The sequence below is a fragment of the Phlebotomus papatasi genome, chromosome 2, assembly GCF_024763615.1.
Source record: "Phlebotomus papatasi isolate M1 chromosome 2, Ppap_2.1, whole genome shotgun sequence".
NCBI classification, from domain to species: domain Eukaryota; kingdom Metazoa; phylum Arthropoda; class Insecta; order Diptera; family Psychodidae; genus Phlebotomus; species Phlebotomus papatasi.
This window is the reverse complement of record NC_077223.1, coordinates 109,370,553-109,514,731: the sequence shown is the minus strand read 5'-3', so window position 1 is coordinate 109,514,731 and position 144,179 is coordinate 109,370,553. Positions and strand designations below refer to the sequence as shown.

The 144,179-nt window shown below is 34.3% G+C and overlaps 2 protein-coding genes across 3 annotated transcripts; both read right to left on the bottom strand.

The window, feature by feature from the left end:
* Nucleotides 1–85,697: 85,697 nt before the first annotated feature.
* LOC129800782 (ras-related and estrogen-regulated growth inhibitor) lies at nucleotides 85,698–121,712 on the bottom strand. 2 transcript variants are annotated; one of them, XM_055845419.1, is made up of 5 exons: nucleotides 121,562–121,712; nucleotides 121,184–121,420; nucleotides 98,130–98,186; nucleotides 90,065–90,138; nucleotides 85,698–86,263 (listed from the first exon to the last, which is right to left on the bottom strand). In XM_055845419.1, the coding sequence occupies exons 2-5, from the start codon at nucleotides 121,269–121,271 to the stop codon at nucleotides 85,844–85,846; spliced, it is 639 nt and encodes a 212-aa protein (XP_055701394.1). In that variant the 5' UTR covers nucleotides 121,272–121,420; nucleotides 121,562–121,712; the 3' UTR covers nucleotides 85,698–85,843. The 2 variants fall into 2 exon arrangements, with proteins under 2 accessions (XP_055701394.1, XP_055701395.1); XM_055845420.1 differs by lacking the exon at nucleotides 121,562–121,712 and having other exon boundaries at nucleotides 90,061–90,138; nucleotides 121,184–121,250.
* Nucleotides 121,713–125,343: 3,631 nt separating this feature from the next.
* Nucleotides 125,344–143,942, bottom strand: LOC129800771 (tyrosine 3-monooxygenase). Its single transcript, XM_055845399.1, has 8 exons — nucleotides 143,360–143,942; nucleotides 135,760–135,871; nucleotides 135,563–135,622; nucleotides 135,391–135,429; nucleotides 135,236–135,307; nucleotides 130,493–131,312; nucleotides 127,045–127,171; nucleotides 125,344–126,725 (listed from the first exon to the last, which is right to left on the bottom strand). The coding sequence occupies exons 1-8, from the start codon at nucleotides 143,423–143,425 to the stop codon at nucleotides 126,324–126,326; spliced, it is 1,698 nt and encodes a 565-aa protein (XP_055701374.1). The 5' UTR covers nucleotides 143,426–143,942; the 3' UTR covers nucleotides 125,344–126,323.
* Between the last annotated feature and the right edge of the window lie 237 nt (nucleotides 143,943–144,179).

The window sequence follows — 144,179 nt, the reverse complement described above, 5'->3', positions numbered from 1 at the left end:
CCCAACTGATTACTCTCCAAGGTGTAATATGGCGTATTTAGGAGGCATTTCACTCGCCAAAGCCTCCCGTTCCAATAAATCAATTCTATACCCACCAGCTTCTCATACTTGGAATTTCGACGAGAACCGAACTGTGATTGTTCTAGATACGCTTAATGATATTCCTCATTAACTGTACATTGCCGGTTATCTTAGAATGCTTAGTCACTGGCAATGATAAAGGACATCCCTGCTATTTCGAATTTTGATTTGTAGACTCAGTGTTTTTTTTTTGGAAATTGAGAACGTACTCGAGTAATAATCATGGACTATTAGGTAATAGGCCTCAATCTACTGACAAATACCCATGTAATAAAATTTAGGTCATAAAAACGTTATTCTCACGTCATTTAAATGATTGGGAGTAGCCCTGCTCTAACTATTTTTTACATTACATCAAAATTGCCTAAATAGCTCCATAACTCGGATAGGAACCTCATGGTCTCTTCCCCGATATCTTACGATTTCCTACTCCTCGTTAGCTAGTGCTGTAATACAGCAATACTCTCAAGGAGGTTACCGTAATTACACGATCAAAATTCTATTTATTTTCAATTGCTTAAATTCAACGGACTTTCAAAAATATAGACACGAAAGGAAAGGTTTTTTACGATTTTGTCGAATTGTTTCGAAAAGGATAAGTCTTCAAATTTCGTATTACAAATGGTACAGTGTTGGGTGTCAATAGGTCCTGACACGAGTTTCTAAAGTGTCAATTGGTGTTCCTTTCACCCTACACTAAGATTAAATAAATTTCTATTTTGCCGAAATTTCCAATACGTGTTCCCTGCCGAAGAGGTGTTCCTTCCACCCTACAACGCCATCAGCCGGTGAAAAGAAGAAAGTTGAAAAGGTTTTAGGAGTAATTTACCATAGGTAATTTTATAGTAATAATTACCAGATTATGACGTAGAGATTATTACTCACTTCAAAAGATGCATGTGTCCCCAAAAATACTATACGAACCTTCGATAAAAATAACGTCATGCTGACTTAATTTTGCTACTTGGATAGTTAAGTAAAATCAATCCTTAGTATACGACCATTACTTGGTATGTCAACGTTCTACCTTGAAAACGGATTAAGGGGATTAATTTAAGGTCATTGGTTACATGCATGCACGAACTCTGTTCAACAGAATACAATCTTTGAACTTTTAAAAAGAAAACGAAAGGAAAAATGTCTAATGGAAAGAAAAAGGTATCGACAGGTCCGAACCCTATCAGACCATCGAAAAAACTCTAAAAATATCGGTACATAATTTTTCCAAAATATGCAAAATGATAATTAAAATCGATATGTAACATACTAGTACATTTCGGTGTGGAAATAGAACGCATATCTCTCATTCTAAAATATGCATTATGCATCACTATAATTTGCACATCTGCAAAGCTTCTCTGCAAGAGATGATGGTACTTTTGTCATTATGATTACATGGTATTTGCCAGAGATCTACCCCTTTTTTTTCTTGATCTCGTCACAAAATTGCCCAGAATTTTCCGAATATTTCCAAATTTAGCAAATTCTCCACACAAACACCCGAATCATCACATTCACTGTAACGTGTCTTTCTGTTGAATTTTCCTCAATTGCAGTTGTCGCAGAAAAATTGAGTCCGGAAAGCACGTCAGCGATATCCTTTGATGCAATTGATGCAACGCTGAAAGACATTCTATCCATTTGAAACGACCTCATTTGTACAGCAATTCTTCTTTCATTTTTTTTTTATTCCCTGCACTAAAATTCACCCTGAGAATAGCAATATCAAATTGAGTGAGAAAACGAGGTGATTGGAATTATAGTATTTTCATCTAAACTGAAATTTAAATTACTAAGGTGATTTGCATAGTGCTGTGGTTGCCAATGCACATAAAATCGATTTAATTATTCGAATAGTTGAAGAGGAAATTCGGTGATTATGCAAAAGGAACGGAAGCGAAGAAGAAAGTACTTGAAAGCTTTCAAAATATTGATAGATTTACAGCTTAATTTTCTAACAATATTGAACTGAGAAAGCAAGACGTTATGTTAGTATTTTCACAATTTAAACATGCTCTTATGACCTTTACAAATTGTGAGGAATTTTCGTCACAATGTAAGAGCCACAATATTCAGGAAATTCAGATTATGTCTATAAGGTACCTTGTGGCAGCTTTATGATCTTTACAACAATCTAGCAAGATGTAGGGTGAAAGGAACGTCTATTGACACTTTAAGAACTCGTGTCAGTACCTATTGACACCCTGCTCTGTACCATTTAGGATACGAAATTTGAACATATCTGTTTATAGTAAAAGGGATATTACAGAAAAAAAGTTATATTACTTACATATATTTTACTAGATACATTAAATAATTTTCAACATTTTGACAAAAGTGTCAATAGGGGTTCCCTGTCGAACAGACGTTCCTCCGACCCTATAATGTTCTGAATTTTTATTGGAATTTTTATAAACTCTGAAAGAATAGAAATAAATAAAATCACCTATTTGATATTGCATTTCTGGATTATTTCATATTATTGTTACTAGTTATACAATTATTTAACTTGAACTCAAGCCTGTTTCGACATTATGATACTTTTTAGTGATCGGTCTAAAGAGCAAACGGTAAGATATATCGACTTACTGTCTTCTGTGACCCCATCCCTATATATATTGTTGTGAATGGGAATTTTTACGACCTTCAGAGACAGAAGAAGAGGCTAGGGGCTATATCAGTATCAGTGACAAGGCATTTTTTCCGCTTAACCCTTGAAGGACGATTGGAACACCGGTGTCCCATAAAGAAAATAATTTTTCCTAACTACCTGAAATTATTTTTCTCTTATGTTTGTACGTAATTCCAAAGTAGATGGTTTAAAGAATCTAGGATATTTTTTGCAATCCTCCAGCTATTTGTTATATAGTAAATTTTTAAGCTAAAAGGTGACGAATTTTTAAATTCTCATTATGAAAAATAATTTTAATTATTTTTTACACTTCCAATTTTTTTAAGCAAACCCGTTTTCGTAAAAGTAACAACAATAGTCAAACATAATATTTTTGATTAGAGTGAAAATTATTATTCATTGGTATTTTCCGAAAAATTACTTAAATTTTTAAGACTATTTTTGTCCCTATCGCTCATAGAGAAGTAAAAAATACACCGAATCAGACTCTGTTGGATTTTCTAAGAATATAATGTAAAATCTTTTACTGAATTTATTTATCGCTTTTATTTTTATTGCTGATTTTCGGTCCACGAAAACTGTCTCGTCGTTAAAGGGTTAAAACATTACCATTCATTTGTTATAACCTGGGTCTGGGAATTTACGAAGTAAGATAATTGACATATCGGTTGTTCGCATGAATTTTAGCCTTTAAGCGTGAATGGAAGGAAAATGGCTTATTTTCTTAACTTGTCTTAGCCTATACGCGACAGAAAATTAAGTGAGTCCTTTTCTTTTTTATTTCATCCCGTCCTATTCCTCCAAAATCAAGTTTTCTTTTAGTTTTACACATTAATTAGATAACTCTAGGGGTCTATTATAGAAGTCAGCTTTTATTAGCTCTTTTACTAAGATTAAAACGGTCATAATTTAAAGGTCATTGGTCACTTCCCATCTCTAGAATGATACCGTAATAGGGCACTCGTGGTGGGAGTGATTCCGTCTTGATTTAACGGAGAAATGGAATGCATCAAGCTATGATTTCCTGGGGTCCCAGTCAAAATCCCGAAAGCCAAAATCCCGAAAGCCAAAATCCCGAAAGCCAAAATCCCGAATGGGCCAAAATCCCGAAAGCCAAAATCTCGAATTCTTAAAAGTGTCACAACTACTCCCACGATTGTATCCACGCTTGCTGGAGGCAAAGGGAAATCTTCTGAGTCTTAGGAAATTATTCTAAACATTTTCCTCCATATAATTTCATCAATTTCAGGATTTTTAAAATTCGGGATTTTGGCTTTCGGGATTTTGGCTTTCGGGATTTTGGCCTTTTCGGGATTTTGGCGTTCGGGATTTTGGCTTTCGGGATTTTGGCTTTCGGGATTTTGGCTGCCACCGGATTTCCTGGGCCACGGAAACCGAATAATTGGTTACTCCAGGGCTCTGGACGTCACTATGTCTTAACCTATTTGCTTAAATTTCAATTTGTTTGAAAGGTCTTGAAATTGTCGATCCGATTTATCAGAAATGGCAATAAAACGGTGAAGCATCGTTTTACGTTTCTTGAATATTTTTTAAAGAATCCTTTTTTTAATTTATCTGAAAGCTCGTAACAGAAGTAAAGACGAGATAGAGAGATCTAATGGAGTTAGTCTGAAAAGCGGTTTAGATAGAAACATCTTATCCTTAATAAGGAACAATTTATTTGGGTTCCCGTAAAGAATCGCCCCTACCGATATCTAAAATCCAATCTAGAGACGAAACGATTAGAGGAGAGGACAGTGTTATATTCCTGTGTGATAAAAATATGCAATTTTGAAAAATGTTCCCAATTAGTTCTATATGCTATTTAAATAACAAAACAGTGGGCCTATTCTGCTGTTGAAACGGAGCTTATCACGCCTAAAAATCACGATTTTGCGTGATGCAAATACACATCATACACAGAGCTTTGGCTCTGTGTGCGTGGAAATTTGGCGCTTTCAGCGACATAGCATGTGTAGTAGTGAGGAAAAATCGTGAAAATGGCTGTTATTTTAAAAATCACGCAAATTTTATCTCGCGAGCTCCTGGAGGTCCCGAGATGAAAAATTAAATGCATTTGAGGTGGAAAATTGCTATTTAACGCGAAGAAATAGTTATTAATATTCTTTCTATTAATTTTAAGAAATATATAATTCCCATTGTTTCACTAGATTTTTTGTGAATCCCCTCTCGAAACGGGGATGGGGTAAAGAGTTTGGGAAGGAAATAAGAGTATTTAAAGTTAGTGATACAAACTCTATGTACAAAAAATTATATAACTTGTATTTATCAAAAATTCCATTGTCGCCCTTCGAGTTCGTTCTACAATTCCGTGTTTTTTCTTCTTTTTTTCCAGCGACATACTCAATAGCATAAGTTTCATGCTGTGAAAAAATTACTGCTAAATTTATGAATACCAATTCTGACACATCCGTCTAAAATATTTGCGACAATTCATAATTTATATGAATTACTTTCAAAATTTGTACACCATTTCCAACTTAATATTTCCCACTTGCCTGTGATTTTTCGAGGTTTTACAGAAACACATAGTGAAAACTATAGATTAAAAGAGAAAATCATTGAAAATTTTAATTTTCTTGCTTGGCACAGTAGTTGCAAGAAAACTTATTAAAATTGGCTAAATTTATGAAATAGAATGTCCAACGGTAATTATTTTTGAAATTTCATCACGCAGCCAAAGAGCGAATGAGAGAGTGCGAGCGAAAGCAAGAGTGTGCTCAAGATTGACAACTGCAGTGGAGTTAAATGTAGTTGACGGATTTTTCCAGAGTTTATCGCGAATTTTCTTAGTTGGTAAGTCAAAGGACAACAATTTTAGTCTCGTTAAAGGTGTTTGTGTGCTTTACAGTGATTATTTTGTTCACAATTTCATTTAATGTGGGCCGAAGCCAGCCTCACACACACAAGCACTATCACGAAATTAGTGATAAATCTGCGTTTCACAGCAGAATAAGGGCCCAGATATACATTACGGATTTAAGAATCGAATTTACAAGATTGCGCAATTGATAAAATATGCATTTTGTGTGAAAGGTATATGATTTTATAAAGCGTAGATGCGCGTTTTGTACGTCAAACTTTTCACACAAAAAAACCATCACAATAACTCACTCACATGTTTTTATTTTAAATAACTAATAAATATACATCTGAATTATTGCTACGATAATCCTGATGCAAACCAACATCATCATTGAACCATTGAACATATATTTTCACTTTGTGTAAAAAATAAAGCAAGCAACTTGTTTATTTTTGAAATGATAAAATTCATGAAGGATAGTAAATTTAGCCATCAAACCATCAAAAATTTTTCAGGAAAATCTATATGAATGCAGACACACTGTCAATCTTCTTTTGATATTGTGCATACCGCTCATTCTGTATTGTAGGGATGTATGTCAATTTTTATCGATTTTATTGCTCTGGATGTTGCTGTCCTCCAATAACAAATCTGTCAAGAAAATGTCAAGGATGAGAGGGTCTAAAATCGGGGGTAAGAAAAAATCACTTTTATTTTACTTCTTTGAGTATATACTGTAGAGAGAATTTTGTTTTTGCGTCACCGGTGATCCAATGGTCCCTAAACGGTTAAAAACCTTCCTCTGTTAAAAAGGTTTATGTGTTGGCAGGTATTGCTCCACCGGCAAAGAGACGAGATCGCCCGAAAAGAACAATCCAATATTCAGAATGATCAAAGTCACTGCTTATAGACAACAGCCATCTAGAGAAAGTTTGAAGTCTCGGAAGAGCTTTCTGAGAAATTGGGAGCCTATTAATAGAAGCCCGGAAGGAGACAGAACCTCACTATGGGTTCAATATTTCCCCGAGAATTTTGTTAAAATGAGGTAGGGATTGATAGCGGATATTAAATCAGGTTGGCCTACATGGCGGGCATTGAACCGACTAAGAACAGCGATGGGACGGCCGAAAATTTGTTTACGAAAATGACGTTTATAGCAAAATATGCTACTGACCTACACCGGAACATGCTGGAGTGCCCTTTATCGCCAGCCTCCCGGAGTGGAGCTTCCATTGCTCATTTCAGGGGAGCTACGAATCAGAGTTCTTCTCAGCTTCACGGTTGAAAACCAACTTCAGGAGTCCATCGAGCGCTCTCAACTACATCTATCGGCGATATATTACTCTCTGAATTTAGCCGTTATAGCACCCCTCAAAATTACCACCCCAGCTGAACAGTGATTGGTACTGTTGGCTTAGAAGAGTCTTCGTCAGGACGGGCTTTCTCGCTCTAACTCCTTTAGGCTCAACAGTTCTACTACACGTTTTGGATCCGATTAGCAAAACTTATGTGAGTCCGGATAGCAACAAACTGTAGAGCATCTCGATTACATACGGTTATTATTAGCTACAATGTTTCGGAAATACAATGTCCCCTTCATCAGGCCTCCAAAACGTTTTGTAAACCTGATGAAGGGGGAATCATATTCCCGAATCGTTGTACCTAATAAAAATTGAAAGAAGAGAAATAGGTCTTCATCCGTTCTCACCAGGTAGATCATCTCTACAACTATCCGACAGGTCCGACGCTTGTAGCGCTTCAACACGATGAAGAAGAAAATTACTGGATTAATCGTGCGAAGTTTTTTTCTATTTGGTAAAGTGTTCGATATTCATAGAGATTGTTACATGTTTCCTAACTTATTCCACAGAATTGCCGTTAATTTAAAAGCGAATGACATTTTGTTAGTGAAGAATTCAATCGGTCTAGCAATATCAGGGATATAACGCAATTTGCTAAAGTCGGACAGTGTTTAAAGTCGGACACAGCGAAAGTCGGACTATGAAAGACGGCATCAGCACACAAATAGTATTGGAATTTGGGGTGCAATGATAACTTTTAGACACTATCGAATCGATAGTATCGATAAATCTATATCTGTTAGACTAAGTGGTTGTAGGCTTTTAACGGACTGTTGGGTCATTCCTTACGACAATCTCTGAAGAATGAGGCTATTGATAAGCATCTACATTACTTACAGGAAGTACATAGGATCGAAAATAAGTTATCATATCTCCCCTGAACTTTGAATTTCCCAGCTAACAGAAAGTCGAAAACGTACATACGGCTCTGTAATACGGAATGAGCTGTATTATAATACGCATTGGACTAGACGCGTGCTTACAGAGAATGATAAAATTGATATGGGAGGATTGCCGGGTCGTAAGTTGAATTGAGAAAAAGCTTCTAGTGAATGTCATTTGAATTTTGCATTCATGACCTCTGCTGATAAATAGAAATTCACGATGGTTCAAATTCAAACAGATATTTCCTGGGTGGAGGGAGTGACATGATGAGCATTGCGAAGAGCAAACGGAAGAAATTATTTGATAATATCCGAAATCTATGCCTGGAAAACACCAAAACTGCCGGTCCATTTGAATATATTTGCATAAATCACAATATTGAATGTAATCTCGGTGAAAATTCGCATGTACACTGGAACATTGTTTGGGCGAAAGTGCGCAAAATTTGTGATATTTGAGGACTGAATGGGGAAAGGCTCAATGGCAAAATCCTAGGGACATAGGCGAGCTGGGAGAAGTGTAGGAGGATTTTCATCTCAATAATGTACCACACTTTCGAAAAGCGAATCTCTGGTGTTGTCTCTCACTTTAATTAATTAGAGTCATACTGGATTTTCCCACTTGATTCACACACGAGCAACTCCGTCAAATACGTGGTGTTTACTCTGGAGTCCACTTTTCCCATCTACCACTCCCCCACTTGATGTCTCATGTACCCCTAAAGAATGGTTTTTGAAACACTACTAAAGCGATTACTCCCGGCCAAACAGAATCTACTCATTTCCACGTACAAAACATCAAGAGATTTCCACTCTCACTCGGCACAAGAATTCCCCTCGGTGTTTATTGTTGGGGACCAATCCAGAGGTGAAAATGTTGGGCACAAAATGGGGCGAACATGCTGAAATCAAAAGTGACTATCACGGTTGGACTGTTGAAAATGACAATTTAGTCCATGAGAGTGTCGATGCTCCAAAAGAACCCTGCAACCATCCATTGTTACATCTTCCAAATGTTAAACATTGATTTTCCCAAATTACTTTTCCAAACCAGAAAAAAACCTGTACCTATTACGAGCTTTAAAGCCCCCAATTCCCATCCTCTGGTCTATCCCAAAAAAAGCTTTTTCCAGACTTGAGGAGATCCGGATGAAAAAGTTTCAATGCTCCTCTTGATTTTTTTTGTGTCAGCAGTTTTTCAAAGTATTTAGCCACATAGCCATTATAGGTTGGACTCTCAGCACTAAATAGCGTAGCATGAGTTGGGAAAAATACTGAACAATTCGATGAAATAATGGACGAAAATTTTGAGATTATAGGTGAAATCATCAATGTTCGAAAGAGGAAAGTGCACAAAAATTTACCTTTCCTCATTCTAAAAGTTTCGACTATACACTGAGAAAAAAAAGAGGGTGCGATTAACTTTTTTTCCTCATAATTTTAACACCTTTTAGGTATAAAAATATATCAACATTTTTTAATGTTAATTTTACACCTTTTTAAGGGTAAAATTAACATGAAAAAGGGTAACTTTAACCCCCAATACACCTAAAAAGGGTAATATTTACACCGTTTATTGAATGTCAGATGGCATTGTGATCGGGTGAAAACTTGCTCGAAGGGAATATTTGAATTCGGACTTCGGTCGGACTTTTCTTTTTTGTCGGTTCCTGTCATGGCTATTTCGTGATTTTGAAACATGACGAGGACTGAGGAAAATATGAAGTTTTGTGTAGAGAGAAGAACCTTACATCTTGTCAATCATGATAAAGAAATGTAGAAAATGTAGCTAAATGTTTTTAGCTTCAGATCGGTGAAATTTTTCCGATCGCCACCCATGGTTCACTCTGAAAGCGACTTATTCACCCTTTGGTCCAGCTAAAATATGTGGCCGGGATCTAGATTATTCTACTTTGAATTATCGTGACCACTGCAAAGTATAAGATTCACCAAAAAAAAGCTTTCCGAAAAACAGGTCCTAACGGCTGATTTTTAAAATTTTAAATAACAATTTTAGAACTCTTTAACAGTTTAACTCTTTTAAAGATGTATTTTTGTATGCTAAAGAGCTGAAATAAAAAAATTTTATTTCGAAAAAAAATATTTAATGAAAATATACTTTTCTATAGTTTTCGTAATCCATGTAACCCCATAGGCTTTTATGTACCATGATTTTTTAACTAATTGCGAAAATTTGGTTGAAATTATGAAATGGTACAACGTTAAGCCTATTATAAAATTACACATATAAAAACATTCTGTGAAGTACAAAGCTATATCAAATAAATAATGAATTGGCATGAACTGGCAATAGTATTGCAAAAGTATTAAAAAAAACTCGTCCTGGCTTTTCATTGCTTCAATCCCTTCCTCTCTTTGTTGCACTTTGTTCCGCAAAGTTCAAGAAGACACTTTAATTAATTTATCGATTTGTAAGCAATTCAACAAAAGTTCAAATATGGAACCAGATCAAAAATTCGGTTAAGAAATATCCCTTGTTCATATTTCAACATTTTCGATCTTATGTTACAATAAGGACCAGAACGAGATTTCGGATTTCGGACAGCCTGAAATATCGTTCATTTTTAGTGAAGCATCGGACATTGTAAATAAATAGATTAAAATTATGAACACTATAAGAGAAATCCTAAAAAGTTAAAATAACATTCCGGAAATGTTAATTTTACCCTGCAGTATTGATCCGAAATCGGTGTAAATATTACCCCTTTTAGGTGTATTGGGGGTTAAAGTCAACCTTTTTTCATGTTGATTTTACCCTCAAAAGGTGTAAAATTAACATTAGAAAATGTTGATTTAGTTTTACACCTAAAAAGTGTTAAAGTTATGAGGAAAAAAAGTTAATCGCACCCTCTTTTTTTTCTCAGTGTAAATAATCCTCAAATATTAGGGGAAAGTGCGCTACCTTCGAACGACTGAAACTTCGACTAATTTATTTTTTTTTTCAATATGTTTTGAATGAATTTCACCTATTATAATATTACATTTTAACAGGTAGTCCAATGCCTCAAATTTCCCGAAAAGTATCATGGGTCAAATCCACTAAGAACATAGCAAAAAAGCTGAGTTGTCCGGAGCTCAAGTCGTCTGAAGTTAGCGCGCTTTGCCCTACATAAATAATGCTTTATTCTAAAATAAAACTTATATAGGGGAATGTAGGCATGGTTCGCACTGAGTGAACCTTCAAACGATGCGAATTTTCTCTTTGTTTGCAAAGAGCTGACCTACCATTTCTCATCTCGTTTTATGAGCTTAATAATGATCTATCTTATGGCTAAGAAATGACGAACTAGCTCTTTGCAAACAAAGAGAAAATTTGCGTTGTTTGAAGGTTCACTTTGTGCAAACCATGCCAACATTCCCCTACAAATAAATGATCAAGAAGATATATGCTAAAATCTTCCCGCTATTGCAGGATTTGGCTACCACAAAACCAGGATTTAAAATAATTCCTAATTAACAATAAAATCAGAGTAATTAAATTTGAAGTAATTTTAAAATCAAATTTGTTCACTGTTTATTTGCTCTTTTTGCGTTCAGGATCCGACCTCTTGTTATTTTTGTTCTAAATTCATCAAATATTTGAACTATTTGGTATACCTCTGCCAGTGATTGGAAACCTCATGGCAAATGTATTCCAATGATTTTGTGGATTGAAGCATGATAAAAAAAAATCAGGAGAACAAATATTGGATTAATTTTGAATTTGACTGTGAGTGTAAATTTTCCAGCTGAATTTCCGTTTCAGGAGACACTTGTGCTCCTAAATAATTCCATTTATGAGAGCTTTCTCGTGTGCTTTTTGCCAGAAAGCTTCAATTATTAATATTGGAGTTATTTTGTTATGCTCAGTACTAGTCACATGAAACTTTCATGCAACTCTGGAGTCTCTGAGAAACAATATTTAATTAAAGGATGGGAAAAAGATTTATGTTGCGAGGTTTTCTGTGATAGTAATCACACAAATATGGTCCATACAAAAGACAAAGAAAGAGATATTAAACATTTTTTCTTTTAGTTTTGCCATGGTTCAATTTTCAGTTAGACATTTCACTTTTACAGCACAAACATAATCATCCAAAGGAGTAAAATTTTGATGTAAAAACATGGATAAGGGATTAATTAAGTTTAAACTACGAGAAGTGGACGTCTGTGGCGTCTGTAATGAGTTTACACAGAGCTAGGAAAATATTCCATCCTTTTGCAGACTCCCTTTGCCCAAAATCATCTCCCACATATTACATAATCAAGACAATTATCTTCCAAACCCCTTTTGGTCGAAAAATTAATTGAGAATTAATTCTACGACGGGTGCGAGTAGGCGGTTTATCCTTTGATGGACTGCGATAAGTCTCAAGCTAGCAATAAGCATGCATAGCTTTCAGTAGTTGTGATTCTTTTGTTAGACAACTTCGGTCTCTTAGAAGTCTTCATTCAGAGAGTTTTAAAGCATTTTATGATGACCGATCCTCCGCCACTTTAGGAAGATGTTTAGGTTCGATCCCAAGGAGCTTTAAGGCATGATTTTGAATTTGATTCAACCATCATGTCCTAGGTCTGCCCCGAAGTCGATGCCTTTCATAATGTCTTGCAAAGCTTTTCCGAGGAATCTTTTAAGATTAACATTACTCTATAAAAAGCTCTTAACCCTTTAAGGACTTTTTTAAATTCTCATATTGAAAATTGATTTTAATTATTTTTTATACTTCTGTTAATCTTAATCCCTGCTGGTCTCTTCCTCCTTCTCTGAATATGTTTTTTTTCACAAATTATAGGCAATGAAAAATTTCATTTGCTGGTTAAACTTACCCAAGTCCCTATTCTCCCCTATTAAGGAAAAATTTGCTACAGCTAAGGCATAGGGTGGAATCGCCACTTATCGCCAGTCAGTGCCCCACTTTTCGCCACTTTTACTGAAATCGCTATTTTTAGCGATCTATGAAATAAATGAGCCCCCAAAGTTATTTGTATTTTTTGTGCTGCTACGTATATAGAGTTGAAAAATAATAATTATTCGTTTTGGATTTACGATTTTAATCATTTTTTAGAGCAATATTTTAAGTAAGTGCATCGAATCCAATATTTCTTTATACTAAGTGTCATCAAATTTTCATCAGGCTGAAAATACAATTTGGGATAAATAATTTGTCTATTGAATATTTAATTACACTTGTGGAGTACATAAAATTTGTATTTATTTAATTAATATTTGATTTTAAATAATTTTTATATAAAAATGAGGTATGGCGAAAAGTGGTAATATTATGGAATTGATTATACCACCTGTCGCCATCTCTTTTCAATAGGCGACGCTAACTTCACTTCGTGGATTCTCAGTTGACAAATCTGCATTATTTACTTTCTGCAGTAGCCCTATAATTTGATTTCTCAAAAAAAAATGAAGAAAAATCATTTAAAATGAGTAATAATAAGGTGGTCACAAGGAAAAAGAAATGGTGAATGTATTCTTTTCATAACATTGCCTAAAATAATCGAGTTTGGTTCTTTTCAAGTGGGTGGCGAGAAGTGGTTACAGAACTGGCGAAAAGTGGTAAAAAGTGGCGACGAAGTGGTTATTTTTGCATTGTTAATAAAAATCAGTTTTTTAAGTAGTACAACGTTAAATTGTAGAATTATTGTTTTGACGTATCTAGAGCCAATACATCGAAGTAACTTTGTGTAAAATTTGAGTTATCTTGTAACAAGGGTTCAAAAGTTATAATAAAATGAATTTAACTTTTTCCTAAACATGGCGATAAGTGGTTGCTCTACCCTAGGCTAAAGCTTAGAGCTGAAGTCTGAGTAGCGGCCAATAGGTTAAAATTTTTAACGGTTTTAGCATAGCAAAACCTTTTAACTAGGGTGGAGCAAGCACTTTTGGCCACTTTAAGTTTGATCCAAGGTGGTTGATCGAATCGTTGGTCCGCAATAGCTGTGACTAGCAAAGAAACAAATCTGAAACGGGGTCCTTTTTCTCAAGATCTGTATGGACAAAGATTTGTGTTAGGGTAGTTGTTAAGGGAGTCATAAACATAATGCTGAGAAGGTCTCTAGATTTTTTCTCGACCCTTTTTCAATTTGCCGTGGACGATTAAAGTACAACCGTTGTGATGTCAGGTAATTCTATAGAGGGGACTTTTTATTTCACAATCCTTTTTTTACACCCCACTTGACAGTGTCATTTTTCCCAACTGCTGCCCAGCTCCAACTCCTCCCAAAAATCTATTGGATCCAGGAGAGGGCCTAGGAGGGACACAGGAGGAACCACCTCAAACCCTTGGCCATTAAATTGGTCCCAGACCTCGGTGTGATGTATAAAGTGTGTGTTCTCTCTTAGATTGAATTGTAAAGTGTTTCCATTTGATCTCTGACACTTTTCGAATTTCTCACATTTACACAAATCGCTTCGCCAGGCAAACCCAACGATTGATGCTTCTGGGGGTTTGTTGGTTGGGGATGGTGGCGAAAAGGGTTCCCAGCGACAGGAAGTTTGCGGCACGATGAATCACTCCTTGAGGAAGTGAGTAGTGGAAATTCCCTCATGATGGCATCATATACATATGGATGAAGGGAAGATGCGGGAGAATGTCAATGGGGTTAAATGGGAATACTGCCGTCCCCCCATTCGTCCAATTTCAAATCAAGCCCAAATCTGAATACATTGCCAGATTTATTTATCACTGGCAAAGTGCTAATTTTCATACTTGATCTAATTTTTGAGGTTACTTTTCAGTTTTGAAATATTCTAAAGTGGAATGGTTCTCAGCCAAAGGTAGGGGTAATTGTTATCAATTTGGGATGATCTTTGAGATAGTTTGTTATGTTCTCTGACCTTACCGAAGAAGTAAGAGCTAAACTTTAGTGATTAAATTTCACCAAGCGTCTCTAGAAGTGGATACATCGGCTTTATTTTATAGGGAAGTGGTGGTATATTTAGGACAATTCAACATTCTTAACAATTATTTTTTCAGAATTAATACCAAAATACACATTGTTACTCTTCAAGAAATCTACAACTTTTACAAGTTTTAATTGGAGCTTAAATTAATAGTTTTTCACATTTGCAGATTAATGATTAAGGACTTTAAAAAAGATAATTGTTATTTTTTACTGCTCGATTTGATTTCATGCGAAAACTCTTGGATTATCGGACAGGTCAGAACCGGATGTAATCCGTTATTATCCTCTAATGAATTGGATATAAACCGATAAGTAATTTAAGTCTGAAAATCAATTCTGTTACAGCTAAACTATTTTATGTGAACTTTGGAGAGATTATTCAATCGGTGAAACATTTAACTCTTCAATCGATTATGAACCGGTAAACGGTAAATGACACGAAAGTACTTTTGAGGTAAGCAACTAAATAATGAGTAAGCAACTCATCATCTATCTTTAATAGCTTCTTAATGTATTTGGTTTAAAAATTCAAAATTTAGTTTGAATTTTTCGAACATCCAAACCATTTTGTGCAAATACACTGAGTATTATCTATCTCCCGAGATGCTTTTGGAGAATCAAACTTTAGATGTGACCACTCAGAATAGGTATTTAGAAATGAATAAAAAAATTTAACATTGCTTTAGGTAATACATCGGATACCTTTTTATAGTAAAAATGTGTTATCGTCCACCTTGTGTGAAATATCATGAAATAAAAATGTAAAACATATTTTAAACATTAGTAGAGAAGGGAAATAACATTTTCTGCAAAACTACATTGGGTGCCAGGTAAAATTTTGTGTAAAACAATGAATACTCAACATAATTTAATTAAAATCAAATTTAATTAATTGTATTTCGTCTATTATTGGCTTCTTTAGGGGGAAGTGGAGCACCTTTAAATTGGGGTACCGTTGAAATAAGGCTTTAACTTCATACTTTTAAAGGCAACGGTCTTTACCATTATGTTTCGCCTTTTTATCCTTTGTATCTCTGAAACCTTGCTGGACGCTTACGATGCTTACGGATACTTTTAATAATGTTTTAACTACTTCATTGTTTCCTAACATCTGGAAGACAGCCTTACTGTGTTATCACACTTGCACATTAAAATTTTAATATGATTCACATTAATTGTCGCTGGTGAGAGTCCAAATGTGTAATTTGTGTGTTTGAATAATTTTATATTTTAAATTTGATCTATTTGTTGATAAAAGGGTAGACTTGACCCGCAAAATTTGATATAAATTGATTTATAGCATTAATGCGAAAAATCAATGCGATTTTCTCTTTAATTCTTTAATGTGAAAAATATTTATGCTTTAGGTAAATTTAAACTTATTTTTGCAGACCAAGCCCACTTCTTTATCAATAAATAGAAAAACCCTAAATATTAAGTGACTCAAAGACACAAATAACATATTTAGACGCTCACAAGCGATAATTAATGTGAATCACATTAAAATTTTAATGTGCAAGTGTGATAACGCCGTTAGTTGTGTCAATTTCAAAAATTTCTAATTCAAATTGTCCTTCTCAAGGCATGAATAAGTGGCTCTCAGAGTGAACCATAAGCGGCGATCGACAAAATTGTGCCGATCTGGAGGTAAAAATCGACAGATTGGCAGAATTTGGCCAGAAATCGACAGATCAACATGTTGAACATGCATTATCATTAACAAAAATCGCCAAATCCACACGATTTCAGCGAAGAATCGGCGGATTTATAACTCAATTCTCTCTTATGAAGTATAGCGTTCGTTTAAGCTCGTGTAACATTATAAATTTCCTACAGACAATTGCAGTTGGTAGATTTTTATGTACTATAGTGGAAACACAATTCTTGTAAATTTATTTGCGGCAGACCGGTAGGAGATCGACAGATCGGCACTCGTGTGAACCGTGAGCGGCATACACTGATAAAAAAAGAGGGTGCGCTTGACATTTTTTCGTCATATATTTAACACTTTTTGGGTGTAAAAATATATCAACATTTTTTAATGTTAATTTTACACCTTTTAAGGGTAAAATCAACATGAAAGAAGGGCAACTTTAACCTATAATACTCCTAAAAAGGGTAATATTTACACCGTTTTCGGATCAATACTGCAGGGTAAAATTAATATTTACGGAATGTTATTTTGACTTTTTCGGATTTCTCTCAGTGTAGTAACCTACCCCTTGGTCCTTCTGATTGCAAGCTAGTTAGTTTACTTTCAGTCAGATATAGGTCAGATTCATTGAAGGAATACAGGAAAAATGTGAAGTGTTCGAAGACAGTGTATGCGAAATTTGAAAGCCTTCCTCTCTTTAGGTTCAAGAAAGGACGACCTCTTCTAGAGGATGTAATGATGCTAATGAACTTCAACAGTTCAACGATGTGTTTACTCAAGAAGAACTTTATTTTGTGAACACAGAGAAATACAAAATCTTTCACCAGGCGCCTCCATCTCATAAGATTCTCATACTACGGAGGCGCCTGGTTGAGTGCAGCGTAGCTTATGGCAATCTTAAACATTACTTAAAATAAGTCTTATAAAATTAACTCTGAGAGATCATTTTCCAGCTCTTTTTTGTAAGATTCTAAGATATTGAACTTTCACCAGGCGCCTCCATTCAGTAAGGTGGAGTCGCCGGGTATATTTCCATCTTATTGTTTCTCAGACATTCTTTTTGTATTCCACTCATTTTCGCACTCAATTTTCCAAGGAAAGACTACCAATATGCTGAATCCCTTTTCCAGACAGACACTCTGTAATTCGATTAACTTTGACTTTGACACTGCTGGGGAAATGGAGCTTTCGGGGAAAACTTTGAACTTCAGCTCAATGAAAACCAATTGGTCCAGACAGATAAATAATCGTGTACATTTGTCCAATACAGTAACTCTTTAGCTTTGCTGGATTTTTTTATCTTTTTAATAGAAAATCCATGCAATTATAGTCTCTTCTGTAACGAAAATTGAAGGTATTGCGGATGCAGAAAGATGAGATGGATGAATTTTCTGCTCTTTGATCACCAAGCTACAAAAGTTCAGATGGGATGGATTGAAAATGGATCCTTGTGATTTAATAAAGCTCTCTCCTCATAAACTATTTTCAATAGATCTCAGCAGTGTTGACTTTTTTTTTCTTTTTCAGAAGAGGAAAATGGCAACAGAGACTCTTCTCAAGTAGTTGACACCCTTGAATCGTCTCTGCCTCAGCTGGAGGGAAAGTCAAGGGGTTCCTATGTGTACAAAAGCTGCCAAAGTGACAGGCAGAAAGGGTGGAGTGACAAACAATTATTAATAAAAAATTGTTCAAGGAGTGACGATGAATGAAGAAAATATTCATTGTCATCGAGGGTCGTGTGACTTACACGGATTTTCTACTTTATCCACACGATATGCCACATAAAAAGAAAGTAATTTTCCTCAGCAATTCTTCCTCCACACGCCCCCAACTCCCCAATTTTCTAAGGATATTTTCTTCACTTTCGCTCTCGTATGCTAGGGTACATTTTATTGCTAAAACGAGGTGGAGAAAAGATGAAGTGAATGAGTTGTTGTTCTTTTAAATTTCTTCTGGAATTCTTTCTTCGCGCTTAATTTTTCTTATTTATTCCTCCTCATTCCGTGCCTTTTTTTTTGTGTTCACCAGAAAAAAAGCTTCCTTATCTCATGTACAGTCACAAGTGGGAATGCAATAAAAACATACCGAGATAGTCCAATGTATATATCGCGTCATATTAAAAAAAAAACCAAGAAACTGCGAGGATGAGGAACAATTGTTACAGGGGTTGAATTTATCAGGAAATTCACTTTTATGCTCCCTTATTTGCAATGCTACATTTCCATTTTATTTTTCTTCTTTGTACTTGTTAACAGACATTTTCTCCGTGATTATTGCCTGGGAAAATCGATTAAACATTTGTGCTTTGTTACAAAACTCAAAAAAACTCAATTCCACTTGAAAGATATTTAGAGATATGGAATAAGAGAAAATGCCAAAGATTTTCTTTCTCTTCTAGAAGAAAACTTGATAGAATTTCTTGAAATTGGAAAACAAAGGTATAAGATATTCAATATTTCTATTGCATAAATTAATTTCTTCCCAAAAACTATACGTACAATTTAACACTAAACCTACCGACCGTTTTTGGTCGTTTTTCGGTCAAATGACAAACCGCGTTAGGGTAGAATACTCAACAAATTTGTCTCGGAAAGGAGCAAAAAATCAAAATTTGAAAACTCAAAAATATATTACATGCATAAAGTAAAGTATCCTCTAGTCGGCCGGTTTCTCAACTCGGCCAGTGCGATTATTTATTCAATTTAACTTAGATTTGTTATAATATGGTCTTACCGATTTAACATTAGAAGTTGTATTATATTATATATAACGTAAATCAGTGAAAATTTCATAGAAATTGACTATAAAACGTTAAAAAATTGGATAAATAATTCGACTGGCCGAGTTGAGAAACCGGCCGACTAGAGGGTACTTTACCTTATTTTAAGAAATTTATAAATTGTTAAATTTATAAATGTGTTAATTTTAAACCGGTCAATTTGACCGGGTCTTGGTAGGTTTAGTGTTAAGAAGTTTTATTTAAATATGATCTTTGATTCATGGAGAATCAAAAACACACGAGAATAGTAACATTTTTTTTTGGGAAGGGAAAAATTATGAATAGTAGTGAGTGAATCAGAATTAGAATATCCTACCAGCCAATGTAAATTTTAAACTATTACTCCTGTAATAAGCCTGAATATAAGGAGAACTCTTGCTCTTTTAGAGCCAAGTATATCTCAAATACAAAAAAATTAGAGCTTTAAGTACTCATCATTCATAATTCTCGAATTTAAAAGTTTTTATTTTGGCAAGGAAATGCACACTTGCAGGATACCGAAGAATTCCCAGGATGTTCAATGGCATTATTTTATAGTACTGCACACGCGATAGTACTGCTTCTTCTCGCGAGTGGCGCTGATAACTGTTCTTAAATTTTGATTCGAAGTTTAACAATTTAATGCACTTTTCAGTCTGATATTGTAGACCTAAGGAAGGAGACATCCAATTTTCGAAACGTTGTACGAGGATTAAATAGAGAAGATTTTAAAGATCTTTACCGTGTTTTAACTCTTGTTACTCATCGATAGACCGAAAAAAACCGTTTAGGAATATATTCGATTCATAATTAGTCAAGTGCACCTTATTATTCAATTCAATACATTTCTCCTCAATGGTTGTTTGCGGCTGCCGCCGACTTACCACGCCAATCTCATCAGGAAAAAACTGCAGAAACCCTGAATCACAGATGGTACAGGTCAAAAATTTGTAACAGTCCTTCTGCGTAGGCCTTCCATGACAACATCTCGTCTATATGAACTCCCAAGTGTGAGTATCCGGAAAGATATGGAATTCCTATTCAGGAATTCAGATAATTTGGCGTCAAGACATAAGGGGGAGTGGCTAATTATTTCAAGACTTAAATAGACTTCTACCTGAGCGCCAATAAATGGTTTCCAAAGTATGCCCTAATCAGCACTAGGTCCTAAGTAGCATTACCGCAGGCATCATCCTTGGATCTGCCTCTGCAAACCAGTGCAATGTCGTCGACGTATAGCACGAATGCTACAGGCCCCACACTATAGAACATTCTGAAGCACCCTTCATAGTTATTCTCCCGGAATTGAGCCCCATTGTCCATTCTAAGAGAGCCACTAATCTATCGTCCTCCTCGTTTCGTTGGTGAAGACCAACTGAGAAAACGATTCGATGGCGCCTTCAGAATAACTCGTCGACTACTCACAATCCTATCTAGCGAGACTATAGCGATATCGTAATTTGAGTTAATCCGCAGTTATACCATCCCTCAGAGTTACCACTTCAGCTGATCCGTGATTGGTACCACTGGCTTATAAAAATTTTCGTCAGGACGAGCGTTATCCCTCAAACTTCTCTAGGCTCGACAGTCCTACTATAGGCGAATGCCACAATCCTTCCTGATACCTGTAACCCAAGGAACTAGATTACGAAAACCAAATAATGAGATTGTTTGATAGTTACCACTCAGTAACCTATCACCCTTTTTGAAAACGGGTACAACTGGTCGCGAGACAAACCTGTGTGTATGATAATGTGTGAGAATGAATGATGTATGAATGTTCCCAGGCTGGATCCTGTGGGATCCGAGGGGTAACTCGTTTAGGGGAACTCGAGCCAATTTGGCTGGGGAACCCATACATTTTTTTCAGGGAACCCGGGGAACCCATACATTTTTTTGGGAACTCGAGCCAATCTGATTGATTATGAGTTACCCCTTGGTGGGATCTCTATGAACCTGTGAGTGAATAAACGAATAAGGATTATATATCTGGCGAAAAAGAAAATTTTCTCTTTGCCCGATAAACAATCTTCACTCGTCCTTTGATGCCTCGAATCCTTGGGAATGTGATAAAACGATGAATGAATTGAAAGAACTAGCGATTACTTTAACAAACTTAGATTTATTTTAACGAACAAAATGTGGCGTGTCTTCGCGACGGTGATGATGATGCAAGAAGGTTTTTAGGTTAGGGTGAAAGAAAGTGACATGAGTTATATAAAAAGGAAAAAGGCTAACTTCATGGTGAAAAATGAAATTCGAAACTAAACGGTTTTCTCATGGAGCTCGTCTCCAACAACAATAAAGCAGTCTTCAGATCAGAGGTTTAGCCCAGTTCCCGAAGGTCTCAAAATCTTAAATTGAAACCAATTTTATTGGTTTTTAGAATTTAATAGAACATTTGCCCTTAATAATTCAATTTTGAGTATTTTTTTTAATAATCTTGACTGATAAGAAATTATAGGAGTTGAGCCATATGGCTAAGCATTAGGTCTGAAACCCATATAATGGTCTTCAGGTACTGAAGGAAGACAACCTGCCTAACCTAGCGATTCATCAACATAGGGGAAAGTGCTCTCCCTTCGAACGTTCATACCTTCGAATAATGTGAATTGCTTTTGTTTTTCGTAAGAGATTTATGCCCAACGCACAATAACTTTTGTTTAGTAAACATGTTTTTGACATTTCAATGAGAGTGAGTGAGATCCAGATCTAGTCATCTCGCTCATTCTCATGGGAAATTCTGAAAACATGTTTACAAACAAAAGTTATTGTGCGCTGGTCATTATACTAAATTATCACGGAATTATCAACAATGGATGGTAAGCCAACTAATATTTAATAGAAATGTGTAAGTCTCTTAAGATAATTAAAAGAAAATTCACATTATTCGAAGGCATTATTAGCACATTATTCGAAGGAAGAGTACTTTCCCCTAGCGAGATCATCTACAATGTTATTCGCAAGTGACTGCAGAGAAATGTACATTTAGATCGCTTTATTAAATTCAAATGTAATGAGTTCGAGGATGGCCTTTGACCCTCATTCCTAAAAAAGTTTGACGAGAAAACATTCAAAACTGGCGTGAACTTTCATTTGCAATCCCTAAACAATAAACTGTCTCCACATTTCTTTCAATTTCCTGACTAAATCCCCAAAAGTGCCCCAATTAATTTGGGCTTGGAATTTCAACTTGTCACTGACAGAGACGAGTCCCAGCTGCGAAAAAAATTGTGATATGATTAAAAAAAAAAGTTTTCCGTGAAGTGAAAAAAGGCAAACAAAGCAATAGTATCCTGTTTATTATTTTCACCCAATTCATCGCATTAATTGCATTGGGAAAAAATCCTCTTTTAAACAAAAAAAATACATTGAAACGAAAACAATTTTAGCTCTAATTGTTTTCCCAGAATTAAAACTATGTATAAAATTTCCTTTTTAAATAATATTTTTTCACACAATATCCTCTCATCTCCAGTATACTTTCATTCACCTTTTGTTGAACCGGATATTATACCTGGTGGTTGCAAATAGCGTTCGGGGGAAAAAAAAGAGACTTGTATGAATTTCAGCGAGAATTTCACCAAAACCTACCACTCACAGCAATAAATGGCTAGAATAGCTAGAATATTTATAAATTTTAATATACACCTTTTGTTCATATGGATGGGGAGGCTGTAGGGCAGCCCATGGTGGAGCGAATCAACTTTAATGGAAACATATTGCAATGTAGATTCTGGGTCACATATAACTGAAAATGGGAGGCGTTTAACTTTCTATTTTGTAGTGCTTTGTGATAGAAATTTGAGGGTAATTCTGTGCTATGGATGTTTTGAGTGGGAAATTTATGAGAATTCCTATTCCGTTATCCACAATATTGCTTTTATCTTATCCGTGTTAAATTGGAATAACTATTTGTTGGAAGCAAAAAGCAAATTTCGGGACAATATACATTCCGCATTTGCACACAATAATTTGAGGTTTTTTGGAATTAGACGAAATAACAATTTTGTGGATAATAAATAAATTTAAATGATATAAGAGGGTTCTAATAAATTAAATTTAGGACTTTGCGTACAAACACCGAATTTATTAAATTTTGGAAGAATACTGACTATCCTTGTCCTTTATCGCTGCAGGGGCAAATGGAGCGCCTTTGAATTGGGACAGCTTTGAAATTTGAATTTTTTCTCCTATTAATTTAGCTTCACAATAATTGGGGAACAAAATTGTATCATGGTAAGACTCAATTTCATTTAATAAAGCCCAATTTCAAAGCTCCCCGTTTTACAGGTGTCCCACTTCCCCCTAAATATGATCGTACAAATTAATTTATAAATATACATTTTCAAGAATTCAAGCAAGGTTCAATTTCCCAGGGAATGATCTTATACGGGCTTCAGACTTATAGTTTAGCTATATGGCTTAACTACTCTAATTTTTTTATCAATTACGATTTTTTGGAAAAATTTAACTTAGGATTGGATTATCATGGACAAATGATCTATTAGGCTCTCAAAAAGCAAAAAAAATTGGTCGCTATTTAAAATTTTGAGACATTCGGGAACTGGGCTAAACCTCTAGTCTGAAACCGGTCTTAGAAATTATTCAAAGAAATCCTCGAGATCTAAGAAAAACCCCTAGTTCGCAAATTTTTCAAAAGATTTCTCAAAATCCCTAGGATCCAAAAAAAACACAAAACGACAAAAAAATATTTTTTAAGACCTAATAAACTTTAAAAAAAACTATTTTATTACTCACAATCCCTTTAAAATTTTATGAAACAAGTGAAATGATACGTTTTAAGAATACCTGCAAAGGTAGGTAGAATATTTGTTTTTGACCATTTCTACTGCATTAATTAGAATATCACTTGCTCTGATTGAAGATTACTCAATTAAAATTAATTAATTTCACTGATTTTATTTTGCATTCTCAAATTTGATTTAGTATAGAAACTGCACTTATTACTCCAATAACTTGTAACAGTGCATTACAACATTATGACTTGCAACATTATGACTTTTAGTAACTCAGTCGGGATTTTGTCATTCAGAATTTTGGCTGCCATCGAATTCAAAGACACAAATAGCACCTTTGAATGCTCTCTCGAGTCAATTAGTATTAATATCATGAAATTTTTAATGTACAAATGGTATAACACTGTTACTAAGACAAGTTAATAGAAAATATTTCATTAAAACTTCGTAAATAAATACTTCCGTAATAATGTAATAATTTCCCAAGCAGCAAAATCAAGTCAGAATAAGGTAATTTTAATCGCATGATCATAGTATTTAATTGGGCACCTAAATGTCATACCTTCAAAGTGGGGACTTCCTCGATTCACTCGATTCACAAACTACATAAAAGATTCCACAAAATAGCTAAGAAGTAAGATAATTTAATTTCGGTAAAAAAAAATTGTTATAGGTTCATAACCGATTCCTTACCGGTTCACAACCGATTTGAACTTATTTATAAATCACTCAAAACATCGCCCAAAATACACTTTAGAAGCAATATAATAGGATTTCGAAAAAATTAATTATCGGTTATTAACCGGTTCAATATCGGTTAACAACCAATTTTGACTGATTCGTTGGACTAAAGCATGTCAAAAATGAAAAGAACTACTTCATAACTAGATTTTCCTTAACCTATCACCGTAAGCATTCCTATTTTCGAATGGTAATATGACCTACGTATGTACGGCTGCGAAACATGTAACCATTGAAGGGGCTTTCCATCGTTTCCGTCCTTGTGTGCAATTCTAAGTGCTCATAGACGAGCTAATGATTAGTCTCCGCAGGGGCCTCTCGACATTTCATTTTTCCATACGTTTTTGCATAGAGGCACTAAAGACTATTGGCTAGTTTTTTCCTAAAAAGAATTGACATATCAGTTTAATATATTTCGAAATCGTGCATTAAAAGATATATAAAAATACATATTTCATAATGCTCTCCGAAATAATACAAGAACTACGAGGAAATTTGTTTAAGCCGTTATGCGATATCTGCAAAATTTTTACAAGGAAAGTGAAAAATATCTTCACTTTTTATCAGGCTTGATGGGCCCCTGGTCTCCGATTGATCACCGACATTGTGTGCAATCCAGGTCCAGAAAAATACGACAAATCTATGGGTTTTTCTTTCTTAGTCTGGGCTCGTTAGAAAGGTCTTGGAATTTCTTATAAAACTGAACCGGTTCAAATCGGTTTTGAAATTGGTAATAATTCGGTTCACAACCGATAAATAATTTTTATACGAAATTCAATTAAATTACCCCTGAGGTGTATTTTGGGAAATATTTTGAATGATTTATAAATCGGTTCAAATCGGTTGTGAACCGATAATGAACCGGTTATTTACCGATAAGTAATTTTTGTTCAAATATAATTTTTATTACTCTTTAAACTATTTTGTGGAATCTATTGAGTGATTTATGAAGCGTTTTAATTCAGTCGGGTACCGGTAAAAGGTAAATGATGCGAAAGTATTTTTTAGGTATAGTGCTATATTTCGACCGTATACGTATACTAGCAGAAGTCAAAGTGGGAAATTCGGTCTAATTTTTTGTTCTTCAATTTGACTTTATTTTGCCAACGTTTCGATCCTGGATGGAATCTTCTTCAGGGCATCAAAGTGCTTAGGAGAACCACCGTTAGGGAAAATACACAAAAATTCACTACTTTTTACTCTTCCAGAGAGCTTTGAAGAATCACCTCTCATCACCAGATGAAGAGCAAAAAGTAGTGCATTTTTGTGTATTTCCCTGACGGTGGTTCTCCTAAGCACTTTGATGCCCTGAAGAAGATCCCAACCAGGATCGTAACGTTGGCAAAATAAAGTCAAATTGAAGAACAAACAATTAGACCGAATTTTCCACTTTGACTTCAGCTAGTACTTTTTAGGTATAGCATCTAAGTCACAAGTTCGAGCATTTCGCAAAATCTGGGACACTTTGCTACCTCTTTTATTCGGTTAAAAATGAGTCGTACTCGTACTTCCGTAATATTGACGTCAAATTTTCGTAAGCGAACTTACCTTTAGTAAATTTTATAGCTGAATATTAATTTTTTATTATGGAGACTTATGGAGACTAATATATTCTTCAGCTTTATCACTGACGTGCGACATGATTTTAGAGATTAATTTTGTTACTTGGGATTTACTATAGCTGTACACAATTGAAGTACTTAATTTCCCCTGAAGCATGATTTTCCAGAAAAAGGGTGCACTGAAAAGCATCTTTTCCATTATCCATTGTGGTCAGTGGCTGAGCTGGATAGAAAAAAGGCAGAAATGTCTGCAAAATTGATAAAAAGCTGATTTTTACTGTGGCTTTCAGGTGGTTTCTCAATTAATTAAAAACACTTGCTATTTTTCATTCGTACCACTCCGCAATTATCTAATGTATAAAATCACATTGTGGCGTAACTTGCAGAGTCATGTAATGCTGAAGAAAGGGCAGATGTAGGTAAAAGCTCTCTATGATGAGCTTTTTGGGGGGGAGAGAATTTTGTCAACATGAGCCAAAGTGGAATAATGAATTATTACAGGGAAATGAATTGATATAATTTGATTATGTTGGGCGTTGTGAATTGGAAATATACTCTATGTTCCCAAGTAACATTGCAATGATGAATAGTGTGAAAGCTAATTACACAGTGTCTCTATGGTTTTGTGGAGGAGATGGAATATATGCAAAATGAAGGATGTGCATGGGGCTTTGGTGTAATTGTTACTGAGAAGGGTATAGTCCGGGAATATTCACAGAATGTCCATTAAATGTGAATTCCTGTTGTTTATTGTGGATAATGTCTAAGTCTCCAAATGCAATAGACAGTTCACTGCACTTTCCTAGGGTTTCAAATGCAATATTGTTTGAGAATATTTTGCTAACTCTCACTACGAGATATTTTATCCTCCCTTCTGAAATATTCTCTATGTTGGCATAAAGGTGGGAAGCTGTGTACTAAAATTTTCATTCCCCTCTTCAGGGGTGGAAAAATGCTCTGTGTATATGTGTGAGGGAAAGCTCTTCGGATGAAGCTTTTCCCGCTCAGCATCAATGGCGCAAACGCTCTAGATGGGATATTCCGCCATTCGTAGTATGAGTTCTAAATCAAAATCCAGCTCCAGAATCATCCTCATTCTCCGTAGTTCCAGCATGGATCAAAGATCCAAAGGCAGTGGGTTGTGCTTAATCATAGGGCATCGCATGAGACAATAAATTAACTGAATTACCACAATTAACTGTCATCAGATGTTTGATTTGGAGATGTTGTCTCTCCCAATGAGACTATAATTAAGATAAGTGTGATGCGGACAATGCAAACTCTCCAATAATCTTAATACTCTTGTCTCAATTTCCATCGACTTCCAACTCAAGACATCCCTCCCTCTCATTTCCCTTAAGCTCCAATTTTCTCTCCTCATATATCACCACCCGGGACCTTCAAGGGAGTGAAATATGAAATTATTCATACATGCTGAAATCGTCGTGAGATTGAAATCACCACCATGAAAATATGAAGTGAAAGCTCAATGGAATTTGCGCGAAAAAAATATATTCCACTCTTAATCATTCAAGAGGACACCCTCGCTCTCTCACTCAATTTGTGGATGAAATGACATAAATAATTAATGTGGAATTTTATTAAAAAATTTTCTACACAGTTCTTTCTGGCCTCCGGGGGCTGCCAATTTAGGATACGGAGGGCATTTGGAGATGGGGAGATCGCTCATGACAGAATGCCTTTATTGCCAGAATTCTAGAAGAGGAAGTAGAATAAATGTTCTAGGGTAAAGCTTAGCAAATTCAGGCACGTCAGTATGTATAATGGTGTATTTAAGTAAAATGCAATACAAATATTTAATTATATAAGGGAGACTGGGGCAAAAAGTCACAAAACGAATATTATATTTTTTTACAAGCTACTCGAGCGCTTCAAAAATTTTTAATTAGCGCAGTTTTATAGGAAATTTACCGCTCTATTACTTTCTGAAAGTAATTTCCCTCTATTTTGTAAGGAAATACGTTTATCGAGCCAATTTCTAAAAGGTAATTTTGTGACTATTCTCAAAAATGCTGGGGCAAATAGTACCAGACATTGGGTATTATCATATTTTGATTCGATTCATTACGGGCTTCCGTAAATTTAAAAATATACCTAGAGGACATATTTTCATAGAAAATTTATTCATCTACACCTTTGTAAAACACCGTTTTCTGTGCGAGAAAAGTGAGAAAACGAGAAAAGCGCTTTTCAAGCTATTTTAGAAAAAAAACACACAAAAGACTGCAAATCGTTTGACAAATGCAAACAACAAGCGGCGAGACATGATAATGACGTTTCTTTTCGCCGTGAGACATCAGAAATTGCTTCGCTTTTTTTGTTACTTTTTACCCCAAGTGGCCATTTTTAATAAAAGGATTTCTGGAGAAAAGAACTTTTGTGAAACTCTAAAATAGATAGCGAATTCGTATTCAAAGAATCCAAATTATTTAGAAAATATTCATCAGTGCATCAATTTTGGAAAATAAGTAGGTATAATAATTTTTACCTTCTGCAAAGAAAATATTTCAAAAATAGGGCTAAAAATTTCAATATTTTTTATATTCTAAATTCTTTGTTTGAATTCTAAGAAACTTACGACATTGAAGAAGATCTATGGAGGCTATCTATAGAAAAAAATTTGAGCCGCTATCTTTTTTACCTTGGAAGATATTGAATTTTGAATTTTTCGATTTGTGACTTTTTGCCCCAGTCTCCCCTACAATATATTTGAGTGATTTTGCGTTCTCTGATTGGCTAAAGCCAAGACTAAAGCTTTAAATGCTTTTATTGCTTTAAAGCTCTAGCCATTCAGTGAATACGCTAAGTCTAAATTTTCTTATAAAATTGAATGTATGAAGAAAAAATTCACTACGTGACACGGCTGGAGGCCAAACGGTGAGAGATATTGACTTCCAGACTTCGACGACCCCCCTTCACAGTCTTTTTTCTTTTCCCCAACCACCCTCCTTCTCTTCTAAAACCATGTTTTTAGGTTTATTTCCAGAAAGGCTCCTAGAATTTTTTTCAGTTTTTTTTAGAGATTACCCATAAAGACATTTCGACCTTAGACGACAATACCATTTAATCACTCCTAGTACTGGTTATTCAAGGTCAAAAGTTAAACAGACAATAGAAAGCATATTTATCAAGCGAATGAAGTCATGTTTGAGCTCGTTGGAAGGGTCTTGGAATTTCCTATAAAACTGGACCAGTTCCAATCGATTATGAACTGATAATTAACCGGTTCATAACCGATAACTAGTTTTTATCCGAAAATCAATTCTGTTACTTTTAAAACAATTTTGGAGGATCTTTTGAATTATTTATGAATCGGTTCAAATCGGTTGCGAACCGGTAAATGGTAAATGATGCGAAAGTACTTTTGAGATATAGCATCTAGGTTACGAGTTCGAGCATTTCGCAAAGCCTGGGACGCTTTTCCACCCCTCTTATATCGGAATGTTTTTTTTTTCAATTTATGAATCAATTTAATCAGTAATTTATACTGCTCGTTCTCTAATTAATATCTAACCAGTATGAGTTTTATACTGACCAAATTAACTAATTTATTTTACTTCCCAAAATTGATTTTTTCAGGCATCGAGAACCATCTTAAATTAAGCAGTAATTAAATTTTTCACTAATGACAATTATTTTTTTCATGTTTTTAATGGTAACCAAAAAACTAAAATCAAACTAAAATAACATATGTTTGTCTCTTTCTATCAAATGAAAATTAAAATTTCAATTTCATTTTCAATTTCAATTTTTGTATTGACAGAAATAGAGAGCTATATCTAATTTAAGTTTGAAAGAGTAAGGGGTGAAATTTCAATCGATTCAATTTCACTCAATTGAAAAGGTGTTTCAGCGCAATCAAATTTGATTTTTCTGCTAAAAGAACTGAATTTCTACTGTACGTTTTAAAACTGATAACTGATCAGTATGAATTTTATTCTGACCAAATTTATTGTATTGCTTAACAAAAATAATTTTTTTATCCTTCTATTTTTACTGGCCAAAATTATTTTTTTCATTGATCAAAATCTCTTTTCTATTAACCAAAACCAATTCCATTAGACCAAATTGCTTCTTCTACTAACCAAATTTAATTCTACTGCTGAGAAAACTGAATTTATATAGCTTATTTTAAACTGATAACTTAATGGATCCGGCACACGTTTTAAATCGAGAAAATTTCATGAAGTCGAAATTCGAATCCCTTTCTTTCTCACACGCTTTGAATATGTCTATCTCATTCCTACGCACTCCTCTTCTTCTTCTTTTAAACATCACTGCAAATTAAATTTAGCTCAATCGAATTTGAGATGCAAAAGAATGAGATAGACGTAAGCAAAGTGTGTCAGAAAGAAAGGAATGTGAATTTTGATTTTATGAAATTTTCCTGATCTAAAAGGTGTGTCGGAGCCATAAGGATTTGAATTGTATACTAACAAATATATTACTTACCAAAATCGGTTTTCCCCCTGATCGAGAACAATTTTCCATTAACAAAAACATACATTTTCTGACAAAAAAACAATTCTTTTATTAAACAAATTTAATTATGGCTCCGCCACATCTTTTAGATCAGGAAAGTTCATAAAGTCGAAATTCGCCTCCTTGTCATACTCACACGCTTTGAATATGTCTATCATATTCGTTCGTACTTTCCTTCTTTTGTAAAACATCACTCCAAATTCAATTTAGTTCAATCGAATTGGAGTGCGAAAGAATGAGATGAGTATAGTTATGCCAAAAGATTGAGAAAGAAAAGGATGTGAATTTTGATTTCATGAAATTTTCCTGATCTAAAAGGTATTCCGGAGCCATTATGGCTTCAGTACTTCATTTAGATCAGAGAAAAAAATCAAAATTCACGACCCTTTCTTTCTCAATCCTCTTGCATAAGTCTCTCCCTGTCTTTCACACTCTTCTTCTTCTTCTTTTGAACATCATATCAAATTCAATTTAGTTTAATCTACTTTGAGGTGCGAAAGACTAAGAGAGACATATAGAAAATGTTTTCCTGATCTGTGTAAAATCTATGCAGACCAAATTTGGTATCTTACTGACCTAAACTGTATGAACTGCACCTAATTTCACTTAGAATTGAATTTTCGTTTTGAAGAATTCCATTTATAATGCTACGTTGAGATATTTTTTGAATATAATTTTCATTATATTCATAAAACTTTAACTTTCTAATCCAATAACCTGCCATCCTCTTATCAGAAGCATTTTAAATTTAAATATTAGAGTTTCTAGCAATCAAGTTAGTATGACAAGTTTTCCTCAAAGTGCCTTATACGAATAATAATGAAAAGCAAACCAAGAAAATAAACTATAATTTTTTTTTGAATATATATCCTGCTTGTTATAATTTATCATTTATTCATGATAGCTTTCTACATAGGTAGCATAGCTATAGAAAGTACCTCTTTTAATACAATTTCTCATCTATCTGAAATGTGAGGGTAGAAAAATTTAATTAGACGGAAAATAAATCCCAGGAACACTTCAAGGGGACATTTTTGCACAATTTACCACAAAATTGATAAATGCAAATTGGATTTATTTATTCATAATTTGTCACCGCAGAAATGTAATTCCATGGAGTGTATAATTTTTTCCTGGAAATATCTCCTCGAGGTCGACCAATTCATTTCCATCATAAGAGACAAATTAGTTTTACAACAGTTAACTCATTTTTCGCAGCATTTTACAACTGCACAAAGTTTTAAACACACTGTAAATAAATTTGTGGTGGGCAGGAAATTGAAGAGTTTTGTGGTGAAGTCAGACAGTAAATTCCATTTTGATAAAGTTTGGCAGACAACTATCAGTACTGATGTGTTCCCACATAGAAAATGAGCAATTTATAATTTCGAATTTCAGATAATTTCTGTTTTGACAATTTGAAACGTTAATAACTTTGTACGTGAAATTAACTCGGGTGAAATAAATTCAATTTGAAATGTGCATTTGATTTGTATAATTAACATTTCATAACAAAAAAAATTCAGTTATCATAGAAATAAAAGTAAAGCCCTTACAAAGCTTTTAGTTATTTTTGAAAGATAAAAAATATGCTAAAGTTTTAGAAAATATTGTGGTTTTATCACATTTATCATATTACATGCTTGTTTCTTACGAGAATTAACGGGGGCGTGGCCTATTATATTACTGGGCGTGGCCTTTGAAACTCCGTGTTAAATGAATTTGGTTGTAAAGGTATTCTTTAACACCGAACGTATTCCAGTATTCTCTTGTAAATATTTAATATTCACACATTTAAGCTTAATTCATCTTACCTCTTAAGAGGGCGTGGCCTATTTGGTTGCGGTTTTTCAAACTCCGACTGAAATGAAACTGGTTATAATGGTTTCATTAAACACTGAACGTATTTCAGTATTCCCTATTAAATATTTAGTAAATTTAAGCTTTATGTACCCTAATACTTAAAGGGGCGTGGCTAAAAATTATGTTAATTAGAGCTCAGTTAAAAACTTTCCTAAATGATCAAAGAATATAAAGAATTCATATCCTCATTATTTTTTTAAAGATCTGAAAGTATAAAATAGAATGTTCATTAATGTAAAGAGACCATTTTGAGCCAAAAACATATATTTGAAATGTAGAAAATACCTCAAACTCCTTCAGAAATTTCCCATCTAAACCACACAAATGGCTTTAAATTTCAATTTATGCAAAGTGATGGCAATTCGCCGACATATTCTCTCCATGTTTCGCCTTTTGGAGTCGTTTGTGGAGGAAATACTCTCAAATGTGGACCATGATACTCTGCCCCCTTCTGAAAGTGGTCAGTTTCCGTCAAAGGGCAAAAAAGTAGGAAAATAAATGATGCTGAAAGAACGAAACCGAAGCCGCACTGTTGAAATAGAAGCGGCACTGATATGTATTATTGATATTGTAAAAACCAAAAAAAAATACAAACAATTATTTTATAAAATGAATAACAAATTACAATTACATTTTTCTTTTAAGGCCCTTTTAAAAGAAATTTAAATAAAAATGCGTAAATAAATTCTAAATTAGATGAGATTTTCCAAGAATTTTTCAATATGTCCAAGAACTCAGCAGAATTTTCAGCGTATTATAAAATTTTCCTGGAAACAGTAAAATTTCTTGAGATAAGTAAAATATCTTAAGACGAGTAAAGTTTCCTGGAAACAGTCAATATCCTCGGGGAATAGTAGAATGTCCTGCGAACAGAAAAATTTCCTGCGAATATCAAAATTTCCTACGATCAGTAAAATTTTCTACGAAAAGTAAACTATCTTGGGAACAGTAAACTTCCTTGGAAACAGCAAAATTTCCTGCGAAGCGTAAGCTGTCTTAAGAACAGTGAAATTTCCTGGGAACAGTAAGTTTTCCTGCGATCAGTAAAATTTTCTAGGAACATTAGACTTTTCTGTACACAGTAGACTGTCCTACGAACAGTAATTTTTCCTGCGAGCACTAAACTTTCTTGTGAACAATAAAATTCCCTTTCCTGGGAACAGTAAACTTCTCGCGAACAGTAAACTTTCCTGGGAATAGTAAGCCTTCCTGTGAACAAGTAAAATTTCCTGGGAATAATAAGCTTTCCTGGGAGCAGTAAAAATTCCTGCGAACAGTAAACTTTCCTGGGAACAGTAAACTTCTCGTGGACAGTAAACTTTTCTCGGAACAGTTAAACTTCTCGTGAACAATAAGCTTTCCTGGAAACAGTAAAATTCCCTGGAAACAGTAAAATTTCCTGGGAATAGTAAGCTTTCCTGGGAACACTAAAATGTCCTGCGAACAGTAAACTTTTCTGGGAGCAGTAAAACTTCTCGGGAACAGTAAAGTTTTCTGGGAACAGTAAAACTTCTCGCGAACAATAGGCTTTCCTAAGAACAGTAAAATTTCCTGGGAATAGTAAGCTTTCCTGAGAACAGTAAAATTTCTTACGAACATTAAACTTTCCAGGGAACAGTAAACTTCTCGTGGACAGTAAATTTTCTGGGCACAGTAAAACTTTTCTCGAACAGTAAGCTTTTCTGGGAACAGTAAAATTTCCTGGAAATTGTAAGCTTTCCTGTGAACAAGTAAATTTCCTGGGAATTGTAAGCTTTCCTGGGAACAATAAAATTTCCTGTAAAATTTACAGGAACATTTCCTGGAACAGTAAAATTTCCCGCGAACAGTAAACTTCCCTGGGAACAGTAAACTTCTCGTGAAGAGTCAGCTTTTCTGGGAACAGTAAAACTTCTCGCGAACAGTAAAATTTCTCGAGAACAGTAAAATTTCTTACCAACGTTACAATATTAAAGAATTTCCTACTAAAATTTTGAAATAATTCATTAAATTAATTATTACCAATAGCAAATTCTTAGAAATTTATTCAAATCAACATATGCCCCTTCCATTGCAATTGTGCGAATTGTGGTGTTTGTATGGTAGTGGCGAGAGATATAAATGTGACCAGGAAATGTCGTATATTAATTATTTATCTTGGGGTCTCTTCTCTCCTTTTGGGATGGCTCTCATGGGGTTTTTCCAATGATGATGGCGTTTTGTGTGTGTGCAAACGACTTTTTCCCTTAAATTCCAGATCTCATCAAATATTGACAAAACGCTTGAGGACACGCTTCAATAGAACTGATTTCTTTTTATTGTTATTATTGGATTTTGGACTCGTTTCGAGAGCATCGCCCAATGACTTCCAACAAGAAGCTGGCTCCTTATCCTTCCAAGTCACCAAAATTCTTAGAGGAAAATCGTTCCCTACTTTCGTTATATTGTTCTCCAAATAGCAATCTATATTGTATTATTTGCTTAATCGGGCCTCTATCTCTATTCTGGCATCTTCGCGTGCCCAGATTTGTTTCATTGCAATTGCTCGCAAACCAATAAAGAATAAAACCGAAAGGGATACAAGGTGCCGATTGGCGTAAATAAATAAACACTGCAATAATCGGAAATTGCCTTTCTCGGACGTATAGTCACGATTTTGGCTATTTTCCTTCCATTTTCCCCATCTAACCAATTTATTGATTCACATAGCTGTGACACCATTCTGTGAAAATTCTATTTTCTCATATTGGCTAAGTCTCGTAAGTCTCCAGTGAAATCCACCCTCTAAAAAGCTCTCCTATACAATGTATATATCGCTGTGAAAATATATCTTCATAGTTTTCTTTCACTTCATCTTACGTTATAAAGAAAATTTGAATTTGACATTAATCCACGTTACTCTAAAGAGATCAAAACTTGTTGCTCAAAAGAAATATTTATGTGATATCCCAATACAAATCTAACTCAATTCTCTTGCATTCATTTGCGGTGCTAGCATAGAGGGGTTTTCTGAAAAATAGCACATCAAAGAAACTAAAGCTCCAAGTGGGAGTTTTTATGACTATCAAAATCTTCTTACGTGAACTAGAAATGTGCAGGATTTTCTTTAAATTTGTTTGTGGAATTGAAAATTAAATAAGAACTTTCAGGAAAATCTTTAAATTTTTAATTTTAACCTCACTTTTCGATAAACTTTGGGGTTATGTACTAATACTTGTACTGACTATTCATATTATTTAGTAGAAAAATAGAATTTACAAAATTTTGGTAAACAGGGTTTCTTAAAAACCAAATAAAACTTAATAAAAATCCTCCATAACTTTGCTATGAACAATGTACTAAAACCAATTACTAAAACTTTTAATATTTCTCTTTAAGAATAGTCTAATAAATTATTTTGATTTAAATGAAACTAAAATTCGGACTAAAGATCCGTCTAACTGAAGTCCCTGACATACTTTTAATTAACTATAAGTGAGAGTAGGGTAGAAAAATAGGATTTAGTGCGACTGAATGCTACTGAAAAGTTCTACAGAAGATTTTTTTATGTACTACCAGGCGCCTCCATTTAGTGAGATGGAGGCGCCTGGTTGGAATAAGTAATCCAAACTTTTCTGACTTCTCAAACACATTTGACCGACTGTTTTGTCCAATTACTTCACTCTATGACTTTCATTTATTTTATAACTTTTTTATTTGTGTAAAATTAAGTATTATTTGTTCAGCGGGAAACCGAAAAATCTTCTGGAAATCTTTCAGAGAGAAACACTGCTGAAAATCATGTCCAAAGGGGTACAGATGAGTATTTTTAGTATCGCTAAATGTATGTTTGTGTTTGTAAGAGTATCAAGTACTATAATAATTTCGGCTTATGCTTAAGTCAGGGTTATTGCTACAATCGTGGATTGAACCAAATCTATTTAAATGTTGAGATAGGTATTTGATGAACGCCCACATCTATTCATCAATTTCTATCAATGACAAACGGTTTGTCTATTTATATTTCTCACTTCTTTAAGACTTGATTTAACACTTATTTAAACACTTGTTCTTTACAAGACTTTCTTACAGTGTATTACAAAAAGTTACAAAGCTTTTAAAGCCAAAAGTGACTAAAATTTTTTACTCCAATTCTTACTTGATCCTAGTTGTTCATTATATTTAAACACTAAACGAGGTTTAGCAAATTCAGAGTTTGAATTTAGGTGTTAAAACAAATCCTAAAATGTGCATATCTAACACCCGAATTTCTATTATTGTGAATAATACTCTCAAATTACAATAAAAGCTCTCAATTCGCATACTAATGAGCAATTTAGCTGTATACATTGGGTCGTCAACCAAAAGTTCCTGCTCTAAGCCAAGTTATGTGCTTTCTATATGATCCTTAATTTGCTATGCTCAGTGCGGTAATTCATCCAGGGTATTTGGCATCAACAGTCTCATCGGAGAGCTTCGAAAGCCACGCGATGCACCCACTAAATGTGGGTATTTATTTTTGATAAGATCCATCATGGGGAGCTCTGGAGTAGAAGCGCTTCTAATTACACTCAACAGAGATAGCCTGAGCTAAAGTACCCAGGTTGCCAGATGATTCGGGTTCATTGAATGTTTCTGAAGAGCAATTATTGCCATTGTTGGATGCAACATCGATGTGTGCTAATGGATCTCTCCAAGAGCACTGCCAAGGGTTAAGGGCTGAGGATTTGTGCAATTGTGGAGGAGGATTTGCCATTGTGTGGCTTTCTGTGTACTTAGGAGTGCTTTAAAAAATTGCTATATGTTCAGATGATGGAGTGTATTGGGAGAAAAAAAGATGGAAGGTTTATGGCACACTTAACTCAGCATTTTGGGTGAATTTCGTGATTAGGGTGTAAAGAAAACGCGCAGAAAATTGTTTGAAGAGGAACCAAAGTCTCATTTAAATTGATTCTCCATACAAAATTATATTTGGAGAGCATCATCCAAAGCAGTAAGGGTCTCAAGTTCAATATTTACCACAATGTGATTGTGGGAAACTTATGTTCGGACTCTGAAAAGATATTTTCTCAGGCTAAAATAAATTTATATTCCACTTGGCTCACCATGGCTTTTGTATCCTCTTGCAGTCCACAAGAATTGTGTTTCGAGCCAAACAAAGATTTTTTTCCCCTTGCTTATTCTAACATTGCGATATTTTTTTCCCAGGATTCTCCAACTTCGCGTGCTGATGACACAGAATGATAATAAAAATGCTAATAAGGGCTGAACATTTGATACACCCCAAAATCATACCTTTTCCCGCTCGCCTGGTGGGATACCCATCTCCTTTTCACTGTTTTCCGAAGCACTGTTTGCAGCATTTTTTTTCGCTCAACTCCATACACTGTTAGAAATTTGTAACATATTCCAAAAAAGGATTTCATATTGTTGCGATTTTATGTGGCATTGGCCTCGTAAAAACGATTTTTCATCTTAAAGCTATAATTCTTGTGAGAAACTCTTATGCTATTGCAACTGAATAAAGTGAGCGAAATACTTCAACGAAACGTAGGTCTTAGGTCTGAAACGGATTTCAGACCTAAGGCTTAGCCATCTGGCTTAACTCCTCTAATTCCTTATCAGGCACGATATTTTAGGAAATTGCTGTTTAGAATTGTATATTACAGGCAAATGATCCAATAGATTTTAAAAAATAAATAAAATTGCTTGTTATTTAGATTTTGGAGACCTTCGGAAATTAGGCCAAACCTCCAGTCTGAAGCCGGCATTAGACAGAGAGAATTCCCTCTGGTTTTGGGATTCTCAGGATCTGATTCCGACATTCGAAAGTGATGGTAGGATGAACTCGGTGGTAGAACTCTCGTTGCGGATCGGTCAAGCTTCTGCAGTAACGGAGTAGCTTGGCGGAAGCGTTGTGAGGAAGGCCCAGCTTAGTCGTTCGGCTAAATTATCGATTTTCAAAGATGTGTTAATTTCTATTCTCGCCTATGGTTATGAAATTTGAGTAAGTACTTAAAATGTAAAACCGCGAGTACAAGCTGTCGGAGATGAGGTACCCCCGGGCGGTCAAGGAAATCATTCTTCGAGATCGGGTGAGGAACATAGCCATTCGTGAGGAACTAAGAGTCGAGGATCTGTTTCTTCCGGTTGAGAGGTCACAACTTCTATGGTATGGTCATGTTCAGCGCATGAATGCAGAAAAATTCTCCAGAAAAGCTACTCCAACCATTGCGGATAGTCTCAACCTCAGAACAGACGTACGACTGAATCAAATCTAGAAATCTAGGTATCGAACGAGAACATCTTCCTGAAGTGACGAAGGATCTATAGGCGTAGGCTGTTAACTTGGATGTCCTCTAGATACATCTAAGGGAAAATAGGGATAAGTCGTCGAAAATAATTATGATCAGTGCCATCTATTCTCCAGTCATATTTCTCCGAGATTCACTAGAAAACCACAGCCGCGAATCCTAACCCTTATACCGGTTTCACACTGAAGGTTTAGCCTAGTTTCCGAAGGTCTCAAAAATCTTAATAACAAACAATTTTATTGATTTTTCAAAATCTAATGAATCATTTGCCCTTAATATTTAATCCTAAACAAGAATTTCCTAAAAAATCATGCTCGATGAGGAATTAGAGGAGTTAAGCCAGATAGCTAAGCCTTAGGTCTGAAGCCGGTATTAGGCTTGCGGACAAAACAACACATTAAAATGATAAGACAGAACAATATGCGAAAATCGTATCATAGGCCGTCATATCACAGATCTCTATAACATGGGGTGCGTTGATATCTTGTTGTCCCTCTTGTATTAAAAATAAATTAATCACAAATGAGATATAGGACGCCACAAGGAGTCGGGATTAAACCTCTCTCGGCCTCGATCGCCCTCTGTACTCCATGAATCGATAATACTACCCGTCAAATAATTTCGTTAGATATCTTTAAGATTTCTACAGAAAATATCTACACCTCTGCAGAAAATCTGCTGAGAAATCTGTAGATATTCCTACGAATTTTATTAGGGCTTGGGACAAAATTCGTCAGAAATTTTTCCAGATTTTCTGACGAATCCTGGTACATACTCTGACGAATTTCTGTAGATATTTTGCTGATTTTCTGTAGATTTTTTTCTACATTCCAGACTTTCCAGACAGCTGTGTCAGAAAAGATGGAATATTTTTTACTGAAGTTTGCAAAAGTCAATAGAGTTATTCTTGGTGATATCACAGTGTTTATATAAAATAAAAAATTCTGCGACGCCGTGTTATAAGTAGAGAATAGTGAAGTGATAACTTCAAAAACAGTGTCGACCTAAATTTCGTGTTTTTTTGTATCATCCTATTGGCGATTTTTAAGACATTAGTATTTTTGCTCGCATCTTTTTAGTTAGCTAAAATGTTTAATCGGTAAGGTAATGCTTGTTAAGCAGAGCATACGATTTTCTTTGTAGCTTCTACAGTTTCTTGATAAATCAACAATATTTTTGTTGAGACAATGGAGACTATGCAGATTTCCAATGCAGAAATTCTGCCGAGAATCTGCAGATTTTCGGAAGAATTTCTGCCGAAAATCTACAGATTTTCTGACAGAAATTCTGCCGAAAATCTACAGATTTTCTCTGAATGTACTGGAATATGCCGTTACAATTCAAAAAACCTCAGAGTAAAATCGGCAGGTAGAGCAATGATTTAACGGGTACACAACAGAGCAACGGAGAACGGTTCAAACTTCCGGGTGTAAGCAAAATCCCCGGGTGAATTACAGATCGTGGGCGGTAGGTAGCACGAGCCTTTTGTGCAAGTCCGTCCTCATCTTCGTGTCTGACCGTTACATCGACTACGAAGACCTCTTCCCAGTTCTTTATCATCAGGTCAGGTTAGAGATGGATATCATTGAAGACAATAAAGGACTGCAGGAGAAGAGGCTATCACAAAGGATTCTTTTTTTAGAACACCTTCCAGGCTAAAAATATCCCTTTTCTGACAGTGTATGGCCTTCCAGAAGCCAAATTCAGGACCACCAATGCCCTCAGTCCCCTCTCAGGAACACCCTAAACATTTTCAGGGCGTTTTATGGGAAAACTTCGCCGAATGCGACCACTCAACGCCACTTTTATGTGATTTGTGTGCCAAATTTGTATTGCATATTCCGTATGCAGGACTCTCCTCTCTCCCTCAACCCTCCAAAAGGAAGTGTAAATATGATGCCTGAATTTCTGAACAAACCACCCCCCCTCCCCCTTAGATTCTCGTCTTTCACCTCCCTCTGCCACCTTTTTTCCTCTCTAAAGCCTCTTGGCCAGAAAAAGAGCCCCCCACATATTGTTTCAATGTACAAAAATGGTATGAGATTCACTGAAAAATATCTTCCGTTGCATTTTTCATCATTTTTATTACTTGACGAAAGAACCGAAGGAATAAAAACGCACTGCAGTAAATTTTTTCCCTCTAATTTTCCCATTTCCGGCTCTATATTGTACTGTTTTCCGGTCTTTCGAGGCTGGGAAAGAATGCGAAATAAAAAAATAAAGTGGTTTGGGGGTGGGTTTTGTTTGGGGTTGGAAAAGCTCAAACAAAAAATTTTCCCCAATGTCAACACATTGTTTGCAGAATTTAAATTTTCCCGGGAATTAATTACCAGAAATGCGAAGAAATTTATGTACACGTGGACTAATTATGAAGAAGAGGTCACTGCAATAAAATTTACATTTGCTGAAATGGTTTAAACATTGATTTAAAAAAAAATCATTCCAAGCTCCTGAGTAAACCACATTTTATAGGTAGATTCTTTCTGATATATCTTCGAATTAGTAGAGAAAAAATTAAATTAGAAGGAATTCTCAAGCCGGGAAGGTTATTACTGAAAGAGGGGAATCAGTTTCGGAAAATGAGAGTTTGGAGATATTGAGCAGAGCGAGAATGGGTACAAAGGTACCAGGTCAATGCCACCTGCTGGCATATTGTTTGCTCTCGTGAATTTTATTCTAAAGCTTAAACGTCTATTATTCTGGTTTCATTTATACGCCATTTAGGGATTTTTCGGTGTTGTCTTTTGAGATGTTCTGCCATAATTTTGCATTACAATAATAATATAGAAACCGAATAACAATTTCAGAAAACAATTAGCTCAGACACCTACCAGGCAACCAGAAATCCACGGCAAATTTTTTTTTTAAATTCCAATTCAAATCTATGATCAAATTCACTTTTTCGTTCCTACTTAAAAAATTGCGAGGAATCTTTAGAACAGAAATCATTCATTCACCCAATTTTTCGAATTCTGTAGTGCACCGAAAGCTCTGGGGAGAAAAGACTTTTATTCTGGGATAGTTCACTCCCACCCGACGAATATCGGATTATCGTTCAAAAATTTATTATACGTCGGTACTCAGGGGCATGACATTTCCTATGTTTCTAGCGCGCCGAAAAAACTTTTGAGTTTATTAGCTGTTTTCTGTCATTGTAGAATGAATTAGCAAAAAATACTAATACAGAATAAAAGCCAATTTAATAACGAAAACGCAACCAAAAACCCCAAATTGGCAATCTACGTAGTTTTGAAGATATCTCGTGAAATGTGTTGGAAAACAGGAAAAAATTTACACTAAAACTGGTCGCATTTTTTAGAGCTAATGCCACCCCCCAGTCGGTACTTCTTATTGTCGCCATTTTTCATTTCTTTGAAATTGTCCAGGTGCAGTTCAGACGTGCCATGGGCCATCAATCAGAACAGAATAAGTAGTAATGGGCAGGGGCTGGACATAGAGCATACAGCAGGATTGGTAGCATATCCAAGTTCAGTATTGTGAAGTTCTCCTAAACCATAAAAGTTCAATGACACAAATAATTTGACTCAAACTGGAAATTTTTCCTGCTATGAATGGTCCAAATTGATCAATTTTTGTCAGTTATAATTCGCTTTTATGTACAAAAGTGTCTCTGATGGTGTGTTGTATGTGCTGAAATAGTATGATTCACGAGCTTTTGGGTGTTATCCTTGCTTAGATTTTTAAATATAAAGGAAAATGTCCTGCCTTTGAATGTAGCAGCTCTTGAATATTTCAATTATTCTTATTTCCGGAAACAAAAATTATATTCTAAGAAACATAGTTAATACTAATTAACTATTTATTTTCTATACATTTTGATTAGCAAAATAGAATTTTTGTACTGTGAAAAAAAGAAAATTTTACATATTCTATGGCTGCCGCATTAACAGGAAGGCTCCATTCCCATATACTTTTAAGAATCTAAGCAAAGACAACAACCGAAAGCTTGTGCAACACACTGTTGAAGCACGTACAACACACCATCAGAGACACTTTTGGATAAAAATTTGAATTTTTCCCTGCATAATTGTCCAATTCTTCCTTTCATTAATGTCACAGTTTAGATGTCATAAAATATAATGAAAAATAAATAAGGGAAGAGTACCACGGATCGTAATGTTAAGAGACATGCTCGATCCTTAGTTGAAAATATAAGCCTCAAAATACTATTTGGTATTTTTGTGTCTGCTAATCGGTATACTAGTGATTCATTTAACTATATCTGCGCATTTGAATTTTAAATTTTAAGAATAAATTAATAAAAAATAGATGTAATTGCAACGATGTACTCTGTATCGTCACAAATTTAATCTGAACTAATGCACTGCATTCTTATTAGAGTTAAATGGTAAAAAGTAGCTAATAATTTTTAAAAATTCATTTGAATTGGTACGACAATCTGATAGTAACCTAACGATCCGAGGAACACTGCCGATCGCTGGTGCTCTTCCCTTACAATGAATGTTGTCTATGAAAAGAAATTCACAATAACTCTTGAGGAACAACTAAGAAATAACTTCTGCCAGAACTGCTTCAACCGATCCCAAATTTAGAATATAAAATAATCGATGTGGAAATTTATTAAGTTTCTCTTCTTGTTTAAAACACAAACTATCATTGATAAGAAATAACTTTGGAATTTTGAATAAGTTTGTGGAATATTTCAGAAACACTTAAACTAAATTCTCAATGTGATGGATCAGAAATTAACAACCGCACAAGTGCGGTAAATCTCTATTTGAACTAGCTGCAAAATGATGAACAATATCTCCTGGGGATGGAGCTCACAGAGGTTAAGCACCAACGTCAAATGTAAGTGAATTTAATTCTGCATGAATTCCATAAATTTTCAAGCATTTCCTGAACTGGCTACTTTATAGTCCTGACTCCCAAAATTTTCCAATGCACCCCGATCTCCATCCAATAAATAGGAGCTATTTTATTGTTTAACGATGAACGTTCGAAAATGGGCATTAGTTACCATTTTGCATATTATCGTTGCCCATTTTGGAGCATTCTCCAGCTTTTCTGGCCAAATGGGAATCCCTGAGATTTTAACCGTGCAATTTCACGTAAATTCTCCAGCTACATTGAAGAAATTCCATCGATTGTTCCATGCGGGTGTACTAATGATAATCCAAACACGAAATGTTGAAGTATGTCTCGCTAGTTTTAGGTAAATAGAGTGTGATTGGTCTAGGAATTATTTATGTACGATTATATTTTCCCAGTAATTCAATTTTGTGAATCGATGAAATTTATCCAGCTCTGTTGCAACCATAAAATTCAATCTTGAAAATTGTCATTGGAGATTCAATTGGTTCAGTTCCCAAACATCTGCCCCATGCTGTTCACATGGGAAATTAAATCACATTCTCTGCTACAGAGTTATAAGGTACACCATCCAGTATTCAACAAAGACTCGGTAGGATTTTGTGTATTTTAGGTATTTTAAGTAATTAAATTACTTAAATATTTCTTATTGAGAAATATTGCTCGATAAGAAAATATTTCCTTTATTTGAAATTTTGAATAGTAGGGTAAGACTTCCAAGTTTCGCACACACTCTGACTTCGAGCTCTTCATATTTTTCCCACCCAAGCAGCATTTTTTTTCTTAAAGTGGTCTTGTAGAATTCCCTAAGTGAGGCACTATAGAACTAAAAATCTTTTTATTTACTTATAACGCTCTTGCTTCCATTACTGAGATTACTATAAGTAAAGTGGCGCACTCTTAAGGATCTTAAGAGCCACTATAGGAATTTCCATAGAAAATTTTCACTTTAAGTGTTTTAAAAGTGCACTAAAAGACTTGTCTAATACTTGGTTCTATAAGGCAGCTATTTTGCTTCTTGGGCAGGATTCTTTAATTTAGGCTGACTTTATTTTTTTTTCAGGAAATGTGTGATTTAAGGCTAGCTATTAAAATATTATATTGCTATAAGGTCAGGTTCAATAAAAGAAAATGGAAAAATATGTTTTGTTATTGAAAACAATCCGAGTTTGGCGTCGATGTCAGTCGCCGGATTTAGTTGTGAAAAGTCGCCACGCCCTACCCAGGAAACATTTTTTTCTTAATATAGTCTTGTATAATTCCCCAAGTAAGGCATTATAGAACCAAAAATCTTTTTATTTGCTTATAACGTTCTTGGTTCCATCACTGAGATTACTATAAGTAAAGTGGCGCACTCTTAAGGATCTTAAGAGCTTCTACAGGAATTTCAACAGAAATTTCTCACTTTAAGTCTTTTAAAAGTGCACTAAAAGACTTGTCTAATACTTGGTTTTATAAGGCAGCTATTTTGCTTCCTGGGTAGTTAGAGTGTCGAAGCCTTTGCCCTCTCTTCTGGACGATAAGTCTAGACTCTGTCAACAAGTCAACAACAGAGAATATTCCAGCCGGATGCTAGAGCCTCATGGTGTATATCCTTCTACCGTGACCGACGGTGCTCTCATTATCCTGACCTTTTGGCTACAATATCGTTGAAAACGGAAAAGCCAGTCCTACGAACGACAAACTTACTATCCTGGCCCCTAAGTAGAAGATGCCGTACTTCACGATGTGGTATGTTGCCCCAAGAGACTGATTCTCCCCATTTTGTGAAGTTTTTGGATGGATTAATAAATCGTCAAGTTTGAAATTAACGCTTCGCCTTATAAATGTCATTCTAGCTTCATCTGTTCCTCGCCTGGTCCCTTCCACCGCTCTAAAGGTCGAAAAGTCTCATCCACAACACCATTAAGTACATGGAATAAATTAAACTGCCCGAAGTTTCAGTCGTGCGAAAGTAGCGCGCTTTCCCCTAGTGTTTGAAGCGAGAGTGTGTGCAAAGCCTGAAAGCCTTCCACTATTCATTTTCACTCAAATATTTCTTAACCATTTATTTTTAAAAATCTCTCAATTTATAAATCATATCGATTTTAATAACACAGAATATCGTTATGATAATAATAAAAATCAATCGGATAGGGTAAGTGTGCCAAATTCCGGCCACCTTGCAATTTCGGCCACATTTTTTGTTCGTCGAATTTCCATGAATTTTCTGTTTTTGCATACTCTACAGATTATACTATGCAAAAAATAACAAAAAATGTCGCATTGACAAACAAGATGATTTGAAAATGATTTGATTGGTAGAATTCCAGAAGGGCAAGGAACTATAAGAATGAAGGTGGCCGGAATAGGTCACCAATGCTATGTCTACATTTTTATTCATTTTAAAATGTACTAAAAATGATTTCAGAGAAAATAAAGATGATAAACTGTCTACAAAGTTCCAGGGAACACTCCTTAAGAAGAAGTAATAAAATAATTCAATTAGTATTAAAAATATTACATTTCAAACTTGAGACTTTGTCGCTTGCATCCAACTATGCCGAAATTTGGCACACTTACCTTAAATGCTAAAGGAAATTTTAAAGCGGATTTTAGTACAGTAAAATTGATCAAGAAGTATCTAATATTTTCTTACTTTTTTTATTAAAAACGCTAAATAACAAATAAATAATTTACAAAGCTTCTATTTACGAGTTTAGAGTCAGATATCTGGACAAAATAACCAGTCAAATGTGCTTAAGAAGGCAGAAAAGTTTGGATTACCTATTCCAACCAGGCGCCTCCATCTCACTGAATGGAGACGCCTGGTAATACATAAAAAATCTTCCGTTGAACTTTTCAGTAGCATTCCGTCACACAAAAACCTTTTTAACTTTCAAAATAAATTTCTAAATTTGTCCTTTTTAAATATAGAAGATTTATCAAAGTACATAAATTAGAACTTTTGCTCCAATTCACCAATTCTCAGACTTTTCTTACCATTTCTTACAAATGATGCCACTGACATTTTGTCCCCCACCGACATTTCTCTGTCTGGTGACCTCAATAAAAATCATTAATAATTGCATTGGTATCCAGGAGAGTTTATCAAAGAACTCCATTGCGATTGACATAAAATGTTGGTGATATTCTGTGCTTGAAATAACTTAGGTACCGTAAACCAAAAAAGAGATTTGAGCAAGTTTTCTTGGGGTAATTCAAACATTCTCACAAGGAATGGAATTGAAAGCCTTGCAGAGGCAGCAATTTCTTGTCAGATCGACTTTTCTTCCACCCCCTTCAACATTTTCTTCTTTCACTTGCAAAGACTTTTCTCAAGGAAATTTTTAGGAGGTTTGGGAGTTGAGAAGAGGGAAAAGTGTAAGAAAAGTTCCCATCGAAATTGAACTAAACTATTTTACCTGGTCCGTCTGTTTCAGTTAATGGAACAACTTGTTTCCCGTCACTTGGGACAATGTAGATGGGTTTCTATCTTAAAAGAAGATTCGGTATCCAAGGGTGCAAAAGGGGATAGATGTGAGTGGGTGGTTTACAGCATTAAAAATACCTTGAAGCATTGTATGGAATGTTATTTGCTCAGCAGAAAGATACATGCATCAATTCACTTCCAGAAAGGTTCAGAATATTCCACAGCAACTCTTTCTCTCAACTTCCTTCTGCAACTCCATTCACCTGTCTCCCCTTTTCAGCAATTGTTCTTTTCACATAAATTGAAATTTATATGACAATATTCTGCAATCTTCACTCACTATTCTCAGAAATCACTTGATACTACTTACTACCCGGCTGAACAGTATGACAAAGTCATATGACAAATTTATTTCTTTTTTGTATGGTAATCAGTTACTAAAAGCTGTATAGAGCTTGCAATAACCATTCGACTTTCACTGGACTTTAATGTTGCTGTGTTCCTTAATGTACAACGAAAATTTGTTATATGACATTGTCATATTCTTACAGAATACTCTTGCATGATTCGTTATCATTTCAAATAGTTAGGCACAGAGATTTGGTGTTTTAAGAAACCACTTTCCCTAAAGTCGATTTAATAATTATTTAATATAATTTATTTATTCAACTTTATATTAATCCCACTCATATCATGCGTCCGCCGCCGTCTTACCGGTGGTGGTCAGCCTCCGAGGCCAAACGGCGGAAATGCTTCTCCTGCAGATCCTGGCAGATCGGAAGTCTGTCTCATCGCAATCATAGGGACAAGGGAAACGGTGAAGCCGAGAAAGACAAATCCCTCAGGACAGAACTGCGAGGAATCCAACAGATCACTTCCGATAGTAAATGGGGAAAGCAGAAGAGCGATATCAAGTCACGTCCATTTAGAGCCGTCCACCCAAATAACAGTAAACGGAATCCCTATCGAATGTATTATCCGCAATTTACGGATATAATTCATGAGAACAACATTTTTAAGGTACAATTTAAAGGGGTCCCAGTAGATCGATGTATAGAGTAGTATCTATGACTGTGAGGTCTCAGGTTCTAACAAACCACATAAAAAGGAGAGATTGGTACAAGAACGAGCTTCGCCACGCAAAGTTCCGATTAAGCCCAAACAGAAGTAGATTTTGATTCTCCAATAGTGTCTTGGATAAAAGGTAAATGGAACTCTATTTACACAAAAAGTCGTTGAAGTTCGAAGATTGCAAATTCAATTTCGAATTTTCATACTAAATTTTCGAACAAGGTGAGGAAAATTTATCAAATATCGCAGCTGGCAAAAGATGATTATGGATGATGAATGATTGTGGAGTGATTATATAATGGGACAAGGACACTTCGAAATTCGAACAGGATGTAACTTTCGTCACCTTGTAAGAATATTAAGAAGTAAGAAAGTCTCTTTTTTGAATCATCAAATAGATTTTCGAATTTTTCAAGATCTACTTCTGTACGGAAAGATTGAATACAAATAGACATTCACTGCCCAGATCCAAGTCCGAGGCAGGTCTGCCGTGATAAAAAGCGGTACTCTGTGCATCAGAACTCACACAAAGAAAAGTGATGCAGAGCATATTCACCGCATTGGAGGTTAAGGTAGAACAGACGAATGGGGAGTATCATAAAGAGCCTACCATAATAAACCTTAATAAATATCCTGGCTGCAGCAGTGCCGAAAGAAAGAAAATTGACGCGTAAACGAGTCTTAATCGTTCAGACTCTGTGAGTGGCTTTGCATCCATGCTTTTGGTAAGCTTTTCTTTAATTGTACCACTTAAGAAAGATCTTCAGAGTATCCTCAAGTGTCATTAAGTCACTGGACATTCCTTAAATCCTAAAATTAAAGTAAAGCTTGCGAAGTAAAATTTATGCTAACCCAGTTCTTTCATTAATTTTGGCTTGTCCAGAGTACTGACTGATTATGTCTGATGCTCGTTATGGAGGAACGGCTGCTAATGCTATCGTCCACTTTTCCCTGAACCTCGATTTGATGGTTGTGAAATCAGTCCCCAGATTTAGGACTTTTGGTTTCAGTTTCCAACGCTTTTGGTTAATCCTGGAAGTATTCCTTTCAGTATTTTTTGATTAGTTCATCCCAATAATGACAAAGCACGGTCACTATTGTGTTGAATAGGCTGTGCGCTCTACATTGGGAAGAAAGCTTCCTGTTATCAGATTCGAAGAAACAGCTTCTTTTCCTCCTAGGAAGCCTTAGAGAAAAACTTGAGGTTTTATCTTCGAATACTGTATCTAACGTAGTTGTATATTATCTTCAGTTTCTTCTGGTGTTCTTTAGAGGATTGTCTTCTTCTCAACAAAAAGACTCAATTTTCTCCAAAGCTTTCGACCCTCGGTAAGAGGGTTTAATTATTGAGGGTACTGAGGTTTTAAATGAGGAAAAGAAGCTGCCCCTGACAAACTCCGGAAGATTTAAATCCGATTAATCTATCTAATCGAATACGTAGAGACCTTCAGAATAAATACAGACTTTGCTTTTTATACCACGTGGTAGTAGGATATAAAGGTTCAGAAATTTTAAATAGAATCGACTTTCTATTTTGAGATTTTTTCACTGTATCAAATAAGCAAAAAGTACTCTTTTTTCTCTGCTCTTCTTGTCCTTTCTTTCCTTTTGTCTATCTGAACCAAAGCAATGAAAAGATCTCAAAATTCAAAGTTTGATTCTTTGTAATATTACCCTAACGTTCCCTAAATTCAATGACTTCTGCTTGCTTCAACACTTATTTCTGCCTACTGAACGTACTTCAGATGCTTGTTACGGGTATGAATTTCTCTCCTGAATAATATCTATAATTTTAAATTTCACTTTTTTACCGCAATAACGTCGAAATCTTTGTAGAATTTGATAAAAGAATGGAGAAAATACTACTAAATCGAATTATCGATTTACTATGCAATGTCATAAGTAAAAAATTCTAAAATTAAATCCCTTACCACTCCACTGGCCAGTTGGGTATTAAAGAATTTGCAAAGTGTTGCATATTTTCCCATAGTGATTCTGAAGAAGCAATTTAATTTTGAGCCATGTAGAAAGCTTCAAAGTACAAAGCATTACATTTCATTCTAGAATTTTCCTAGAACTTTTCCAGCCGGTCCAAAATAACTCTCTGGAAAGTGATCATCTTTCGTCGGTAAAATATTTGTCTGAAGGGGATTCAAAAGGGATGAGTTTTTGAGGGAGGCACTAAGAATGGTTGAGTTTGCGTGCCTTGTTTGGTATTTGATGAGAATAATGTGAAGCAGTAAAATTAAATATTTCAACCATACTGAATAACTGCATTTGCTCTGCCATTGGGGATTTTTAGAATTCCATTCTGCTGCGTGGAATAAAATTTTCCACGCTTTCGACCTCTTCTTGGCACTGGAATTTTCTCATGGCAAAATAAAACCTGTTTAGAATTTTAAGAGAGAACAAAAAAAAAGCAACACAGAAGAAGAAAAATTTTCATCCTCAGAACGGGCCGCCGCAAGAGCGCGAAGGAATTATGTGTGAATGTGATACCACACTGTGTAGTAGCTTATGATAAAGTCGCAGCTTCTGCAATTTAAAAAAAAAAGAAGGTTATGTTGCTCATTGGTCATTAGATATGAAAAAGTATCTGCCCACAAAATCAAAGAAAACGAACTGGATAATTCCGAATGGAAGAGTTTCGCAGAATGACACAATTAGCAAACAATTGCTCCATTTGAAAAATAATGTACTTCTGAAGGATTTGTCAGTTACTTTATTTAAACTTAATTATATTCACAAATTAAATGTAAAGGAAGTTAAAAAAATGTGAAAATCTCACTTGAAATATCACTTAAGTCTGCAGGAAATTTAGGGATAGGCTGCATTGAGGAGAGGAGCCTGACCTAATTTTCGGTAGATCGAAGACCAATAAGCCAGATCATTAATCAACCCCAATTGTCCAACAATTTTTAATGTTTTAAGGAAAATTATTTCTTTAGAAAAAGCTCAGGCTACTTTTTTAATTAGCTAAGACGCACACCTTCAGACACAGTCGCCCGCCATAATGTTAAATACAAGGGGTAATTCATAATCAATCAGATTGGCTCGGGTTCCCAAAAAAATGTATGGGTTCCCCGGGTTTCCTGAGAAATATGTATGGGTTCCCCAGCCAGATTGGCTCGAGTTCCCCGAAATGAGTTTCCCCTCGGTTAAATATTTTATATATAATTGTATATATAGATAATCAACAATTTTCAAGTGGAAAGATACAATATTTAGAAGTAGAATTCATGAAGAAAATTATTTCAATAAAAAAAATTATTTTAATTAGTTCCTGTAGTAACTGAGACATCTACCACTTAGTTAATGATATTATCAATTATTTTATTATCACTCTATTGATATCAAAAAAATCTTGCAACAGATGAAGTATTTGCGTAAAGATATCAAGGACAATCAGTTTTTCATTTGAGAAAATTTTTCTGATTTATTTATGTTTTAGCTGTGACATACACCATAAAAGCCATTTGCAACTATAAGTTTTTTCCCTACTACTGTGGTTTATCCATCGATTTTTTCTAAGTCAAACAAAGTATTTCAAAAAAAAACTCAAAGAGAATCAGTTTTTTAATATATTAAAGCTATTTCCATAAAATTCAATATTAGCTGAGACACTCACCAATAAAAATTGTCCCCAGTTATATTTAAAATTGTTCGATTTTCTTGACAGAAGACAATTTTTTTCAAGAGTTAAAAAGAATCAATATTTGAATAGCTTAATGGGTTTAGATAAACTTCTGTGTTAGCTGGGACATAAACCATAAATTTCGTGTTTCTAAATATAGAGACTGCCTTCTTGTCACAGCTGATCATTGACAATTTTTTCATTGTAAAAAAAAAATATGTACAAAAATAATCAAGGGGAATCAGTAAACAGAGAACACAGTTTTGATTTATTTCTGTATTAGTTGGGACGTAAACCATAAATTTCGTGTTTCTAAATCTGGCGACTGTCTTCTTGTCACATCTGATCACCAACAATTTTTCAATGTAAGAAAAAGTATTATTACAAAAATAATTAATTCATTCAATCAATTTAATCATTCCGTATTAGCTAAGACACAAGCTTATGAAATTTGTGAATACGTTACATTTTTTTCTCAAGTACGAAAAATTTGCAATGAGACTTCAGCAGAAATTATTATTTAGGTTTCAAGACAGTTTTAATTGGCAATTTGCTAGTTTATCTGGTATGTGTTCTGGCTTATCGTGTCCAGTTTTTAACGGTTTTTGAACTTTAACTTTTATGGTTCGATTCCAATGAAAAATGAACATGTGTTCTTAGAACTTTACTGTTCTCAAGTGCTTCTGTATTATTGACATTTATTTGTATCGGTTATTGGTTTCTGTCACGACTGTTCGGTTGCCTTAGAACACGGCGAGTATTGGAGAAAACAGTCGAGACCAAAACCAACAAAAAGTAAAATCGATAATACAGAAGCACTAAAGAACTGCACAGTTCTAAAAAAAAATGTTCAGGAGAAAGATTTACTAAATAAATTGATTTCTTAGCCATCGGAAAGATCACAGGTATCGCAAGGTTATGCAGGTTATTTTTCCGTGAAAGTTGAGAAGTCTTTTCATCCTGATTCTCTTTCTCTTTGTTGTAAGACGAAGGGGACTCCATTAAAAAGGCACACAAAATGTGAGATTGAGGAATTCTCTCTGGTATAGCCATGGGGTTGGGCCCTTGTGGCATAAGGGGCGGTAAGAACGTGAATGAGGAACCAAATGAGAATTTTCCACACAAAACATCCCATCGTCAACATTGATGACGAAGACGAACCACCAAATAAGCTCATAAATCAGAATGCCAACAGAGAGTTAATACTCAACGCCTCATTCAAAGAAAAGCTCCACATACACCTTCACATTAAAATCGCACATGGTGTGAAATGATGAAACGCAATTACTTCAGCACCACAGCATTTATATTCTTGACACCATTCCCCAGCCGCCCCTAAAAAGCCCCAATCCCTCCATCATATCGTTATCATTCTATCCAACTGCGATAGATCTTCCTCATTTCTTGCCTAAGGCTCTTCAATTCCACGGCAGCCGTGCTCTAACTATCTCCCATGATCAAAACCAACTGGTGCACACTTAAAATTGTACCAACATCAGCCACCCCCTCAGGCTCCCCGGCTTTTCGATGGGGAGCAGGGGCTGAGGTGTACATAAAATGGAAATTGCTGAGCTGGGAGTGAAATAAGGATCCTGTAATTGAATTTATTTACATGTAGCATTTAGAAAATTCTCATTCTCTTGAGGGATGTGAGAAAAACATATACGACAAGTGCTTGTCGACTCTTCAATCTTAAGCTAAAAATATCCTCATTATTCAGCCTTTTGTCATCTTCATCCCCATTACAGACTTATTTGTTCTTTCGGGGTACATTAAGCCCTTTCTTGTCCTACGACAAATCCATTATCTCGCCCACAATCGCACATTAAGGACATCTTAGCAGTGGACTTTGAGATGCTTCAACAAATTCAACTCCTTTTGGGTACCACAAGACCCTTTGTAATGCAGTAACCTATCCTTGGTAACAATGACATGAAACGTTAAGGATCACCTAACAACGGATTTATACCTCCTTTGTATAAATATTGCTATAAGGGGCTAAAAGCTTAGTCATATTATCCGTCGATTTCCGCAGATGCTCAATTTTTGAATTCAAACCACAAAATTTTAAGAATTTGACGTCACATAATAAGCCCAAACAGAAGCAGATTTTGATTCTCCAATAGTGTTTTGGATAAAAGGTAAATGGAACTCTATTTACACAAAAACTCATTGAAGTCCGAAGAATTCAAATCCAATTTCGAATTTTCATACTAAATTTTCGAAAAAGGTGGGGAAAATTATCAAATATCACACTAAAAAGCTGGCAAAAGAGTTAATCAGTGATTATGGAGTGATTAAATACTGGGGCAAAAACAATAAACGTCGTTGTTCTGTTTTTTTTTCTCACAGCAATGTGAAGACCGTCACATTTTGACACTTGAGCACTTCGAAATTCGAACAGGATGTAACTTCCACCACCTGGCGAAAATATTGAGAAATAAGAAAGTTTTTTTTTTTGTATCTTAAATAGATTTTCGAATTTTTCAAGATCTACTTCTGTACGGAAAGAATGCCTTTCAATAAATTTCTAGAAAACCTCCCGAGGAGGTCTTAATCATCACTGTCCAAGCCTTGTAATTCTTTTTTATAAAATTCGTAATTTTCTTGAAAAGACGGTAAAGCATCTTAATTAAAATACCAAAAACCGAAAAAAATCAAACTAAAAATTAATATTTACATCAAAATTTCGCAAATTAGTCAAGACACACACCAAAAGAAAACCTATGCGTTACAGAGAATTTTTTTAACAGTTGTAGAAAACATGTAAACCTTTCACTGACTATAACGGCTGTTTCATGGTTTTAGAACATCGCGAGGACTGGAAAAAATAGTCGAGACAGGAACCAACACAAAGAAAGTCAAAAATGCTGAAACACTTGAGAACAGTAAAAACCTAAAAACATCTTAAAATTTCGTTAGAATACCACCACTATTTAAATAAAATGAATATATTTTTAGAACTTTAATGTTCTTAAGTGTTGACTTTTTTCTGTTGGTTCCTGCCTCGACTATGTTTTCCAGTCGTCGCAATTTTCTAAAACCACCAAACAGTCGTTATAGGTACCAACACAAAGAAAGTCGATAATGCTGAAACACTTGTGAACAGTAAAGTACTAAAAAACATCTTAAATTTTCATTGGAATACCACCACTATAAAAATGAATATATATTTTAGCAATTTATTGTTCTCAAGTGCTTCTGCATTATCGACTTCCTTCTGTTGGTTCCTGTCTCGACTATTTTTTCCTGTCCTCGTGATATTCCAAAACCACCAAACAATCGTTATAGGAATAACACAAAGAAAGTCGATAATGCTGAACCACTTGAGAATAGTAAAGTACCAAAAACATCTTAAATTTTCATTGGAATACTACCACTATTTCAATAAAAAATTAATATATTTTTTAGCGCTTTACTGTTCTCAAGTGCTTCTGCATTATCGACTTTTTTCTGTTGGTTCCTGCCTCGACTATGTTTTCCAGTCGTCACAATGTTCTAAAACCACCAAACAGTCGTTATAGGTACAAACACAAAGAAAAGTCGATAACGTAGAAACACTTGTGAACAGTAAATTACTAAACAAACATCTTAAATTTCATTGGAATACCACCACTATTTAAATAAAAATGAAAATATTTTTAGCACTTTATTGTTGTCAAGTGCTTCTGCATTATCGACTTCCTTCTGTTGGTTCCTGTCTCGACTATTTTTTCCTGTCCTCGCGATATTCTAAAACCACCAAACAGTCGTTATAGGTACCAAAAGTCGATAATGCAGAAATACTTGAGAACAGTAAAGTACTAAGAAAACATGTTCATTTTTCACTGGAATAGCACCATAAATGCATGTTGACTGACAATGCAAATTTTAAGCAATCTTGTAAAAGCAAGAGAAACCCCTTGAGATGTCCAATTAATCTTTTTGCGGAATTTGAAATACTTATAACAACTTTAAGCTCTATTCGACGAACTCAACAAAATTAGCGAAAGTTAGTCCATCCTACTGAGCACTGGCATTTTCCGACAAACTGAAACATTCTCATCTGTTTAATCTTAGAATATAGAGAATATGGAAATTTGGGGAGGATAATTGACAAATTAATAGCTCTATGGGGTATTCTTCTATCGTCGAATTGGATTAATTTTGAGAGATACCAGCGATTAGGCTCTGCATTAGCATCAGCATAAAATTATCACTTGTAACGCACTAATGTTTCCTCATTTGATATACCGATAAAATTGATAGGACACCTCCCTCTCCGCGATGTCTATTCCACGAGGTGCCATTAAATATTTCACCTCATCCCGAGGGAGTGCCTTTTTTCCCCACAAAGATGCCTTGTCTTGAGTTGCTCTCGCAATGGGATGGGAAACAAGCCATCCTGGAAGAGTTTTCCTGGATTGTGGAGAGAGTGGGTGACAAAACTTTTGCCTCTCGTCAATATTCAAATCATGGTCGGAGTTGGAGAAGACAGCATCACGGAGACCAAGTGAATAATTAGTTAAGTTCACGATGAATCGTGGGCAGGAAGACAGCCACTTTCCCAGGAGCTTTCCTGAGGACTTTGGGTAGAAGCAGATGCTGCGGTTTTTGTCATTTTCCTGAGAGAGAGAGAGAGAGAGAGAGAGAGAGAACATCCTTCTCATCACTTTAATGTTCACTGCCATACATAGTACTATGTAGGGTGGTAGCATTTATTAAGGCCATCTTGCAGAATCTATGATTTTTTATTAAATAAACAAAACATTTAAGTAGTTTGAATACAATATGAAGGAGGATTTAAACCTTTTGCCACTGGAGTTCCGTCACCAATGCTAAGACGGCGGTGGACACAATAGAAAAAATAAATTACTGTTTCCATAAATTGTTGCAATTTTTTTTAGGAATTTGTCTATGAATGAACATCTTGTTTGTCTATCTAAATAACTACTGTAGATTGCATTTTTTTAAATGCGTTAAATCATTAAGATTCGTTTTTTTGCATTAATTTCATTTAACTTCAGGAAGAATAAATACAGAAATGAGATATGGCAATAAGTATTCAATTTTCTGAAGTGATTTTACACTCATGGCCATCCGTCTTCACAAGCTATATTCTTCTGCTATAGGGTAAAGACTCATAATTTGGTCCAGTCTGCATGTAAGCTTCGATGTTCCAAGTTTGAAGTGCGATATTTTCAATACTAATTGACTTTTTTTTATTACTTTCTTTTCAGAAGGATTGTTTAGAAACTTGGCAAGCTATTTATCATTGATATGTAGAGGTGAATTTGACTCTTTTTTTGGACAACTTGGTTATTAATTTTTACAACTTGGCTATAAATTTGGACAGCTAATCCGCCTCAAGAGGATGCCCATTGTTCTTCATTTCATGAACCAATCTTACCAAGTCCTCTTCGTGTTCATGTAAGGGAAATGTAGAATGTTACAAGAAGCCCGGAAACTTTCCATATCATTTCATTAAAGTATGTTGACTTTGGTACTCCACGTCCAAGTACTTGCGGATTCGTTCATTTCCTGGCCTTTTCGGGAGCCTTTCAAGGCATTTCTCGCTACATCTCTTTCGTAGAGATGATGCTCCTTTGTTTCTCCAGGCATTTGTCCAGCATAGTCATCACAAAGGCTAAAACTTTAAGAAATTTCGTGAGAAAAACACCTGTCCAAAATAAGGAGTATCACCTCACTGGTATATGTCTTAAAAAAATTCTCATTTTTCACACGAAAAATCTAATTCACAAGGCAAATCTCATTTCAGGTCAAATATAGAAATCACTACTAACGTGAATCAACACAATATTCAATAAATATTCAATAATATCACTCAAAAAAAAGCGAAGAAACATTGTTAATACTTCATCACAGCTAAATAAGACTGAAGTAAACACGAAGTTTTGTCATATTTCTCGTAAGCAATTGCTCACACTGAATTTTCAACAAAGCAATTTCAACTCAAATCATATTCAAAATTTAACGTATTTAGTGTTAAAATCTTCCAAAAAGAACAAATTATTTAGATGTAAGTCATTATTCATCAAATATTGGAATAAAAATCCATAATTTTAATCAATTTATTTTTAGTGTCCTATTTTATCCTCAAAGTGTCCAAAATAAGAAACTGGACAAAACTATGAGCCTCTCCCCTACAACTCTAAATAATTTATAATAATGTCTTTTAAAAAGCTGATCATTCTAATTAAAAGTCCTAAAATTAATTAGAATTAAATTTCAGCAAAAAAATGGTTGTAGTTCAAAAGTAATGTACAAATTTTCAAAATAACAGATTAAATGAGGGGGCTGGAACTTTGCTATAAAAGTTTATTCTCAAGGATTAACCCTTTAACGACGAGACACTTTTTACGGACTGAAAATCAACAATAAAAATGAAACTGAGAAAAATTAAACTTTTGAGCTTAAATCTTTACTGCATAGAAAATAGCTAGAGACTTGCAAAAAAATATTCTAGTTTCCTTCAACCTTCTACTTTATAATTATGTACAGATATAAGAAAAAAGTAACTTTAGGTAGTCAGGAAAAATTATTTTCTTTATAGGACACCGGTGTTCCAATCGTCCTTAAAGGGTTAAATGGCCACAAGTGGTGAATTTGACATGGCCAGAGAAGAGAATTGAAAAAAAATGTATGCTAAATATGGTCACAAGTCATCCCTCCACCCTATATGGTTTATATAGCCAATGCAGTGGGGGATGGCTCATCATTCAGGAGAGTGAGCTTTTATGGGGCAATGGTTTTCTTTCGTCTTTCATCCCTCCGACAAGATGAGCATAAAGCTCGGGAAAGTATGCGCTAAAACGCCGATAAGAGGTGCAAGTGAACTGTGCAGAGATTGTGCTATTGTCATGCAAAAAAGGGCGAAATTGAACACCCTTAGGCTTTTGTTGTGCTTGCACAAGAATTTACAATTCATCCAGAACACCTCGAATCTGCCCTTTGCCATTCTCCAACCGTATAAATCTTACCAGTGGAAAACCATGCTGAAAATGTGCGGGAAACTTCTGAGGAGAGGGTGGTAGAAAATTGACAAAAGGAAAAAAAAATGCTAGAAAAAAAGGGAGCGCAAAAACATAAATATTCACCTGAGATATACTTGTGCCCCAAAAGAACTTTCAACTACAGATAAATTTGATTCAAGAGCTTTTTGACTTCTTTCAGAAATTGGCTATGTTACTTCTGAGTGGCGTAACTGATGCTTTGCATTTTCTCCAATTTTCTTCACAACTCACACTAAATGGATTTTCTCATCTCTCTGATGTATTTCTATTCGTTTGTAAAATGAAATAAATCCTCCTGGAAGAACTTATTCGTCTATTTCACGTCCATCACGTATTATTTACACGAAATGATGCCCAGGGAGAAAAAGCTCAAAGCTTTGGAAAAAAGTACAAAAGAATGTGCTAATTAATCATCCTTCATTTGCACAAATTTTCCATTAATGCAGGTGTTAGTAATAATTTGAGAATCGACTGCTAATTTATGCATTTTGTGTATCATGTGAAATAGCGCGGTTAATAATTTGTGCCAATTTGGCAATTTGAGAACGTCATCGAGTTTGGAGATAAAATTTCACGAATATCATTTATCACTGGGATTAATCGCAAAATGCTTGTAGCTCAGCTCATGTACTACCATTGTTAATTAACTCATAGACGCTGATGTGATGAGATTTCATTGAATATGTGGAAAAAGTCAATAAATTCCGGTAGGTAATCTTTAAAATTTTTTGATTATGTACTTTAAAGGTTCCGGTACACCTTTTACTGTGTTCTCACACTTTCACATTAAAATTTTAATATCATTCACATTAATTGTCGCTGGTGAGAGTCCAAATGTGTAATTTGTGTGTTTGAATCATTTTATATTCAAAATTTGATCTATTTGTTGATAAAAAGGTAGACTTGACCCGCAAAATTTGATATAAATTGATTTATAGCATTAATGCGAAAAATTAATGCGATTTTCTCTTTAATTTTTTAATGTGAAAAATATTTATGCTTTAGGTAAATTTAAACTTATTTCTGCAGGCCAAGTCCACTTCCTTATTAATAAATAGAAAACCCCAAATATTAAGTGACTCAAAGACACAAATAACATATTTGGACGCTCACAAGCGACAATTAATGTGAATCACATTAAAATTTTAATGTGCAAGTGTGATTACGCCGTTAGATCGATAAAATTCGATGAAATCAAAATTTACTGCCCCTTCTTTCTCACACGCTTCGCATATGTCTATCTCATTCTCTCGCACTCCAATTTTGATTGAGCTAAATTGAATTTGGAGTGATGTTTAAAAGAAGAAGAAGAGTGAGAAAGAATGAGATAGACATATGCATGCTGTGTGGGAAAGAAAGAGATTCGAATTTCGACTGCATGAAATTCTCATGATCTAAAAGGTGTGCCGGAGCCATAAACTTTGAGATTTCGGTAGATTAATCATTTTTCCTTCTGAAAATTGAATTAACTTAGAACCAGCATAAAGTTATTTTATCTTCAATTGGCTGGAAAGGAGCTCAAGGGTACAAGGATGGACACAACTTTCTGTCAGCAAATATAAATCTATCTATATCATCTATTTAGTGTGTATTATACAGGGGGGGGGGAGGTGACATTAGCTATATAAAATGAGACCAGTTTTAGTGTAAATTTTCCTTGTTTTCGTACACATTTTACGAGATATCTCCAAAACTACGCAAGTTGCCACTTTTTGATTTTCGGTTCCGTTTACGTTATTAAATTGGCTTTAATTTCGTTTTAGCATTATTTACTAATTCATTTTACAATGACGGAAAACAGCTAATAAACTCAAAAATTTTCGGCACGCTAGAAACATATGAGAAACATAGGAAACGTCATGCCCCTGGTATTATACATTAAAACTATTGTAATCAAATTATCAAAGAGCTCCGAACGAGTATAGGAAAATAAAAAATATATATTGTAAATTAAATAAAAAGTATTAGAAAATGTGGATAATTTTTTGTTATTATTGTCTTATTCCGACAATTTTTTGCCGTGAATTGCAATTTCGTTGCCTTTTACACGCCCTGAAGATCCTCATGCAAAATTGGTACACAAAGTGATGCACAAAATGTTTGACATCGCATCGTTTTTGATCATATTTTCCTTCATGATCTTTCCTGATGTAAATTCTGTAAGACAAATTCTTTTCTTAGACAGTGACACAATATAAATAAATGACGTATTGTAAAGAATTTAAATTTAGCGACCGTTAACAAACGTACTTTAGTATTTCTAGTACAATTGAATCGGTAAAATTAATTCAGGTAGAGAAAGCTTTCAGACTTCGCACATACTCTGGCTTCAATTATACCTTTAGTGAATTTGATCAATTTTTCAGAAATTATGAGACTTAAGACTAACTATTAAAATATCTTGCCTCTAGGACAGATTCATTAAAGAAAAATGGTAAACATATGAAGTCATAGAAGCCAGAGTGTATACGAAGCCTGAAGGCCTTCCATTAAATTTGAAATCTAAAATTCTCAAAAATCTAGAAAATACAATTTCGGCCATTTCGGCTATCTTATTTTTTATTTTGGAAACAGTATTAGATTTAATATTTTTCTGCTTATTTAATTATTTGTTTTTATTTCCAGATTTGTTTTAAAAATAAAGTAACTTGAGACCTCTCTTACTTAATAGCAAAATCTTCTGTTTTGTTTTTTTTTTCTCTTTTTCCTTGGAATTTTGTGTATTCAGAAAAAAAGTTCAAACATGTTTTTACATGACTGGCATATACAACCTGAGAAAGAGCTTTTCCACCGTTTTGCTCTGGAGGTTGGTCACCAACGCTAAGACGGCGGTGGACGCTAAAAATTGCACGGGATCTCAGTGAAACGAAACTGTACTTCGAAAGCATTGTTGATGAATAAATTTATCTATCTATCTATCTTTTCTTATCGAATAAAAGAAGAAGAAGTTAAAACGGTTTAAGAAAAGTTTTCAGTACCGTATCAGAATTCATTCTGCTTTGGATATTTCATTACTATCATGAAATTTCTATAAAACTATAGTAATTATATTACTTCAGTGTGTAATTACAATAGTTGAGGAATTGGTCATAATCAGAAATTCTAGAAAGTTTCATCTCCATGAAATTTTATATAATCAATTCAGGAACTCTAGTGAAAAGCTTAACAAAATTAATGAATTTATTTTATAGTTTTACAAAAAGGGGAAGAGCTTTGCAAAAAAACTTTAAGTTATGGGCTAGGTTCATGTTGTAACTGAAAAATCATCGATTGTGTAAATAATTCAAGAGTTCTTTAAAAGAATCTGCAAATATTGAATGAGACTTTTTTTATTAAATGCATCAGCTTTGTTGACAGTGAACCAAATGAAAGTCTCCGTCGCACCTATGGCCAGGAAATGCTTAACATTCCATGGAAGTTAATTCAATTTGCAGTATGATTCTTTGGGAAAGCAAATAAAATTCAGTGAGTGTTTTTCCCTTCCGAATCATCGAATTAAATGCGCCACGAAATGCTCCCATTTCATTTTGTTGAAGTTGTACCCCATTGCTTGTAAATCTTGTCGTGCGGAGGAGACAGAATGGGGAGGTAGAGGAAGCAGGGGCAACCAGGGAAACCGGTGGACCAGGGACGAGAGCACGTGTAGAAAATTTAAGAGACACTCTACCAATTTTCCCGCCAAATCGGCTGAGAAAATCGAAACCGTGACTAAAGGTTTCTAGGGGTATTTTCCTGTATATACGGGGCTTTTTGCAGAAAATGTAGAACGCATGAGAAAATAGCTCCTTGCTCTTCCTGTTCCTCACAAATAAATATGAAAATCGATTTTCAGTGAGACAAACTGTGGTTACGATGCCCGACTTGACAAGTACATTGTCGATTGTATTGGCCCTCGAGAACAGTGGCAGTGTTGTTAATTTGTTGCTCAGGATCCTTTGCACCCGAACTGTTTTGTGGTGAATGCCTTGGCAACGTGAAAGGAATTTCAATAGTACTCTTACCCAGGCTTTCGTATACACCATCTTCAGCTCTTGAAGAATATTTCTAAGACACAAATTTTCTTCCTCTGTGCGGGAAAATTTCATTATTTCCACCTCACGCGCTTTGCAATTTCCCATGGAAATTTCTTCGACAAACTATTGTTTGATGAAGAGCCCTCCTAATTAGTTTAAGTATCAATTCGTTGCGCAATTATGGAGAATACTCCAATTTAATTTACAATACAATTATTTTCTATTATTTCATCCAAATGACTCAAAATCAAGAGGCTTTTGTTGTGACTTTCATCTTATTTCAGTGACTCTTGAAAATATACAAACTTCCAAGGGTTATGAATAGAAAATAATTCAAAACGGAAAGACAAAACTTTCCTTAATTGTCTCATTTATTTAACTATACTTCTAGTCTTTGACAAATAATGTACGTCAAATTTTGGCAAACTTTTAGACATAACCATTCTATCATGAATGATTAGTTTTATTGATCGGACTCACTGGCATTTTTCTCATTTTACCACATCCTACGAGTTCGAGCTATTTCAAAAAATTATTTCTTAAGAGAATAAAATAAAATTGAAGTTGATAATAGTTTCGCATCCGCTGTCGTCATAACATTATAATCTCATAAGTAAAACAAAGAGGAGCTCCTTTGCAAGTTATAATATGCTACGTATAACGTCCAACTGATGCAAAGATGAGAAATCTTTATTGCTCGAACATAAAGAATGAGGCAATGGTGTGGCATATATAATCCCTCGATTTTGAGTTAGATACATAACATTGTTGTAACCAAGATGTTGCAAAACTGTAAAAAGACAAAAAAGCACGAAATTCCCTGAGAGAAATACAAATACAGCACAGAAATAAAACATTTACCCTCAAGGCTAAAATTCATGCGAGCAACACTGAAGCAGGGATCTAAATGGGGAGAAATGCGACACACAGCCTCTTCTCCTCAATTCCTATATTTACTTCCTAGTGGGCGAGGTGCCTGGTAGGCCCCGGTACACACAGGTGAGTGATCGATGGTTGGATAACCAACCCCAGTGGAAAATCATGAACCTGAGGCTAGCCAACGAAGGATCTGTTCGTCGGGTAAAAGAAGAAGCAAAGAAAATTTTTAAATTCTTCCCAAAGCTTTCGGCTCGGACTCCAAGCCTTCCTCAGTGGTCAAATTTTTAGTCTTTTCTTGCTTTGTCAAAGGGTCTTTTTGTTCACAGGGCATAGGATTTGGGGCACTGCACTTTTCTACTTATTTTTAGAATTTTTAGCAATTTTTCTCTCTTTGTGTGTCTTTCTTAAGATTTCTTTGTGAGACTACTGGTTACAAAGTTGAATATTTGATACAAAGATGATTACAAAGTTCAAAAGGGGATGGTAGGCAGGTGGTGAAGGTTGTTATATGGTGCTCTTGTTGCTTATGGCAACTAACTTCAGTACTTCAATGAGTGAGCATCACTTACCGTGGACAGTTCACTCCGAGGAAATTGAAACACCTATTCCCTGGTGCAATCCACTTATTGACTTCCGTCTTCACACAGTTGAGAGCGCTCACCGTAGATCCGAGGTATTTAAAGCTTTTGACTCCTTCAGTGTTATAAACGTTACCCATAAAAAAATGGAAAATTCTTAAACAGAAATACCCAGGAATTTAAATCCTTTTTTAAAACTTTAAAGGTATTTTTTGGTTGTAGCGGGTATTTTAGTTCGAGAGGTCGAAAATCTTAGCTTGGGTTAGAAAATGAGCTTGCCTCTTCCTAGGAGTGAGTTATTTAGGCGTTCCATCCAATACCATGTGCTTGCCCTATTCAGCAACGTTCCCAGAGTTTTGATATCCCACAACCCAAATAGCAATTTGGAGTAAGATTACCGTTGGATGTATGTATTCTGGATTCCAAAAACGGGTCCTATGACAGTCGCCAGAGAGTCGAATGACGGAAAGTGGGGAATAACATGACGGTAATTACGGAAGTCATTTGGCGTCATAATAACTCTGAGATTACCCGCCTACGACTAAAATATGACGCCGACTTCCAGTGTACTAATAAAAATTCTTCTCCTCACTGCATATATCTGAGGGGAAATTTCACTTGTCAAATGGCAAATAGAACTATTCAGAGCTGTGAATTCGCAAAGTAATTGATATTTTCGCGTGTTTTCTCAACAATATTATAGTGTACATTGGGAGGAAAAGCTCCTTCATTAGAGATGTGTGTATGTTGTGATTCGAAAAAGTACAGTGCCGACAGAAGTTAAGTGAAAATTAGGCAATTTTTTTCATGATAAACACACAAACATTTTTTTTGCAAAATGAAATTTTGTGATTTAAGAGTTTGCTCCAGTCTCTGGAGTGTTCTGTGATTAAAATTTTGTGTCGAAAATACCTATTTAGTGAAAATTTTAAAAGATTTTTTTTGTGTTGTTGCCATCTAATGGGAAAATTTCTACATATCGGATGGCTCATTCAGCAATAGGCGAACGGCAAAAATCCTCGCAAATGTGTGTAGTGAATTAGGGAAAAATTAGAGCAATTTACATAGAACGTAGTAGAAAACGATGGAAAATGTGAAGAATTGTTGAGAAAATATTTTCTACAGTGGTAATGCAATACAAAGTTGTGAAGTGCACTTAACGTTTTCTATCAAAGTGTGTACGTCGATTTCGTATCTATGCGCTAGAGAAGGACGCCAAATGCATTGTTTTTGGCGCGTCATATTTTGTACGGAAAAATACCGACATTTGGAGTCGCTTTTGTTACTGCATGGTAGAGTAAATTCTAGAACCGTAAAATAACTATTATATTACTAATTCAATCTTGAGTAATGCTGTGACCAAAATTCGACGCGAATATGACTAATTTTTAAGATTCCAATTATGAGTAATTTTTTTGACCATTTATTAACCAGTCATTTTTGAGTCAGAGTAATTTTTTGCGGATTGGGAAAGCAAGCCGAGTTTTCTTCTTCCTTTTGCTAAGGACGAACTTATGGCGTAGTTATGAATCCAAGCGTTATTGAGATTTCCTGGTGATTGTCCCATCGCCACGATTCAATAGTTAGGGAATTTTCTTTTTTCTTTTTTTTATTATTTTCTTTATGTATTTGCCTGGTCACCAATAATAAGCTGTCTCTTTTGATATTATTATAAGTATGACTGAAATAAATGATAAATAAGTTACATTAATTGCTGATTCAAACGACGAGTTATTGAGAGCCTTCGTTCTAAATTCTTGTGTTCAAAATTCAGCTATATCAAGTATATTTTCTGAATAATCAACATTTAATGTCAATATACTCGACTAAATTGTGTAACACATTACGTGGAACATCTCGACAGGTTATTAAATGTGGTTCAAGTGTTGATTTCAAGATCCCCCGCAAAAAGTGCTATTCTGCTACATGTCTATTGTGATTTTATGTCATCTTAATAGCTTTGGGCTATCCAAGTTTTCTAAAGAGTCACCTCTTCAGCAACTTTTCAACAAGCATCGAACAATTTATCCTTTGGAAGAAAAAAATGCAAAGTCAGAACACATAAAACTTCTGAGTACGGAGATTATCCGATGAGCACAAACTGAATGCACGTGAAAGGAAAATAAGTATTTGATGGCATTGTTGGAAAAACTTCAGCCATTGGGGGTGCTTTTATTTGCAATTTGCGACACTTGAGTTAATGTCCAAATGTTGCTGATTTATCGGATTGAGAGGGGTTTAGATGCAGTTCCTTTGGGCCATTTACAGTGTCATCAATATTTCACACCTGCAAGGTGCTACAAATTAAGTGAAGAGGAAATTCTCATGCCAATTGATGTATCAAGACATCCCTAACACTCCTGTAAATTCCGGTCAGTTAAATTCGACATTAATTCAATAATAAGCCCAATCGATCCTTCTCATAGGGGCATATTCATCAACAATTGTTATTGTTCATTTATCGGAGATCTTACTCACCTTAAATAGCTAATATATGCCTAATCCTAATTTAAATCATTTTAGGGTCATTGAATAAGACATAAATTGAAAAGTGAAGTTATCTAATATACCCAAAGGTTATGACTACTGCACAATCATAAAATTATTGTTTACGGTGGCTCAGTAGGGGAAAGTGCCCATGCTTCATATGATCATCCCGAGCTTCATAATGACAATTCCAGACCGATCAACAATTACAAAATTTTCCTTTTAATAATAACACCCTTAGCGGTGGTTTTGCGAACTTCTGATCTTAGAAAGAGATGTTTTAATTCTTAAGATCCTTCTAAAACGTCCTGATGAAGTGAATTATATTAGAAAGCGTTTCATATGGAGAAAGTGGTACCGAAATTATGGGAATGCTACTGATACGAAAATCAAAAACACCAAGGCACCATCTCTAATCGTTTGTCTTCTAGCTTTCCTTGCGTGCAGATGTACGACCAAGTAGTCAAATAAACTAAAGACCTAAAATACTCTACAAAATTCATACGAGGAAGGTGTCAAGAAATGTTGTATAAATAAAAGACGTTTGCCCTAACATGACAGAGTGTGATTTTCCCATGGAGAATTTTCATTAAATTCTTCCACATATTTGCGGAGGTAAGTGACATGTATTAAAGTAGTTGGGAAAATGAGCTGAAAGTATTCTATGCATTCGATAGCATAAAGTTGAAAAACTTTTCTAACATTCACACGAAATGTTTAAGGGAAAACTTTCACAATATTGCCCTTCAATTAAATTCTTTACCAATTGCTCATGTCGCAGTCATTTGCTGTGAATATACTGTGAAAATCACCCAAAGTTCACTTCAGAAAAAAAATTTACTTCAAAACTATTTTCCTGAAATTTTGTTAACAAACTCTCATGCTAATTTAAAATCTCAAAATGAACCTCAAAAAGTGAACATTCCATTGTGCAATTGATCCTTGTTGGAGTCTCATCTGCAGCAAAAGTAAGAGAAAAGCATTATAAAAATAATTTTCTTTGGAAACAATCTTCTCAATATTTTTTTCCCCATTTAAGCACATAAAGTGAAAAACACTTAAAAACTACTGTTAAGACAATTCCTATCAACTTCATCTTTAATCCCTTTCCCCTCCACAACCCCAGAGTTCATCCAATGTTTTCTCATGAAAACAAATAAAAGTCCCGTGAAGAAAAAAGTTTGCTGAATAAAGCTCCTTCAGAAAACTTTCAACTGGCTGTGCGTGCCATGGTAAAGATACTCGATGCCAAATGGCAATTAAAACACAATATTTTTCTACAATTGAGTACTTTAGAGACGATTTCAATCTCGAAAGAAAATTCAATGGGGGAGGGAACAGAAAACAAAAGGATTGACAGAGGATTTTATTTATGAGAAAAGTTCCCTCTTTTTCCTTGATGTTCTCATCTTTTGACTGTTTTCTGTGCGTTTGTGAATATTGTATTTGGTGATTTTTCTTACAAGGCATCTCAACCATTTATTTACCAAAAATGGCCCAGGTGGAATGAGTGAAAAATTTTCACTGACAACAGTCGTGATTTATATGTTAATTCTGGAGGAGGAAGTTGGAGAATATTTTCATTAGAGTGCTTTTCCATCAAACAGCAATGAAATCCATTTAAGGTACTGATGCTGGGTAAACTTTACACTGTTAGGAATGGGGCCTCGAGATGATATGACCCGAGAAACATTTTTATCTGTATATTGTTCTTTTTAACCCATTCCTTACCATGGTATTATACATCATACGCAAATTGAGTGATTTTTGATGATTTATTTCTGGGCAATTTTTATCCGAATTGCTGTCGGGAATGGATTTTTAGTAACGTTAGTTATTCAATTACTTTAGAAAAATAGTCCGACAGAGATGAAAATACATTTTGTTATTGTTTTCTTGCTTCGAGGAAAGGTCATGCAAAATTTTTGCTCAAAATAGCAGACGGAAAATACGACATCTCGTCGAATTTGTTAAAATTGGCCTCTTTTCTCTTTCCTGAATTGAATTCTAGTTGCCAATTTGTTTTCTTGGATAGGTACTCTATCTAAAGCAATAGAGTTTGTAATGAATTAATGCACAGAATTTAAATTCAGTGACCGTTAAGACGTGTGTTTGACAGCGGCTCCCCGCGCCCCCATATGAGATAAAAAAATTTTCTTTTCAAAATATTCATCTACTAATCTGTAGGAAACTAATCCCAAAATATGAACATTCTGTCTCAAGTATTTCTGGTACATTGACTGAATGGGTTAATGCTCTAAATCAAGCGTTAAGGCCTCTACACACTGGAAGCAAGTTTTGTCAAAAATTTACTTTTGAAAGCAATCGTCTGCACCGCTGAAGGTAGAAACCTTAAAATTCTGTCAAAATACAATTTTTGACGAAAATTGTTCCCGATGTGTAGAGGCCTTTACAGAACCAAAATTCTTGTAATCTCCTTAGAGCGCTCTTCGTTCCGTCTCTGAGAATTCTAAAAGGCATACGAGTAAAGTGGTGAACTCTTAAAGGCCTTAAGAGTTGCTACAGGAATTTAAACATAAAATTCTCTCTATAGGGGAAAGTGGGGCACCTTTGAATTGGGGTACCTTTGAAATATGACTTTTCTCTCCTGTTCTTCGAAAGAATTTAGGAAAACACAATGTAATTTATCTTCACAATTATTATTATTAATCGTATCGAGATATATTCACTACAAAGGTAATCATTTTTACAATGTCCATATCCCGTGTTAGAAGAATCTGCTAGTCCGTTTGTAGACTCGCCCAGGAGCGCCTTCCCCATTGTGGATGCTTCTTCCATGCTTCCGAAGTTGTTGGACGTAGGCGGTGCATTATATTACATTATTAACATATGAAAATTGTCTAAAATAGACATTGAAATCTTTGCACCGGGCGGGACTTAAACTCACAACAGTAAGTATATATCTACAATGGGTTTGTAAAACAGAGATGTACAAGAACCGTTTGAAACCGAATAAACGTCAAAATAAGTTTGTTCAGGCAGCGTTTTGACCATTGACATTGTCTTTGGAACTAAATAGTCCCGTAAAGACTCAGTTTTCTTTATTGTATCCTTTATGGCGCTGCGATCACTTTTTCTGCAAGCACATTTTTTTACCCCCTCCCTTAAACGATATTTCCGAAGCAACTCACTTTAATTTGCATTCGGAAATATCGTTTAAGGGAGGGGGTAAAAAAATGTGCTTGCAGAAAAAGCGATCGCAGCGCCATAAAGGATACAATAAAGAAAACTGAGTCTTTACGGGACTATTTAGTTCCAAAGACAATACCATTGACCAATGAAAATTGACGTTTGTTCGGTTTCAAACGATTCTTGCACAGCTCTGTTATAAAGTTTAATAGTGTCACGGTAATGTCTAGTGCCGTTTAAAAATAGGAGAAAAAAAGCCCCTTTTAAAGCTTCCCCATATCAAACGTTCCACACTTTCCCCTAATGCTGTTAAAGGTGCATTAAAAGACTTGCCAAGCACTGAATCACTAAATATCTCTACATATTGCCAGCGTTGCCGTTACTAGCAATTATCTTTAAAAATGACTTTCTGAAGGAAATTGCCTACGGCCTCTACAAGGGAGCAAAAATTGCTCAAAATTCGTCAAAAATTGCTTTTTTATGAAAATTACCTGCAGTTGTATAGATAGAAACGTCAAAATTTTGTCAAAAATGCATTTTTTGACGAAAATTTCTCCCAATGTGGAGAGGCCTTAAGCGAAATAATTAAAATTCTATCAGAAATGTTTTTTTGACGAAAATTGCTTGTAAAGGTCTTTACACATTGGAGCAATTCTCATCAACAATTGTTTTTTTAAAGAAATCATCTGCACTTCTCTTTGTGAAAACGTTAAAATTTCGTCAAAAATGCAATTTTTGATACTAATGTTCGCAATGTATAGAGACCTTAATGTGTAGAGATCTTAAGGCGACTATTTTACTTCTTGGAGATCTTTAATATTTGACTATATAGTAAAGCACTTTCAGAGAAAAAACGACTACTAAGACGTTAAAATTTCAATTTCTGAACGTTTAAAGCTTAAAAAGTCTTTATCCAAAATTTTCCGAGAATATTTTTGTAAATTTATGAAATTTGGTATTCTTTTACTAGTAAGAAAAAAAATGTTTCGTAAAATTATTCTTAACTATTTGTAAATTACCTTTGGTGTTCCCTCTGTCTTTTGAGCAGCAAAATGAAGAACCTGATAACAGTCCTAGGATCGACTTATCTGGGTCTTCCAAAGACGGGAAGATGGGATCACAAATTTACGGAAAAAAAATATTATATATACAAGTACTTTTCTGATTCATTACCGGTTGAGACCGATGCAGTTAGATTGGAAATTTCAAGACCTTTCCAAAAAATGTAAATTTAACCAAATCGGTTAAAAAATAAGCCATCCAGAGTGCTTAAGCATTGATCTTCAAAAAATCAAAATAGCAATTTTTTAGGACATAGCTGGCCGAATTGTTCATTTGTAGGAGAATTCTGTAACAGTATCACAATGTCATATCACAAATTTAATTTTTTTATGTGATCAATTCTTTTTACTTTTCAACGAGCAAGTCTGCAACACATGACTCTCTGCACACCTTGCGCAAGTGTGCTTTGGGCAACATTCACTTTTCATGCATCCATTTAGCAGACAGTCAGCACAGTTTCTAACAGTGCATTGCATGAACTACGACGGGTTACGATTCTTGGAAGTGTTGACTTTCCGGTCGACATAACGATTAAGCTCTCGTTCTGTCCTCAGACAAACTCACCTTAATGTAGTAAGTCTGAGTGAGCAACAGATTCAAATTAGATATCCTTCGTATCCTTCTATTTGTACGTACCGTGAGTTATTTGAGTATGTCTGAAAGGTATTAATTTCGGCTCTTCTAACTTTGCTTACATCGTATCCAAAAGCATCACTTGCTCTCTAGAACATTGTCTGAATATACTTTGGTTGTAAATCGATACTAAAGTGATTGGACTTGGAGGAGATTCTCTTCCTTTACTTGAATTTCTCTTCGAAAGGCATCTAAATGGTCCTCGAGGCGAGGTAGTACACCCCTTGTGCCAGTTCCATATCTCCTCCGGAAACCCAATTTTCCATGGAGGTTTGTAATACAGAAATATTGGGGATAATTTATAGAATGGCTGAGTGAGCTTGGATGTAGGGGACTCTTACTCCAAAATGCAATTTGTCACTCAGCATAGAGAAAAGTATTTCGCTGTCTAACGCGCCACCCAGGGATTTCCAGCACTGCTTTCTTCATTCCAGGAAATCTCAGGGACGTCACATAACTGGAGAATCCGAGGAAATTTCTCTATTAGAGTATATCTTGCAATTTCTAATTATTTCCAAATGCTCAAATTGGGCCAATTGTTGAGGAATTTTTGTAGTTTCATCTCACGTTCATCAATGGTTGGCCCATACCCCATTGAGTATCCTGTCCAAGAGTTTTTCCATTTGATCACCTTCCAGAAGAGCATGCATGTTATCCTGGCAAAAGCTCAGACAATGAGCTTATTGAATTGCCACGAAGCGGAAAGAGTTTTAGAAATCCATGTGGGAAAACGGTAAGATGTCTTCAGAATGTTGTGCAGATGGAAGAGCTGAAGATTACGAAGTGAGAATCTTTACGGTAAATTGCATCCAATGAAATAACACCTAAGTGGTGTAATTAAGTTGGAGGATTTGTCACAGCTTTCAACAATACCATCAGGATCTTTTATTGTTCAAACACTAAATTTTTAAGAGCTATTGAAGCAGAAAGAAACAGCTGTTGGTAGTTATTTGAGTTGGAATTAGTGAGTTTTTTGGACAATAACTGAGTTTTATGGCTCACGAAAAATAGTACATGGAAATTGATTCATCATTATATCACACTGTAAACAACCCTTCCAGTGCAGTGGTGTAATAACATGATTGTTCAAGGTCCCAGTAGATGACACCACTATCAGTCATTCAAATTCAAAATCATTCAAAAATTAACGACACTGTGTCTAGAATACGACTTTTTATGAATTAATAATGTCCCACATAGCGTTATTTCATTTCTTCCTCTTATGCATATTTTTCTCTGTCGCTCCAATAGAAAAATACAATAAGTTGTGTCGGCGTGTTTTTCAGCCACGCCACACAACGATACATGAATTGCGTGCGATACTTTTTCTCTTCATCACTCCTGCGAGTTCAGAGCGGAGATCGAAAGAGAAGAAAAAATACACTGTTCGCGCGCAGTTCACATAAACAACATATACAGTAGACTCTCTTAAATTCGGACATTTTGGACCGAAATTTCACCCGAATTAGAGAGTAATTCGGGCATGAAATTTTTTGAAATGCAACGATTTTTTATTTACCTGCGTATTCATATTAAATTTACATGCTCATATTAATTGTAAATTTTACGAAAGCCCCTTAAAAATGCAGAATCACATCATAACTGAGACAAAGCATGGCAAATTTGAGCATCATTCGATAATCACAATCGAACTTCAAAAATGTCAACAAACTCTTTTCAAATTTAACTGCTGCCCGAATTAAAAAGTAGCCCGATGTTAAAGGAACCGAATTATCGAGAGTCTACTGTACACTGAAATCAAATTCCTCCGCTTAAGTTTACTCGCTCGCACTTGTCTCTATTTGTCACTCAGATCGGCGCCGATGAGCCGATCTGTCACTCTCGATACAATTACTAATCTTGTCTAATTGGGATTTTCATTTAGTTTAAATGGAAGAGATTTAGTTAGAAGTAGAAAAGTTTCACCAGGGGGTAAGCAAATACGCTGATCAAACAACTGACAAAAAATGATACAAACAATTGACTAAAATGATAACGTGAGGAATTCCAAGACACTCTGAAAGTCGGACTGTTAAAGACAGATTTAACACAGTAATACATATCGACAACTGAATGCAAGAGATATGTTATTTTTCTGTGTTTAAGTGTGATTCAATAAAGAATTTAATATTAAATGCTTAATGTTATCTTAAGGTTATCAAACCCTATGTAACTTTGATTTCAAGCACGGGGTAAACAGATCTGCCACTTACTGTTCACTTTGTGTTAATGGAGAGTGAATGGCGTCAATCAGGCGATCATGAAAACTAATCGACGTCGATCAGCCGATCTTCCACTCAAACTTCACTCGCTAACCCTACTTATTCACCCCTTGAAATCGAAACATGTTCTAAAAGGTCCTTCCTAAAACATTAATAAAAAGCATATAGGGGAAAGACTCATAATTTTGTCCAGTTTCTTATTTTGGACACTTTGAGGATAAAATTGGACAATAAAAATAGATTGATTAAATGATGGATTTTTATTCCAATATTTGATGAATAATGAATTCTATCTAAATATCTGTTCTTTTTGGAAGATTTTAACACTAAATATGTTAAATTTTGAATAGGATTTGAGTTAAAATTGCTTTGTTGAAAATTCAGTGTAAGCAATTGCTTACGAGAAATATGACAGAACTTCGTGTTTACTTCAGTCTTATTTAACTGTGATGAAGTACTAGCAATGTTTCTTCGCTTTTTTTGAGTGATATTATTGAATATTCATTGAATATTGTGTGGATTTACGTTTTATCTGAAGTAACAAGAATAATGGGCATCCTGTTGAGGCGGAGCTGTCCAAATTTACAGCCAAGTTGTCCAAAATAAGAGTCAAATTCACCTCTACATATCAATTCATTTTTAAAAGTATTAAAACTAATTTTAGCAAAAATAAGACGATAAATAGCTTGCCAAGTTTCTAAAGAACCCTTCTGAAAAGAGAGTAACAAAAAAGTCAATTAGTATTGAAAATATCGCACTTCAAACTTGGACTACCGATGCTTATAAGCAGACTGGTCAAAATTATGAGCCCTTACCCTAAAACACTTTAATTCTAATTAAAATTGAAAAGCAATTGGTCTACAATTTGACTCTATAACACGACGTCCAGTAAAACAGTCTGGGACGCAATTGGATGATGCTGGAGGAAAAATAGGCATTTACCAGTGTCCTCGGGGGGTGCGTTTTTCTCTCTTTTTCGAGGGTAGGGTTATCCACCCCTGTGGACAAAATAAAAATACAAAAAAAAACGAGAATTGAGCATAGCGAGAAGCTAAAAGTGTTTTCGCGCCAACATGAGAAATTTCTGCACAGAGGTGACGATAACGAGCTGTGATGGATGGAAAGTGTCCCTGCGTGGGAAAAGCACCCTCCTGACTGCCATATATATATTTGGAGAAAAGTGGTTGGAGGAAATGTGAGGCGTGTTGACGAAATTTTCTCAGGGTAGTAAATTATATTCTCAATGGTATTCTCTGCCATCACACATCCATCATCTCCTCCATGGGAGTAGCTCCTTCATAAATTCAAACTTCAAGCACCAGAAATTACACCCAAGTCCTTAAGTATTGAAACAAAGAATGGAAAAATAAGCTGATCAAAGGATCATTCCATTGCAATGTCTATCGAGATTCTGTCAGAATGTCGCTAAATTCGTCCGTTGTTATTTAAACACAAAGTATTCTTTCCCTCCTAGCTAAATGCTCCTAGCTAAATCAATTTAGTGTCTGCCTGCTCCAAATGGAAATTTTTCTCTATTCCAAATGGAAACGTCACTGTGTTCATGATAAATACAGTACTAAATTATTACATTTATATATTTTTCATACCACAGTTTCATTATATAGTTAATTTTGCTCCAAATAAGGCGAAAATCCTTTCATATTCACAAATTTTAATTTGTTAATTTCGCAGAAAAATTAAAAGTGTACCTTTTCACCATCGAATTTTTCATCGATCAACCATGTTTTCCAATGAAAAACACAATAAGGTGACTGTTGTTTATTCGTTTTGTTTAACACATAATATTACATTTTTGGTTAATTTTAGTTAAATTAAGTAAGCTTTATTGTAAACGGTACATGAAGTTTTCAAATGAAATAATTACCTATTTCGTGAACAAAAAGGGTTTTTCTGAAGTGTCTGCAAATGCTTCAATAGAAAACCCTGGAAATATGATTTTTGGAGAGATTGTCTTATTTTTTTAGATGGGAAATGAGAAACGACCAGGAATATGAACAAATCCTGCACTCAAGAGCAACTCAACAAGGTTTTGGGCGCCTTTCGTCGCGGTTTCACATACACTGTTTGTCTCCAATTAGAAACTTTCCCTTGTCTCCATTTGGATTAATTTGTTTCCAATTGAAGCATTTTGCACTTGTGTGTTTTTCTTGTATTTAAGAAGTTTTCAAATTATTTTAAAAGAATTTTCACTAAACAGTAACATTCTAGAAGAGTTCAGGAGCAAATTAATGTAATTCTCTTCAGAAAAAATATGAATTTAATGTGTTGAATCTTCTGTCAGAGTTAAAGTGTCTGGAAATGGTTTTGAATTAGGACATTTACCCTATACCATATATCCCCCTTTTATTAACTATATTTTCAGCTATTACTTTTTTTTTACAAATTCAGGTTCTATTAGATATTTTGCAAATATAGATTCTGTCCTAATTTTTCTGCTTCGCACTGTCCTTTCGAGTTGAATTAGAGGGTTTGTGGTTATTTTTAAATTTCCCCGAAGAATTTTCAGACCAATTTCGCCCCCTCAAACATCCATTTTAACCCCAAAAAATATGCACTTCTAAAAATAATCGACTACCCATTCGACTAGACCACAAATTTATAGAGAAGCGCAAAAATAAAAATTCCTTTCAAGCAACAATTTAACAGAAGAGCAATTGAGCAATAAATATAGGCAAGGGTGTTTGTCAGATTTTCTATATAGATTTTCCATGCCACAGAGGTTGGTTAAAAAAAAGTTTTTCCAGTGAAGAAAAAACCACAATCGAAATTATAAATTCTAGTAATTTATTCCCCAAAAGCTCAGAGGCTTTTTTTGTGTATTCTTTTTTTATTTAATGCATCCAGCTATATAGTGGAAAAATTTTTCAAACTCTCTACAAAATGGTTCGAATTTTGCTCTTTTCTATGCGGCAAATTTCGCGTGTTCTTCCTCTGTCGTATATAATAAAATCGATTCTGTATTACAAGGAAAATAAATGTGCAACGAATCCTGGAGCTTTAATCTTTGGGGAAATTTCATATTCTCTCGCTGGAACGCAAGGCAGACGACGCGGGAGATAATGGGGATGGAGATGGCTGGAGAGATATGGGACGGAAGTGGGTGCTTTTGGGAGCTGGGCGGAGGCTGCAGGAGGGAAGGCTGATGATGGAAAATGGAGCTCCACTCCAGCAGTACCCCTTGCAGAGTCAACTTGCACAATAAATGTTAATCTAGAGAGAGTTTTGTGGGGGATTTAGCATTTGCGTAAGACGAGAGAAAAGAACTAATTAATTTCCACAGAGCTTTATGGTTAATTTCTGTGTTAATTGATAAATATTGCTCGTTGCATCTGCCCCTGCCGTAAGATACAGACATTCCCAAAGCTTTCACACAACATTTCCCATCATACGGAAATTATCTCATTTTCCACACAAATATTTAATTATCATTCATGTAATTGCATCAAAAAGAATTAATTTGGAATTCAATGCAAAATTATGAGTCCCTCTACCTTCAAAATATCACTTCCCGTTCGAGAAAGATTATGTAAACATTTTAATATAACTGCCATAGTTTCATAATAAATTCCTCTGGTTTTACGGAAAATAATATTAAAGAAATACTTCACATTCAATATATTATTCCATCGAGATTATTTTTGATAGCATAATCCTATAAGAAGTAGAGTTTACTCAGAAAATATTTCAATATTGTTTTTCAGAAATGTGCATAAACCCTCGAGAATATATCGTGTATCCTTTTAAAAAAAGATGCATAGAGAAAACGATAAGCGAAGACACATACCAGGCGATCTTAAAAATTAAATTGTCGGTTGCCGAGACACATCCCATCCTCTATGCTAGAAAATTATTAAAATAACCTAGATTTAGGGCCTTGACAGACATGAGGATTAGCCGAGAGACGGCTTAGTGTAATTATGGTGGAAATAATGGTTAAACCACATTTCTATTATTTTCCACTAAGCCGTCTCTCGGCTTAAGTCGTAAGTGTGTCAAGGGCCCGGAAATGCAACGTATCACTGTAAATCTGCAATGTGCAATATAAATTAGTGATCTTGTACGGTGCGTGTTTTAACTATCCTATGCATAATTTCTGCACAATTTTTCAATACTTTGAGTGCGTTTTCTTATTTTTATTTTTAACATTGTGGATGTATTCAATATTATTTAAAGTGTTCCAAAAAAAAATTGAAATTGAAATTCTATAAATTTCCGTGAAAACTATTTCTCAAGGTGTGTGTCTTGGCATACGAATAAGAAGTTATGTTTTTTTTATTTTTATTTAAAGCTGGATTTTTTTTATTAATTATGCATTAGTTTGTTTTTGTAAGTTTAGTTCTCATTATTTAGTTTATTTAGTTCTCATTATGCCATAGGAAGTATGTGACATAGGCTGTTCTACACACAGAAAAATTTTGACTCTAAATTTAAGAATATATAAGATCCTGGGAACTTCAATAGAACGTGAATCCCCGAGACGTTTAAGTTTAGAAGCTCTGAGCGAAAGACATGGGCTAGAATCCCTAGCTCTTTCAAGCTTTTTTTCAAGAGATCGGGAACTTAAGTTCTGCATTAGCTGGAAAATGCAAAATGTCTACAGATTTGCAAATTGCAACTAAAACTAAATGTTCAAGGATTTAGAATTAGGGCATTGGCATTCATTGGATGGGATTTGAAATTAAATTCCTGGGTGTTTCTGTTTAAGAATTTTCCATTTTTCTGTGCGTACCTACAGTATTGCTCACATTTTCATTGTTGCTAAAAAAAAAAAATGAAGGTATGTGTCTTATCGGTCTTAGCATAGAATTAAATAACAAAATATTTAGTTTAAGTTTATTATTTAAAGTTAAGTTTATTTTAAAAGGTTATTTATTGCTTTCTACTGGTAATAGATGAGTTCTTGTTATGCAGTGTAAAATATATCACATTGCACTAATAAGTCTTAAGGGTCTCTATTTTATGGAGTATGTCTTAGCTACTCTGCTACCAATTCTGCTCACATTTTCATGTACAGTGGATTTTTTAATTCTTTCTCTTTTTGAATATGTTTAATATTTGAAATTTTCTTTCAACAAATTACACTAAAATTCCAGAAAATTCAAGAAAATTATTTTCAAGGTGTGTGTCTCGGCTTACAATTAGGATTTCAAATTTTTATTATTTTCTTTTTATTTAAATACATTAATTTGAAAATAATTTATTAGTTTATTTCTGTAAGTTCAAATTGAGTTCTTGTTATTCAACTGAAAATATGTAACATAATAAACTGTAGAGGCTTTTTATTTTATGGAATATGTCTTAGTTATTCTTTTTATAATTTTGCTCACATTTCTGTGTACGGTCGGGTAATTCTTGTTTTAAAATGAGATTCTTTACAATATCAGCTTTTGTGGTCCCAGATGAAATCCGACCTCGTCAGATCGGGCCCAAATTTTGGATTTACACGTTTGGCACTTATAGATAACGAATATCATAAGGGAAAAGTACCCCGGATCGGAATGTTAAGAGACATGCTCGATATTTAGTTGAAAATATGAGCCTCGAAATACTATTTGGTATTTTTTGTGTATGCTAATCGGTATATAAATGATCAATTTAACTATATCTATGCGTTTTCACTTTAAAATTTTACAAAAAAAATTAATAAAAAATAGATGTAATTGCTACTGTGTACTCTGTACCTCGGATCGTCACGAATTTAATCAGGTGTCTCACGGAAAATTGGTTTTATAAATTAAATTTCCACTAATGCACGGTATTCTTGTGAAAATTAAATGGTAAAAAGTAGCTAATAATTTTTAAAAGTTCATTTTAATTGGTGCGATAATATGACAATAAATTAACGATCCGAGGAATACTGCCGAACGCTGGTGTTCTTCCCTTATGCCCCAAACATCGATTCTCGTGGACGTTCCGTCACATTCTTTTCCTGTGTGCAATATTATCACTTTGTACCAATGAATTGCATTAAAATTCCATGGGATCCCCAAAAAAATTGAAGGTGTGTGTCTGGGCTTACAATTAAAACTGCAATTTTTCAGTTTTGGCTTACTATTTAAAGCGGTGATTTTTTTAAAAATAATCCATTAATTTCAATCAGGAAGCTTATGATGAGTTTTAGTCATGACGTAGAAAATTATGTAACACATCAAACCCTAAGGACGCAAACTCCACATATTTTATGGTGTATGTCTTAGCTGTTATACTTACAATTTTGTTAAAATTTCCATATTCGATGCTGTAAATCTTTGTCTTTGATTTAACATTTACGATAGGTTTAATAATTTATACTTCTCTCAATGAAAAGTATTAGAAAGCATAATAAACTCATATTTACAGGGTGTGCGGTGTGCGTCTCGAATTGCAACATAAATTTGATTATCAATTTCTTTCGGAAAAAAATATTCTTAACTTTGTCCTTCGGTTTGTGAAAATTGCATTATATTTGGAAATTTTATAAGTTCTTGTTGAGCCGTAAAAAATATGATATAATAAATGTGGTGCATGTCTCAGCTGTTTTACATATTTTACTAAAGTTTCTCTATGTTTCTTAGGGAATTTCTTTTCTATCTTTGATACTTAGGATAAATTTAATAAATTAAAACTTCCTCTCATAAAATGTATTTAAAATGAGTGACGTTGAATAAATAAATCCACACTGGACGCTAATAGAATTACCGGGGTAGAATTAGCCACCAAATGGGATTTTTAATTTCGTATAATTTGTACAAAAAATGTTAGTATGAGGCTGATAAATATTTCAATGAATAGAAAGGGACCCAAGCAGCAATTTTTTTCTTAAAGTGGTCTTGTAGAATTCCCTAAGTGAGGCACTATAGAACTAAAAATCTTTTTATTTACTTATAACGCTCTTGCTTCCATGACTGAGATTACTATAAGTAAAGTGGCGCACTCTTAAGGATCTTAAGATCTGCTATAGGAATTTCCATAGAAAATTTTCACTTTAAGTCTTTTAAAAGTGCACTAAAAGACTTGTCTAATACTTGGTTCTATAAGGCAGCTATTTTGCTTCTTGGGGAAGTATATATTTAGAATAAAGAGTGGTTTCCTCAATATTCATTCGCAGGTAAACTATAAGATACCATTATATAATACTATACGTGACTAATCTGCCCCGGTCTCCCTAAAGAATTATTAAATTATTCCGAATTATTCATTTTCCCCAGAATATTTTGAGCCTAGCGAATGGGGGAACCGAAAGCTCTGGGCAAGACAAAAAAAGTGTTTTCCTCTTACACTCCTTATCAAGAAAATCACGCCAGTTCCCATTATTAGATTACACTGGCAAAAATAACTCCGTATGGGGTAATCATCTTATAGATGAACCCTTAATAAAGAAAAATCCAAACGATAAAAGCTCAAAAGACAAAAATCTTCATAATTATTCTTCAAGTTAAAATGGAATTCCACTCTAAGGTAATCTCTACTGATGCACCCTTAAATTGTGTCAGAAGTAAGCATGAAACTGGTGAAATCTGGTATCCTGATGGTTGTACATTCACCCACAAAACGGAGCAATTTTCAATTCATTGTCGAGAATCCCATCTATTGTACGTTGGAGAGCTTTCCCTGGTTGAGGGTCCTTCTCTCCATATTCCAAGATACCCATTCCCCCATACCCTCCTCTCCTCCTTCGAAAACGCTGAATTTCCCGGATGCCACAGGAATGCTTTTCTCTCCAGCAGACTCCAAAATTATAGCAGACACATCCACTCTCATGCCATGCATCTTGCTCTTTTGGGGGATGCTCCCAGGGATTGGTAGGATGAGGTTTTTGGGGCTGTAATAGAGAATGGAATCGATAAGGTGAAATATTGCTCTGTATGATGAGAATGCACCACATGAAATTTTGCCAGGGAAATCTGATATGGGCCACATACATAGAGAATAAATTTTCATTGCTTTATTGCCATGTTCAACTTGAATGGCCCGCCAGAGAGATTTTCTTGTGTTTTCACGCGAAAATTCACTGGTACAACCTAAAAGCGAAAAAGAATCCGACAAAGCTCCCAATGAAAGCTCAGTATGAAGGTCTTGGTGTAAAAATTTTCTCCTTAAAAGTGTCAAAATCCAAAGTAATTTACATTCAGACAAATGTATTTATTGGCCACTTAATCCGATTTTAGGCTGCAAACATTAAAATCTCAATACGACCAAATGAAATTATTTATGAATCCTAAAATTGCCATCAACATGAAACGATATTAGGCGTATTGCATGCGAAAATAGTTTAAGTGATACAAATTGATAACAACATTAAACAGTATTGAGGGATAAATGTGCACTTTAATGGTAGCCTGATGATGAGAATATGTTAAAACGCAGCTAATTTAATTGAAAAATATTGCAGAAATCCATTCTAAATTGAATGACTGCAATTTGGAACCACTGTTTAAAATCTAAATTAAAACTAATGCATTTTGAAAGCCTCGTTGATAGAAAATCAGCTTCAAGCGTGTTTTATGCCTTCTATATACTAGAGAAATTTATATCCACATTTGGCATTAGTACCTCGTTACACCATTTATAATAATTTATATTGAAGAATATTCTTTTTGATTATTCTTTATTCTGTAAGTCTAATTTTAAAAGAAAAATTACCATTTCTCGGCCTAAACTTAGAGATGGATTAGTCAGAAACTGATGAATTTTGATAAATATTTGATATTTTGATAATAATTACTTTAAGCCGTCTCTCAGCTTAAATCTTAACGTAAGTGTGTCTGGGGCATAACATGATGAAACAAGTTTTAATGCTCCTTCCTAACAATATTTCAGAAAATATTTAAATGTTTAATAAAATATTTTATTATCGATAGTCACTATAAAATATATAGGGGAGACCGGGGAGGTTTCGGACAGGGGTAGTTTGGGACAAGGCGATTTTTTCATTAATTTTTGAAATAAATGGGATTTAATCACTACTCAATCGTAAGCAATATTAAGATGTATCTTGATTAAAAGAATGGATATCCTCAGTTTTATTGTTTTAATTCTATGAACACTTTCTTAAAAATTGATAAAAATTGTATTTTTTGATTTCTCAGTTCTCCTCTTTGTATTTTATATCATCGATATATAATCAAAACTTTTTCATCTCATTAGCTAGCAGTATAATCTGGGAACGTATTTTTATAAAAGTTTCAGAGATTATACGCTCTTGTTTTTTACTTAAATGTTCTAAATACCAAAACTACCCGCGGGGATGTTTGGGACACCTGAAAGGGGATGAATGGGACGTTGATTTTCGACAAGATTGTAGGTGGTATGCAATTGTTCATTATCAAAATGAAGAGTAATACCCAGTTTCTACTGGAAATCTCCCTCTTGTGCAAACTTTACCAGTTAAGCAGTTGTCTACAGGGACAATTAAACCATCAATGTCTTGGGGATCAATAATTTACTCTCCAGATGATATTCGACCTTTGTTTAATTCCGTTAAAAACTATTTTCTCGAAAATTTCTCGAGCAATATCCTCTACAATTCTCACAAATTCTCCAAAAGAAGGAAATTTCAGAGAAATAAGGAAAAAAACAGGTAAAATGCAGTTGTCTTAAAATCAAACAGGAATCCATCAATGAGTTCAAAACTAAAAGTTGCAAAAAATCCACTCGTGTGAGGAATTTGATGATCGTGATTGCAATATTTAGAATAAATAAAGCAAAGAAAGGTAGATGAAAAATAATAAGAAAATATTTTAAATAACTTATTGACAATAAGTGACTCTACTACTGTACAAATAAAATTGATAATAATTTCTAAGTATGAAAAAAAAGATTAAACATTTTTATTTCGATTAGAAATATTTTAAATCTAATACTTAAAATTAATTAACGTGCTCCAATAATGCAAATTATACGAGAAAAAACGCGTCCCAAACATCCCCTTTTGTGTCCCATACTGCCCCACATCGGGGAGGTTTGGGACAAAGCGTCAAGTTAGATGCTTTATTTTCTCCAAGAAAACTAATTTGTTTTCCAAGTTCTATCGAGTACTTTTTATAAAGTCAATACCCATAAATATCCTATAAACCGCATTAAATTGTAATAGACTATCCTGATTTTTTAGAATACTGTCTCAAAGTCAAAACATGAAAAAGTGTCCCAAACTTCCCCGATCTCCCCTACGTCCGAAAGGTCCGATAAATAATTCCATATTAGTTTTTTATTTAAAAAAAAACACAAATAAAACACTATTGATTACCTGAAATTAAACCTGTTGTAAGTCTGATACATTCGTCAAATGGATATGGATGAACATGATAAAAGAGTTTTTTATTTTTTTATTTTAGTTTCTTTATTTTATTAATTTTTTATATAAAATTATTATTCCGGATATCGCTGACTTCCGGACATTTAATAACTGTGCAATAATGATGCAATAATGACTGTCAAGATTAGTGATGTACTTTGAAGATTCTTAAATCGGATTGCCTGAACCACTCTGAACTCTAAATTGATTTGTCTAACATTCTGCGTTGTCCTGAGTTCTCAAGAGAGGTATTCCTTCCAGAATCCATAGAATTCATGAAATCACTCGAAAAATTTAGATTGAATCTCTCAAATGGAGTAACAGAATCAACAGACTCAAATTTTCGTTACGTACCCCTAGGTACACTGGTAAAAATAAAAGGGTCAAATTGATTATAGAAAAAATCACTCATTATGAAGCTTGAGACCGTGCAAAGCATGGGCATTTTCCCCTAATAGAGAATTTCAAGACTTTTCCAATCATGGCAATTTCTTCTCGATAAATGAAGTAAATGAAAAAGTACAAAGTAAATGAAAATCAAGAAATAAGAAATAAATAAATAAAAGAGTAAAATTAATTTGCAAAATCGCAAAAGGGTTAGTAAATATCAAGCAGTAAGGGCCCAAATAGACTCAGACTGATCCTCGAGAATATTTTAGCTTATAACTTTTGGCAGTGAAGGGTTAGGTAAAAGAAATTACGAAAAGGATTTCTATTCAATGATCCTAAGCCCTCAGTATATGAAAATTTGAGATAAATATTTACTGCCAAATCTTATAGGCTAAATATTCTCGAGGATCAGCCTGAGTCTATTTGGGTCTTAACAGAGTAATACGAGCTTCAGATTTAAGGCTTAGCTATCTGTCTTAACTCCTCTTATTCCTCATCAAACATAATTTTTTAGGAAATTGTTGTTTAGGATTGAATATTAAGAGCACATGATTCATTATATTTTGAAAAATCAATAAAATTGTTTGTTATTAAGATTTTTGAGACTTTCAGGAACTGGGCTAAACCTTCAGTGTGAAGCCGGTATAAGGGTGAATAATTACAAACCTGTGCTGTATTTACTTGAATATTAAATAAAGGTCTTTTAAAGTAAGAAAAGCGATATTATCTCAACTATGTCCAACTTTCCCAAGGATTTCTCGTAGTGAGTGTCGAGAATGCTGCCCAAAAGAACTTTCCTGCTTAAGTATGTGGATGTTTGAAGGAGGTGCATGAGAGATGTGCTGAGTTCGCAACTGAAGTGTCCTATTAATTTCCATCAAGTATTCATGAAAGTGTTTGTGAGTTATGAAAGACGGTGGGGCTAAGGGATGGTTTCAAGTGTAAAGTAACCATATCATCCACGACGATCGGATTACCCCTTAAGAAGCTTCCCGGGCTAAGACAAATAACCGCACTAAGAGCGATGATCTTGTGCCATTCACCATGGTACAGGAGCTTTGTATCATCACACACTCCATACCCACTCATCCTAATCCTCCACCAAGAGGATTATATTAATTTGTTCTTTTCTACCCCAACTACCTCTAAGGGATGACACCCTCAACCGCATCAAGTAAAAGACTCCAGCGACAATTGTATTGCTATTATTGTCACATCATTGTGGGATAAATATTGCTGTTGAGATTCTCAAAGTTTTTATACACTTTTTCGCATGAGCGAATTCGAAGGATGCTGGCTGGTTGATGGAAATGTTCCTGAGACATGTGGGATGGGTCAGTCTTTGGGCAGGGCACTGTCACTCTTACCGCGACTGTAAACTCGCGTTCCACCTAGCATTCTGTCTAGAAGACTCTGCTTGCTCTTCCTCCTGGCCGCCAGGACTTCCCGGCACAACTCATGGAAGGTATCAGCCACCTGACCAACATGCTCCGCCGCGGACACTTCGGAGAACTTGCACTCGAAATCCTTGGCAAGTATCTCTCCTTCTTCCGTACTCACCTGCCGCCCATGGATCATGTCAACCTTATTCCCAACGAGAACCACAGGCGGTGTCTCCTGCTGCAGATTCCCTCTCGTCCGACGAATGTAGTTGAAGGATCGACGGTCTGTGATTGAGTACACGAGCAGCAATCCGTCTGCCCACTGAACAGCCTCAGTCTGGTTTGTCGTCGGCTGTTCCTCATCCTCATCAGCCTGCCAGAACACAAGGAGAGAAAACGTTAGAGACAATTGCCTTTAATTGATTAGGGACAGGGGGATGCTCAATGGGGGGTCGTTGTTAGACATGGGATTTTGGTCTTCAACCTTGTTCGCCACCAAGTGAATTATTCCCCCACAGTCCTGTGGTTGTGATTCACAAACAAAATCTATTTAATTGGACACCAGGAGGGAGACTCTGCCTGATCCAAAAGGGTGCTAAAGAGGACACTCTCCCAGGAAGGGGGTGGAAGCCTTCCAAACAACCGACGATTACTCAGGCTTCATCAATTGCTTGGGTGTTCAGTGAGTGGAAAAGTGGGGTATTCATTTCGGAAAATCTCAATACACCCATTCTACTGGAATTTTCGCAACGAATCATTGATTTTAACAACACTGTTAGGAAAAGAAAATGGCATTCTGTCTCCATTATTAACACATTTTAGTTCTTTAAAAGATGTTTTTGGCATTTTTATGTTCGTCTCTTAATTTTAAGAGATAAAAGAAAATGTAAAAATTAAAACTTTTGTTTGATTTTATTTTAATTCTTTTTTTTAAATATGGGTGCGATGAGTCACATTTATTGGGATACATAAGAAAAATTTAGTCATTACGAAGCTTATAAGGGATCGTCAAGGATGAAACAACTCGCGAGTCTAGAACATCAACCAACGTGAATATCGCGAATATTGACATTTTTTGAGAATATCGTAAATATTTCATAAATATCGTGAATATCACGAATATCGCGAATAATTCATGAATATTGCGAGTATCGCGAATAATTCCTGAATATTGCGAGTATCGCGAATAATTCCTGAATATTGCGAGTATCGCGAATAATTCCTGAATATTGCGAGTATTGCGAATATTCCTGAATATTGCGAATATCACGAATATTTAGGGAAATATTCGAATATTTTCTTCTCCCCATATAAAATTGTGAATATTTTGTGAATATTGATTCTACGACATGAAATTTTGGTCAGTTATTTGCCCCTTGCGGATCGTACGAAGCTTGCCCAGGGCACTTAACTCTATCCCTCTACTTTATTTTATTAAAAATGGTATCATGACAGTTAAAGTTATCATTCTCTTCAATAAATATTTTATAATTGAATTTCCGTATTATTTGAATATTTAAGTTCACGAAATGCTTGAGCTTTTCTAACGGTGTAAACCCTAAGAGAAGAACATCTAACAATTCATATCAACTTTTAAAATCATTAGCTCATTAAAGTGCTTTAAAAATTTCAGTGATTAAAATTAATGTCACATTAGGTGAGGTGTATCGTTAAAAGTTTAATGCTCAAAATCAATGAAAAGACAATTGAGAGCGGTAAAATGCGGCAGGGAGTCTCTTTATTGTTAATTTTCGCGACAAAATTTGAGAAGTTTTAATTAATTCAAAATTACCCGCCAATTAAATCTCGAAAGTGTCTCTTACTGCGCATAAATTAAGTCCTTGGGTGAAAATTAAAGTTTCACATGGGCCCATCGCTACCACATCAGCAATTTCTGACTATGAATTATTAAATTTAATCACCATCTTCGCATATTGATTGGATGTATAGGGGAAATGAAATTGAATTGAGGCTGGATGAAAATTCAGGGATATTGCCATGTGTCAATCACCAGTTACCACGAATGCTAATTGCTCATCGTAGTTGATCAAGGTAGGGAAACATTAAATATTTCATCTTCATAGACATTCTTAAGCAAAATCATAGGAAATTTATGCTACGATGAATTATGCTGTCATGCATAGGAAGATGAAATTGTTTAATCCGAATAGCGAATATGTGTAATCAATATTGCGATGGTAGATGATTTGCAAATTTCAGTGATATATCCTCGTCAACAGCCTCCGCACTACACATTTTAATCACATTTGCATTCCATTAAGAAGCAAATTTTGAAATTATTGAAAAGAATTGCTATGGTAAAATATCTAACTTTTGGGAAATATTTTAACATGTAATAGAGTAAAATTAGGTAATTTGGAACTATTTACAATATTTTCAATTGGGGACATTTGAGATTTTCTCATTGTTTCAGATGAGCAAAGAGAAAACAAAGACCGCGAAATAGAAGAAAATCTCAAATGTCCCAACACTGAGAGAAATATTAACCAATACTCTGAACCCTTAAAACCCCAAGAGATAAATAGATCAAATTCTAAATTCTAACCCTTTAAGGACGAGTGGGACACGGGTGTCCCAAAAACAAAATTATTTTATTTTTTTGATTTATTGAAAATTATTTTGTCCTCTAAATTGTTCGAAAAAATAGTTTTTATTTTTGGGACACCGGTGTCAAATTCATTCTTAAAGGGTTAAATAAATTAAGGACACAAGTAACACATTATACCACTCATTTCGTCAGGATTATGGCCTCTACTTCGTGTCGGATTTTAGGACAATTCAGCCGCAATCTAAAGCGACATTGCAAACGGTTTCATTCAGGCCCATATACAACGCCATAGTATGTTGATACTAAATTGTATTTAGGACAATACAATCTCAATCCAACGATATTCACAGTCTAAGTGGCGTTAATATCTAACCCTTTAAGGACGTATGGGACAGGAGTGTCCCAAAAACAAAATCAAAAAATAATTTTGATTATAGTAAGTTATTTTGTCCTCTAAATAATCAGAAAAAGTGCTTTTAATGTTTTTGGGACATCGGCACCGATGTGTCGCTCGTCTTTAAAGGGCTAAAGACTTAGATCACTTTTGAAAAAATAATTGTGTTCTAAAACGGTTATTTTCAATTAGGCTCATTACCCTGCCGGACGCATTAAATTGAGATTGAACTGTCCTAAAATCGACTTTTGGGACAATTCAGTCTAAATCTAATGCGATGATATAAATAACTTCATTGAGAACAGACGTTTGATATCAGAATTATTTTCTTAAGGGTGATGTATGTCTGTAACCTTATGAAAACGAATGTATCACCGGTGTCCCAAAATAAAAAAAACTCTTTTTTCTTACTATTTAATGGCCTCTACACACTAGTAGAAATTTAATAATAATAATAATATGTTTATTCCATCATCAAATCTCAGATTGCGGATGCCGACCGACTTTAGCATTTCTTTAAAAAGTGCCTATTTTAAAAAAAAAATTCCCTTTTCCTTGTAAGCAGAAACGTCAGAATGTAAAAAAGACAATTTTTGACGAAAATTTCTTCTAGTGTTTAGACACCATAGGGAACAAAATAACGTTCTGTAGTTATAAAAAAATATTTTTGGGACACCGATGTCCATTTCATCCTCAATTGAATAAAGGATTAACGGTGCAAGCGCCACCTGGTACTAGGATGAAAGTAAAATATTTTGCAAACTAGTGTTTGAGGAAACTTCACTAAACATTTTTCAACAAATAAATTTCGCACTCTGTAAAAGGAAACTAATCCTGGAAAATTAAAAATTAAAAGTTAAAAAAAACCTGTGGCATTTATTACCATTTATTGTGAAAATTTAGCATTGAAAAAATGTTTTATTAACTCCACATAAATTACCGGTGAAATGCGATGATTTTTAAATTTGCAGAGTGAAAATGTGTGTCGATTTTTCAAGCAAACATATCAATTAATAAATCCCACTTTATTTTGGTGTGAAAAACCAGAGGAAAATATTGACAGAAGAAGTGCCGAGATGGTAGGAGAGGAAAATCCTCAATCTCTCAGCAAATGGACAAGAGCACATGTTGTTGAAAAACATTTTCCCAAAAGTCTCACACTTAAATGCTAAGCTTTTAAAAATTTTTGTAAACGGAAAATACTCACAGACCTTGGGGCAGGTGTCCAAAATTTCAAATAGCACAGGTTCATTGTCAACCACAGCTTCGTGACGGTAGCGATTTTCTGGGAATGAGAGTGGAAAATTGTGAAGAAGTCATCGTTAAATTCAATTGGCACATGCACTCCTATGTGGCATGTTTATGAAGGCATTGACAGAACTTGAAGGAAGTTGTTCAGAGCAGCATGGAAGACCAAGAGTGCAGCTGAATCACTTTGATAAATTAATAATTCTGTCATATGCACACAAGTGTGACATAAATTACTAATAAACTCAGCTCTACAGAAAAGCGTCACAATGGAAAATTAAAATTTTCTCTCGTCATACACCCCTCAACCGCCCCCCTTATTTACTCTTGAATATTTACACAGTGAGACATGCAAAATTTTGATGTAAATTTCAAAATAGATGCTTCTTTGGGGAGACTAATAAATTGCCAACAGTATTCAGGCAAGCATATAGTGTTTACTTAAACAAATGATACACCCATAAAAAAAATATATAAAATTTTACGAATGGACAATTTAGGAAACAAGGGGCTTATTGCATTGCATAAGGCGTTCAGCAAGGAAATAAATATTTTATCTCATTCACTTTATTAGGCGATTTGAAGCAAGCAAATACAAAAATTTGCAACTAAATTAAAGCAAAGTGTTTTAAATTTTACGATAGAGGCTTCTCATGTTGTCCACTTGGAAATAAAATAGTGTAGCGAACAATATACTTAAAAGAAATATTGAAAAATTTTACGCATTCCCTAAATTAATTAGAGGATGTCGGGGCAGTTTTAAGTGTTCATGAACTTTGAAAAATTGTGCTACCTAGACACACAGTAGTGTCTGATAAATCTGAATTTCTCAAATTCGAATGATGCGACAAAATGATTTAGTTCGATTTGAGTGATTTGAACGATTTGGTTAGCAATTTTTGTTCGAGTACTGCTGACCGGTCAGCATATTTTTGCTGATCGAAACAGCAAAAATATGCTAAAAATGACGCCTTTTGAAGCTAACTATTCTCGCTGAGTATGGCATGTAAGTGTAACTCGTATGTTTTTGCTAAATAAGTTTTTTTTAATGACCTAGGGTAAGGGCTCATAATTTGGGACAGTCCTGCTTATAAGCATCTAATTTCGAAGTTTGAAGTGCGTACGAAATTACGAAAGCTAAAACTTCACGAAATTTCGTGAGAAAAACACCTGTCCAAAATAAGGAGTATCACTTCACTTGTAAATTTCCTAAAAAATTTCTCATTTTTCACACGAAAAATCTAATTCACAAAGCAAATCTCACTTCAGGTTAAATGTACAAATCACCACTAACGTGAATCAACACAATATTCAATGAATATTCAATAATATCACTCAAGAAAAACGAAGAAACATTGTTAGTACTTCACCACAGCTAAATAAGACTGAAGTAAACACGAAGTTCTGTCATATTTCTCGTAAGCTAGGGCTGTACAAGAATCGTTGAAACCGAATAAACGTCAAAATAAGTTTGTTCAAGTAGCGTTTTGACCACTGACGTACAAGTTTCTTTTGACGTTTTTTCGGTTTCAAACGGTTCTTGCACACCTCTGTCGTAAACAATTGCTCACACTGAATTTTCAACAAAGCAATTTCAACTCAAATCATATTCAAAATTTAACGTATAGTGTTAAATTCTTCCAAAAAGAACAAATATTTAGATAGAATTCATTATTCATTAAATATTGGATTAAAAATCCATCATTTTAATTAATTTATTTTTAGTGTCTAATTTTATCCTCAAAGTGTCCAAAATAAGAAACTGGACAAAATTATGAGCCTTTCCCTATGTGAGCTACCCCACAGTCTCACAGTTTTTTTTTAAGCGAGAATTCTTAGAAAAACTCAAAATATTTTCATTTATTACAGACGTATTTTAGTAATACGATAAATATTTTCAATGGTGAAAGGTCCAAAAAAGACGTAAATAAAGAATTATTTTTATTTTTTAATATTATATTTCAATGGTGAACCTAATTCATTTTCGCAATATTTAAACAAGCAATTGGTTTAAACCAAGTTATTAATTTATTTGATAATTTACCCAAATGGAATTGAGTTAATTCTATTGAATTTATTGATTAAAAATAGTTTTCCGTTAATTAGTTGGGTTCAGTAGAGAAGAGTGAGGCAGTTTCAGACATTTAAATTTTTAAATAAGTCTCATGTGCTAAATATTTTGTCAGCTATACTCAAGATAATTAAAGATAATTGAATCCAGCCGGTTTCTCTTGAATATTGGCTCATAACTTCTAATTTTAAAATTTTTGTATTTTCGAAAGTCCGTGTGAAATTGCCCCATCCTCTTCTACACTTTAAGCGATTATAAGCTGTTCAGATTCATTAGGATTAAAAAAAAAACCTTTCCAACTAGTGCCTTTGCGCAAGACTTTCTCTGCTGCGACATATTGTATGCTAAGAAAAGATCGTTATAACGACAAAAGACTATACAGCCTAAGAAGAAGCATTTCCGCCGTTTGGCTTCGGAGGCTGGTCACCAACGCTGAGACGACGACGGACGCATGGTAAGGGTGGGAAATGTAGAGTTGAATAAATGAATTATTATAATTATTATAATCTAAACTTGTTGTATTCGGTTCAGGATTATGATTTCCGGAGACGGTTTACGTTTCACATTCAAAAACCGTAAGGGGAAGTGGGGCACCTTTGAATTAGGGAAGATTTGAAATTAGAGTTTTTTTTTTCTATTTTTAAATGGAATTGAGCCTTATCACATAGCAGTTTTGTTTCACAATTGGTTCATGCTTCTAAATTATATCACGTTAAGTGCCTTTTCATTATAAAATAGAAGAAAAAGCCTGGAGTGGAATGATAACTTTTCGACACTATCGAATCGATAGTATTGATCAATCTATATCTGTTTGATTAAGTGAATGTCGACTTTTACGCATTGTTTGACCGTTCATTCATTCTCAAAAGAATGTAAGTATTGATATAAATATCTAAATCAATTACAGGAAGTCCTGCTGCTATCGTTTAAGTTTTTTAAAATCAACAGTCCATAGTATCGAAAATAAGTTATCATGTCACTCCTGATTTTAAAGATATCTCAATTTGAAGGTAGCCCGCTTTCACCTAATTAGAAACGTTTTAATGGTATTTTTACATAGACAAACGCTTCTCGTTGAAAATGTTCAAAGCTTATGCACATAACATCGTTTTTCCACCAATTTTCATGAGCTTAAAACAGATGTATATAAACATAACTGTATTTCCCTTAATCTGTCTCAAAAATGTCTGTATTCAGGCCCGTTTTGTGTTTATTTATTTACAGTGTAATTCATCAAATTATGATCCATCTTTTGATCCAGAATTCTTAAAAGATGCTCAATTAAAGTCTTTTGATTCTGTTCGCTTTTGAAAGCTACACAATCTTATAAACCTATGATTATAATCCAAAAAAATTTCATTCATCAGATTATAGAAATCACTCTGAGAAGCTTCACTGTGCTATAAGCCCCTCGGCAAGTGCTCAATTCATTTCAAAACTTCCGAGAAATCATCAAAGTTTAGATATGTACTGATAATTTTCATCTGCACCAAGGAGAGAATATAAAAAAAAAATAGAAGCGACATAGCTGTTGGATCTTTGAAACTCAATCTCTATATGTAAATTAATTCCATCCGCAAGCAAATATACCACCGTAGAAATTCTTTTCATCCACCTTCTCTGCCCATTTTCATCAAGAGACCAACATAAATTGCAGTCAGCACGTGTTTATATTTCCAGGAGGAAAAATATTTCAGCGTGAAAATTTTGCGGTTCGGACGAGAAGGAAAATTAATTGGAACATTGAAAATTTAGCAATTCAATTTGTGGTCTTTTCACCTTTTGTAACGAAGCCACTGAGGAAATCACCCACACATTTAGTTTGTTGAACCTTATTTACATTTTTTTTTGGGTGAAAAATTCGATGAGAATTTCCTAAATTTAGAAATTGATTGTGTGATAATTTTAAACATGTTTACATTGCCAAATTATCCTATTTTTGTCAACGTCTGAGGCGAGATTTTATTCTCAGATTCTCACATTCATTTACATTCCTCCGATCCAATTGCGTCAATTAATAGCTATCAATTATTTCTCTAAGGAAAAAGTGTGCTAAGGAGAATTCGCTGAGTGCTAGAACTCACAAAGTCTAGCTCTCCTAGAAATTAATTAGATTGCACTACCTATCAAAACAGTTTCATAAATCATCTGAAAATCTGCCCACAATTAAACTGTTTTAGTAAAATTTGATTTTACAGCCACAATCTACCCAGTTACTATTACATTACCATTTTATTACCGGTTCATTACCATTTCAGACTTGTTCAGGATTTCAGCAATCTAAAAAGAATGCTTTTGTAAAAGATGGAAGTGTACGAGGGGTCTTAAATTTGTCGTTTGAACGTCTTCAATGCTACGTCAGTAAAATGACTAAAATCTTACTAGTTTGACAGCAATTAAAATTTATCCAGTTTGAGTATCAAGGTGTCTACGTCACTGTGATCTGATGACCTGGTGACTTGTTGTACCTACCTAGGTAAATACCCAATATACACTCAGGATTCCGCATAAAAACGGTAGTCATCGATAAGGTCATAGATTAGTAAGTCTGACGTAATATTCTTCTCGGTGATTGCCAGGTTTAAATCATACAACTATTAAGTGTCTCAGATGTAACTAGTTAAGACTAGTCTATGATGATACTGTTGATAAAATCGGGCGCAATCTCAGAGCTGTACAAGAGTCATTCAGACTGAGCAAGCCAGCAAGCGGTACTAAATCTAGGGCTACGGTTTAAATGGGTTATTTGATCGCCTTTGCTATGCATTTATACCACGGAGTTTTACTTCCGTCTCCCGAAGCTTAAAAACCTTCTCTACTTCCTTTGCAAAATATTAAAAAAACGGAAAATATCCGATTTTGAAACTAACTCAACAATAAAATGCTACTTGGGAGTAAAAGGAAAAAGTAGAGAAAGAGATAGTCTACTCTTAGGAGGGTCACTCAAAACTGAAGCTAAATATCTCCAACTGTTTGTCCTCCAACTTTGATAACGACCATATTACACAAAAGAAAAACACTGAAATATTATCCCTTAACGGTAAGGTATTGCATTCATTTACTAATAAAAACACCATGGATTTTCAATATTAGCTTTTCCTGTAACATCGAGCAATAAGATTCCAGCTTCTGTTTAAATTGAATCCCCATTATATACAGCCTTATTATGTAAAAAGCGATTGAATGCAATTTGAAGAGAAAAGTTGAGAGAATGGAAAAGGAATTAATTGTAAGTTTCTGGACAGGACATCAATCGCAATCCATTTAATTGCACTTGCGTCATTTCCAGAAGTAACTTTTCACTATAAGGATGAGCCACGTGATCCAGTATGAGCCAGGGATAGGTAACACAATGGTATGTATCCTCAGGAGTGCAATGGGCACGAAAAGATGAATAAACAGGGCAATTCCCCAAAGACTTAATGTCTTATTGCTCCAGTTTGTGCGTTTCATTTGATAATTTATTGCCTTCGATTATTTGCACCATAAATTAAGTGTAACGAACTGATACGCTGTCTATATTTCTATATTTTCCCACACCAATTCCACGTCATAATTTACCATCTTTTGGCGCATGCGAGAGTCAGAGGAAACAGGGTTTCGGCTGTGTAACAATTACATGTGAAAGAGGATAATCGCGTATTTGACTCAGTGAAGCTTTCATGTGTACTGTATCGGAGTTGATGCAAGGAGGATTTAAGATTTTCTAGATTAGGTTTATGATTAAGAATACCATTTTTGTCAGTCTTTGGAATTAAACGCTGAAGTTTAAATATGTTCTATGAAACAAAATGAAAGGGAATCACAATTTTCGAACAATTTAAAACAATTTAACTACCCAAGTAGCATAATCTAACCAGACTTATAAAAAGAATCCTGTCCCTATATATGTATTGAGCTAGGCCGAATTTAGGAATGATTTGTGGAGAATGGCTTGAGACTATTGCTATTAATCGTATCGAGACACTTTATTTTCACAACAAAAAAAATCGGCAGATCGGCATTATTTTGCTAAGATATCAACATATCGGCACAATTTGGCCAGAAAGCAACAGATCGGAATGTTCATTAGCAAGAAACGGCAGATCGGCACAATTTTAGCGAAGAATCCGCAGATTTAAATGTCAGTTCGCACTAATGAAGTATAGCATTCGTTTAAACTCGTTTAACATCGTAAATTTCCTACGGACAATTCCAGTGGTAACAGCTGAATGTTGAATAGAAGTATATAAAGATAATTCGAGGACGATCCACCGTTTTCTAGTGTTTGAATGAGAAATAAAATAAATTTAAACAGTGGATTAACGTTTAAGTTAAAAATTAGGCCCCGCATTTCGGAGGTATAATTTTTGGCTTAAAGATGGAATAAACCGGTCAATATCTATCCGTAAATTCTTTCTGAAAATACTGTTAAATGATACCAAATGGATATAATCTGCACTTTAGTGGATTTAATGAAAAGAAATAAGGCTTTCACTCTATTTATAGCTTCTTAAAAAGACAATTTTGCCTGAAATAAAAAGAAACATCCACAATACGCGACTTCAAGGAGTTACCACTGAATCAGGAGTCGCGGGAATCGCGCTTTTCTTGCACCCCAAAAACATGCACATTCTTTCACATCCACAATATTGATTCCTATTTTATTTTAGGGAATTTTTAGCAAGTTTGGTGGTTCAAGATTACCAAATATCGAGAAAATGTCGTGGGATCTTGCTAAATCGAACGAAATCATCATTGACGAATTGACGAATGTCAGAAAAGCCAAAATATGATGTTGCCGTATGAGAAAAACAGCTTACGCCAAAGCACTATTCCACATTTCTGCATATGAAAAAAATATTTAAACCCAGCTTAATTTTAAATCTAGAATAAAACTAATCTGTGGTTCAACTGAAGTTATTCTTCGTTTAACATTCAACTGTAATTGTTTATGTACTGTACCTGAAACACTAATATTTACTAGGCAGACAGTCACGACATCGACAAAATCGGCAAATCCGAACAATTTTACTAATTGTCACTAATTACTAATTATTAATTTCACTAATTTGTTAGTAATTGTCTGGCACAGCATTATGAAGGATATAATTTCCTTTTTTTTGGGTTTTTTTACAATAACACAACTTTTCACGGTAATCATAACGGGGTCATACGTATGACCAATCGTTAAAAATGCAAAAAATATGAAATTATATTCATCAAGCATTTATCTGCACTTTCTACAGGGAATTCCGCTTTGAAGGAAATTCTCGGGATCGAAGAAAGCTCGAGAATTCACTCCAGTGACACAAAAAAATTGTATAGGGGAAAGTACTCTCCCTTCAAACGTTCATACCTTCAAATAATATGAATTTTCTTTTACTTTTCCTAAGACACTTGCACATTTCTATTAACTATTAGTTGGCTTGTCATCGATTATTGATAATTATGTGACAATCATGTGGAAATGTCTTAGGAAACGTAACAGAAATTCAGATTATTCGAAGGCATGAACGTTCGAAGGGATAGTACTTTCCCCTACTTACAGGGGAGATCTTTGAAATAAGTTGCGGAAACGCCGTGGTATGTGCAAAACACTTTCGGTGCCAATTTCTCAGCCTATTTTCAGCGCCAACGGTTTACAATCAATTGCATACATTTAGGGTTATTTCAAGAATTATTTTATAAATGAGCTCCCAATAGTAGGCAATTCATATCAAATTCTTTCCATCCGTTTTCACTTAAGCTGGAACTCCCTATATGGATTACTTCAATAACAATAACAATATTAAACATAAAATCTCTTATCTAGAAGCATTCCAAATCTGCGAAAGCAACTCTTTGGTTTGGTAGCATGAGAGAAAATCGGGTCGTATGAGACAAATGAGGCGGGAAGTGGGTGAGAGATTTTGCATATAAATCCTCTAGCTCTCTACAATATAAATGTTATCCAGAAATTTATGATTTTCACTTACCAGAATGATGATCATATTCACCGATGTATCGTTTTGTTAAAAATCGCACCGTCAAGGCTGTAAATTGTGCCAAATGACGAGGAACCAGATGGTGATAACCCCAGAAAAGAAAGAAAAAAAAATAAGAATAAGAGGTGAGGGTCAAAATTGAGAGATTGAGGGTGCGGAAAAGAAGGAAAAATGTGAGAATTAATGAGGTTTTAAGTACGTCGTTCACCCTCCAGTATAAAAAAAAAATTAGAAGTGAGGACAATATTTGAGGGATGAAAAGAAAATTTAGTGTTGTGTTTATTGTCACGGCTTTGTCCTTCATTGCTCGCTAGATGGATGACTTTGTGTCAACAATTTAATGTTCCGCATTTTGTGAAGAATTTGCCCCAAAACACTTGAGGCTCAATGTCAATGCAAATTGCTCCTGTACTTCACCCATAAAATTCTCGCAAACAATCTAATTTTGAACGAGCCAAAAATCCAATGTGCTAGACCGAATTTCAACAGAGACACATGGACCAACAAGTAAATTTGTGAATTTATGCTGTTTCAATATGCAACAATTTACACAGTTGAATTAGTCTGCATGGGAAAAAAATACCAAAACTAATGCTTTGCACGAATGCAAACACAAATGATCTATACGGCTTCATAGGCAGTTGATATATTTGTAGAATCATTCCCAAAATCGCAAACAAAGTCGCAAAAGAATACAAAACTTTTCAACTCTTGTACTCCCAAGTAGCAAAATTATGTTAGCATAGTGTTATTTTTATCGTAGGGGTATAGAAATTATATCGGTCGTTGGTAATTTATTAGAAATTTATTATTTTCGTCATACTTTCGAAACAGGTGAAGCAGAGAGTAACATGTGCGTTATAATGACGTATTTACTACAATAAAATTACCAAATGGTAAGTTCTGGCAAGTTTACTGAAATTTGAAGCCACTTTTCCATACTCGCACTTAAATTTATATAGGATTTTTTGCACTTGCGACCGTTACGCTAAATATCTAAAAATTGAGAAGTTTATTCGTATTATAAGATCCCTTACCCTGTGAAGATATAAATATACTTAATTTTTGCTTAAATACATATTTTCCTCGGAGCACTGTGAGCAGATTCCGAGATCAATTTAGGAAATTGGCTTCAAATAGCTCCATATAAAAGTCAACTTGCCAGGTGCTTGGGTAAGACTTTATTCTATCTCACTTTCTTCTTTTCACTAACTGACATGTATTATAAGATAATTATATCAGTATGTATCCGATAATATAAAAATCTATATAGAGTAAAATTTCTAATTTCGGCCAGTACAGAAACTCGGCCACCTCCCTTGAACATTTTTTGTTTTGTTTAATTTTTTTTCATCGTACAATATCCAGAGTATGCAAAATCTAAACTTTCATCGAATTTTGAGAATGAAAAAAGTGTCCGAAATTGCAAGCTTGTCGAAATTTCGTACACTTACCCTAATTTTGTGTTGCATTCAAATCAACTTTTAGAAAATGTCTGTCACATTGTGTCTGTGAATAAATTTGGTTCTTTTATGCAGTAAAATCATATCAACGAGGGGGAAAAGATCCTTAATTACCTGACAAAGGAGGAAGTGTTCTTGGGAAAGGCCTATATAACCTTCTAGATACCGAAATAATAATCTCAATTTTAATCGTAAAGTTTAGGCCCCTCTTAACGATTTTTATCGACACTGTGTGTGTTTTATCACTGGAAGTTTATCACTAAAGTTGTCTCTATCCAGACACTCATTTTTCCAAGCTTGCGCTGACCGCGATTCAATCTCACTCGATCGAATCAGAGATCTTCTGCGCCAAAGAGCTAGCGCTCTTACCCACTCAGCCAACGAAATCCACTTTGTCTAACAGTGTGATTGGTAAAAATATTCGGAAAAGATAGATAGGAGCACTTGATACTTCTCGAAACAGGTGGAAAGGAACCTACCTGGAGGATTGGCTATTGGAATGTTCTGAAAAATTACATCCAAAATGGCAAGAAATTGCAGAAACTTTTCTTGTTGGTATATCCATGAAATTCTTAGCAACTTACTACTCCTCAAGCGTTAACAGGAGATTAATATCTTCTAAAGCGAATATTTATTTAAATGAAATACATTATTCATTAAATATGTGAAGAAAATTCCATAAGTTTAATGAATTTATTTGTGGTGTCCAATTTTACCGTCATAGTGCCCAAAATTACAAGCTGTCCCAAATTATGAGCACTTCCCCTATCTATTCCCCACTTCTGATCATATTGTCTGACTGAGATTATATTGCTAAGATTGTACAGAATCTTAAAGATTGTACAGATTCTCAGCAGTAATCTCGCGATGTAGCCACATAGGGTAAGTGTACCAAATTTCGACATTGCTGCATGCAAGCTCCAAAGTCTTAAATTTGAAATATAATATTTTTAATAAAAAATAAATTTTTTTGTTACTTCTTTTTAAGGAGTGTTGCTTGGAACCTTGTAGAAAGTTCATCGACTTTATTTTCTCTAAAATCATTCTTAATACATTTTGAAATTAATAAAAAAAATCCACATAACTTTGGTGGCTTATTTCGACCACCTTCATTCTCATAGTTTCCCTTCCGGAATTTTTCCAATGTCATTTTCACATCATCTCGTTCGTCGAAGCGACAATTCTTGATTTTTATTGCATTTAATTGGTCAAAATTTGGTACACTTACACTACTTAGGATAATTATTCAAAAATGGACTTAATTGGGTTTCTTCACATCGATCGAGTGACATTTTACACATTTGACCGGAAGTTTTTGAATCAAATTTCAGTTAACGAACCCGGAAACAGCAAAACTTACATTATAAAAACGTTCTTGTGAGTCTGAAATACCTTTTAACTTGGTATAATTTCATGAAATCTAAATTTGCATTCCTTTTTTCTCAAAAGATTTACATAAGTTTGTCCCACTCTGCCGGACTCAAAATTGGACTGAACTAAGTTTAATTTGGTGTGATGTTAAAAAGAAGAAGAAGAGTTTAAAAGAGTGGAATAGACATATGCAAAGCTTTATAGAAAGAAAGGGATGTGAATATTGATTTTATGAATTTTTCCTGATCTAAAAAGTCGGAGCCATTAATTTTTATTTTCAGAATCAATTACCGTTGGAATTTTGTAGAGCTAACAAATTACTAATTTGTTGATTGAACTAACTTTTTTCTCGTTGCCTCCCACAAGTCAAAGAATCGATTCTGCTATAGAATGGCAAGCAAACAAAATTACCATCATGATTTGTTTTCCTTTCGGAATGAGATGCATTCGAGAACATTTTATGATCCAATGTACAGCTATGGTAGTAAATTTATTTGCAGTGCAAACATAGAAGCAAACCCTCTTGGGTTAAGTGTGAATAAAATGATCTTCAACTGTTGGATCAAGAATACAGCACAATTTTTCTGTGTTGGAGAAAATGATATATTGCGAACAAAATTTTTAAATAAATAATTCATCATATTTATGCTTTTCAGGGGGTTTTCTCCGACAAACGAGGTAAAGAGAGGTTGAGATGTTTATATGGAAAATGTTAAACCTGCATATTTATTGCGACGTGAAGCTGTATTGACAGCGAATTTCTCAGAAAAGATGTAAGTACTTTTGAAATTTGATAAAAGAAAAATTGTTTTTCTCAGTGTACATGAAATTCTGTTGTTCAAGAACAACTTTCAGTATCAATGGAATAACAGTGTTTAATAAGTTATCAATTTCTTTATTTAACTTTTAAGATGTTTTAATTAGTAATTTCTCATAAACATTCTGAAAATATAAACTTTGCAATTCTACTCTATATCCAGGTAATACTCTCAATTATTTCTAAATTTCCTGTAAAATGGTATTGACAACAAATGTTTGTGATATTGTTACTAAATAAATGAAATAAATAAAATGAATTTTCATAATAATGTCTGAAAACAAGTTTAAAAGTTGCTCATTAGTCCGTAGAAAATTCAAACTTCCACAGTTAATTTATAAATATTGCAATATATACAACTTTACTAAAGAAAACTTTGTATATAATACGTCAATGAAACAATGAACTTAAAAAGTATATTTCTCCTCATAATCGTTATTAATCAAGTATTTTAGTGTTTTCTGCTCACTTTGCTGCTTTATTAATTTTAATTATATTCCTGAGTCCAAACTGACACAATGTCAAAAACAGACAATACATTTTCGTTTAATCTGAAATACTGGATTATAATTAAATGACGAAAATTTAATAATTGGATAAAATTTTAAATTTTTAGTAAAAAATGAAATTTTGATCGGAAGAGAACATAAATCTTTAAAAAATGTGGCCTAAATTACAATGCAAAGACATATAAAGTACATGAACAGGAAGAGGACTTGATAAGATTGGTTCATGAAATAAATAACAATGGACATCCTATTGAGGCGGATTAGCTATCCAAATTTACAGCCAATTCGTCCAAATTAATAACCAAGTTGTCCAAAATAAGAGTCAAATTCACCTCTACATATCAATTCATTTTTAAAAGTAATAAATACTAATTTTAGTAAAAATAAGACGATAAATAGCTTGCTAAGTTTCCAAACAACCATTCTCAAAAGAGAGTAACAAAAAAGTCAATTAATATTGAAAATATCGCACTTCAAACTTGGAACATCGATACTTAGAAGCAGACTGGACCAAATTATGAGCCATTACCCTACTGCTGATTTATTAATATACCTTTACTTTTTCATATTGATTAAAACGGGTAGCAAGACGTCCCAGGCTTTGTGAAGTGCTAGAAGTCGTGACTCAGTCACTATACCTCAAAAGTACATTCGCGTCATTCACTGTTTACTGGTTCTCAACCCATTTAAATATATTAATAAATCACTCAAAACGTCCTCCAAAATAGTTTTAAAACTGATAGAATTGAATTTCGGAAAAAAAAATCAGTTATCCGTTATGAATCGCTGTATTACCGGTTCATAACCGATTGGAGCCGGATCAGTCTTGTCAGGAATTCCAAGACCTTTCCAAAGAGGCCAAATATGATACCATTCGGTTGATAAATACGCTCTTTAGAGTATATTTAAAATTTGAGCTTGAAAACCGTTATTATGAATGATTCAACAGGATTTTCGTAAGAGAGCAAAATGTTCGCCTGGACATCCTCTAAAACAGAGGTGTGCAAGAACCGTTGAAACCGAATAAACGTCAAAATAATTTTGTTCTGGTAGTGTTTTGACCATTGACGTACATTTCATTTGACGTTTATTCGGTTTCAACGGTTCTTTTGCACGCCTCTGCTCTAAAACATATCCAAATTGAATTGAATTGAAATATTTCGGCTTTTGGAACATTTAGAGAATATCGTCTGCGTCGACTGAATCAGACAAGGGGCCAAAATTGTTGGCTTCTTTCCTGGAGTTAAATTGCAGTCTTAATGATTAACGTCGCCTTGCTCGAAGTAGCTTTCATCTTTTGCCCTGGAAAACAAGTCTTCAGAGATACAAAGACACTTTCTCTTCAGAAACGACTGTCTTCTTCATTTGGGATCGAGACTTCCAAGTAAAATGCTACACACGCTTTAGTTCCGACTGCGTATGCGTAGCTCACAAGAATTATAGCCTAAATGCAAAAATTTGTCTAAACGAAGAAATATTCTCAAATATAAAGTTTTGTACGTCTTCGTGGTTTCCTTTATCTCTTTGACCATCTGAAATAGTGAGAAAATGTCAAAACTCCAAAATAGAGATGATCCTGAATTACCCCATCTTACTTTACACCAGACCTGTGTTCGTTAAAATTCGTGCAATATCGGAAATTTTGTGTTGATAATTTTAATGAAAATTACAGATAGCCATACTGGTAACACTAATACCGTTCATTCACGGTGCCATGATAAATATTTTTGCGCCAAAAAGGCATAACAGAAATAAAAACTCATATAGAAAGAAATTGTCTTCTTGATATCTTTGTCGGAAGACGGATAGCTGTTCACTGCACATCATTTTACTTGAATCTTGCAGAAATACAAAGAAATTAAATGCCAATATCACTTCAAATGGAAAGTTCTTAAATCGTGCGCAATTCAATTGTGAGAAAGAGATAGAGACACAAATAACTCACTTGACAAACGTCTGGCGGCGCTGCGGTTGCAAAAAAATCTCAGAAATGCTACAAAATATTTTCTTCTCTATTATATCCTTATTAGCAGGTCGTGTCCCTTCTTCTAATATGTACTTTTGCATTCCTTAATAACCAAAATAGTGTTGTACAAAAGGGTTTTTCTCAAACCTATCCTGAATTTTGGGACAGCTCAAAAATATGACTTTACCAGCTCAAAATTTCATCCTAATGTTTTTGTTGTAATATCGACAATAATTTAGAATTAACTCAAATAACTGTATGTATTCAACTAAATTATTAAAAGGATTTTCTTATAAAAATCACATAACTCTAAGGAATTAAACAATTTTCAAAATGAAAAACCTCTCATTTTCTCTACGTGAATTTTCGCGGCATTTCGAAGAATGCCAGCAGGCACCACCAAATTCTCTTCGGTTTTTCTTTTAGCTCAGGCCTACTTTACACATAATAATAATAATAATAATAATTATAATGGTGGAACAACGTTTCATAGAGGAACTAGACCTTCCCACAAGGGGAGTTCGGAACATTCATTATTATTTTTTCTTATACAGAGATGAGATTGTCAGTCCCATTCCCCGTGGAATCAAGTGCAGTGAAGCTCACTGGATACAATCCGAACACCTTTAACGCCAGAAAAATTCCTGGTGACCTAAAGGGGATTCGAACCCGGGACACTTGCATCATAGAGCGAGTGCTCTACCACTTGACCCACTGAGTGCCCTTACTCTACACATGGGGACAATTTATTTTGCCATTGAAATGCCCTTTGAAGTAAATTCAACTATAAAGTCTGCTCTTGAAATGGTCTCCAAAAGTAATCTGAATTTTGTGTTGAAGTGTAAAAGAATTTGTATAACTTTATTCCCATGGTCTTTTGAGATTTTGCAAGACTTAAACTTTCTGGGAGAGAAGTACTCTCACTCCAATTTGGCCTGAAGGCTTTTTACTGAAGAGATTCTTAAAAGTGGCTCAACGATAAAATTGGCTCAATTGCTGTGCCCCTCAAAGATCCATCAAAGACTTTCCTTTCAGTCAGTGACTGTAAAATGTTGTAAAGAGGATGAATGATGAGATATTTTTGGAGGGAGGAGGGAAAAAGTGGCGCCAAGATCTATAACTCATGATTGAAAAGCTCTCTTTTGACGTTGGGAATGTTAATTACTTTCTAATCAGCTCCGAAAAACCGAAAAAGATCTCTCAAGGGCAAAAAGAAATGGAAAAGGAAAGTGCAAGAATTAGCGTGAAAGTCATCTGTCGTGTGCAAATTAATTAATCTTGAGGGTTTAGTACAGAAGAAAATCATTGGGGATTATAAATGAAATTTGCGACAACACAAATCACTCGGGGTGGGATCACAATTCTTATGGATATCTTCTGGGAGAGGACTCTTAAGCTCTACATGAGCTTCTTACTCCCCTATTAAATATACTTTCTGAGCCATTCGAGACATTCAGAATATTCTTGTAATGTTTTGTTCACCAAGAGAAAATCTTCAAGTTTTCAAGTGGACTTTTTTTTCTGTCCAGTTTTGAAAGCTTTTTCTCTTTCTCGTGCCAGCTTTTCTTCCTTAAAAGTAGAAAAGCTCATTTTGGTCTCGAAAAACTGCGATAAAAGAAAATCTTCAACGGCTGCAATCGAGTACAGTCCAATGATTTGAGACAGAAAGAAAATTCAAGTTGAAATAATTCAAACAAAATTGACGTTCTTGAGTATCTTCTCGAGTTCATCAAAAGAAACTCTTCCCCAAACATCATATCATTATTAAACTTTTATATCACAAATTTTCCATGCTACAGAGAAAATAAAAGTTATATCGCAACATCAGAAGATTTTTGGTAAAGGCTTCTTTTATCTCAAGAAAAAAATAATAGAACCACTTTAGATGCTCATTAATTTGTTCCCCTAGGGACATTTTTGTATTGACCGGGGAAATTTAAACTAAATTTTGCTATATTTCTCATTCTAAACATAAAGCTTCCGAATAAAATATTTGTATTGCAATCATTGCAATGGAACATTGGATTATTTAAAATCCATGAACGTACTGAAGTGAAAATTCCACAAATCCAAACTTTCGATATTTGTGGGATATTTTATTTGGAGTGTATTATTTTGGGAGTGATAGGGTGCAAATGATAGTATTGTCAATATCCTGCTGTTTTTTTACAGTTCTTGCTTGATTGATTGCTAATAAATTCAATGTGGCTGCCTTACCAGATGATTTTTCACAAAAAGTGTCTTCTTTGAATTTCAATGGATAAATGGCCCTATCAAAATCGAAAAAATCGATGCCGTTAGAAAGGTCTTGAAATTTATTACCAATTTATCTCTTTCAGCTTTTAATTCTGCAAAATCTTAAGAAAATTTATGAATGAAATATTTAAAGAACTTTTCTCACAACTTTCGTTGATGAAATAGTTTCTTAGGCTATAATATTGCAAGATAATTAACGTAGTGGTGTGCTATTGAAAAGTCTAATTAATTAATAACTAATTTATCAACTCTCTTGAAATTATGAAAATTATTTGAACCAACTTCATGACTTTCTCGATATTTCGGTCAGTTCAAACATTTTGTGTGGAAGAAAAACTTCCAATCTAAATTTCATTTGTAATGTCGCTGGCACACCTTTTTAATTGAGTGAAATTCAATCGATTGAAATTCTACCCCTTACTCTTTCAAACTTAAATTTAGATGTGGCTGTCTCTTTCTGCCAAATGAAAATTGAAATTTTATTTTCAATTTTCGTTTGACAAAGAGAGACAACAATATCTGATTTTAAGTTTGAAAGAGTAAGAGGTAAAATTTCAATCGATTGAATTTCACTCAATTGAAAAGGTGTGCCAGCGCCATAAATATGAAATATTTTAATTATCTTTAGAAAGCTAATTTGTATTTTTATAGGTTTCCAGTTAAAAAAGAAAACCAGTGATAAGCCCAGATAAGCTTAAGGTAGCTGAGATTCTTTACAGGCGACCTCGAAATGCGTGCAACTCGGTGTCCTTGCAACTCAAAATACTTGAAAATTCGATTGTGAGTTGAATTTTAGGGGCAATGACTCTAGCACAACCTTTTAGATCAGGAAAATTTCATTGATCATTCTTCTTTTTTTTTAAAGATCACAACAAATTCAATTTAGTTCAATCCAATTTGAATATATGCGAAATGTGTGAAAATGAAAGTGACGCGAATTTTGATTTGATGAAATTTTGCCGATCTAAAAGGGGTGCCAGAAAATAAAACTCGCTCGGCAAGATTATTTATGGCTCCGGCACACACTTTAGATCAGCAAAATTTCATAGAATCAAAATTTATATCTCTTTCTTTCTCAAAAGTCTTGCATATGTCTATCCTACTCTCTCGCTTTTCAATTTCTTTTGAGCTAAATTGAATTTGTTGTGATGTTTAAAATAATAAGAAGAGGGCAAAGAGTGAGATAGGCATATGCAATAGTTTTGAGAAGGAAAGGTATACAAATTTCGACTTTGTGAAATTTTCCTGATCGAAAAGTTCTGACGGAGCTATTACAGCTAAAATTCAACTCACAATCGAATTTCCAAGTGTTTCGAGTTGCAAGGACCCCGAGTAGCATGCATTTCGAGGTCGCATGTAAAGCCTGTAAAGAATCTGAGCTACCATAAGCTTGTCTGGGCTTATCTCTGGTCATTTTCTATTTAAAAAAGTCGATATCTCTTACCATTTGACTTCTAGCCGTGTCATAAGTTGAAAAAAAGTGGATTATATAACTGCTCTCTCTCTTTGAGTTCTAGCAATAAAATGGAGTGTTTTCAAATTATAAAAACAAATAATTTTTTTATGAAATTACTCTTAGGTTACTCTTTTATTTACAATAAGACAAATCGAAAAAGGAGTAAATTATTTTGTTAATTTTTCATTATTTATTTGTTCAATTTATTTGTTATTTCTTTTTTATTTCCTTTATTTTATAAATTTGTTTAATTTTCTTTACTATTTTGTTATTTTTTTTTTAGTATTCGAGGTCAACTTAAGATTTTTTTTCAATTCTCATATCAACACTATTATATTTGAAGACCCTCTCTTACTGCGCACAAAATCGACCCGAATTTATCTACGAGTATCAAAACATTTTCCTGCAAAAATGCATGCAAGGCAGCAAAGCCAAGGTGAAAATTTCACCTCAAACTACAAAAAACATAGTTTGAATAAATAAATTTAGAAAATTAATCCAAAATCGCAATGAGAAGCGATCAAGATACCTAGCAGATAGAGTGAAAAATTTACAATTTATTTTAAGAGCAGTAAATATGTAATACACAACCATAATTGAATAAGGTATAGTGAAAAGCGCGCTACCTTCGGACAACTCAATTATTTTTCTATATTTTAAAAGATTTAATCGACGGTCCATTTCAGAAAATGTGAGACATTTTTTCAAATTCATTAAAAACATATTGAAAAAAAATCTATCGTTCGAAGTTTGAGTCGTTCGAAGTTTGAGTCGTTCGAAGTTTGAGTCGTCCGAAGGCAACACGCTTTCCCCTATACAGGGATCTTAAAGCTTAATTGTCTGTCAGTGTCGTATGAAGCGAATGAGAATGTTTTTAACTCTGTTTTTGCAATGTGGCACAGCTATAAAAAAGTGATTTATTTTTTGAAAACAATATAAAATCAAGAGCATTTCAGACCATTCGTGAACCCATAGCCATATGGCCCGGCTTGAAGTATTTGTTTTCCAACAGATAATTTGCTCTGCAATTAACCACGTCACTCAACAGCTCAATATTTGTTAATAAAAATATTTGTCAAATGTACCACGGTGTTGACAGTGTCAAGAAAGGGGCATAATCATCAAAATTGTACCCGACTGAGGTGAGATAATGGGGTTTGTGGGTGGTTGGGTGGCATTTTCTCGTGTGTGCTGCTCTCTATTGTGTCACCCCGGAATGTTGGCAGTTGAAATAATTCAGGGAAAATATGCAAATTCAGCTGCAGGCATCGCGTATGGGAAAATGTTCCCATGGCTCCATATCACTTCCTTTGGAGCGCGATTTTTGCATGTGAAATAAATCGTGGGGAATTTTGGAGTTGCTCCCCATCCTCAAAAGAAGATATGGGGTAGAAATGGAGTTGTTCCCAGAGATTGTTGGAGGGAAATATTACACTGCAGGTATTGTGTTGAATACACTTGGGATTAATTCGCATTTTCCTCCGGGTTTCCGCCTCGACGCCGCGTGATGGAAGTTTTCGAGTTGGAATGCAGAATTTGTGCAACTTTGTTAATTCAATTTCCACCATATACACCAAAGCCAATCTCCCATCTTCTTTCGCCATTCAGCTGTGATTTTTTAACTATCACAGCTTCTGTGATGCTTCACGGAAGATATGAGCATCTCTAATTTCCTAAAATTTGCAGCAGCCAACATCGGAAAAGCCATATCGCTGTAGAACGCTTAAATTTCGATTTCAAACGAGATACCGTAGATGCGGGTGACTTTTCTTGAATTAAGGACGATCCTTAAGTTTTAGCATTAAAGAAAAGCTTTCGAACAGCAATACGGGTTTCAGACCTAATGCCCTAGACACATTTGCGACTTAAGCCAGGAGATGGCTTAGCGTAATTATTATCAAAATAATGATAAGATTACATTTCCATCAGTTTCTGACTAATTCGTCTCTTGGCATAAGCCGAGAAACGGCTGAGATAATGGTAAATTAATGGAAATGTACATACTCTAAACATATTTTGATAATAATTACGTTAAGTCATCTTTTAGCTTGAGTCATAAGTATGTCTAGGGGATAAGTATTAGCCATATGGCTCAACTGTTTTTAATTCCTTATCAGTCAAGATATTTTGGAAAATTTAACTTAGGATTAGATTATTAAGAACGAATGACCTTAGATTCTCAAAAAGCAATAAAATTGGTTGCCATTTAGGATTCTGAGCGCATGTAGATCGCGCGAAAATGCTCTGTTTAATTCGAAATATTTCGTACTACAAAAAGACCATTAAGTTATATGTGATTATATATCCGAAATGTAGATACTTATTACCTTTCTAGATTAATAAAGTTATTTATCAGTATAATTTATGAAGAAAAGCAAAGATTTTCTTTCATTTAGGCTTTCTTATAATTTTTATCGGTTCTAATCTTTAAGATGTAGTCATACCCAAGGGGCATTTGATATCCAAATAATGTATGTGTCAAATGTAACCAACATATTTTCAGCGTAATCGAGCTATTTCTTAAAAATATAATGTATGAACTCAATGGATGTATATTATCTGAAAATTATGTGCGTTGAATGCCAGTATAATAACTTGACTAAAAAATATATAGAAAGTATCAGTTATTTTCTACTAATACATATAATACATTTCGTTTGATAAATTCCAGCTAAAATATTGTTATTTTCCCTTAAAATTACGACTAAATATTTTTAGATCTATAAACAAATCATAATATAATCTATTTTTGAGTGAAAATGTATAAAACTATGTCAAAAATTTCTAAAGTATATTTATCTTACATAATCATGCCATTATGTTCACATAATGTCGTGAAATTGTATGAGCATCATGTTCTGATATATTTTAGTCACATTTGCTCCATAAAATACACAAGTTATATACAACTTGCCTTCTTTTTGTATGACGCTCCCAGATTGTCAAATTCTGCTTTGTTTATTAAGCAGAGGTTCATTTCTGAGTGAAAACTTGTGATAAAAAGTGATATTTATTATAAATTAAAGTCTTTAAGTGCACTAGCGTGTACAGTAAAGTCGAGCACACACATCGAAGAGATCAAATTTGACGAAGTAAGAATAATTGATAGAAAAATAGTGAATTAATACTGTATTCGTGAGAACTAACATTTTGTTTCTTTAATTGCAGTGTAGCGATAGTACAAGCACTAAAAACAGCTTCCTGATATTCTATCGTGAAACTAAATTGCAGAAGAAGTGTCCAAAGTGCAGAAAAAGTCTATCAGATGCACATAATTTTAGTGTTTTGACATTGCTTATTGTGAAGTGATATTATTAATATAAGGAGTCTGGAGCATATTGTACGACATAATGTAAATATAATCACAAAAATATGTAAAAACGTGTTTTCTTCTATATTTCTTATTTATTCAGGTTATAATATCTTGAATTTATTTTATCGGAATAAAATGAAAATTATGGCGTGGAAAATTATAGAAAATTGGCGGTACTAAACCCAATTTCATTGAAAAACTGTGCAAAATATATTTGTGTGTGCCAATATTTGTCCACAATTGTGTTTAAAGTGATGTTCTATGAATACACACAGTAAAAATCTGACATCCATAAGTTTTTTCAATGATACGATGGAAAATGCAATAAATTTATTCAATTTTATTTTCTTTAATTTCCCAGCTTTCCCTTAAGAATTTCAGGTCGGGAAGAAAATTTTGTTCACTAATATTGTGCCCCCTAACGCAAAACAGTCGTTGCATTAAATCCTCATACGCAATAAAAATGCACGAGTCACAGGAAATCTGATTGAATCGTTGTGGATATAATTGAAAAATGTTTAAACAAGTCTTAAATGAAAATAGAAAAGAAATGACAATTCTACGATCAGTAGTCATAAAATTGATATTGTATAGTGATTATATTTTATTTAGTCATAATCGATACATTTTACCGTACAAGATGACGTGATTATATCTTAAATAAATAATCGTTATATTTTGCATGTCAAAATTCCCCATTCACCCGAATATGGACATCTTTTATTCGGTTATATAGAAGAAATTTGTAAAGTCTTCGCCATAATTTTTGTATAGATGTCAGACATCTCTACTCATTTATAGCGATAAATGCTCATTGGGTAGGGCTTGACTTCAATAATTCATTAAGATTTTGAAATTGCAAAATTCAATTGATTTTCAGGAGAAAAATAAAAAATCGGATCATATGCAACTCATAACCGATTAGTATGGATTCAGTCTTATCAGGGATTCCAAGACCTTTATATTGAAGTCAAATTTACCCAAATCGGTTGAGGAATAAGCTGTGTAGAACCATTTAGAACTTTGAATTTGAAAATCCGTTTTTACGAAGGATTTTCGTATATCAACGAAAGGTTCGCCTGTGTTTAATATCAACTACAAAAGAAATTGTGACAAGTGAAAAAAAATTCACAGAAACATTTTAATTTTTCTGGAAATTTGAATTCCTTCCAGCATTTTTATTAGACTTAAAGTGTGGCCTATAACCAACTCAAATTCACATCTTTCAAAAGTGTGCAGTGGTGACCCAGTCTCCCCTAATCTGTAGATTCATTTCTAATTTTACAATGTTGTTGATCTGCTTTAGGCTCTTTCAAATTTAGCTTCCAAACTAGACATCTAATAGGAGAATCATATTTCCAATAAGTTATAACAGGCTTATTACTATCTTTCCTCATTCTACCGAGAGGTGTTTAGTGCTAGAGAATGGAAAAATCTCCCCATTTCCCCCCCATGCTTAGGATATATCTCTAAAGACACAGAAGGAAAAGTTTCGACCGAAATTTCTGCACAAGCCAAATACCTTGTGCGATATTGCGCCTCGAGGGTCATGATATGCTCCTCTATTTATTTTCCAATTTTATCTCAATTTCCGCTTTATGTTGTGATCTTCCACATGACTCCACGTCCAAAGGCTCCATCCTCAGTGAAAACTGAGACACAATTGTGTGGAAAGTCCCATCAAATTTCCCCATCCTGCACCCTCAACAAAAGCCAAAAGGTGCGGGAAAATGATGCGATATCCTGAGATTTCTTTTTTTTACTTTTTTGTGCAAAAAATTCGCATCTGTGGAAATTTTCTTAATTTTATTCATTGTTACCATCAAATTTTTATCCTGCCAGTGGGACCATTTTGGTTGACTCTTTTGAATACTATTGGCAATTTTTTGGGTGGTTATGCGTTGTCCAAAATGAATTATTCAGGAAATCACGCCTCGATTGTGGATATACTTAAATATTCATATTTTTGTTAAATGACTCGTTTGGGGAATTTTAAATTGGCCTGCAGAAAATAGCTGGTACTCTATAGACAGAGAGCTTGGAGCATGACTCCAAAATGTTCTTCGAGCTCATTATCTCACGATAAAACTATGAGTGAACTATTCTGTAGAGTACTTGAACTCCATTTGGAAGTGCTGTGAGTTCTTCTGGTGAATAAACCCAAAAAGGACCAATTAGAATTTAAAAGTTTCAGCATAGCTGCTCAATGGAATTTCATTTGCGACAAGAATTAGCAATTATAAATTTTACATCAGAGAATTTAATTAAAGAGTCTATAAATTATAGGCATACCCATTAGATTATGGCTTAATAAATATTTTCGAGAAAAAAATAAATTAAATTAAATTGCAAAATAGATTTATTTTTTGAATTTAACTGATCAATTTTGATTTTTACTAACCATTTACTCCAAAATACTGTAATTCCGATTCAGTCAAAGCCAAAGTTATAGCTTCTTAAGATCAATTTATTAAGAGGAACCATTCAAAGCCACAGTCGTTATCCCTAACTGTTTGGCCTCTAATACTAATCATAAGCACGAGGCCAGAAACACGATCGGCAGTGCGTTATTTTTAAGAAAATTATAATAGCAAAATTCAATAAAAATTCTATTTATTTGGAAATCAAGAGTCGAAATATGAATAGGCAGAAATGCGCCACCTTCGGACTTCGGACGACTGAAGCTTCGATCAATCCACTTTTTCAATATATTTTTAAAGAATTTTACCCATAACAATATGATATTTTAGATAGTCAAATGCATAAAATTTCAGATAACTGAAATACCTTTAGCAGTAACCTAATTATATTTATCTTAAATATTCGAAACCCAAGTAACAAAATCAACATAAAAGAGCATTACTCTCAAATCATCGAACAGTCAAGAACATTACATTCTTTTGTAAATATTTCTAAAGTAAATAATAATGTATTTTGTGATAATGAAATTGGTTTCACGAGAACACTTGTCGGAGGTAAATTTACTTACGGAAATTTTACGTTAATTTCACGTTAATTTTCCTTCTCCCTAGCATAAGCGTTTTATAATTTTTCCGAGGCAATAATTACTCGTTTTAGGAAAAATATGATAGCAAAAAGGTATTTAAAATTCGATTCTTTTAATTTTGAGTCTTATAAAATTTAATTCGCTTTTGAAGTATCTGAATTAGGGATCATTAGGTTAACCATGAAAAAATTGGGAGTCAAAAAATAATTTTTTCTGACTTTAGAGCGAATTACAATTTTACACAATCGTCCTTAAGGAGGAGCCCGAATTACAAGGTCATAAAATTCCGTATTCTTTAGTGAATAAATCAATAGATAAACTATTTAAGAATAGGGGAGACTTGGCCACATTTAGCCGGAAAATTAATTAAATTTTCCGGGATTAGATTTTTCGGGATTTTAGATTTTCGAGGTTTTGACTTTCGGGATTTTGGCTTTTCGGAATTTTGGCTTTCGGAATTTTGGCTTTTCGTGATTTTAGCTTTCGGGATTTTTGCCTTCGAGATTTTAGCTTTGCGGGATTTTAGCTTTTCGAGATTTTAGCTTTCCAGGATTTTGGCTTTTCGGGATTTTGGCTTTTCAGGATCTCGGCGTTCGGGATTTTGGCTTTTAAGGATTTTGGCTTTTCGGGATTTTGATCCATTCATGATTTTGGCCTGTTCGGAATTTTGGCTGTCGGGATTTTGACTTTTCGGGATTTTAGCTTTTCGAGATTTTGACTTTAGGATTTTGGCTTTTCGGGATTTTGGCTTTTCGTGATTTTGGCTTTTCGGGATTTTAGCTTTTCGAGATTTTGACCTTCGGGATTTTGGCTTTTCGATATTTTGGCTTTTCTGTGTTTTTGGCTTTCGGAATTCTGGCTTTCGGAATTCTGGCTTTCGGAATTTTGGCTTTCGAGATTTTGCCCGGGAACCATTGTAGTGCATTCTCCTTGTTTGTGTCCTCTAGGAGCTTGCGATGGTCAATCTGTTTCCAGCTGATCATAGTGCGACACTAGCAGTTATTTTAATAAAATATTAAACAAATAAATATACGACTTGGATCTTAAAAAATAAATACCGCAGTGGAAAAAACCTGTGTGAAATGCACAAACTCGTCAATATGAATTAAAGTACTAAAACAATTTATTACTGCTTTTATGTAAAAATACATTTGAGGTATATGATCCAAGACCCGAATTCGAGCATTTTGCAAAGAAGGACTCATTGCCCCTGATTTTTATTGCATGATAATGGTGAATGTAGTGCTATTTGTGAGAAAATCCATGGTAAAACTGTTGAATACTGGATTAGAATTGAATTTTGATCTCTCGCATCTGATGCTTATGAGCGCCAAAAATGGGGCACGTTTCAGAGGTCTAGACACTATTTTGGATACTCATTGGAACAGTTTTGGCATTTTTCGGGGGGGAATTTTGTGGGGAAAGGAGGGCATTTGTGGAATATTTGCTGTGGCAATACTGGCATTTGTATGTAAACATCAATTGCTTTTCACCAAATACTCTCACGCGGTAAATTCGCGCCAGAATTCTGAATGGAGAGCACAAAAGCCAATGCATCCTCCTATAATTTTCCCGGTAAAATTTTCCCCCTAGCTTTAGTAGTCATATTTATTTGGATGTATTGGCGGGGGATTATATTTAAACACACGCCAGAATTTATTATGACTTCACGGTGGATTGTACAATTAATTACATGTGCTTCGATGGAAGTTTCGTTGGATAATTAATTGCTGCCTTTTCACTACATTGACTGCCCCATTTCATCATTAGACGCCTCTTTTTCACCCCCTATGCGTTCTATACCACGAAAAAACGCCTGCCTGCCCCCCAAACCTTGGCATATAGGAGAGCAAATGATGGAAAAAACGGCTCGTTTTAGGATGATTTTTCCTACGGCAGCAACACATTAAACACACACTCTTGGCATCGATGGGAAAAGATGGAAAAGGCAAAATCTATAATTGGAGCCTGGTTCTCTTGTTTACAACCCACCAAGCATCGATTGCGCGACTCTGAGATGAAAATTTTCTCAAACTCTTGCTACCCAACTCTCGTTCCGGCCTCATCAAAATCAATCATTTCCAATTTGTCTCTATGTACAGAACACGCCGCATAATGTACACAGAAGTCGGATGAGGCTGGTACATAAAAGTGACACGAGGCCACCATCGGAGGGAGGCTGTTTATTGAGGAAATTACGAACCAACGCTTGATGCCTCTAAGCATGGTGTTTGCAGAAGGAATTCCAGAGAAAAGTTACACTCTCAGCTTTCTCCGCAAGACTTGCATATACTCAGAAATCGAATTTAAAGTCGAAGATTTGTTGCTCTTAAATCACCTTCAAAGATGGTAAATATTTTTGAAAATAAAATAGAAGTGAAGTGTACTTCGCAAAGTACTTGTACTTGCTAATATATATTCTACTGAACAGTAAAAGTGAAAGAGTAAAGGCCCATATAATCGAGGATATTTCGAAATGCACCACACTGTGCTATGCACGGGTGAATCTTGAACATTTTTTTAGCACATGAATACCCAAGAAGCATTTTTTTCTTAATATAGTCTTGTAGAATTCCCTAAGTAAGACATTATAGAACCAAAAATCTTTTTATTTGCTTATAACGCTCTTGATTCCATCACTGAGATTACTATAAGTAAAGTGCCGCACTCTTAAGGATCTTAAAAGCTTCTATAGGAATTTCAACAAAAAATTCTCACTTTAAGTCTTTTAAAAGTGCACTAAAAGACAAGTTTAATACTTGGTTCTATAAGGCAGCTATTTTGCTTCTTGGGTATCCTCATGTGCTTCTGCATAATCAACTTTTCTTTCTGCTAGATACTGTCACGACGATTTGATGGGTTTAGAACACGACGGGGACTGGGTAAAACAGTCGTGACATGAACCAACACAGAGAAAAATTGATAATGCTGAAGTACATGAGAACAGCCATGTTCTAAAAAAAAGTGTAACACTGAGAAAAAAGAGGGTGCGATTAACTTTTTTCTCGTAACTTTAACATTTTTAGATGTAAAAATATATCAACATTTTTTAATGTTAATTTCATACCTTTTTAAATGTAAAATTAACATGAAAGAGTGTAACTTTAACCCATAATACACCTAAAAAGGTTAGTATTTACACCGATTTCGGATAAATAATGCAGGGTAAAAGTAACATTTCCGGAATGTTATTTTAACTTTTTCGGAGATCTCTCAGTGAAGGAAAAAGATTTCCCCTTTTCATTTGTCAATGAATAGCAACATTAAGGATTAAACGTCCCCCATTCCAACTTTTAAAACATGATTTTAGATGAAAAAGGAAGAGAAGGTGAAGGTTAACGAAGGTCAAGCTCATAAAGAGAAGGCCAACTTAAGGTGCTATTGGAATGACAAATGAACATTTTGCTTAACACTTTACTATTTTCAAGTGCTTCTGCATTATCGACCTTACTTTATATTGGTCATTGGTTCCTGTCACGACGGTCTAATGCTTTTAGAATACGACAAGAACTTGGGAGAGAACATTCGAGACAGGAAGCAATACAAAGAAAAGTCGATAATGCAGAACGATTTGAGAACAGTCATGTACTAAAAAATAAATATTCATTTTTCATTGTAATATAGCACTATTTTGTAGAATTCCTCAGGCAACGTATGTCACTATCTCTAACCATTTCGTCTTTAACTCTTCCAACGGCCAAATAGACGGTAAAACAGCATTGTCATATTGATCATAAAATGTCAGATTAATAAAATTTTTTGAAAATGAACTATGTTTTTTGCATTTTATCTTTTATTTGCCTTTTAGTATCATGGATTCCCTACAAATATATTTACATTTCTTTATTAAACATGAATAGCAAATACACATTTTCAGTAATTCGCAATGCGTTCTACATTTTTAATCACAGATAAAAAGGCTTGATATACATTTTTTTGATACAACGCATTATCATTTCCTGCAAATATTCCATTGAATCTTAAATTTAATTAAAAATACAAACTAAAAAACTTTAGACCACATAAATAATTTAATCTACTATAAGCTGATCTGGATTTAAACTGGCTGTTTTTGACTTTGGAGAAAAAAAATCTGTAATACAGATAAGCATTGTTAAATTATGGATTTCAGTTAAAAGCTCTTCAAATAATTTTCCAATAATTTATGGCTCATTAACAATCCGCAGTAATTTATAGTATTTTTATTTTCGCAAATTCACATTTTAAAGAGCTAAATACATAAAAAAAATTTATGCTTCGAATGAATGGAAAAAAGTCATATGGAAAATGATTGTATTCAGGCAAATTCATTGATGCAAATGTATTGAGGCGCATCAAATCGTGCCACGCGCTGAGCATAATTTTGTATATGAGCAATATAAACGATTTAAAATTGAAAACATAAAGAGACGTTCTATATTATTGAATTAAAAATACCACAGGATTGTTTCTCTTTGTTCTAAAACACAAGCGCATTTGGGGAAAAATTAAATTGATTTCACGATTTTGTATTTTTGAATAATTTCATCTTTAATATTTTTTATATAATGATAATATATGTAATATTGGTAGATAATTAATTTTTAGAAAATAGTACTAAGATTCCTGAAATAGTCTGGAAGTTCTATTAAACTTTCAAGACTTCTTTATATGAGGGTATTTTAATTCAAAGTGTGTATTATTTCGAAATTAATTTTTAATTAAATATAAAAAAAAATAATAGAGAAAACCATTTTTAATCACTAAGTTGATAATACTTGTGAACAGTAAAGCGTTAAAAAAAAGCATGTTCATTTTGCGTTGAAGTAGCACTTCCTACTCTTCATTAACATGACCGTCGTTAACATTTAACTTCTTCCATTTTCTTTTAAATTCCTGTTCCATTTAAAAATAACAAGGGGAATTATTTCTCCTGAACACTGTTTATTAGAACATGGCTGTTTTCATGTGCTTCTGCATTATCGACTTTTTTGTGTTTTGTTCCTGTCACGACTGTTTGATAGTTTAGGAACACTACGAAGATTAAGGTAAACAGTCAGGGCTAGAACCGTCACAAAGAAAAGTCAAAGAGCAGCCATTTACTAAAAAAAAATGTTCAATAGAAAGATTTCGTCTTGTCATGTTTCAATGGAATTGCATCATTATGAATTTAAAAAAAAACAATCTTTATCCTGAACATTTTTTTAAGAACATGACTATCCTCATGTTCTTCTTCATAAGCGACTTTTCTTTGTATTGGTTCCTGTCACGACTGTTTGGTGGTTTTAGAACACGACGAAGACCGGAGCAAACAATAGTGATGAGAACCAGCACAAGTAAAGTCGATAATGCAGAAGTACATGAGAGCAGCCATGTACTAAAAAAATATATTGAAGAGAAATATTTCCCTTTGATTGGATAATTTGGAATCATGTCTATTTTGGAACTGTGAAATTTCATAGAACTTTTAGATAACAAAAGGAAAACAACGAAGTCTTGTAAAGTCTTGTACTTTATCGAGCTTTTCTTTTTCTCTTTGACTGACCATCTGAAACAGAAAGAGTAAGAGAATGTCAAAATTCCAAATCTCTCTTGTGTACATTTTTTAGTACATGACTGTTCTCATGAATTCATACGTAATCGAACTTTTTTTAAGTTAGTTGTTCCCATGACAGTTTGATGATTTTAGAAGACGTCGAGGACCAGAACAAACACCCATGACAGGAACTAACCTAAAAAAGTCGATAACACAGAAGCACCTAACAACCATGTACTAAAAAAATCTTTAAGAGAATTATACAGTAGACTCTCTCAAATTCAGGCATATGGGACCGAAATGTCAGCCGAATTAGCTTGAAATTCGGGCGACAAACTTTTTGAAATGGAACGATTTTTTATTCATGTGCATATAGATATTGAGTTTACAAACTGATATATAAAGTAAATTGCATGAAAATCCCTCAATAATGCAAAATCACGTCAAAACTAAGACAAACCATGCCAAATTTGAGCATATTTGATTCATTTGATAATCTTAATCAAACTTTTTTCAAATTTAACCGCTGCCTGAATTAAAAAGTAACCCGATCTTAAAAGAGCTGAATTTGCGAGAATCTACTGTACCACCTTTCAATTTGCTATGGAATAGTTCAGAGGCGTACAAGAACCGTTGAAACCGAATAAACGTCAAATGAAACATGTACGTCAATGGTCAAAACGCTACTAGAACAAACTTATTTTGACGTTAATTCGGTTTCAACGGTTTTTGCACACCTCTGGAATAGTTCCATGAATTATAAGACGTAGAACGTTTCCTTCAAATTATTTTCCAAAATAAAATACTAAAAAGGTCTTGTAGAGCTTATTTCTTGACCGATTTGGACAAGTTTGGAACCGTTTGAAAGGTCTTTGAATTCCCAGTAAATTTAAAGCGGTTTTAATCATTATGCTCAATAACCCAAGTTTAGAACCTTCTATTTAGCCTAAGTAATACACCAAAAAACATTTTTACTAGTATTCCACGAAGGTGTTTTTAACCCCGTTCTCAATCTCCCCGAGAAAAAAGCGCAATGTTTAAAGTTGTTGTGCTTTTAAATTTTTCAGTTTACCAGACTTTCTGAATCAGCAATTTTCAAGGCTGCATTCCAGGGAAACTCCAAGCCAAAAGAGCCAAAACCACAAACCCACTTTTATCGCTCAGTTAATTAGTTCTTAGTAAATGTGTGTGTCTCCATCAATTAAAAAGCAATAAATCTACGAGCAATGAAAGACAATTCCTTAGGACTGCAAAGGGAGTCAGGATCAGGAGTGAATGAATATCCTGGGGGAGAAAAGTGAAGTGAAAAGCACAACCCCGAAGTGAGTTGCGCGGGAAATTTTTGGTGGGAGAGTGGGGACATTCCACTTACCACTTTTTCCCACCCCATGGGCCCCAATAACTGCTATTTTCACCTCTGAGAGCGATGATTTCTTCCTCCTTATTCCACGCGATGTCATCGTCACAATATCACAAAAGAGTGTCACACACAGGAAGCCCCTTTCCTCCCGAGGGGCACCAAAAAAAAAAGGTGAAAGTGCTTGACACCGGAGGCACTCGAGTGGCAAAGGGAACGACACAACACTCTCACATCACGCAGGAGACAGTCCTTTGAGGAAAATGATGGAAAGCCAAGGGTGTATTTTCCAAAAGCGGCAAAAGATAAAAAAAAAATAAGAGCAACTGAGAGATAGACTTTTATGCAGATAATTAATTCCACAGACTCCTCGTTAAAACACGATGTTCCTACCACTTCGCACGCCCGCCAAATGGACTCTGACGCGAGGAAATACGGGTAATTTTAGACATAGCCGAAAAATTTTCCCAAAACACTTTTCACAATATTTATTTAAATACACATGGTCGTCGATAATGCGCTTGTGTTAAAAGTGCCTCAGTTTTTTCTTCTTTTTTTGTGGTATTGTGGCGTGGGTAGGAAGAACACCTCTGTGGTCCTTCAATTTGCATCCTCATTAATCACCTCACAATTTCTCCGTTGATTGTACAAATCGCTTCACAAATTCCCTGTGCCACTGAATGTTTCTCCGAGACGGGCCATTTCCCTCGCAAATGACTCGAGAGGTAGTTAAATTGTTTACATTTTGCCAGAAGAATCAGAGAAATTCCTCAAGGATCGTTGAAAAATTCAAAAATTTCGAATTCATTCGCGAAACACCCAAGACATGCTCTTGAAACCAATTTCGTCTTCCTAAAATTGCATGCAACTAGTTGTTCTTCTATCTCGTAATAATATTTCATTTATGTTTCACGTTTCACCAAGAGAAAAGTAGCAAATATCGTCGGTTGCATCGACTGTAGTCGTAACAGTATTTCCTTTCCATCTGCATTTGATGCAAGCTACGATACAGACTTTACCTCTTTAATGAAATGCTGACACGAAAAAAATGCAGGTACGACAAAGGTCAGTGAAATCGACCACGATATGCTGTTTCGGCTATTGCAAAAGCAAAATCACGCCTTAATAAAATCGCATGCAACTAATTCCTTTAGCTCAGACGCATACAGTCAAAGTTTCATCCACGTTTCTCACGCTAAAAAGTAACAATGAAACATAGTAAATTGCCGTGACGCTTTTATAATGAACTTTACCAACCAAAACCGGTTAAATAATTAGACCAATAAATTTGGCTAATCTTTCGCTTGATTTATTGTAAGATATTTCACGTGTAGATGCTAAAAGGAATTAACAAGCAGCAAAAATTAATATCGTTCTTAAAGTGTATTAGATAAAGCAGCAAAGACTTTATTAATTTCATTTATTTCATGAAATATTTCAATTATTTCTTTAAGTTATTTAATTTGCATATGACATTCAAAATATAAAAAAAAATCATTAGAAATATATTCATGAAGTCTAAATGTCCATTATCGGACCTTATGATTCCGGCACATCTTTTAGATCACGAAAATTTCATGAAATCAAAATTTACGTCTTTTCTTTTTCAAACGTCACTACAAGTTGTAACTGAGTTTAATCCATTTTGTAAGAGCCAAAATTGGGGTAGATATATCGTCGGTTGCGTCTACATCTGTCGTATCAGCATTTGTTTGTACCTATATTCGGGGCAAGCTACAATACAGACGTCCCCACTTACGTAAAATACTGACGCAAAAGAAATGCAGATACGACAAAAATAGACGCAACCGACGATATTCAAAACGTTTGGAAATAAAAGGAAAATGAATTTTGGTTACATGATATTCTTAGCTTTTACCTCGATATAATTTCTTGAAATCAAAATTCACTTCGCTTTCTTTCTCAAAAGATTAGCTTAAGTCTATCCTTCTCTTTCGGTCCCAAAAATGGACTGAACTAAAATTTGATATTGCGTGATGTTCAAAAGAAAAACAAGAGTGCGAAAGAATAAGATAGACGTATGCAAAGTTTTTGAGAAAGAAAGGGATGTGAATTTTGATTACATGAAATTTTCCTGATTTAACAGCTGTTCCGAAAACATTAACATCAACTTTGAGCAACTTAGAGTCTTGAGAGTAGAAAGCACATATTCCAAAAGGAAAGATAAAATTCTTCAAACACTTTTAGAATTACCCATTTTAATTTGCAAGAACATAACATATAAATAGAAGGACATCTATTTAATTTTATAACGATTTTATTATATTTCTATTAATCCTTCAACTACTTTTTCGGATAGCTAATCCTTTAATTAACCGTTCCTTAATGCGAAAAAATAAAGAAAGTATTTAAAAAAAATACTAAGATTGAAAAAGTCGTGAAAAATATTGAAATTTATTTTATATTTAAGCGTTCGGTTATTTTTAACAATTTATTCCAAAAAATTAAACAGAAAGATTTAATTTTTAAAAATAAAACCTAAAATAAAACAACAAAATCCGCCATTATCTTACAAGTTTATTTTTTTTTAATTCAACTTCACAATATTATGAAAAAAGTTACCAGGAAATTTTCATTAATAGCGTCTCAAATATAAATTTCAAATGAATGAAATTTATACAGGAATGTTTACAATCACCGTTCCAATATTGTCATGAAAAGTGATTTTATTCGTGAAACGTTTTATAGGATCCCGATCCAAATCCCGAAAGCCAAAATACCAAAATCCAAAATTCTGAATGGATAAAGATGGCAAAAATAATTCTGTGTTTTGGGAAATTCTTCCACACATTATTCACTGGAAATCTCATTCCTTTTAAGATTTTTGTCTATTCGGTATTTCGACCCATTCGAAATTTTGTCTTCCCGAGATTTTTGCTTTTCTGAATTTTGGTTTTTCGAGATTTTGGCTTTCGGTTTTTGACCGCCCACGGTTTTGTAACATTAAACAAAAAATAAAAGAAAAAAGAAGTAAAGGATAAAGGATTTTTTGGAGATTAATGGTTAAGGATTAATGGGTTGTAGCAGATGGTGGACGAAAAAATAAATTAAAAGAAGAATTAAAGAGGAAAAAATCAAGAAAAGTCTATTTTTCCGTCCACTATCTGCTATAAAGTATTATTGAAAATATGTATACGGGTGAAGTACAATAAAAAAAATACGACGTGCAACTGGTCTTTGCATGTCACATTGAAAATAGTGTACGTACGTCAATTTCATGCCAAAGCGGCAGAGAAGCCTGTCAAATTCACTTTACAGTGTTTCATTTGTGTTTCATATTTTTACGGGAAGTAACCGTAATTTGAAGTCTTTTTTATTATTATTTTTTTTTATAATAAAAAATTAAAATTAGGTAGTTTGGCAAAGTAATTATTTGTTTATTGGATACTTATTCACAAACAATAATTAACAATTCTGTCGTAGAACAGTTTAAAAATTTCAATGTTTTTAATGTTATTCATAAAGTAAGCAATTAACTTATGATTTAAATCTTCCAAAATTTTACTGCCGTTACTGTGTTATCACACGTGCACATTAAAATTTTAATGTGATTCACATTAATTGTCGCTTGTGAGCGTCCAAATATGTTATTTGTGTCTTTGAGTCACTTAATATTTGGGGTTTTTTTCTATTTATTGATAAAGAAGTGGACTTGGCCTGCAAAAATAAGTTTAAATTTACATAAAGCATAAATATTTTTCACATTAAAAACTTAAAGAGAAAATCGCATTAATTTTTCGCATTAATGCTATAAACCAATTTATATCAAATTTTGCGGGCCAAGTCTACCTTTTTATCAACAAATAGATCAAATTTTGAATATAAAATGATTCAAACACACAAATTACACATTTGGACTCTCACCAGCGACAATTAATGTGAATCACATTAAAATTTTAATGTGCAAGTGTGATAACGCTGTTAGACTTTGTTCCAAAGTTTTTTCTATTCTTCCACAATTCCCTAAACTAGTTTCCAAGATCTAGTTTGAAGAATAATATCCACATGCGTATTTCTCGAGAAAAAATGCCAATCGTTTAACTTTGGTCGTCATAAAATGATTTGGCGGAACAGAATTAATTGTTGCAATTAATTTGACGAGTAATTAAAATGAGATTAGAAGTATGACAAATTGAGAAAATAAAAACAATTCATCCTTTCAATATGATTTCTTTATTTTTACAGAGTACTATCATTTACACTCATTTTTTTTTAAATCTATATATACATATCATAAATTTCTTTTATTTTGTCATTATGATCCAACATTTATAATTTATATATATGATTCTTTTTTATTAAACAATACTTTTAATGGGGAATCAAATTGCGCTTCTTTCATAGGAATTTCTAATGTTTCTTTCAAAAATACTTTTCATGCAATACTCTTTTAAATTCTTTTTTATAATTTGCTTTCTTTAAAAACACTTAGAACATTTTTTTCTTCTTCTTCGAAAGCTCAACTTTAAGCATTTATAGATATCATTATAATTGTTTATAAGAGTGAATACTTTCTTAACACAGATTGGAGAGAGATTCCTTTATTTTATATACAGAGATAGAAAAGAAATGGATGATCTCTCTCTATGGGGAGTTTGTTTTTTTGTGTGAAATTGTGCAAAAATTCGTGTTTCTGAGGCGCCAACTCGAGTTTGGGGTATTCTCTGAGGCAAAAGGTCAGAGGATTGATCCTCGAGCGGTCACCTCATGAGGTTGTTGGTGCACAGAAAACTTGCTCAATGGTGCATCGGTTAAGCTAAATACACAAGATCCTAAACATCTATAAGCCTAAAACTAAGTTGCTAAACACAGAGATTTCCTTCGAAAAAAAATGGAACGATAAAATTCACGAGATAATTCTACAAAAATTTTGACTCTTTTTACCTTTGAATAGGGGTCTCTTTTAATTTTTCTTTTGGGACTTAGCCTAAAGAATTTGTTTTTTTGGTCCGAAAGAAGTGCAACAAAAAGGCGCGAAAATGTTTTTTGTGGAGAGGGGTGTAAGGGTTTGAGAATAAATTAAGATAAGAGCGAGTTGGTTAACCTCACTTCTTCACCGCCGTTCAATTGGTGGTGATACTTGAAGAGTTCACAGTGGGCAAGGATGATGCTGGGGGGGGAGCCATGAGGTCCTTTAGCAGAAGGGCTTCCCCAGCTTGTCGATAGCATTGGTGAGGTGGAGGATCTCTGTGTTGAGCTGAGCCACAAGTGTGTGCAGCTTGTCCACAGAATCCAGAACCTCGACACGTTCTGTGTGTGGATTGAATCTGACCTCGAAGGGTCGTGACATGGCTGACACCCAGCGCCTGAATTTCTCCTTGGCATCCTCAAAACTCTCAGCCACATAGTAGATGGGCTGATACTCCTGATCCTGGTACTTCTGAACAGCTGTGGATGCTGGTTCAAATGGTCGAAGTTCGGGTTTGTCACTCAAAGCATGCAAAAGCTCTCCATAAGCCGACAACAGGCCAGCTCCGTAAGCCTTCACCTGACCCTGTTCCTTGCACAAACCAAATTCAACGGTGAACCAGTAAACCTAAAAAAACAAGAAAAGAAAACCCTTCTTTAGTCTCTCTTGAGCCCCATGACCTCGTGTCAATTGTAGAATGACCAGCATCCGGTGCTCAAAGCTTTGATTTACTGCATTGCACAACTTTCATTTTTGCTGAGGTGCAAAAGAACGCCAAACAATTGGCAAAGATTAGAAGCCAATCAGCTATTCATCATCGCGTCTTAATTGGGTGCCACATTCAAGTGTGGTCAGTCACTCCAGAGACCTTGATTATCATTCAGCACCGTGCCATTCTTCTCCATAAAGCTTTTTCTCAACTTTAAATCAAGATATAGACACTTACCGTAGCGAGTTTCTCAATTTCTTCATCGGAAGCACCCAGAGATGCCAAGCCGATTTCCTGGGAGAACTGAGCGAAACTGGGATCTCCAAGGAGTGGCTGGTGTCCAATGATCTCGTGGATAGCATCACTTCAAAGAAATTAAAGGAATATTGTATTAAATTTGCTGCGAACATTGCCTACAAAGCCTCAAATCCCTCAAATCGCTCCCAAAACTTAAGCCAAATTTGAATTAACGGTCAGATCTACAGAATGCATAGGACTTCAAAACCGAAACTCAACTTGAAGATCCATATTCAAAGGTTGTGGATCATCTAAATTTAAATTGCTAGGTTATTTACATATGATCCTACATTTTGAAAAATTTTGTAATAATCCGCTACGGAATGTCGTATTAGTCATTTAAGCCCCTATAGGGCTTGGTATCTGAAACTCGATTTAGGAATCAAGTCTTAATGGCTCCGGCACACCTTTTAGATCACGAAAATTTCATGATGTTGAAATTCGGATCCCTTTCTTTCTCGCATGTTTGGCATATGTCTATCTCATTCTCTCGCACTCTTCTTCTTCTCTTAAACATCATTCCAAATTCAATTTAGCTCAATCGAATTTGGTATGTGAAAGAATGAGATAGTCATATGCAAAATATGTGAGAAAGAAAGGGTTTCGAATTTCGACTTCATGAAATTTTCCTGATCTAAAAGGTGTGCCCGAGCCATAAAGACTATTATCAAATAAAAGTCTACCACCTACTCCAAAATAGCTAGGTTCCTTAATTGAATTTCCTGAACTTTAGGGTAAAATTCTGATAAACAGCTAAAAGAACTAGAACAGGTCATTGAACCTATAGGGCAGAGGTGTTTGAGACCGAATAAAAGTCAAAATAAGTTTGTTCAGGTAGTGTTTTGACCATTGACGTACAAGTTTCATTTGACGTTTGTTCGGTTTCAAACGGTTCTTGCACACCTCTGCTATAGGGCCTTATAGGGCTTGAAATTCGAAATTACATATAAGGATTCACCATTATAATTTAAGAACGAAATTATCGGGTATTGAAAACATTAATCCATTGTGCAAATACTCCAATAATTGAGACAGTTTCCTAATGAAAAGCGTGGGAATGTTGTGTTAGTCCTTAAAGCCCAATGTGGCTTAAAAAGCAAAGCTTAACTTAAAGATTCATTATCAAAAATTAAGATGCAGATTCAATTAATTTGAAAAGTCTGATATATTGAAGAAATTCTTCAAGCTTGAAAGTAATTTGTCAATAAAGAGCTTGGGAACGTTATATACGTAGATCCTTAAAACCGCATGGGGCTGAAAAATCACAGCTTGACTTAAGGGTTCATCCTCCAAAGTTAAGATTCAAAGGCAACTGATTTTAAAAACTCAAATATACTGATCAAATTCTTCAATTTATAAAAAAATTTCCCAATAAAAACTTAGAAACGTTATATAGGTCCTTAAAGCCCTATATGGCTTGAGGATTAAAGCTTGACTCAAAGATTCATCATCAAAAGTTAAGATGCAGAAACAAGTAGTTTTAAAGAGTCCGATACATTTGACAAATTCCTCGAACTTCAAAGTAATTTATCTATTATTTATTTATTTATTATTTATTTAAAGAGCTTGGGAATATTATATAGGTTTTAAAGCCCCATGGGGCTTGAAAATCAGAGTTTGATTTAAGGATACATCCTTCAAAGTTAAGATACGAAAGCAACTGATTTTAAAAAGTCCGAAATATTCAACAAATTTCTCAAACTTAGAAATAACTTGCCAATACAGAGCTTGGGAATCGTAATATTGGTCATCAGAGCCCTATAGGGCTTGAAAATCAAATCTTGTATCATTCCTCAAAAGTCAAGTACCGAATCTTTTTATTCTTGGAAAGCATGACTTAACGTCCGACTGAACGACTTATAAGAGATAATATGAATTTTTGAAGCCCTATAGGGCTCAAAAACCTTAGCTTGATTTAAGGATCACGACAAACTATCTAATTTTAAGATCAATTCTCGATTAAAAAAAAAATATCGAAAATATCCAGAAAGTCTACCGGAAAATTGGTTAAGAATGTAACACAGGTTCCAAACCTGTCTCAAGCCTTAAGGACCATATAATCCTAAAACTTGAACTATCTTATGCCCCAAAACTATATTTCTTCTCAATAAATCCAAATAAATTCCCATACTAAATCCAATAAATCAAACCTTCCTGCAATTTTTCCCTGAATATGTGTCAGTATCGACTTCCTAAGGTCACCCGCCCTCGACTACGTGATCGACAGAAAAAAAAAACCAGTCCGGTAAAATGTTTTCTTAGAAATTACGCGTGAGAAGGTTTTGCAATAGAAAATCGTTTGAACAAAATGAAAATATGCAGAAAGCATGTTGTGACCTTTGGCATAGATTGACCACTAGAAGAAACATTTCAAAATAATGAAGACACAAAAAAAAACATTAAAATTCAAGATCACCAAATAGTTTTGCAGAAAATTTCCTTGTTTTGTTTATTGATGAAAAAGATTTTCCTAGCAGCATCTTTTTTTGCAAAATGTTAAAAAAAAAATACACAAACACGCACTTCGTGCTTAAACCATGCGTGAGAGTCTCATTCAATTTCTGGTTCAATATCAAGCATGGGAAAAAAACATTGTTGTTTCTCACATGCATTGATGGATTATGTAAAAATTGCAATGAGTTCAATCATTTGTGCTAGAAAGCTCAAAAAAATTTATCCCATTGACACAGATATCATGGAAAATTAACAGAAGGGTGAATTCCGTTACAAAACGGTTGGGTTTTTCAAATTTAAATTTCTATTTGACGGAAGGGGGATCTGTCAAATTTCCGAAATACCAGATTGAATTTTACTCGTATTGTGATATTCTTTTCTCGAATTAGAGAAAGTCAGTAATCGGATAAAACCGTTAATTATTCGAATTTAAATTTTTAATTGACATTTATTTTGACAGTAAATATCTGTCAAAAAATATTAAACGCTTTAAATTTCTTCTATTAAGTGCTTGTTGCATCGCTGGCAATCAATAAGAAGCCAATTTTCCCTCATGCTTTTCTCAATTTTCCACTCTTCACCGCCAGGAAGAGAAAATCAGGGATGGAGACACTTTGAACGAAGGAGAGTAAGCGAATGGAAATTGTAATTTGATTAAAGTGAGATCAATTACATGCGACAAGAGGAGCTGGTGGCGAAAAAGAGTCTCCGTGGATAGAGCAACAGATGCTGCGGAAGCACTTCCTCCCACCCACTCCTCCCAGAAAGCTCAGATGGAGCTTCAGGAAGCCATTAAGGGTGAAAATAGTTACAAAGTTGAGTTCATCGAATTACAGCTGGGGACTAAATTGTTCTTTGATTTGGCCGGAAGAGTTGGGCGCATTGGGGGAGGTTCTTTTTATAGGCAAAGATCAAAGTGAGTAAAAGTACTTACGGTTCGGGTGTGTGGTAGGGTGTGTTGACATGTCGCACATATTGTGTGCTCTGGAAGATGCGGAAGGCCAGGGAGGCCAGGAAATCGCGGGCTGTAAGAAGTCCAGCAGCTGGACGGAGGGTGAATCCTGTGTTTCTGCGCAAGAAAGAACTCATCTCCTCAAGCTGTGGCAGGCGATCCTCCCGGAAGATTCCTTCCTCTTCCAGCTTGGCAAAGACGCGTCTGTACTCAATGCAGGCGTGCTTGGGAATCAGGTCCTTGACAGTGTTGAAGACAGCCCTCCAGGTCTTGTTCTCATCTTCGGTGTACTCAATGTGAGGAATGGGATCTCCGTATTTGTAGGCAAAGGCAATCTCAGCAATTTCCTTGCGACGTGCCCGGTACTTCTTGTCAGCAAATCCTGGATGATTCATGTCCAGATCTGGCTCATACTTGGTCATGAGGTGGTTGCAGTTGTCCAGTTCTGAAGCATGCTTGGGGAACCAGGGTGTCTTGAGGTGCACATTGTCATCGGCCACGATATTGACGCTACCGAAGGAGTTTGTCTGGCGCAGGGCACGGATGAGCTGGAGTAAGTTAGCACGGGACATGTCAACCTTGGCCAGTACATCGAATTGCACACCCTCGGCACGAGATGGACGAGACTCCAAGTGCACCACAGTACCATGGAAGGTCTCAATAGCCTTAAGGATACGTCCCAGGGAACCCATACCATCCCGGAGGCGCACAACAAGAGCAGCACGCTGAATCGTTTTCTCTGCTTCAGGAGACTCTGAAGCTGCGTTAGCCAGGAGGACCTCATCTTCCGTGAGTCCGCAATCTACAGAGAAAATGTTCTGATTAGCCAAGGACCCATCAAGCCTAATAAAAAGTGAAGATATTTTTCACTTTTCCTTGTAAAAATTTTGCAGCTATTGCACCGCGACTTAAACAAATTTGCTCATAGTTCTTGTATTATTTCGGCGAACATTATGAATTATGTATTTTTAGATAGCTTTTAATGCACGATTTCGAAATATATCAGACTTATAAGTCAATTCTCTTTAGGAAAAAACTTGCCAATAGTCTTCAGTGCCTCTATGCAAAACCGTATGGAAAAATGAAATGTTGAGAGACCCCTGGATTAGCCCTGAATAATACGGACTTCAGCCTAGACATTAAATCCAGTTACAGATGATAATGGTTAAGTTGTCTTCCAAAGTCAAAATTTTTCAAACAATTTGGCTAAACCTCAGGCCTGAAGCCCGTATAAGGATCTCTAAAGAAACACATTTGCAGGCTTCAACCAAAACTATGCAAATAAATTTAAGTTCCGTATCTAGGTTCCAGGTTTAGTACCGGTTTTCGGTTTTTAACCCTTTAAGGACGATTGGAACACCGGTGTCCCATGAAGAAATTTATTTTTCCTGACTACCTAAAGTCATTTTTTTCTTACGTTTGTACGTAATTGCAAAGTAGAAGGTTGAAGGAATCTAGGATATTTTTTGCAAGTCTCCAGCTATATGCTATATAGTAAATATTTAAACTTAAAAATTACGAATTTTTAAATTCTAATATTGAAAAATGTTTTTAATTATTTTTCATACTTCCATTTTTTTTAGCAAAACCGTTTTGGAAAAAGAAACTACAATACTCATACGTAATATTTTTCATTAGACTAAAAATTATTATTCATTGGTATTGTCAGAAAATTGATTTAAATTTTTGGGCTATTTTTATCCCTATTGCTCGTAGAGGTAAAAAATGCACCGAATCCGATTCTGTTGGATTTTCCAAAGTCAGATGTTGTAACACGTTTCATTGATTTTGTTTATCGGTTAAATTTTTATAGTTGATTTTCGGTCCGTAAAAAGTGTCTCGTCGTTAAAAGGTTAAACTTGGTTCATTTAGATCAAAGGCGAAATTATATTAAATTGATTTGAGATTCCCTTTAATAGACTAAGAGAGGTCATTAAAGGTTTTCGAAAGACTGATCCTACATAGGATCTTTAGCCCCTGACAAACGGAAAAATTCAGAATCAGAAAGAACCATGTATTGGAGCAGCTGTACGGGGAATCCATTACTGTGTCCTCTATAGAGGCGAGAAGAAGAAGCTAGCTCGGTTATATGTACTGTACCGGATGACTGATGAGAGAATGTTCAGACAGTTACGGAATCTGAAACTGTGGATAACAGAACCTAGATCCAAGTCTTGAATCGATAACAGACTGAAGTTGGACCTGAAACAGCTTATTCAAGCTGAAGATTGGGTAACCAACCCCAGTGCTTTAATTCTATGACTTAAGGATCGTCCAATGACCAAAAGGACACTTAAAAACAGTCTGTCTAAAGGTCATCCTTAAGTGCTAGAATTAAAGAAAATCAGGGCTGCAAGATCAACCGTTTCTACGGTACCAATATTTTAGAGATAGGGCTTTACATCCCAGACCAGGTTTGGATACTACAAACAAATCTAATATACAGTGCCTGTCAATAGTTTGTTTCCTGATGCATGTTTGAGAAATCTAGTGAAAAAAATGATAGAAAAAATTACATTTTCAAATTTTTCTTTTTGCAGATGAGTTCCCTGTAATTCGTAGATATTATTTATATTTTTCAAAAATATTAATTAATTTTATTTCATATAAAAAATAATTGTTTTCCAAAAGTTGGTCATTTTTGAGAAATCAAAAGTTTGTTGCCTCATTTATAAAACTAATCTAAAATGATCAAAACATGCAACCAACTTAATGTAAACCGGTTACATTTTGAGTTTATATCTTTTATATTTTGAGTTTATTATGGTAAATACCATGGGGTCTCTATCAGAGATACTTATAATGTGGTTATCAACTCTCTGAGTCGAATCATTGGATCTATCAGTAACTTTTTCCGAAGATACTCGTACGTCTTTACTATAAATTTTGAGTATTTTATGCAGGGGCATGACGTTTCCTATGTTTCCCATATGTTTCTAGCGTGCCGAAAAAAATTTTGAGTTTGTTAGCTGTTTTCTGTCATTGTAGAGTGAATTAGCAAAAACTACAAATACAAAATAAAAGTCAACTTAATAGTGAATAGGCAACCGAAAACCCTAAATTGGCAACCTACGTAGTTTTGAAGATATCTCGTAAAATGTGTACGAAAACAGGAGAACATTTACACTGAAACCGGTCGCATTTTTCAGAGCTAATGTCACCTCCCTGATTTTATGTATACACTGACACGATTTTCCATAAAATTTGGCAATTAACGACGCAGATTCATTCTAATAGTATCTCTGGACAATTTCCCAACTTTTAACTTTTTGTAATTTGCCATTTTTAACATAAATTATAAATTTATCAAAAAACAGATTATTTCTTGTTATCTATTATTACTTTTATATGCATATATTTACCATTGACAACTTTAAAAATGTACAAACCCACCATTTGTCTCTCAAATGACATAAACTCAAAATGTAACCGGTTTACGTTAAGTTGGTTGTATGTTTTGACCATTTTAGATTAGTTTTGTAAATGAAGCAACAAACTTTTGATTTCTCAAAAATGATCAACTTTTGGAAAACAATTATTTTTGATATGAAATAAATTTTTTTTTTGAAAATTATAAATAATATCTACGGATTACAGGGAACTCATCTGCAAAAAGAAAAATTTGGAAAAGTATTTTTTTCTATCATTTTTTTCACTTGTTTTCTCAAACATGCATCAGACAACAAACTATTGACACCCACTGTATCAAGTCTTTGATCTTTAAATCTTTAAAGATAAAGTTTATTTCTTTAAAACCTAGAATTGATCCTAAAATACGGAAGATAATTTTAGTCTTATTCAGACTATTTTGTTACCTAAATTTAAATAATAATTTACTTTTCTTTAATTAATTTTAAAATACCAAATTAGGTCATCTGCAAATCTCCTAAACCTGTAAGGCTACACCGGATTTTCCAGGCAAATCCTTGATTCTATCAGATCCACCATTATGCATTAAATCGTAATGTCCTTACTTTAAACCCTCATCAAAGCCTAATGTTTCAGCAATTATAAATGCAATTTATAAACAATTTTTAATGGTTTAATTATCTATAAAATTTAATTAGCTTGGAAGCCAATATTTCACTCTGGAAATCATTAAACCTTTCATGCCCCAAAATATCTAAAACAAGTGTCCCTCAAAAAGCTGAACTTGATCGTCTTTCACGATCATTCCATTGAGCTTTGAGGTTAAATCACTTTCTAACCTTTTCAAGGCAACATCAAAATTAAATTTGGAATATAAAAGTGGCACAATAGAGCGTATCAAATACACTTTGGGCTAAAAGCTGCTTCACTCTGGCAAAAGCTCAATTGCAATTCATCTCAAGTGATTCAATGTTCATGTAGCGACAATGAAATTTTCACCCTCCATTAGACACCCGGGGGGGGGGGATAGAATTTTTGCGCGGGTTGGAAAATGATGAGGGAGGGCGGGGAAATCCCTTGACTTGTGGGGTTGAGCATTTCTTATAAGAATTGTTCTGAGAAGAAAAGCGGATAAAGAGCTCACAGAAATCCATATTCCACTTAAGACATCTTTTCTCCCATTGCATCGTGATTTTTATAGACTTGTGGACTGAGGGGGAGGGGGAAATCCTTGGGGTTTGGGGGACAGGAGGAAATGGATGAGAAAGTATGATGGAGCCTTTTCTTGGGAGAACGACATTGCGTGAGGTTTAAGTGGTACCTTTCTGGTAGGGGGTTCCAACCCAAAGAACTTACCATTTTCGATTGGTGTCTCGTGACTTTCCGGAGAAATTTCATCATCATCTGATTTGTCAAATACATCATCAACTAAAGAAAGTAAATGCAAAAATAAAATAAAAGAAATAAATAATAAAATAAAAAATGCAAAATAAAAATGATAAGAAACTAACCCGTAACGTCTCCATTCATTTGAATTTGGATTTTATCATCTGAACAGCCACAAATGCAAATGTAATAAAAAAAATAAAAAAAGAAGATAAAATAAATAAGGAAATGGATATGAAGGCGGATACTTTTTGTTTCACTATAAAAATTAAGGAAATGGCTAAGCCTCTCCCTCACCTTGAGATACATTTTGGAGTTCATGGACCTGACTTGGAAGGTGACAGTCGTCGAGTGTATCTACAAAAAAATCCCACCGAACATTTAAAGCACATTCAAAAAAAATAATAAAAAAAACTCTTGCAGAAGGCAAAAATAAAAAAAGAAACACTGCAGAAAAAGCTTGAGTGATTGTCATGCCAGGGTCAGGTACTTACCATTAGCTCTCTGGCGAGCCTCCTCCAGGACAGATTGTTTGGTTTGCTTCACGACTAGAGTCTCGAAGCGGGCATCATCCACAAGAGAACGACGGCGAGATGGATAACCATTCTGGAAAGGAAGAATTCATCACATAAGTATAATGCATCCTGCAGCATCCATTAGATCAGAAAATCCCCCGAGGGGATGAGAAGTATGAGAATGTGGGTTAAAAGTGCTTCCTGCCTTCTAACTTGCGTGGGAGGGCATTGTGGCAGCCGGAAATGAGTTCAATTCAAGTCTGTCTCTGCCATTCGCACCAGTCCATCATCTTTCCCCCCAAAAAACACGATTTCCTCAAGGGAACTTGTCTTGGTCATTGAGAAAATTTCTGGCTTTACCATCTCCATTTGGGTCAGGGATGATCTTCAAAGTCTACCCATCCGGATTGTTTACCCGTCGACAATTGATTAATTCAATTAATTAAATTTAGTGTATTAAAGGCCATTGTGAAACGGTCAATTTCCGAATCAGCAAAGAATGAAATATTTAGGGCACTTTTTAATTGTGTCTTCCGGAAAGTACGGGTAAGCGCTTCCGGGAGCTTTTATCGAAAAACTATATTTCTGCTTTTTAATTAATTAAAGGCAAATTTTGAGACTTGGAACTTGTTTGAGGAACCATAAAGTTAAGTTAATTAGCCCTGGAAGATTTTTGATAAATCTAAAGGCCACGACATATTGAGAGCAATTTTCGTCAAAAATTGCTTTTTTGAAGAAAATCAATTTTGAAGAAATGTCAAGATTCTGTGGAAAATGCTATTTTTAACAACAATTGTTCCCAACAGGCCTTTACCCTTCGTGTAAGAAAACGGTAACTTTCGTGTTATAAATTTTAGAGGGTTAGTTGACTCTTTAGTGTCACAATTACAGTAGACTCTCGCTCAATCGGCTCTTTTTCAATCGGGCGAAAAATTTTGTGAAGCTAATTTGCTCAAATTCGCTGTAGTTCTTCCTATTTTATCGTGATCCTTTATAATTGGGCGCTTTTTGTGGATTTTACAAAGGCTTTGACGCTATCTATCGATAAACCGGATGACATTTCGCCCCAAATGCCCATTTGAGAAAGAGTCTACTGTACGTCAAATCGTGGAATATTTTTAAATGTCACTTTGAATTATTTTCATTAATTGCTTTATTGTTTTTTTTATTACTTTGCACAATATCTGCTGTTCTTAGTTGGAATTTAAATCGATCGAAAAAATATAATTAAAAAGCTGCAATTTTTGGTTAGAAATTCAAGCTATCGCATCTGTCAATATTGTAAATATCCTAAATAAAGTATCAGTACGCAAAAATTACCGTACATTACAAAAATTTGACAAATAAAATATGTAAGATTTTCTCAAAATTTAAACAAATGGATGTTTTCATGTCTATTGGATAAACACTTTTGACATATTACACTGAAAAACACATCCTTTTGACAAACCTTTACGAATATTTTATTAATTACTCACTCGTTAAGCTTCTTTTTTTTTCTTCGATCGAATCGATTTTCACGGAAAAATTGAAATCAAAATTTAAACAAAAAGGACGTTTTTACAACCATTTGACAAATTTCTTTGACAAATTCTGCTGAAAAACACATGCTTTTGACATAATTTGCCAATATTTTATTAACCACCGTTTTCTTAAATTTTCCTTCTTAAACTTGTCAAAATTGTAAACACAAATATCAGAATAATATTCTTATGTCTAATTGTTAAACAATTTTGACATATTTTATTGTAAACCGCATTCTTTTGATAAACTTTTATCAATATTTTATTAACCACCAACCCGTAAAGATGTTTTTTGTCCGGTAAAAGAACTTTTTTTCATTAAAATCTTCATTCATTTGGTCAAAATATGATCAAAATGATGTTCTTACGTCTATTTGACAAACCCATTTGATGTTACATCAAAAATCACATCTTTTTGACAAATTTTTATCAATATTTTATTAACTACCAACCCGTAAAGATGTTTCTTGTCTGCAAGAAGTGCATTTTCATTAAAATCTTCTTTCATTCAAAATCAAAATGTGATCAAAGAATGTTCTTACATCTATTTGACAAACCTTTTTGACGTTAAATCTAAAATTACATCTTTTTGACAAATTTTTTTGACAAATTTTTTATTACCTATCGATTTATCAAGCTTTTTTATCAATATTCTGAACTTTTTTTCTAAAAGAAAAGCTTTTTCTGTATAAATGAACTATTTCTGACACATTTTTTACAAATACTGTTGTGCAAACCTTTCCTGTCAGTTGTTTTTTTGGTACTGAATTTGAGCAATCTCTTTTAAAATTAATAGAGTCTAAGAAACTTTATACGACAAGGTTTTTATACTAAATATTGTTTTAAATAAATAATTTCATTGCGCTGATTACAGGATAAAATTAATTTGAAAGAAAAAAACATTATTTTCCGTTTAAAATTGAAACATCAAAACTGTCAAAATTGAGGATAATTCAATATTTTGTCGTTTTTGATAATTTTTTGCCAAAGGCTTCTACACATTGAGAACAATTTTTGTCAAAAAAGACTATTTTTGTACTTTTTGACAGAATTTTGACGTTTCCTCCGACAATAGTACAGAAGATTTCTTTGAAACAAAATCAATTTTTGACGAAAATTGCTCCCAGTGTGTAGAGACCTTTTAGTCAAATTTACTGTAATTTTATTTGATTATTTTACATTTTAAGGCGTCTACACATTGGGAGCAATTTTCGTCAAAAATTGCGTTTTTGACAGAAATTTGACGTTTACCCCTACAAAGCTGCAGGGAATTTCCATCAAAAAAGCTTTTGACAAAAATTGCTCCCAATGTGTAGAGGCCATTAATGTAGAAAGCTTATTTTTTATTTATACGTGATCATGTCATCAATAGCCAAATGTAATCAATCCGAAAATGTAAATGCCCATCTGTGAATCCCAGAAACTTTCTTCTAGATTATTCCCAGAGGTTCTCATACAAAAATATCCACTGGAACAACAAAGATCAGTGACTAAACCTCATGGAAATTTTCCACATTCCATCCAAATGGATAAATGAGAGCTTCAAAACTTGGAGAAAAAAATTCGCGTGCCAGAAGATGGTTTTGAGAAAGAATTTGTGGCTGACATTGAAATTGTTCATTTGAGAAAAATGTTGAAAATCTAATTTGAGCAGTCCCAGGTCTCAATTAGATCAAGGAGACCAAAAAATGTATCAATTTACAAAGTCCAATTTGTGGACAACCTCCTCGTGATCGCAATCTCTGGTGCTCCAGATGTCTTGCAGTTACGAAAAAAGGTTAATTTTCATAGAGGCTTTGAACTTTCTTAGGATTTGCTTTTGATCACGAGATGATCGCACGAGAAGGTCACAAGATCAGTGAGATCGATGCACAAATATTGTGATTAATGCACTTTGGAGTTGTGGCCTTGCACCACAATTCTCTCCGCTGGACACGCTGGACACAATCTCAGGTGATCTTACGTGATCTTGTCCCTGCATTTTGCTATTTGCGAAGAAAACCGCTTTTTTGTTGTACAAATCGCCCAAGCAAAAATGAGTAAAGAGAGGGACATATATTTGCACAAAAAGTCTTTTTTTTTTTTTTTAGTAAAAAGAGAATGAAGATGGTCTTTTTGTGTGATCTTGCGGCAACTTTCGATCAATATTGGCAATAAAAGGCAAGATCAACAAAATCGACAATGTTAAAAATGGATTTTCACCATCATCCTACTATCGATTTCCGTTCATTTCACTCTCAATTTTTTCGTGATCAATTTTATAATCACATTTTGGAATATTTTATCTGTTGTTTTTTTTTCAACTTCAACTTGGCTAATTGCTGTGCTATGTCCCTTATTAACCAGCTCAACTGGTGCATTCGAGAGTTTCAAGGTGATTCTTTGTACAGTTTTGTTACTCGTTTTCAACTCTTTTAGTTATTAATTTTTTTTTCTTTGGTACCAACAGCTTGGGGAATTATTTTCTCATCCAATTGAACCGTTTTTGGAGTGATATTCTCGTCAGCAACAATCAACGAGCTTCAATATCTCGCACATTGCTATCTGGAATGGCAAACTTATTTAAAGTCAAATTTGCGTATTTAATTCTTTTTTTCAAGATGAATTAGATTGATACTAACTTAGAAATGTTGTTAAGTTGTAAAATTTTAGGAAAATAAGACGATAAGAAATCATTTTTCTTTTAGTAAACTGTTCCCAAAAGAAATATTATCTGTTCTCAATGAATATGCAATGAGTTAATGACAATTTTTTGAGAAGATAAGAAATATAAGTCATTAGGTATCCTAATGAATTTCTTTAGACCTCACAAAATTGATAAATAAAATATTTAGTAATAAAAAAATGTTTTTGGACTGTCGATAACTGTTCTCAACAACATGGAACTTATAAAAAAGAGTTCTAATGCAAATAAAACAATCAAAATCGTTGTGTATCACAAAATAATGTCTCAAACACTCAAAAAACCTAATATGTAAATTATTATTTAACTAAAAAGAATGTCCTTACGCTATTGTGATCTTTTCTCAAAGGATTTACACTCAATTCTAAGACAATACGTAATTCGTCAACAAGACAAGTCGTTAGGAATCATAATTAATTTCATTAAACCTCAATATTACTAAAGGAAATTAAATTTATTACCAAAAAATACTTTATAATCTGTTCTCAAAAAATATCTAAACAATTAAAAAAAGTTCTTTTGTAAATAAAGCAACCAAGATCAATGTATTACAAAATCATATCTCAAAACTTCAAGAAAACTAATAAAAAACTTGTTAAGTAGAAAAAAAGATAATGTATTTATGATATTTCAGTCTGTTCTCAAAGGATTTAAAATCTGTTCTAAACGATTATGTAATACATTAAGAAATATTGTGAAGAAAACAAGATAAATACTTAAGTATCGTAATGAATTTCTTTAAACCCCAAAATTACTAATAAATAAAGAAATTCATTACCAAAAACTGCTTAATAATCTGTTCCCAACAAATATGTGATACATGGAAAATAATTCTATTGTGAATAAAAGAACCAAAATCGTTATGTATCACAAAGTAATGACTGAAAGCCCCAGGAAAACCAATACATAAATTGTTAATTAAGAAAACAGAATGTTTTATCACATTGTAATCTGTTCCCAATGGTTCTATATTCTGTTCCCAACGAATACGCGATACATCGACAATTGTTTTCTTGTAAAGAAAACAAGTCATGAAATATCACAATAAAATACCTCTAAGCTCAAACCATCAAGTTTGATGCTCAACTTTACTTACGACATTTTTAGACAAAAATACACAAATTTTCATAAAATAAGGAAAGTCTTTTAGCATCATGTTGGCTTTTTTCAATGCTTCATGAGCAAAAAAGAAAAAAATTAAGTGTGCCAGATCAAAGAAGATTCAATTAATCCACGTTTGGTGCCTGGAGAAAGCAATCAATCTTTTCATATTAATAATTTCGTTTATAAAATCGCATCGTCTTCTACTTGACAATAAATCAGAGTGAAAGAAACCCCTAAACTTGTTCAATAATTACAATTTTTAGTATTACAAAAATTAAATGATTTCAAATTCTTAATCCAGAAGATCATCAGCAACTGTTGTGCACATGTATTCACAATTTTTTTTATTAATTTAATTGTCTTATTACTTTCTTCAACTTTATTCTCATGTTAAAGCAATATTTAACTTTATTTATTTTATTTAAATTTATTTAACAAGAAAGAATTATTTTATTAAATGTAATGGGTAATTTGTCTCATTTCTTAAGCATTTTTCTCATGAAAATTTCTCTATCTTTAAAAATTATGTTATACTTTTCATCAGGTACAACAAATACATACAGTCAAGGGACGAATTTGTCCATGTTTTGGGCATTTCGTCGGTTGTATCAACAATTATGATACTTTAAATTTGCCAATATCAAATTAATAAACAATTAACTGATTTTTAGTGGAAGTAAATGTCAGAAAACTGAATTTTTAAACAGAAACAAATATGCCTTCTATTAGAATCCAATAATATTTTCTGGTGCATTTTTTGTCTATTAGGGGATTTTTTTAGAATTTGTTAAAAGAATTTCTAACATTTTCGTTTAACAAAGTTTAAACAAGAAGCTGTTCCACACTCTTTTTCCTGAGTAGTCAAAATGACTATTCCATGTTCACAATGTGGAAAATACTTTTTGAATGTGAAATTTCCTTTGTGAATTATCAAAATTATCAAAAAATGTATAATTTTTCACTGGTACAAATAAAAGGATCAAATTGATCCAAATTTGATCCTTTTGCAAAGAATTGATCAAATTTCAAACTCTGAATACACATTTATCATAATAGAACATGTTAATTTAATCCATCCTTTGCCAAAAAGATCAAATTTAGATGAATTTGATACTTTTATTTTTACCAGTATTAGGCCTCTACATATTGGGGGCAATTTTCGTCAATAATTGCATTTTTAACAGAAATTGACGTTCTCACCTCAGTGCAAACTATTTTCTTCAAAGTGTAGAGGCCTTTAAGAAAAGTTTTGTCAAATCGACGGCCAAATGAATTTAGTTAAAATGTCAATAGGATGTTTTTCCACATAAAATTTAAGAAAAACTTTTGTCAAATTGGCAAACAATATCCCTGTAACGAAATTTTAACAAAATCCATTATGGCTCCTACACATTGGAAAGAATTTCCTTAAAAAATTGCCTTTTAAAAAAATTGACATTTCCGCATACAATGAGACCGTTCCACTCCAAACTATTCTTTCTCAGAATGACAACTTTGCAAATGAACCATTTGAAGTTAGCAAATTCCAATGTTGACTGTGCAAATTTTTCGTTAATATCTCGTTACCCGAAAGTCGGATGACCACCAAATTTTCATGATTTGTAGATCTCGGTCCCAGGGACAACATAATAGAACGACTTAAAATTACATTACTCTGGGAGATATTATTTCCCAGAGTAATGTAATTTTAAGTCGACTCAGAATAGTATGGAATAGAACCGTCGTCGAATGATAGGTAAATTACATTTAAAAAGGTATTTTTTACAAAAATTGCTCCCAGTATATAGAAGATTTTAGTCCATTTGACAAAACTTTTTTTTTATAGTACGTCAAAAGTTGATTAAAGCGACGATATTGCAATAAATATTAATCAATTTTAACTATCAACTTTGATTAAATTTTATTCAGACTGTACAAAAAACTCCAATGGTCGCAAAGAATGCCTTGTGCCATTCCAGGCGCAAATGTGCGGATAAAATTAATTCCAAAATGGATTGTCTTTCTTTTTCAGCGGATATTGCAAGAAGTTGATCACGATCGCGATCTTAAACCTTCTTATGTAAGAATTGCACTGCAAAATTGTGACTCTGAAGCACAAAAAAGCAACAACAAAAAAAACCGCGATCTTGCGTGGTTCAAAATTGAGAAATATGTGGTGCACGAAATTTTAATGCCACGGGCAAGGTTCATCAAGTTCACGATTTTAACCATGGATGAGTTTCTCAACACTACAAGAATTTCACAAGACACCAATTTTTATATCACTCACCTCGATGCTGTAGGATTTTTTGATGGCGAACATTTCGCGATTTTTCTGTGCAGCAGCAACGGCCATTTTTTTCCGTTAATCAAAGATTTTTTTTTTAACACACAAAAATTTCCAAAGATTCACAGGACAATATTGATGAACGCCTAAACACTTTTTGTGATTTCACTGCGTTTTATTTTTTGGGGAGATCCGATGGTCTACTGTGCAGGATCCTTCCTCGATAAAATTGTGTCTAAGTCCGCTTTTTTTTGGTTGGTTCCTTCGTAATAATTATCTCTCACAAGGGAGATCGTTATACACTTCCTGATATCTCTTTTTTTTAGTTAAATTTGTTATCACAAACTTTTTGGCGGGAAACTCAGGGTCTCTACAGATCTCTGAGTCCGAAGGAAAATTTTAGGAAAATTGATGTTGGATATTGAAGTGATGGACAAAAAGCGAATAATTACAACAATTCTATCGACTGTGGACGCGTTAGGCGAATGCAAGCAAACCAATGCATATCTCTTGGGCTCTGCCTCACTTTAAATACACCCGACTGGCGATGGCAAGTGGGTCTAACTCGGATGGGCCCCTACCACTTCTGGCACCTCCAGCTCCTTTCATTGTTGCGACACGAGGTGAGTATGATGTCACGCGTGCGTCATAAAACCCAGGCAGCCCATTGGCTACCAAGTCGGGGGTCACCCCTCACCCAACTTGACCAAGCTGAGAATCCGATGGGGCACGCCGGAGCCGAGCCTCGAACACCAAACAGCGATCAGTTCTCCAGCAAAGCTCGCTTGGCGCGCAAATTTCCCAAACACGCGCACCGAGCTTT

Excerpts from the sequence above, each read along its gene's own strand:
- LOC129800782 (XM_055845419.1), bottom strand. The coding sequence starts at position 121,271 with ATGACATCGCGTGGAATAAGGAGGAAGAAATCATCGCTCTCAGAGGTG. Across the intron at positions 98,187-121,183 it reads CCATGGGGTGGGAAAAAGTG|CCTTGACGGTGCGATTTTTA; the intron begins GTAAGTGGAATG and ends CACAATTTACAG. Across the intron at positions 90,139-98,129 it reads TGAATATGATCATCATTCTG|AAAATCGCTACCGTCACGAA; the intron begins GTAAGTGAAAAT and ends TCTCATTCCCAG.
- LOC129800771 (XM_055845399.1), bottom strand. The coding sequence starts at position 143,425 with ATGGCCGTTGCTGCTGCACAGAAAAATCGCGAAATGTTCGCCATCAAA. Across the intron at positions 135,872-143,359 it reads AAAAATCCTACAGCATCGAG|AATGGTTATCCATCTCGCCG; the intron begins GTGAGTGATATA and ends CTTCCTTTCCAG. Across the intron at positions 131,313-135,235 it reads CGAGACACCAATCGAAAATG|ATTGCGGACTCACGGAAGAT; the intron begins GTAAGTTCTTTG and ends TTTTCTCTGTAG.